We start from the raw sequence: 143,252 nt of genomic DNA on the forward strand, positions 1-143,252 counted from the left end.
GGCAGAGCAGGAAGCTGATAGTAGATGATAGTCTGCAGCAGGCATGGAGTTTATACAGCCTTGAACATTGATTAGGAATTTCCATTAAATATGTTTTGCTGAACAGCTTTGAGCTACTAGTTGTTGCATTTTTTTGGAAGAGGACCTTTGATAGCTAATTGGGGAGCAATATGAGGTATAAAAGAAGAATGAATAGCCTAAAAAAAAAAAGCTACTTATACAGGTTAGAGTGGTATTCTATTTTAGAAAGTGGTGGACATGTGGAGGTTTATGCAGGACCAAAATACTGCTAGCAGGTGAGTATGTCACTACCACTGCAGTCTGACAGAAGCCTATTAGCTTAAAAGGGGTCTTTTAAGACAGGAAAAAGGACAACATAATTAGGTAGTCTGGTTCATTGGGAACACCTCCTATGTTTTCAACATGGACACATCAGTTCCTTAATAGAAGAAATACACATTCAACAGTATTTTGGGTGACTTCCATTTCCAGTAATATTGTTTACATAGGAAAGGAGGTATGCTTGTCTTAGGCATTTTCTTCTTTGGAACAGAGAACAGAAGGAACAGAGAAATTACAAGAGGTAGTGAATTTAGCAAACCTGCACATAAAACAATCTTTCATAAGAATAAAATGCTGCATTTACAGCTGTAAATGTACACACCCGTATAAGTTAAAAATACAAAGCTACTTTTACTGTGTTTCTTGTTCTTTTTAAGTTCAGAAAATGAAGTACTCAAGTGCTGGAACTCAAGTGGTGAACCTCATTGCATTGGCAAAACCAAACCATTCATGCAGCACCAGGCTTTTGACTTAGCCTAAGTGAGAAAGTTAGACAGTTAGTGCAACCAAAGTGCAATTGTGTTCTTCACAGTGTGTACATTTTGACTGGCTTGTAAAGTGAATGTAGAAGTTCATGACTCTCCCAGGCAGCTTCTTTTGATGGTTGAAGAAAACATGATCTGCAACATACTGGGCCACAGCCTGACTTGGAATGATTAGACCGGTGTTCATCAGACAGTGGAGAAAAGTCAAAGTCAGCTACCTGGGAAAGGAACACCAAAAAGTTAATTTTTAGTTCAGTTTCCACTGGCTCAAGTCCAGCAGGAGCACATTGGGCTGCAAATGGCACTTGGTCCTCAACTATTTTTACTCAGTCACTAACTTCAAATAGACTTATGATTTATACCTGCTGTGCACATGGCTTATAGACAGTGTCTCTAGAGGTATATAATCTATATTGTGGCACAGTGTAAAGGGTATTAGGTACTTTCCAAAGTACCATGAAAGCTACTTTTGATTTAAGAACTCATACTTATTGCAAAAACACCTTTTGTAGCAAGTGAGAGTATATTAGAGATGGCAGGGAGCTGGGGAGACGAAGGCCACATACAAGGGGTAGGTAACAATTTAGGGCTGCTTTAGGTAACATATCCCTCCTCTTTCATTATCCTGTAGCCTCTTGCACTGTCTCCTTGTTTTCTTTCATGTAACTACCCTGAGGCAGATCCTCTGGAATGGATGCTTCAATGCAAGCATCTGCTTGGGAATATTAAAAAACTGCCCATTATTATTCTGGCAATTCAGAGTTCTCTGCACCAAACCAGAAGCATGGCTGTTTCTACATTTACCTACACTGCTGGGGCTTTTTTTTTGTGGAACAGATCACAATTACCAGGGAAATTCTCCTTCCCACTCTGTTTGTCTGGGGATTGAAGAACCTTTCGTATCAGATACGTTTCATGGCTGAAAGCTACCTCATTACTATCCCAGCTCAAAGTAAGAGTAACTGAATACCTCCACGAGATCTTTTTGTTGTGAGTGACTTCGAAAGGCTGTGTACAGCACCAGTATCAGCATCACTGAAACCAGAGCAATGCAGAGCAGGACAAAGAAAGCTGGGTGCATTCCTAGGAAAAAGCACAAGGACGCATTTCTGGAATGACAAAATACCCGAGAAAAAGGCAACAGTGAGAAGGAAACATTGAAGAAATTTTAGGAGTATTTTTAGAAAAAAGATGGAATGTCTGTAAGAAGGAATAAACTTTTCAGCTCTGATCACTCCAGATTTTTCTGAAATCTCAGGAGTGGGAGAGGGGTTAGTAAGAGTCTTTCCCTTTATGCTCTCTTTGCATTGAAGAGCCTAAAAACCTCCACCCAGTTACGTGTTAGCCCCTGACTCCCCAGGGTGTTTGTGGTACCCCAAGAGGGTTCCAAGAGGATGGGAAGGACTCTCACCTCCACAGCAGCCAAGAGCCTCCAGAACAGAGGATTGAGCCCTGCATGCACACCAGTGTCTGTACACAGCTGGCTCACAGTGACATGGTGTGACCACTCTGTGACACAGCGTGGCTGTGCCCCATCCTCTTCACCTGGCACCTAACCCCTCTCCCAGGTGGTTTAGGGACCCAGGAGGGCCATGTGTGACCATGCATGGGGGAGCCAGCTGGGGTCACTGGAGGAGGGACAGAGACTTATAATGAAATGGAAGCCTAGAAAAATCTACCCTCAAAATTCCATAGCTAAACTAAGCAATAAGAATTGAGGCTGTTTAATTAAGATAGTGTTACAGACACATACATTTCCCTAGTTATCCTCTCTAACTACAAAAGCTGGACTATTTAAACTGAAAAATATTTCATTTAAGCAATACAGCCTTCCCAGTGTACTAAGTAGCTTCAAGACACTCCTGGGACTAAGAGTTCAGCAGAACACAAGAAGCTCAGAGCAATTACAGCAGGCACATTATAAATTCTCATTTCCCTTTTTATTCCTCTTGTTTTAGGGATCTACACCACATTCCTGAAACCTCATCTGCAGTTGGTTAACCCACGCTTGCCCCTAACCTGTTTGGGACTCTCCGTGCTGCTCAGACTCCCTGTCCCTCACCTGCTGGCCGCACTTTGATCCCGTGGTACGTCTGCAGCATTGTCACGCCGTTCTCCACCCTGACACTGAGGCAGTACTGCCCCGCGTCCCTGAAGGTGTGGCTGAGGTTGTAGCAGGAGCCACTGATCTCCACCAGATGGCATTTGTCACCTTCAAGTGGAATGCACTCGGATTTTATAAGCCAGCATAATGCCAGTGGTGGGCTGAAACGACAAGAGCAAAAAGGCAAAATTAAAAAAAAAGGTGAAAACTCTGCAAAAAATTTCAGCAGAGAGCTTAGTTAAAATAGCAGAATAATTTTGAAACTAATGAAGTTAATTTAAATGCAAATAAATTATCCACTGCACTGTTTGGTTTATAGCATATGCCAAATGAAAAAGTCCTTTGTGATGCTTCTATAAAAGCAGGTCTTTCAGCTGAGAGCTGAATACCTGCTAGGGTCATCAGTGGGCCACTGCATGTAGAAAACTCCATAGTCCTTCTTCAATAAAGATAAAAGGAATCTTTTTTTTCCTGCACTTCCAAGGGAAGGTAGTTTTTTCTTTGTCCTTCTCACACAGAGATTACTGTCTGTACCACTGAAGCACACCCAAGACTGTTTTAATTAAGACATTCTGAACATGAAACTGGAAAGAATATGAGATGAGCTCTGAACAAAGGACTAATAGCTGGAAAATGTAAGTAAATTTCAAGGATCACAGCATTCCCTTACAATAACAAAAGGGTTTTTATTTGCTATCAAGCAATTTAGTGCACTTTGTGGCCATGTGGCTTCTCACCACATCTAATTGAAGCCTTTTATTTACCTTTCCAGATCCCTGTTTCAACTGATTCTGCTTGAACTCACCTTATGCACTATAGACTTTGATTCTGATAACAGACAGAGATTTTCTTTACCCTATTTTAGGAGTTTTTTGTTTCTTATCTCATTACAACATTCTTTGCTAAAGAAAGCATCAGGTTTATGTGTTTATCTCATTTTCTAGCTTTGTTTTTGACACCCCATCTCTTTGTCACTTCATCTCTATCTTAAACTCCTCTTGCATCAGCCCCAGTTCTGTGACTACGAGGTCACTAAGCCTGTCTTAGTGATGTCAGGTTTGCCTGTCAGGTTTGCCTGTCATAGATTTTGGCTGTTCACCTTTACTGGGATGCCATCTCCAGTTCCCATTCCTGCCAATATGCCTTTCACTTTCTGAATGCTGCTTTGTCTGTTGGCACTGTTAATGCCTTTGGTAAATGACTCTGTTTGGGTGCTGCTCACTGCAAAACTCCAATGTGCTCTAATGCTGCAACTTGAGGGAGCTTGTGCTAGGCTTGAGGTGCTCACAACTCCTGTTTTCCTATGATCCTTGTTGCATGGGGCTCCTATGTGTTATTCATCTTGTGGCAATCTGAACTTTGCCAGAATCACTCCCCAAACCCATTCATCTCCTATGACAGTCAAGCTTTGCTGTTATGCAACAAGGCTAGGAATATATTTCAATTTAATATCAGGGAAATTGGTGAAGGAGAAAAGTTCAGAAAGAAGTTTTCAGATGTATTCCCCCCTGCTATTTCTCTGGCTACTTGTCTTTTAACATTCTCTTTACAAAGATTTAAAAACAAAGCATTTGCTTTATATAAGAGAATTCTTCTCTTCTGTAAAGATGCAGGGTCTTTCAGACTCTTAGACCTCATGGCATTTCAAGTCAGGAAAATGCAATATTCAACAGTATTTTTGGGGGAAGGAGGTGGTTTTGGTTTTGTCTTTTAATAATTGTTCTGTGGGGTAAACTAACTATTTTTAGGAAACACTGGGGAGAAACACCTAAAGAGACAATTTTAAGGAATGAAATTGTGTTTGCTACTTACGTGCCATTGATATGAAGAGATAAATTCAAGTTTTCCATTACGTGAGTCTCTCTGGAGCCCACTATGTCAATGCTTTTAACAGCATCTGAGAAAAAATGAGAAGCCAGCATGTCACACTCCACATGTAAACTTGAGTCTCACTGGTTTCCCAGTGAAGGTTTATTTCTACAGACTTGCAGACTGGAGCTTCATCAGTCACACAAATAATACTATTTGTCTCACACCCCAAAAGGAAACCTACCACTAGAGACCTTGTAAGTTTCCTGACTTTTTGTCTGATTCCTTTTTATATGTATAATCAACTTTATTAATTCTTTACATTTTTAATTCTGTGTTTCTTTACTCCTGAGGCTGATCAAATCAATGAGACTTTCCTAATGCTTGATTTAACTGATTTATTGTTTAGGGATAGCTGGTGTAAATTAAACAAACAAATCAACCTTAAGTTACCATAAATACTTTGTTGTTTGAACTGTATGTAAGACTTTTACAAAAGACAGTAAAATTATTTGTAGATTAAAAAGAAACTGAAGATTTTATCTGTTTCCACCAATTTTTCTGCCTGAGAAGAGCAAGTAGTCAGTTCTGCAGTGGAAACGCTTCAGGACTGTCAGTGTTCACTCAGTCCTTGCACATGAAACAATGTTGAAGTTGTGTTACTATGTCAAAGCTAGATTGTATCTGTACATACTAGAGTGTATCTGTACATACACAGCTTGTTCTGCATTGGAAGGGCAAAATGCTTCATAATTACCCAAGAGCTCCAGAGCTGTGGTAAAATCACCAGTTTTCTGCATCATTTCTCTTTCGTGTATGATGCTTCCAACCTGCTCCCATTCAGCCACGACCTTCAGGTGCACCGTGCGGTTCCCCATGGAGGAGCAGTTGCAGTAGACAAAGGGTGCCTTGGTAATCTGGTAAACTCTGGGTGCAACAGGAAAAGATTTAGAATCAAAATTGCCTTTTACCAAGTGCTTGCATATTACTGGTTTAAAAAGGGACAAGCTCTAATATATTTTCTTTACAGACAATCTTCCAGTGGCTGTGATTCTAATTCTACTTTATGTCCATATAAATGAGGATTTATATCTGTGGTATTACCTATAGAACTACAAGATCCAGAGTAAACCTCTGCATTTTTAATGAAAGAAACTAAAGTTAATGCTAAAAGAATTCACAAAACTGAATAGGAATAGTCAGTAAGTTATGAAAACAACATTTATAGCAGGCCGACTATTAGCTAACTGATTTTATTGGGATTTATCTCTAGATTAACATCTGAATCAGAGCCATCTTGAATACTCATTAAAGCAAACAAAGTAACCACACCTACCCATCTCCAAAATCCCAGTTGTAGACAAATGATGCTGACTTGAAGTAATGACTTGGGTCATGAAGAGAGAAAGAAATCCGGGTCATTGTGTCCATGGAGGAACCAGAACCGTGTGTGGTAACTCTGCTGTCTTCTATCTGGGCTATGGTGAGGTTCCCTGTGATAAATTCTGCAGAATAAAAGGGGGGAAGAAGAATGACAGCATGTATGACAGCATATATGACAAAAGAATGACAGCATGCTTCCACAGCATGCTCTGTGGGTCAAAACATCCTTTCAGATGTACTGGGTGAGTCTTGCTGTGTCCCAGTTCAAGTGGTTAAGGGTATTTTACAGCTGTTACTCAGTGTTGTCATGCGTGTTAATGAGGCAATGAAACGAAAATATTTATTGAGGGTTATACAATAGGCCATGATAAAACTCCCAATAGAACTAAGAGAAATAATCCTGGACTGATTGAGCTCAATATAAACTTTTACTATTTATTTTAAAATAACTGGTATTGATATCAAACATCTAGATTCAGAGTCAGGCCAGTACACATACTCATCATGTCTGGGATGGTGGTTTTTGTTTGTTTTGTGAGGTTTTTAATGTAGCTTTTTTCCCCCCTTAGTTTTAGCTGTTTCTACAGAAATTAAGATTTGGCTATGTGAATTACAGATGTGCTATAAATTGTGAATACAGAAAGGGGGGAATGTTTTTATCTATGAGAGGTTCTTTGTTGGGCAATGAGTAGCAAGGACCGATCTAAAAAAATCCTCTCTAACCTACAAACAAAGAGATATGATGAGACACCAGCTTGTTATAAAATTAATGGGCTATTGATTACCAGTAACAGACTCTTATCCTGTTAACAATTCATTAAATCTGGTTAAGAGGTTTTTTGGTGATGCACAAATGATAATTGCAATTACTGTTGGAATGGGGCTGTCAATCTCTGTATCAGAGATCTGGTTAACCATAGCACACCAGTGATTAATTTTTAAATAAAAAAGCATATTTATAGTTATGAATATTCCCAGAGAACTGAAGTTGCACTTAGCAACATTTAGAAATGCAGCCATGATTTCAGATCCAATTTCAATACACTTGGACAGAGCTTTAAAAGAAAATGTAATGCTCTGCTGTGCTGATGGCCTAAGATTTGCTGTGTCATGCAACAGAGAAAAGCAGCAGATTGGCACTGCTGATGGTCATCCTAACTTTAGGTCTAGAAATGCTGGGAGGCAATAGAAGAAGGATTGTTCTAGGAGTTTGGACATCACTGACCCATGCTGATGTGTGAACTGCAGCTGCTGAAGCATCTGGTTTCCAGTTCAGTTTCTCTAAATGACAGAGGTAGGAAAACACAGGCAGCACCATGCTTTTTTCTGGGTTTGGAGAGCCTAGAGCATGGCTGTAGTGGTACTAATTGCACCATGCCCCCCAAACCCACCTTCAGCCAGCCACAGGGCTACAAATCAAACTGTTGTCAGAAGCCATATTTACACTTTTTTTTTTTCTCCCTGATGCTGCAAAGGCTTATATATTGAGCTCCTGGAGAGGAACAGGCTGCAAAGCCATTCACCCATTTTACCTGTAATCTGGAGCACGGTGACGTTTCTTGCAATCGGCCGGCACAACCAACAGTTTTTGTGAGTCACCCAGACAGACACAGGGAAAGTGCCAGGGAATTCACCAGTCACATTTATTATGGAATTAAACTGCTGCTCGGATTTCTCCAGCAGAATCAGAGGAGCATAGACCCAGTTAAAGTGATACCAGTTTGATGTGACATTTTCGTTCTTCATTCTTAGCCTGGCTTGAACAGTAGCTTGAGCTCCCGTTGTGATGGGACCATTGTTGGTTATTTCCAGGCTACGCAACTCTGTGGAAAGCAGAAGAAAATGAGTAAACCAAACCTTCTTGTATGGAATTTAAAATTTCATTTATTTATTTATACATTTGAACTAGTCAGCTCTACTTATATGACTCACAATGACACTTATCCCAGCAAAGAATTTACCACTATAATTTTTTACTGTTTAAATATCTGGAACAGAAACTGTTGCAAGTGTATATGAGTTCAAATAAATAGCAGTAAACAATATGTCAGACTGGATTCCAGAAATGTTCATAGCAGAAGACAGCTTCAGTCAAGAACATCTCAAAAGCTTTGAGGAGGTTTTACACCCAGAGCTGCGTGCTGGCTATAGGTTGTCACTAATGATTTAACATGATCACTAGACTTCCAGCTACTGGAAGAGGCTCAGCTCCAATCTCTGCTCTAAAGATGTAAACTTTCAAACTCAGGTGAGATTTCATTAATTAGATTCCTTTGAAAGTTAGATGAACTTTCCTCATAAGTAAACATTAAAAAAACCTCAGTAGAAGCATTTTCTGTGCTATGGTCCACCTTAAATTTCCTTTTCCAGGGAATGACCAGAAGTCCGAAGGCAAATAAAAGATGAACCATGCTGTAGTGGCAGATCAGTTGTTGTCCAGAGGGACCTGGACAAGCTGAAAAAATGGGCCCATGGGAACCTCATGGGGCTGAACAAGGCTGAGTGCAAGGTGCTGCATCTGGATTGGGGTAATCTCTGGTAGTCAGTACAGGCTGGGGGATGAAGGGATAGAGAAGAACTTGGGGCCACTGGTGGATTGAGCCAACAGTGTCTGCCCAAGAAAGATATGAGGCTGTATAAAAATCAGCCATCAGGTTGAGGGAGGTGATGTTTCACAATGAGGGTGGTAAAACACTGGCAGAGGTTGCCCAGTTTAAACATTCAAGGTCAGATTGGACTGGGCTCTGAGCTACCTGATCTAGCTCATAGCAGGGGGTTAAACTTGATGACCTTTAAAGGTCCCTTCCAACCCAAACCATGCTATGATTCTATGAGACACCAAGGTATGAGAGGCACAGGACCTGTGATACTGAGCCAGCTCTGCTGCTCTGAATGACTCACCATTATCTTCTCTGCCATGTTTACTCAAATTACTTACTTCAGACCTTGCAACTACTGCAATAGACAGTGTTGAGTTTTGTGGAAAGAATACATTAAATCTTTCCCAAAAAATAGCAGTGCAGAAGCATTAAAGATTGTGCATGTGTTAAACAAAATCAACCCCCAAGCCCCAAACCAAAAGGAAATGCAAAATAGCTGTGAATTGGGACAGAGCTGGGAGCAGGGTCTGGTTGCTTGCCTCCAACATGGAGCATGTTCCCTGTATCAGAGCTCTACCTGGCTCTCTCATCAGCAGTGCTGGGCAGAGCAGCAGAGCTGGGAGGCTCTCATGCAGGAGCCTTTCCTTATTCTCTCTTTCAGCAGCCAGACTGCTACCAGGGACCTGAATCTCTGACCTTTAGAAACTGCATTTCTCACTCATCCATGGCGTCTAATATGAGGGGAGCACTGGGGCTAGCTGACTCCTGTGCTAGCTTTTCTGCACCCATCAACTTGGGATGGAGTGAAAGAGATGGTATTTGTGCATTTTGTTTTACAGATCACAGGTGCTGAACAATTCTGGAGGCAGAAGAACTGTGAGAAATGAACTGTAACACTTCTGCCTGAGAAAGAACTCCACTGTTTTCATTTCACAGCACAAGAAATGGCCCTGAGTTCAGTTTTCTGAGTTAAAAGAGAAATGCTTGTGATTTGATGAAATCTGGTAGAGGGAGGTTTCATGTGTCTAGAAGATTCAGGCTATGTTCCACTTCGTTTCAGTAGAATTCAGGGAAAAAATAGCCGACTACCTCATGCTTATCTAGCACTTCTCCTTGGAGGTTATCACGGTGCTTTACAAATCAGGGTCACACCATCCCAACAGCTGCAGCAGCTGGGTTCAGCGGCTAACCCAAGGTCACCCAGGGAGTGACCGGCACAGCAAAACACTCCATCCAATTCAGGGATTTCTCCTGCCTTTCCGACCTCTCTCTGCAGAAGGGAGCTCTGTGAGTCCCAGAGCGAGGGACAGCAGCTGCCCTGTGACCTGCGGCGCGGGGTCAGCGGGGGAAGCAGAAGTGCAGCTTTTGGGTCAGAAGTGCAAAGCAGAACCCCGGCTTCCCGGTATGCCCCACCTCCACTGCAGGCACCAAGATCGCAACGCCTGAGAATAAAGTCTGGGGTGGTGGGAACGTGCCCAGAGCTCCTTTCATCGTTGTCACATCTATCAGGGTCGGACAGGGAACCACCCCCACCCGTGATGCAGCTCACTCCGAGGTCTGAGCCCTCGCGCCCAGCATCACGCACCCCTCGCCCTCACCCCGGCGGCGATGCCAGCGCAGACCGGCGACCCCTTACCTGCGGCTGGGGAGCGGCCGTGGCCGAGCTGCAGCAGCGGCAGGACGCAGAACAGCCACCGCATGCTGGGGGTCGCGGGGACGGGTACTGGGCGGCTCTCGAAGCGGGAGCGGGTCTGGGCCGCGCTGCCCCCGCGGCACTGCGGCTCCCGTGTCCGCGCCCCCGGGGCGCTCCCCCGCGGCAGCGCCGCCTCTCCCGGGGGCAGTTCCTGCGCGACCGCGCTGCCAGCGCGACCGGGATGCAAAGCCTCCGGCGGTTTAAACAAATAATCAATAAAACCCACAAACGCCTTCCATCTGCCGAGAGCGTGGGGACATCCCGGAGCGTTTGCGAAGGGGTTTGTGCCGCGCTTTGGTTGCGGCAAGCACATATATATAAAGTATTCCTGCGGCGGCGCGGGGATGGCTCTGCCGGGGGCACTTCGGCTGCTGTTACCGGTCCCGCAGCGCTCCGAACGGCCTGTAACGGGTGCGCTGCTGGAGAGAAGCGACAGCAAAAGCGCCGGAATGTGGTTTTCTAGTGTTCTTTTTTTGTCGTTTTATTTTGTTTTTTTCTGTTTTGTTTTGTACATTTTGGTTTTAATTCGTTCACTTTTATTCTTTTTATTTTCTTAAACTCAACATTCGAAGCCCTTTCTCGCTCCGGGCCGCCGTTCTGTTTCTTGCGGCGGATCAGTTTCTCTGCGCGCTTCGCTTCCGGTGCTGCCGCCGCTCCCCCGGGGCACCGGCGGGGCGGGGTGGGCCGTGCCCTGGCCGGAGGCACCGGCCGCGGCCGCCTCTGCCCCGGTAACCCCTCGCCGCTGTTACCGGCGGCCGCGGCGCCAGCGGAGCCTCCGGGGACGCGGGGACGGGCGGGGCTGGCCTCACGCGGCGGCCTCTGGCAGCGCCCGGCCGGGGCGGGTTCAGGCGGGGCCGCGCGAGGATCGCGGGGCCGGCGAAGGGAGCGGGCGGTGCCGCGCCCGTCTCCGCCCGGGGAGAGGCGCGGGAGGCGGCAACGGAGGACGCGGCCGGAACTGAGCTCGGGCGCTTCCGTCGCGCCCATGCGCTGCCGGCGGCCTCCGGGAGCAACAAAGGAGGGAGCCGGGGGGCCGCGGCCGGGCGGTCCCGGGGAGCCGCGGGGTGAGGAGCGCCCCGGTGGGACCCGGGCCTGGGCGCGGTGGAGCGGGGCGGGGGGAGGCGGGACCGGCGCGCTGCGGGCAGGAGGGGGCGGCCGGAGCCCCGCCGGAGGCCTGGGGCCGAGCGCGACACCGGGAGGGCTGAGGGACGGGGGGAGCGCCGCTGCGGCCGCTCACGGTGCCCGTGTTCGCAGGGCGGAGATGGGCTCGGCGTGACGGCGCCCTGGCAGCGGGGAGCGACCCGGGCGAGCAGCGCTGCGGCGGGGAAGGTGAGGGCTGGCTCGGCCGGACCTGGCCGGGAGCAAAACTGACGGAGACCCCCCAGGGGAGGAGGGAGTTCGCCGGTCTCTCAAGCCAGATGTGATTTTAGGCTTCTTTACGAGCTAGACGGGCAGCTTGTGGCGGCAGGACATCTGCAGGCACTCCTGGGAACGAGTCCCCAGGGGTGTGTCCGAGGGGAGCTGTAAGTTTGGGGCAGAGGGCAGATGATGACAGCTGTGTGTGTCGGGAGCATCCCTGAGCCGGGAGCCTCCTCTGAGAGAGAGGAAACCGCGCACAACACGGGAATGGTGGTGCTGTGAAGAGCTCAATAACCCCTTTTATCTATTAATGCACTCCTGTCAATGAGTGCTCTGCATGCTTGGTGTTGTATTTGTAAGCCTAAGTAAATGTTACAGTTGTGGTTTTTGGAAAAGGTGGTCCTCTTCAATATGTTAGAAGAATGGGTGTAAGCGATGGGATAGCTGCTGTTTGCAAGACGTGTAACCTAGCAAATACTTCTGTATTCTTTTGTAGGTGTGTTGATCTTGATTTTGTGTACTGAAAGCTGATCTTTACTCCTCCAAGATGGCATTTGTTTCAGCACAAGGCCCTACGGTGGTGGACCAAACCACTTTGATGAAAAAATACCTTCAGTTTGTGGCTGCTCTTACAGATGTCAATACACGTAAGAGACTTTTTCTTCTTGTAAATTGCAGTAGTTAGTTTCACAAGTGTTGCAGACTTGTTCCGACAGTTGATGAAAGAGACAGTGAAATCTGTCAAATTCACTTTGAAATTTGTTTGAGTTCCGGTTTTTGAAGAAGCAAAATGATGAGAAACACTTGCATGAGCCAAAGTGAGTGAGGTGTGTGTGTGTGTGCAGTTGTGTGGTGGTTGTTTGAGAGATCTGTGTGTCTTATAATTGGGCAGTGATAGCTGAACTGATAAGATCTGATTGCTTCTTTGATCAATGAGTTTGTTGTTTTCCTTCATGACCTAGTTTTACATTCACATTTTTCTGCTTGAATTTCCATTTTTAGCTGATGAAACCAAATTGAAAATGATGCAAGAAGTCAGTGAGAATTTTGAGGTAAATAAAAAGATGATAACCCCAAGCAACAAAACCCCAGCAAAAACCCCCTGGTTTGGCAGCCTTTCTTGTGCTTAATGTTTATTAATTGAATTTCTGATGTTATGCAGTTAAAATATTAATAGTAGTATCCTGTGACTAATGATTTATATGATTATTAAAGATTAATGATTAATGATTTTTGATGATTTTACTAGTCATAGATTCTAGGTTTGTATTTAGGAATTAACCAGATTGTTGAAGAATTTCATTTGGACTTAGTGAGCTTTCATTGCCAAATCTTTATTCATTAAGCATTTAAATAAAAGTGAAGTAAGAAATTTTTTTTCTATTTTTGGAATGCTATGAAATGACTGAATTTAAAGCTTTCTTCTATTTAGTTCAAATGTGTATTGTGCCCTTGTGAAACAGAGGCCCTTCTGATTTCTCTGAGTATTCCATGGTGTGGAAGTGAGAGAGGAGTAGTCAGATGTAGAATCTGACATCAGGAGTGGATGATGTCTCCAGTGACATCTTTTGCATGGTGATGGACCATCCTTTTAGATGAGCAGCAGAGAAAATGTGAAACACAAGTTAACCCAGCCTTGTGTTAGCAGAAATTATACTTTTGTTGAATACTTAGTTGTTATGGGCCTGTTCTGAAGTTATAGCAAACTAAAATCATTCTTGTGGAGTTTTTTATCTGCTTAAGCTATTTCTGAAACAATTTATCTGACTAAAATAATAGTTTTAACTGCTTAGTCTGGTGACCTGTTAGAATCTGAAGATTTAGTTGATTCTCTTTTCCCTTAAGTAGGAAGGATTTGTATTTGTTTTGGTAATGTTCTCTTGGCACTCACGTGCTTCTGTGTTGTCAGCAGATACTTAGTCACTGAATCTATTCAAAATTCACTGAAAATGTCTAATAGTGGCTTTGAATGTACTGAATGTGTGATGTCTATAACTCCCCATTTTTTGTTCTTAATTAGAATGTGACATCATCCCCTCAATATTCTACGTTCCTGGAACACATCATCCCTCGGTTTCTCACCTTTCTGCAGGATGGGGAAGTTCAGTTTCTGCAGGAGAAGCCAGCACAGGTAAGCTGTGTGGAGCATTTCCTGCCTTTTTGCTGTCCTTGATTAACCTAATGAACTAATTTAAGACTTGCTAAAAATAGATTTGTCATTTGGAGTGGAACTGAGAAAGTCCTGTTTCTAAATAAATTACTTATAAACTTTGCTAATCTGGGCTTCTGTGAAAAAGGAGGGAAAGTAGGTGCAACAGATTTGGCTTTCTTACTGAAATACTGCACATTGCTACAAATTACTGACTTTACTGAAGGTTAGGAATGAAAGGCAAAAGTTGAATCTTTTTTCATTAAATACTTAAAATTTCATTCCTTAAAAAAAGTCTGATTTCCAGCTGTAAATTAGTTAAATTTCCTTCATTCACATAGGTGGGTAGTAGGAAGAGGTATGTTTTTGTATACAAGCCTATGTCTACATGAAATAAAATGGCTTTTTTTCTATTTCAACATGCAGAATTATTAAGCTGTAAAAGATGCTGCAACTGATTGTTGGGTTTTGTGGGCTTTTCAAAAAGTTCTGTCATATCATTATTTTTCCTTTTTTTTCCCTCTCCTACAGCAACTCCGTAAGCTTGTGCTTGAAATAATTCACAGAATACCAACAAATGAACATCTTCGTCTTCATACCAAAAACATCCTGTCTGTGATGTTCAGATTTCTAGAGGTATTCTTTACTTCCTCTTAAAATTGTTTGAAATGTTCTGAAATATTTTCTTCTACTTTCTTCATCTCCAGAGTTTGCTGGGGTAGGTTTTCAATAGCTGAGCTGTGCTGCTGGAGCAGGAATGGAAAGACATTCTATTTAAGCTTCCCCCATGCCTTCTCTTACCATCTACAGGTTTTCTGCCTGTTTTCTTCTGCCCTTTAGAAACTGAGATTTTACAAATGCAGGGAGCTGTTCTCATGCTGGGCAGGATTTTCTGGCAGATAGCTTATTCTTGGGAGTTTGTTTTCTGTCTTGGAATTCACAGCACTCTCATTTGAAGCTCACATGGGGGTCTCTGTTTGAGAGGCAATGGGAGCAGATCTGATGGTACAGGGTGGTTGAAATGTCTGGGTTTTACTCCCCCAGGAGTGGATTTAATTTCAGCCATACTCTGGGACTGCAGGATATCCAAGGAAAGGCATTTTGCTCACACAAACCCATAGTAATGGGACACTTCTGACTATTGAGAAGAGTATAATTTTACAGGGTATTGAAGTACCCTCTGAGTAGTTGGAGAATTCAGCAGTGAGCTCACTAAAAAGTTTCTTTTTTTTTTCCAGACAGAGAATGAAGAAAATGTACTGATTTGCTTGAGAATAATTATTGAATTGCACAAACAGTTCCGACCAGCAATCACTCAAGAAGTAAGTCATCACTCTTGTTACATGGTATTAAACTTGCTGCCATGCTCTTCAGAATTGCTATTTTGTTCAGCTGGGTTGATTGGTTTGTTTTGCTGTTGTCCTTTCGTGTTGCCTGACCTGTTGTCATAACCATATGTTTAATTTTTTTCCCTTTTTTAATATTAAAGTGATTTTTTAAGAGAAAAATGCATAATGGTAGCACTCCTGGGGAATAAACCAAACTGTTAAAGCTTAGTTGTACTTGGTTTAAATGTTTATGGACGATATGAGCAGTCTAAGGAATAAAATTCCCACACAAAGGAAGAGAATTGATGCCTTTTTAGTGTGTAAAGAAAATCCTGAAAAAGAATTTACTCTGACTGACTTCCCCCTGCCTCCCCTCTTCTCTCCTGTGACTCATCAAGGGGAATTTGGAAATTTGCATTGTTATTCTCTTGCTTTTTGCCTTGATTTTCTCCTGGGAAGACTTAGTTGTTTCATAATAATTGCACCTAACAATACCATATTGGAACTATGTAAAGTTGGTAGGTAGATCAGATTCTTTCCAAGTGAAATTTGAATTAATACTAACAAAGCAGAAGGAGGTAGGAGAACACTTTCAGATTATTTTCAGTTATCATAAAAAATATACTGTACTGGTGAGTAGAGATTTTATATATTTGTACTGTTAATACAGAGATTCTAAAATTGTGGCTTTAAAAGTATTTTTTTAAAATTTCTTTATGGTAACTGACTTCTTCCTTCCTAGATACATCATTTTTTGGACTTTGTGAAACAGATTTACAAGGAACTTCCAAAAGTAGTGGTAAGCTTTTTATTTATGAAAGTGCCCTTACTATAGTCAGAAAACTATTTTTTATTTCTTGATTTTTATCTCTAAAAGATACGGACATAATTATTTTGCATCTGTTGATACAAAGTAAATTTAGTTTTAGTGAATCTATTTATCAAAACTATGTCTAAAACTGGAGACATTTAGATTTTGATTGGGAAAACCTTGTGTTTCTGGCACACTGTTAGTGGTAGGAGAAGATGGAGGTGAGCTGGAGTTCTGAAGCTGGGTGAGGTTGGCTGCCGTGGTCTCCAGGTACCCAAATGTGTCTGGTTTTGAGGGAAGGGTGAGGTCATGAAGGGAGGCTCCAGTCTGATCCTCCCTCCCTGATACAGAGTAACTCTTGGGATGTTTTCCTTCAGCAGAGAAGCTGCCTTGGCTGGGGGAGCTTTTCTGCTGCTCCGTCCAGGGGGAGAGGTTGCAGGGTGTGTGTCTGGCCCAGGCAGATGCTGCAGTGCAAACATCACTGCAGAGAGGATAAAACTGCTCCAGGGGAGGATTGTCCATCCAGGGGGAGTTCTGAGGAGATGGATGGCCTTTCCACTCTTACTGGCATTGTGATATTTCCCTTCTGCTCTTCCTTGTAGAATCGGTACTTTGAGAACCCTCAGGTGATTCCAGAGAACACTGTTCCCACTCCTGAGATGGTTGGCATGATTACAACCATCGTGGTGAAGGTGAACCCTGAGCGAGAGGACAGCGAAACGAGGACAGTGAGTGTCCTGACTGCTCTTGGCTGGGGGACTGGCTGTAGCACAGCACCACAGATCATAATGCCAGGCAAACACAACAGACTTTCTTCTTGCTTGTTTTTCTTATTGAAACTTTTCTGTAGAAGCTGAAACTTTCCAGGTATTTTCTATGGAGCTGTAATTACAGGATTTTTATTTAATGTAATACCCACTACTTCTATGTTTAAAAAATGCTATTGTTAAATATAGTGCTACTAAAATGGGCAGTTTCTGCAAAAATGTGTTTTACATTCTCTTTTGAATTAATAATTAGACTATTTGTAAAGCATGTATTCTTTCTTTCAGCATTCAATAATTCCCAGAGGATCTTTATCCCTAAAGGTCTTGGCTGAGCTACCTATTATTGTTGTTCTCATGTATCAGGTTAGTACACTTCAGTATTTTGCATGTAAATACTTCATTACTGAACAGCTCATGTAACTTCTGTTGGCTATCATATTAGTAATAATGGATGTGATATACTTTTGAAATTAAAATATCATCTAAAAATAAAGCTGGTGAGATGTCTTAATTTTTTCTGATTAGCTCTCCAGTAATTTGACTGCAAGTGTGACTTGTGAATTTCTCTAATAATACTTTCTTTTTTTAAGCTCTACAAACTGAACATTCATAATGTAGTAGCTGAATTTGTGCCCTTGATTATGAACACTATTATAATACAAGTTTCTGCTCAGGCAAGGTAAGAGCATTTAACAGTATTTTGATGATATTTGAGATAAACTGCTTAAACCTGTCATTCAGTGTTGCTCAAAATATTTTTGTCTTCTATCTTGTGATTTTTGATTCTGGTCTTATGCTTTTAATCTCAAAAGCAGCAATGATTATTTGACTAAAAATTACCAAGCTTCTGGAGGTGAAGTTACTGTCATTATATCTCATTGGTAGAGTCCATAGTTGTGCAGTAGGTGCCAGTTATTATTTGATAATGAGTTTTTAAAATAGATTTCCTGACAAAAATCCACATTGTCACAGGCAGTGATGAAGACCTTGGGAGTGTGGACACTTGTCATTGTTTAGTCTTTTTCCATACCAGTAGTGATGGATCTGTGCTCTTCAAGGTGTAGCTTACATGAAGCCTTGTGATGTTGCAGGGATAGGCACTGCTTTTCCTGCCTCAGAGAGGGATGTTTCTGAAGGGCAGCAAGTGGTTCTGGTCAGGGCAGTGGGAGCAAGATCTCTGCCTTTCCCTGTCTGCCTGGATGACCTGGTTAAGTGGTTGGAGCTTGAGAGAGACAGACAAGTCTGTGGGAGGGAATATTGCCTGGGGAAAAATTGGCCCCAGTTAGGGGAGCTGAGCCAAATGCGTGTTGCTTTGTATTGGCTGGGCTTTCTGTAGAGAGGTGCTGCTGGGAATTTGAATGGCAGAGGGCTTGTTGAAAATGGGCTCTTCCAGAGGGATTGTATTCTTTTAAGAAGCAAAAACTTCATTACAAGATGATGTAATTTGAAGCTTCACTGAATTTTCTGAGTGGAGATACTAAAGGGGAGGAATAAAATTGTAACCACTGTTCTCTTTTATTTCAGACAACATAAACTTTATAACAAGGAGCTGTATGCTGATTTCATCGCTGCTCAGATCAAAACATTGTCTTTCTTGGCTTACATCATCAGAATTTACCAGGTAGGATGAATTTTTAATACTTTGGTACTTAATGCATCAGGTTTCTAGTTGCTTTATGGCGGGCAAGTGACCTGCATGACTGCAATGCATCAGGGGTTGGAGATGGGAGCATTTGTGTGGAATATCTGGAGGTAGAGCTGTACTTGGTTATCCTATCACAAGTATCCTCATGTGAATACAAAGTAAAAATACACCATTCCCTCTCCCTGGGCATTTATGGAATGACTACTGTGTCTTAGTTTTAGGATTAGATTTTGCAAGAGAATCTAGTGAATTTGAATGGATTGCTATTTTGCAAATGTAACACAAAGAATAGACCCCTGTAGTAGTTGTATTCATGTTACTCTTTTTTTGTGGCAGGAATTAGTGGCTAAATATTCTCAGCAAATGGTAAAAGGAATGTTGCAGCTGCTCTCCAATTGTCCAGCTGAAACAGCACACCTCAGGAAGGAGCTCCTGATTGCTGCTAAGCACATCCTGACAACAGACCTGAGGAGCCGTATGTAGCACTCTTTACAAGTGTACCGGAAAGATTTCTGCTATTTCTGTCAATTTTGGAGGCATATTACTTATTTATATTGGACTATCACAAGTTGCCAGGCCAAATAGAATTGTTGTGTGCAGGGTTGCCCAGTCTGTCATTTCCAGTAACTCATTAGTTATGTACAAAAAGTTTTTCAAAGTTGTAAATAACCTGAGCCCTTTTTTTCTCTTTGCAAATATAATTGGCTTTGCCTGGGTACTGCAGTGTTACTCAAGGGGCAAGTGTCAGTGGAGTAGACAGTCACAAGAGATTGTTTGAAAATTTCCTTGTAAATGGCACTGCCTTTTATCAGCTGCAGGAATTAATTTGGGGATAAAATCACCTTTTAACTTCAGGTTTAAATACTGAAGTTAAGTGGCCAAATGCTTAACTATCTTATTTTAATTATTTCCTTTGCCAGTTGTTATGTATGACTTTTTCAATTTTCTGTTTTTTAAATTCTAGAATTTATTCCATGCATGGACAAGCTGTTTGATGAATCTATACTGATTGGCTCTGGATACACTGCCCGGGAGACGCTGAGGTATGAGAAAGTTCAGAGTAATGATCTGAGTGCCTGCCAGGGCTGCTTACTTTGAAAGTCATTAATATTTACAGCAGCTTCTCTATAGGATCCTAAATCTTTGCTTCAAATAACTAATTTTACTAGATTGTTTTATTGGCACAGCTTCTCCTGCTGTAATGGTGGCTTTTGTTTAACACTTTGATGGCACAGCATGGTAGTATGAGTGTAGGACAAAATAAGAAAAATGGGTGAATGAAAATGATTTCAGTTTTTTGAATTGTGGAGGACAACCAAAACAGAAATACCAACTCAGTATCTGCCCAATATTTCATGGAACACCATAAGTCTTATGTCTGGTGTAAAATCTGAATGAGATTTAAACTGTTTTGTCAATGAATACTTTAAAAATTACTTGTTTGCAATTGAAGAAGTAAATGGAGGCAACCTAACTTTCTATGTCTTCAGCAGTATAAATCTGAACTTCTTTCTGTCTAAGTGTCAAGTGTACCTTATTGACAACATGTACTAGATTTAGAAGTATTTTCTCTGCTAGAATAATTTATGATTAATTACGAAACAGGTTACCAGCCCTGCTCAAAGTGTGGCTAACATGTATGTTAACTGCATGTAGATGAAAATATGTAGTGAGGTGTTCTGCAGTGAAGGAAGAAAGATCAGAGAGGCAATACCAGAGTTGTGGGGTAGATTGATGCATCATTGGTTAAATTGAACAGGTTAAAATTTCCTCATGTAACCGAAAAAGCCTTGTGAGCTCTGGGTTTGCTTATGAAAATAGAAAACTTACACTGAGAAATTTGTAAGTACCTCCAGGCAGTAATTATTTGTTTGGTCAAATTAGGAAACTTTTTAGTTGTGCTCAATGTGTTTTCCTCATTCCTTGTTTTGGCTGTAGACCCCTTGCATACAGCACGCTGGCAGACCTGGTCCATCACGTCCGGCAGCATTTGCCTCTCAATGACCTCTCCTTGGCTGTCCAGCTGTTTGCCAAGAACATTGATGATGAATCCTTGCCAAGCAGTATCCAGACCATGTCTTGCAAGCTCCTGCTAAATTTGGTGGACTGTATCCGGTCTAAAAGTGAACAGGAAAATGGAAATGGTAGAGACATCCTTATGAGAATGCTGGAGGTATTGATTTGTTTAAAGCTTTTGATAATTGCTTGGATATCCTGTTTTGTAGTATGTTGTCAATCACATTTTACTTTCTCCTTTCTTCAGAAATTAGAATATGTAGGAACAGCCTGTGTACTGTATTTCACTTCAGTGCTTCAGAGGAGGGCTTTTTAAAATGCTCTGCAGCTGGGATAGTATCTCAAGTGTAGTGGAGATGCATCATTCAGTGGCTGGTTTCAAAGCAGGAAATTGAAAGCCTGTTTTGAGTAGCTTGGGTTTTTTTTTTATAATTTTATTCTAAGTTTTATTTATAATTTTTATTTTTTGTGTAGGACTATGCAAGAATTGTATTTTTTAATGCCTTATGGTTATGGGTGTGCTTTTTGGTGTGGTTTTTCTTTTTAAGCCCTGAAGGAGGATCTTCATACAGGTCCTTGGCATGACACAATACAATCTGTCCAATTAAAAATATCTGCTCTTTGAAGACCTAATGATCCTTTTTAATGATCTTTATATGGAGGTTGTTTTTTGTATTTTTAAAAATCAAGGGTGCACTACTTGTTTGAAGAAGGCAAACTAGTTTATTGATAGATTTAAAAACATTTGCTGTCATTTGAATAACTTCAAAAATAGCTGAAAGTTTTATTGATCTCAGTATGCTGGTTTGAAATATTAGTGCTCTTAAATTTAGGATGATTTTTGAAAAGGAAACTTATTTTCCCTTTCTTTCCCCCCCTCCTTGCTCTTTCCTCTCCTCCTCTGCCTTAGGTGTTTGTTCTGAAATTCCACACCATAGCACGCTACCAGCTCTCTGTCATTTTTAAGAAGTGCAAGCCCCAGTCCGAGCTCGGGGCGGCTGAAGCTGCCTTACCTGGAGTGCCCACAGCAGCAAATGCAGCCCCTGTTCCTGTCCCATCTCCTGCCCCAGCCACTCCTGTGGCCCCTGCACCTGTGCCTGTGTTTGAAAAACAAGGGGAGAAAGAAAAAGAAGACAAGCAGACATTTCAGGTCACGGATTGCCGGAGCTTAGTGAAAACTTTGGTCTGTGGGGTCAAGACAATCACGTGGGGCATCACCTCGTGCAAAGCTCCTGGTGGTAAAACTGCATATTTAATTGCTTTTATCTCTCATAATTCTGCAGAAAAAAGCCTCTCTAGAATGAAAACAAATAGTATTTTTAATGTTTAACTCTCTTGTTCTTCTTTCAGAAGCACAGTTCATTCCTAATAAGCAGTTGCAGCCTAAGGAGACTCAAATCTATATAAAACTGGTAAAATATGCAATGCAAGCATTAGATATTTATCAGGTATGTAACCTGCCCACATAGCACTTCTATTTGTACAGTTACTGTATGTTAGATCTTTTAATAAGGATTTATTTGTTAGCTAAAACACAGATTATGCATATAGTATCTTTTCACTAAGTCTTTAATTGGGACCACAACTATTGAGAAATGCTCAATATGAAGAATTAAATTCAAAAGTGAATTTCCACGTACTTACTATTTGAAAGCAACAGATTATTTTCTCAACAGCCATTTCTGTCTGTTCATGCAGGCAGGTCAGACTGGAAATAATAGTCTTTCATGTAGTGAATTAAGTTTTTCCTTGAAAGAGATAGTTTAGCTAACAGTTGAAGCCTTCATATGTCTATCTTCTGTAGTTACACAAAGTACTAATGAAATGTAAATGTGTTTGATTGGGTATTTAAGTAATTTGTAAATACATTGAAATCTCCTGTTGTTTTTCTCCATTTCTAACTTTCTAGTTTTAAAATCTGTTCTAAAACCACTTAATTTTAGTATTTTTGTCATGGTTGGCTCTTGTGTCCAACTTCTACTTGTGTGGGGCTTGCATGTAAAACCTATAAAATCTCAGTTACTTTCAAAAGCTATTTTAAGAATGAGGAGGAATAAGCTACTCAAATTCTGTAACCAGTGTATGTGTTTTCTCAATTGCTGTAGGTGCAAATAGCAGGAAATGGACAGACATATGTTCGAGTAGCAAACTGTCAGACAGTCAGGATGAAAGAGGAAAAGGAAGTTCTGGAGCATTTTGCTGGTGTGTTCACAATGATGAACCCTTTAACTTTTAAAGAAATCTTTCAAACTACTGTTCCTTACATGGTGGAGAGGATCTCTAAAAACTATGCTCTTCAGGTATGTTACTGTTTACTTTTTAAATTGATAATGAACAGCATGTAGGAAAGAGCTTATGCCTTGAGGTACATATGACTGATGGTGAATTATAATAATATTGAAGTTAGCATGTGAGATTTGAAGCAGTCTATATAAAGAGAGGTCTATGAAAATAATGTAAAAAAGGATTTTCAAAAAACCTTACCAAAGTGATTCAATACAAACATGAACACTTCATTTTAGAAAATATGAATGGACTTCATTCTTGAAAAGTACTGAACATTATGGACTTGTTTGGTTCATTTTGGTATGCTCATGTTCTGCTGTTTTACAGAATGCAAATCCTATAATAGCAATTTAAAATTAATCTAAGGCTTCAACATTAAGCTAGGTAGATTGTTGTTTTCCATTGAGGACAAACAGAATCACTTGGGTAGCAGTGGAGATGGGGAAAGAAATTTATCTTAGGGTTTTTTTTAATGCATAGTGCATTTATCCTTTTGTTCTTTTTATTACAGCAGTAATAAGTTCTCTGTGGTTTCCTTTTATAGATTGTTGCCAATTCTTTCTTGGCAAACCCTACTACCTCTGCTCTCTTTGCAACCATTTTGGTGGAGTATCTTCTGGATCGTCTGCCAGAAATGGGCTCTAATGTGGAACTCTCCAATCTGTATCTCAAGCTGTTCAAGTTAGTCTTTGGCTCAGTTTCACTATTTGCAGCTGAAAATGAACAAATGCTGAAGGTAAAGGTCATTTGTTTTAAAAATAAGTCTGCTTTAAAAACAGCACTCCTAAGAGTTTTGCACAGGAACATGAGTTATTTAATGTTTAATTTGAGAGTCACTTAATGTTAGAAGCACTATTTGTGACATATCTCCATTTTTTTTCCAAATTCCAAGTACATTGTCTTGTTTATAAGAGATGGTTTCTGTGAATATTTTCCTCTTATTTGAAACTATGAAGTAATGGACTAATTCTCAGTAGAAATGGCTGATACATGACTGTGGTCTGTGACTGCCATAAGCCATGTAACTTCATGGTCAGGACATGCATATATTCTTGCATATTTTCTCTTTGTTTCTGTATTAACTTCAGATTTTTGCTTGGATTGAAATCACTTTTTTGTGTGTTGGTGAATCTTGTTCTCTCATGTCATATTCAATGACATGTATCTCTTGAGTTAGTTTTTTCTATGCTCTTGGGAAGCCTGGGCTTAAGGAAAGCTATTCTTTCTACTGACAACATATTATGTATTCCAAGGATCTATTTATGTTGATGAGATCATCTCATTATTCAGTGAATTTAGAAGTGCTGAGCTTGTAGCAAGAGTGCACTTTCCTCATAAAAGCAGCAGCTGCCTGTATCTAGAAAAGACATTAGGGATTTAATGGAACACTGATTGTTCTCTCATAGTTTCTCTTTGCTTTTCTTCCTTGTACTTTGTACCAAACAAAATTTCTGATACCGGGGGGTTACCAATTTCCCAGAATCTTTGAAAAACTAACAGTAATATGAAGCAATATTCATATAATCTTGCTTTAATTCTTGCAGTTTGTCATCAGAATCAAGGTCATTTGGATTTTATAAGATGGTGATGAAGTTTAAAGAGTGTAATTTGCTACTTTCACAGTTTCATGCTCTGTTACTTTGTTTCTGTAGGATGAATGTTAGGGGCCTTGGACAGACACTTTAATTGAATGATGAAGGCTGTTTGCAGTATTTGCATAGCAGTCTAGAAAGCTTTTTAGATGTTAATAATATCCAGACACGTTGCTGTTTTCCTCTAGTCCATGAGAATACTGGTATTTATCAACTATTTTTAATGAATCTTGTAAGGTGTTCATGTCCTCTGCTCTAGAAAGGCCACCACTTCCACAGCCTTTTTTACTTGAGAGAGTTTGCTTTTAAAATGAGATTTTAGCTTTCACAAAACTTAAGAACTAACAATGAAATTAGTTCAGGGGTAAGTTAATATTGTTAAGTGCCTTCTCTTTTCTTTCTGACACCTCTGATTTCTGCTCCCCATTCCCAGGTACTTGAGAGGAAATATTTTCTCATTGTGTCAGATTTGCAGAATCTCATGCTAAACTCTTGTACAGTACGATGATGACAAAATTGGTATTTTATTAATCTTCAAGCTTTATTTTCTTTATAGCCACATTTGCACAAGATTGTGAACAGCTCTATGGAACTTGCACAGACTGCCAAAGAGCCCTATAACTATTTCCTGCTGCTCAGAGCACTGTTCAGATCTATTGGAGGAGGCAGTCATGATCTGTTATACCAAGAATTCTTGCCGCTGTTACCAAACTTACTCCAAGGTAGAACAACACCTTCTTTCCCTGCCCCAGCTTCTGATTTTTTTATGTAAATAGAAGTAATAAAGTTATGTTATGTAGTTGAAAACCCCTCAAAACTAAAGCCCTACCCCTGATAAGTAGCTTCTGATTTTGAGTTTAGTGATTGATTTAAATACCTTGAATGTGCTTATTTTCATTTACTATCAGCTGCTTCAGGCTCCATAGTTTTGGCTGCTTCACAATTTCTGCTGCTTGTTTTTCTTCTTTCATTGTGGGGCTGTTGGGGTTTTCTTGATTGTTTCTTTTACTTGTTTGGGGTTTTTTGCAATGGGTAACTTTGTTGGCATAAAGCATTTGGGGGATGACTGAGTAGGTGAAGCAGTGTTGCCAGGCCACCACTGGTTTTGTGGGGAGAACATGGCAGTGAGGCTCTGGCTGTTCAGCCGTTGAGGGCATGTGTGTGCACCTGCAAGGGCATGATAAATTGAACTTCAAGTAGTGCCAGACTGCAGAAAGAAATGGAAATAACAATCAGTTTGATTAATTGAGCATTTATGCTTGCAAGAACTGTGTTCCAGAAATACTGTGAGTGAGCAAGGAAATGTGGAGAGCTACTTAAACCTAAGGACAAGCTAATCAAAACTATTCCAGGACTGTAGTCTGGTTCAGATCTACAGCTGTAGGGACAATTTTTATTGTAGTTAGCAAATATATATATTATCAATAAATCATTATGTTAACCTCATGTCAGTAGATTTATGCAATATGTGAAATCTTTATGGGGAGAAAAATCACTTGGGGAGTGTGCTTAGTCTGTATGGGGCAATTAATACACTTGAATTCACTGAATGTTTCTTTTCAGGATTCAAAATATTTTTTTAAAAGTTCTGTGTGGGTTTATTTTTTATTGTTACAAGGCCGAGGTTTGAGTCAAATTATCTTTTTCTTTTCTATCTTCTGTATTCAAATGCTGCTTTATTGAGTCTAATATTAAACTTTAAAATATGTATAGATGCTTTTTCTTCTATATGTGTGTAGATAAAAAAGCATTCACTGCCTGACATCCTTAGATGTAAGTTAAAATAGTGAATGGTATTAATATTTTGTAGATCCATTATTTACAGAGCTGTAAGCTCTACAGTGTTTTAAAATATCAGATTCTCCTGAATTGATAAAATAGCAATTTTGAACAGCAAAGTGTGGACTATTTTTTTCCTGTGAGTGTATAACTTATCCATAACTTTCAGGACTTAATATGTTGCAAAGTGGCCTTCACAAGCAGCACATGAAAGACTTGTTTGTGGAGCTCTGCCTCACTGTGCCCGTTCGCCTGAGCTCGCTGCTGCCTTATCTGCCAATGCTCATGGACCCCTTGGTGTCAGCCCTCAATGGATCCCAGACCCTGGTTAGTCAGGGCTTAAGAACTCTGGAATTGTGCGTGGATAACTTGCAGCCAGACTTTCTGTATGACCACATTCAGCCAGTTCGAGCAGAGCTCATGCAGGTAAATGTGTCGTTTCCTGTTGGACCACAAGAGGTCACTGATTTGCTGAGTACCATCAGAAATTTGTGTGAGGCTTTGGTTACAAAAACTTGAAAAATCTGTCATGAAACCCGTACCAGTCTGATGTGAGTGTAGAAGGATAGTTGGTGTTGTGCTGTTAAGCTGAAAACTCTGAAAACTTAGAAGGGAATGAATTGTTTCTCCTGTATACTTTGTTAAATGGTTTCTTTCTATTTACTTTTTTTTGCTTCTCTATTTTAAAACTAGCTCTGAGCTTAATTCAGTTCAGCCCTAACTGGTTTGCTTTTTTAATCAACAATGTTGTTTAATATTTATCATAAACATGAAACTACACTCCAAGATAGCAAAGATTTTGTAGCTAATCTAAACTGCATTTAGGACAACCTTGTTACAAAGCACTTGGCTGTTGTGGACTGACACTGCTGATATTCAGCCTTGATAAGAAACTTATGCAGGGTCAGTTACCCAAATACAAGAATAAAGTGTTTTCCCTGACTTTTTTTTTACATTACAACTTGAAAAATGTTGCGGTGAGATGTTTTTTTTACATGACAACTTGAAAAATGCTGGAGTAAGCCAGGCCTGCCTGTGTACCTTAAACCCCCAGGCTTTGTGGAGAACCCTGCGCAATCCTGCTGACAGCATCTCCCACGTGGCTTATCGTGTGCTTGGGAAATTTGGGGGAAGTAACAGGAAGATGTTGAAGGAATCACAGAAACTCCAATATGTGGTCACAGAAATCCAAGGACCCAGTATTACAATTGAATTTTCAGACTGTAAAGCATCCATTCAGCTCCCAATGGAAAAGGTAAGGTCTTAAGCTACTTTCAGTGCTGAGAAACTGACTTTAAAAATATCTGTCTGGAAGTTCTTTCTTGATTTCTTCTATGAACTGTGTAAGATTTCACTCCAAAATAACAGATTTAGGCATGCTGTACTGCTCTTACAAAGTGATGGGGTAGGGAGCTAAACTGGCCCAAATAAATGTTTTCACAGAATGGGTGAGGTTGGAACTTCTGGTATATTGCTTAGTTAGGAGCAGGAGTCTCATCTAAAAGTCCTTATTTGCTTTTTGAAGTGTATCAAAAATTTGCTGTAGAAATTCTTCAGTGGGGATTGTTCTCATGACTCCAGTGATTGGGTTTTGTTTGCTGTCTCTAGAAGCACTTTGTACTGTACTGGCTTTCATCTGGCAGTCACGGTGTATCACAAGTGCTTAGTTCTCACTAATTACAGCAATCTAATATCTGAGAGTGAAGCTGGATTCTGAGATAATTTGGTCTGTAGAGTTTTAATACTTACCTTTTAAATTAGACTTTCATAAGTAGATACCATCTGAATGTAGTAAGCAATTTTCTTCACAGGCAGCTGGCTCTCTGGCTCCATCCAGCTAACAGGCTTAAAAATAGCTTGGAAAAGTGATTCTTAAAATGCAGATTTACTGATTTCTCCACTGTACTGAACTGATGAATTGAATACATATAAATACTGTAGCTGCTGACATTTACCTGTCCTGCTAGGTTTAATTCTAACTAAATTTTCCAAAAGATTTTAGCATCTAACATTGATATGGAGCAATCTGCAGCTGCTCAGTGGTGACCAAGAAAGTGTTATCGGCTGAACACTTTGTATCTATGAAAAGGAAATGTCAAAGTACAAAGAAAAAAAAGGTGGAATAAATTGAAAACAAGAAATCCTTGTTTTCTTTTAGTGCCCTGTTAGACTTAAATGGTCTGTCCAAAACTTATTTTTCTTTGAGATGCTGTGATAAAAACTTGGGATAATAAGTTAAGTAAGTGGAAATACCAAGAAGAAAAATGCCCACTTTGTAGCAGGGGCTTTTTCTGCATAAACTTATTAAGCATGGATGTTTAGCTTTAACTTGCAATTGATAATTTCTTTTTTCATGCATTCCAGAACAATTTTTACTTTTTTTTTTTTTTTTTTTTACTTAATGCCCATCTCATTTATCTTCCTGTCTTTTGTGGGAAAAGGATAGGAATTAGACAGTTGTGCTTTTATATATTATCTCTACATACATGAGCACAAAATAGAAATTTCCCAAAGAGATGTACTCCCCCTTTTTAATCATCTTCACGTCTTAAAAGATTGATTCAAATTATTCTTGAATGTATTAAATCTTGCAAAGGAAGAGTACTATTTCCATTAAATAACTGGTGTTTAGAAGTTGCTCACAGGGACATTTCATCATGCATGGAAAGGTACCACTTATATATGGATATAAATGCGTTGTATACATACAGTATAAAGAGATTTGACACAGCAATTATTGCTGAAGGGAAGACAAGGAAAATTTCTTTTTGGGAAAGGGGAGGGACACAGTGAAGGTTTATTTCACCCATGACTTGAAATGCTTTCTGACCATGGAGGTAAATGTGTCTGCCATCAAACTCAGCACGTACAAAAGCTCAGAAAATACCGTGGTGTTTTCAAGTCATGCTCTCGGGCCCTCTCTGCATGTCCTAACTCGGGCACTCCAAACTGTGCCCACTTTGAAACTATTTTTAATAAATATTAATGGTCCCATTTCCTTGATTGATGACCTTATGGTAAAAGCCAAGAGTAAGGAGTGTGTGGGTTCTCTTGTTCCATTGCAGGCAATCGAGACGGCCCTGGACTGCCTGAAGAGCGCCAACACGGAGCCCTATTACCGCAGGCAGGCCTGGGAGGTCATCAAGTGCTTCCTGGTGGCCATGATGAGCCTGGATGATAACAAACATGCACTGTACCAGCTCCTTGCACACCCCAAGTATGACAATTCTTTAAACGTAAATATGTATGTAAAATTTATGGTGTCTTGGAGCAATCTAGTTTAGAGACAGTGATTAGTCTGTGCAGTTCATGGGGGTTTTGCCTGCTGGTGAAAAGGAGTTTTGTTAGCATGTTTTTTAATGCCAGTGACATGTTAATGTTTCATAGTTTAATTTTCTTCCCCTAATTACAATCCTGTGTGTAATCTATTATATATGATCAATATGATTAATTTTACTTTCATTTTTTAAAATAATTGGAATATTCTAGTGCTTAATTGCATTTTAGAGATTAATTTAGATTGTGACATTTTGTATGTACATCTAAGCTTTTACTAAAGTGAAAGACAAAATTCAGTTTCATTTAGTGACTAAGCTATAGCATAGTCACACGCAGCCTCTATTTATCTTGGTGTGGGAGCCTTTTATTGGAGCTTTTATTACATGTTTTGCAATTTTAGTCATTGATATTTCATGAGTTTATTGCTTTTAGACAACTTTAACATCTTTGCCTAAGAAGTGTGGGCTGACTGACTCTTGCAACGTAGTAAGTGCAGCTAAAGAGCATAGTAGCTTTCACAGTTTGGGCTTGTTAGACTTGACATAAATATAGATTTGCAGTGAATACGTTTTGTTGAGCAGTGATTTGATAAATAATGTTTCAATCATTCAAGATTAAAATCAAATGTCATTTTACAAAAGGGAAAAATGTCAAAATATTGAAAATGACATTCTGTAATTGAGTTGCAGTGTGATGCCTGTGTACCTATTATTGTGTATACGTGGCTTCTTCTGAACCACTGGTTTAAATGTTCCTGATGAAATTAAGCTATCCATCATGCTGGAGACCAGTGGCTGACAAAATTAATTTGGGTTGAGAGATTGGTCTAGCTCTATCAAAGTGAGGGGAAAACAGGAGGTGGAGAAGGACTTGGATATGGAGAGCAAACTGTGAATGAAGTTTGAGCTGGGCTTCTGTTGAACACACCCTTGTGTTGCAGCTTCACAGAGAAGTCCATCCCCAGCGTGATCATCTCGCACCGCTACAAGGCCCAGGACACGCCGGCCCGCAAGACCTTCGAGCAGGCCCTGACCGGGGCCTTCATGTCGGCCGTCATCAAGGACCTGCGGCCCAGCGCCCTGCCCTTCGTGGCCAGCCTCATCCGCCACTACACCATGGTGGCCGTGGCTCAGCAGTGCGGTGAGTGAGGGGACACGGCTCTGGGTGTCCAGGGGAGCTGGGCACAGCACAGTGCTGTACACACAGTGTGGTGAGTGAGGGGACACGGCTCTGGGTGTCCAGGAGAGCTGGGCACAGCTCAGTGCTTGTACACACAGTGTGGTGAGTGAGGGGACACGGCTCTGGGTGTCCAGGGGAGCTGGGCACAGCTCAGTACTGTACACACAGTGTGGTGAGTGAGGGGACACGGCTCTGGGTGTCCAGGGGAGCTGGGCACAGCTCAGTGCTTGTACACACAGTGTGGTGAGTGAGGGGACACGGCTCTGGGTGTCCAGGGGAGCTGGGCACAGCTCAGTGCTGTACACACAGTGTGGTGAGTGAGGGGACACAGCTCTGGGTGTCCAGGAGAGCTGGGCACAGCTCGGTGTTTGTACACACAGTGCGGTGAGTGAGGGGACACGGCTCTGGGTGTCCAGCGGAGCTGGGCACAGCACAGTGCTGTACACACAGTGCGGTGAGTGAGGGGACACGGCTCTGGGTGTCCAGGGGAGCTGGGCACAGCTCAGTGCTGTACACACAGTGTGGTGAGTGAGGGGACACGGCTCTGGGTGTCCAGGAGAGCTGGGCACAGCTCAGTGCTTGTACACACAGTGTGGTGATTGAGGGGACACGGCTCTGGGTGTCCAGGGGAGCTGGGCACAGCTCAGTGCTGTACACACAGTGTGGTGAGTGAGGGGACACGGCTCTGGGTGTCCAGGAGAGCTGGGCACAGCTCAGTGCTTGTACACACAGTGTGGTGATTGAGGGGACACGGCTCTGGGTGTCCAGGGGAGCTGGGCACAGCTCAGTGCTTGTACACACAGTGTGGTGAGTGAGGGGACACGGCTCTGGGTGTCCAGGGGAGCTGGGCACAGCTCAGTGCTTGTACACATGGCTGTTTGTTTTAAAATCACAGTGTTTCAGTTCCTTCTGGTTAGCTACATTGGATTTTTGTTTGATGGTAGAATTATGTTTAATTCTTTAGAGCAGCGGGAATTATTAAACAAATTTTAGGAAGCAATCAGTCACCTAATAGTGCTCTGCAAATGCTACAGAAATGAAATAACTGCAGCACAGAACAGCTTATACAGTTCCAGAGCATTTGTGTAACTTAATACTCACAGTACTATTTGCAGATGGTCTTTAATTAGGTTGCTTCCAGTTGTGGTTTTGAAGGACCTTTAGGGGAATTAAGTAAATGTTGGAGCATTACAGTGTCTAATATCCAAGAAGAAAACTTTTTGTTTGGGGTGTATGACAAGTAATTTTGTAAAAGGCATATTATAAGCATATCACTCTTCATTGTCACATTTATGTAACTGGGATTTTTATGACTCTTCATTTTTAATTAATCTTCTTGCAGTGCATAGTCTACTGCATAGAAGAAAATATTCAAGTAGATGTAATCTTTTTTTCTCCTAGGAGTGAAGGGTGCCTTACAATCCATTTATATGCAAATAGGCACAGGGCTTACTGGTTTTGCCATCAGCTAGTCCGAGGAGTAGTAAAATCTAATTAAAAGACTATTCATATTGAAATATCCATTGTTTTATCTTTATTTCCCCTCCCCCCCATTCCCTGTTACAAATTCCAGGTCCTTTCTTGCTGCAGTGCTATCAGGTTGGGAGCCAGCCTAGCACAGCCATGTTTCACAGTGAAGAAAATGGGTCCAAAGGCATGGATCCCTTGGTGCTTATTGATGCCATAGCCATCTGCATGGCATATGAGGAGAAGGAGCTCTGCAAAATAGGAGAGGTGGCCCTAGCAGTGATATTTGATGTTGCAAGCATCATCTTGGGTTCAAAGGAAAGGGTAAGATTTTTAAAAATGTATTGCAATGATTGAGTTTCAGCCAATGCCATTTTGCTTCTAAAATTTTGGAGGCTACCAGAGGATGAGAAAAGGAAACTGATCAATTTCTTTGTTTCCAGGCTTGTCAGCTTCCCTTGTTTTCATACATTGTGGAACGTCTGTGTGCTTGCTGCTATGAGCAGGCTTGGTATGCTAAACTAGGAGGTGTTGTGTCCATTAAATTTCTTATGGAACGGCTGCCCCTGATCTGGGTCCTCCAGAACCAGCAGACTTTCCTGAAGGCACTTCTCTTTGTTATGATGGACCTAACTGGAGAGGTATGTAATGAATGAATTTTATTAAATAGTGTGGGGAAAATTTCTGGCCTTAAATTCACACAGGTTGAACTGTTAGTAATATTGATTTCACTGAACTTCAGAATGCATTTTACCTGCAAGAGTTAATGAATTCTAGTAATTTTAATTCAAACCAAGTTCTGAAGTTAGAGATGAGGTCAGATTTTTCCACATAACTTTGCTGAAGTTTTTGAGGTTACAATTGCTGCTTTCAGAGTAGAAATGTACAGGCCACACATAGATCACAAAAGAACACAGATTCACTGCCGCTTACCACAGAATCACTAAGCTTAGTTGGAAATCAGAATCACAGGATTCATCAAAATCAAATTCTAAGTTGGTGAGTAAGGTGTAGATTTGTGATCTTTGTTCTGTACTTAGCTGATAAAAATGATCTCTGATGCCTCAGGTTTCCAATGGAGCAGTTGCTATGGCAAAGACCACATTAGAACAGCTCTTGATTAGATGTGCAACTCCTTTAAAAGATGAAGAAAAAACAGAAGAAATCCTTGCAGCACAGGAAAAGTCCTTCCATCATGTCACACATGACCTTGTTCGAGAAGTGACCTCTCCAAACTCCACTGTGAGGAAACAAGCCATGCATTCCTTGCAGGTGCTTGCACAGGTCACTGGCAAAAGTGTCACAGTCATCATGGAGCCACATAAAGAGGTAAGCAGAAATATTCACTGAACTGGAGCTTCAAGTTGTTTTCCAGTTTGGATTTACAGAAATGCTTTTTTTGCTACGTTTTTGCACACTAGTAAATTAAATTTGTAGTGCTTTGATGGCATATATTTGTCATTTGCTACCTTTTGTTGTTCAAGCTTACACAATGGCTGGAGCACTACAGAGATTCATACAGGCTCTGCTTGACACTTAGCCAGTATTTATACTGTCTTCAGGTTGATTTACTTCCTTAAATTATGGGCTGCTCATCCTGCCACCAATCAGACATAGGCTAAGCCATATAGATATTACATTTTGATACTCAATTTTGCTGTTCTAAAAATGTGGCATTATTGCCATGCCTTTCCCTATCCAGACAGAGACTATAAACTTCAAAGCTGGTTGAAATATATTTTGGCTAGATACTCCTTAAAACTGATATTGATTAGTCTTTTGGAAGATAATTGAATGCATGTAAGTCTTAAGGGCCATGATAACATTCCAGATTATGCTGAGAAACTCCTTAATTGATATCTTACTTTGCTGAGGCTGTTCAATGAGGAAGGTGAGAAGTTGGTTTAATGGAAAAAAGTTACACAAACTTTTTTGGTCTTCTCATGTTTTAGGAGCTTAAAATATTCTTGTTTGTTGACTGTTTGAAATGCTTCAATCTGTGAATTTCTTTGTTGTTCATGATGTTGTGTGAAGTTACTAAATATCTTAGATCTGTTCTCAGAGAATATGTATTAATTACAGCTACTCCACTGTTTTGTGAACTGACTGTGAATCAAAGTAATTCAGAGAATTACTTTTCCTCCAGCTTAATTTCTTCTCAAGACACATCTGGAGCCCCAATAGAAAATGGATAGAAACCTAGAGCCATGACTAATGGTGTCTTCTTGGTGGCTGGGTCTGTGGGGTCATTTCAATAGCTACTAATTCAGTAATCTAAATTCCATCACGTAGGTACTCCAGGACATGGTTCCTCCTAAAAAGCATTTGCTTCGGCACCAACCTGCAAACGCCCAGATTGGCCTGATGGAGGGAAATACATTTTGCACAACTCTGCAGCCCAGATTGTTTACAATGGATCTGAATGTTGTGGAACACAAGGTTTTCTACACAGAGGTACTTTGTTTTTATGTTCTCATCTTTGAATGTAGATGCTTCTGTATGATGGTGTGAGTACTTTCATTGTAAAAAGTACATATTTTAATTTGTGCATTTTAAACTTTGACTGAAAAGCAAGAATTTCCCTTTTGAAACATCAAGTGAAGTCTGCTTTGCCTGCAGCAGTCAATGCACAGGATCCTTTGGTTTTGAGTTAAGACAAAAAGTGCTGTAGATTAAAAGCTGTCTGTAAAGGTGGGGGTGAGATAGTGGTGTTTCAAATATGAGTAGCAATATTAAAATGATTGTTTATTTTTTCCCTAGTTACTGAATTTGTGTGAGGCTGAAGATGCTGCCCTAATGAAACTACCTTGCTACAAAAGTCTTCCATCACTTGTACCTCTTCGAATTGCAGCCTTAAGTAAGTAAAACCTCCTAAACAAGACTTGATGCAGTTAAATGTCCTTGTGAGCAATGGGCAGTCTGCTTCCTGAGATCAGCAGAAAACCTGAGCACTGGAAGACTGATGACTGCTTTCCTGAGGTTACAGTTTAATGGAGAGAATAATGGGAAAGTATTGCTGCCTTCTTAATGACTAGATTTCAGTTTTCTGAAAGGAACCCAAAATATTTTTAGATTAATTATGTTATAAAGCATTAGGAAAACTATAGAATGTTAATAGAATTCTCATTCTTTTACTATTTTATGATGCCTGTTGATTTTGGCAATGCATACAGTACTTTAGCTGTCTGCAATTTGAGATGACATAAGAAGCTATAAGAGAAGCAGTGTAGAATTAGGGTTTATTTTCTCCTCTCCTTTGAAATTGAGTTAACAAAGAGAACAAATTTACTTTGATATTTGCAGATGCTCTAGCTGCCTGCAATTACTTGCCTCAGTCAAGAGAGAAAATCATTGCTGCACTTTTCAAGGCCCTGAACTCAACAAATAACGAGCTGCAGGAGGCAGGAGAAGCATGCATGAGAAAGGTGACTGTATTGAAACAACATTCCTTTTGAGGCCATTGTTCTCTCTGCTTAACTTCCTTGGTACAAGACTTCTTGGGAATGTTCTCTACAGGAAATATTGTTGCTCTTTTCAGCTTATGTTAGTGATGCTGATAAAAGTTTGTGTCAGATGTGTTTGTTTGGGATTTGAACTTTGTCATTATCCAGGTTGCAATTAAGAATTATAAGCTCTTGGATAAGGACCATGGTAAATCTTTAAGTCTTTCTCTGCAGTCTTTCCCTCTTTCTGTTGGGCTGCTCTTTGTAAAATGAGTCTTCTTTTCTAAATAGCTTCAAATGTGCAGGCTTGGCTTTATTGTAAAAATTGTATGTTTTTTCTGTGTTCCTAAAAGAAGTGGTGGAGATCCCATAGTTGGTTTTGGACAGCAGAGTTAGACCTACATCACAGTGTGATGGTTACCTTAAGGAGCAGGACCCTGACTGTCCTGTTTGAGGTCAGAATTACTGTCCTTGCCTTACACTGCCGTGTCTGACCTGTGGATGCTACATTATCATCTATAAAGGCTGGAAGAACAGGGAAAGGATATTTTTTCATCATGATTTATTGTTCAATAGCTGTGCCTAATTGTGATTCAGCAAGATTTTAATTCCATTCTTTTAAATGAAAAGAAACAAGCTAATGAAATTCCTTGCAGCCTCTTTGTAATGCTGTGTAGATGGGCTGATATGGAACAGGGAATGTAACTGCAGTAATAATGCTGGTTTGCATTTGTTTGTGCCATTGACTGGCCAGAGGTTGTGTGACTTTTCATGTCACTGTGGTCATGAGAAGGAAGGCACTTACTATTTATGGCTTGTTAACAACACAGTTGGGTTCAGAGGTAGCAAATAAGGGTTGTTCTGACCTATACATCAGGTTTGTCTGATTGTTTTTTCCTGGGATAAACTCATGCCCACAGGATATTTGGTTATGACAGGAAATATTCTCTGTGGCTGCTTGCAGTCAGGCTCTTTTGACCTTTTCTGTTGCTCAGGATGCATGCAGGTTGTAACACAGAAATTTGCTCTATTGCCTTCAGCCAGATTCACAGGCAGTTCCTAATATAGTGCCTAAGTAATTCAGTCTGTCTGCAATTACAATCTCCTTGATTTACTTGATTATTTTATGGAATGTCCTGCTGTGTGTCAGAAATACCTCAGTGCTTCCCAAATCCATCTTGTCACTGTGTGTATTTCCAGCACTAGATGTTGCTTGAACTATTGTTTTGAAGGAAAAGAAAAAAAGAAGAAAAATCAAGTCAGCTGTATCTATTTTAAGAAAAATGCTTGCACAAAAGTCATGTCCCTCTCCACCTGTATCTTCATTGTGCCCTCTCTTGCAGTTCTTGGAAGGAGCTACCATAGAAGTTGATCAAATCCATACCCACATGAGGCCATTGCTGATGATGCTGGGGGACTATCGGAGTCTGACCCTCAACGTTGTGAATCGTCTGACCTCAGTCACCAGGCTTTTCCCAAACTCTTTTAATGATAAATTCTGTGATCAGATGATGGTAAGCCCATCCAAGTTTTTATTTTAGCTCTTCCAGAAAAAATTTTCTTCTAGCTACTATTTTTATTTGTGAAAAATCAAAGACGTTCAGTAGTGACTCAATGTATATAGATTTTGTTTCACTGTTAAGAGAAAGCCCCAATTTCCTTAAACATTTTGAGTAAATTTCTGAGGGGCTTCTAAACGAAAAAATGAAGATGATTTATTTTTAGTGAAGACATAACTAGTTATGCTAAGTTTTGCTTGGACAAATTTATCTTTAAGCAAGGTGCCACTTGCACCTTTAACAATTTTACTTCTCAATGCACTTAATCTGTTTTGATGCTTTCTTGATTTATAAATTTTGGGAGGTATTGCTCTGTTTATTTGCTGGGTTTAAACTGAGTATATGAATTCTTTATCCTCTTTGCATGAATATTTAAATGAATACACGTCAAGCAAGTCATCAGAGTGTAAGACTATTGGTTTTAAATTTATTGTATATATATATGTTCTTACAATCCCTGATTTTTTGAATATGAAGAGGATTTCTAGCAACAGCCAACTTTTCAACTTGAGGGAATGAAAATAACTGATAATTCTTCCCTTTGTTTCCTTCAGAGAATTATTTCTGCCTCTCTATTGTCTCTTGTAGCATATACTAAAGTGGAACAGTCTAATTAGAAGAATAATGCTAATTATCCTTCCTTTGTAGCAACACCTGCGTAAATGGATGGAAGTTGTAGTTATTACACACAAAGGTGGACAACGCAGTGATGGAAATGTAAGTTAATGAATGCTTTTGTGTGAGAAAAGAAGAAATAAATAGTATTAATGTTTTGGAATTAAAGAACTCCTTCAGTTGTAAATGCTGCCATAACTGATTACACACTGATGCTTTGTTACAAGCTAACAGACTCGTTGGAGAGAATGTAGAATATTGAATATCTGCTAGAAATCTCAGGAAGAGGAACTTCTTATCTGCTGACAATGGTTATTTTAGAGACTGTTCTAGGTTAGTGTGGGAGCAGCATTTGTAATTCTTTTCCCCCTCAGGATTTTCTGCTTAGAAATCTGTTCTTGACTGGAATGGCTGATGAGCTCAGCAGCATAATCCCCCATTTTTCATTAATATGTTTGATGTTCATAATATAGCCTTTTGAAAATTATACATAATGATAACATAATCCCAGTTAATTTAAAATTTAATTTACTTAAAACAAGTTCAATATTTACTAGTTGGGATCCCATTAAAATCACTCTCCCAGTAAAACTAATGGCCTCAGTGTAGAAGCATGGGAAGCTGATCACTTCCCTTTTAAATGGAAAAATGTGCAGTGTAATGTCAATACTGTGTGCTCTTAGCAATACTGATGGGAATTCCTGCCTCAGTGCAGTTTCCTGTACATTACCAGAGGTCCCACAATTCTATTAATATTTTACTAAATGCTTTTATTAAGTGTTGAGATTTGTGATTGCACCTAAGAAAAAAATGGGGGGAATTCTATTAATGTCTTTGTTTCTCAAATTAAAATGAAATTACATTGGCTTTTTATTTCCCTCAAAATGTGGAAATGGCTTAATGGCTTTTCATTTCCCTTTCCTGTCATTACAAAGAGAGCTTTTAATCTGAATTTGGTCATTGCTTTATATTAGACCTAGATGTTCTCTAATGAAGTAGAATAAGATTGGTTTCTTATGTTTTAACTAAAACACTGTGCATCCTTCAGTTAACCTCATTTTATTCATGCCAGAGTAGTTCTAAGGCCTTAATATACTTTTGGAATTTATCTTTCCTCAAATGTGATGATTACAGATATCTTGCAGATCTTTTTGTAGCAATAATCTTTTAAACTACAATGTGGCACCTCCAGAACAGTTTTTATTTGTCACTAAGTCATGTTTAGTTGTGGATTTCCCTGATTTTAATGTTTTTTGTTGATATTATCTGTGTAGTTATGCATTTAGAGAGATAAGTTGAGTGAAGAGTGCACACCAGACACTTGAGAAAGAATCTGGAGGAACAAGAGAGTAGAATTGTATCAATGCAAGCTGATTGTATATTACTTTTCTGTTTCCTAGTTGTTGCTCCAAAGTTTCCTTAAAAATTGAGAAACTGCAGGAGCACACAGCTTGTTCTTTGTACAGTTGCTGTGACAGGCTGTGTTCATGTGTCTGTGTGTACATTGTGCTGTTGAAAACCAGGGATGGTGAAACTGGTGATCAGTTATTACTGCTGGCATTTCACTTTCTCTCCTCTCTTCACGATCCTAGTGAGATTCCAGCATCTGAGACACTCATTAAAAGCAGTGTTGGGGAGTAGGCTGGATCATTGACACTGTGTGGTTGAGTAGAGGAGCTGCTAAACACTCAGTGGAGAACAGAACTGACCAGGAAAGCCTGATGTGCCCTCCTTGTGCTGGTGCTGTTCCAAGCATTCCATCCTTTTCCAGCAGCATGGGATGAAGTTGCCCTTTGATGGTGGTGTCAGGCAGTTCTCCAGCACTGTGCAGATAAAGGCTGGTCAGCAAAGCCTCTTACAGAATACTTAAAAGGTCTGTGGAGTGAGTTTTCACATGAAAATGGTCACTACAGACCAACTGAAAAATTAGTTAGAAATGCTGCATAGTGATGAGTGCTGTAAAGATCCACACTGATGCCAGAATAACTAAGCCTTGTTCACCTAAATAATTTATGACAGCCCTGCTGTGATCCTGAGCTGTGATCTGGCTGTTTAGAGAAATGAACAAATTAAAATGTAATATATTAAGTAATGATTAAAATCAAATTCATTGGTCCAGGGAATAAAATATTTGATTGAAATCTTTCTTTCTCTCTTCCCTGCCTTTCCAAGGAAAGGCATGGGATTTCAGGTCATGTCTGGTAATTGAAAGAATAAGTTTTGAGTAGATGGTTGCCTCCAGCTGTCCCTCTTGTCAGAGGGTGGAAATTTCCATGGTGGGAATTCTGCATCACAACCTAGGAGGAGTTTAGAGGACTTCATAGCTTGGTAGCTCAAGTAGTGAAAGTGGTTTTGTATTAGATGGTGGCCAAATTTGTCTTCAAAGATGCTATAATGTTGTTTCCTCTGACTTAATCAGCTCTATTATTTTTTTTGTTCAGTTTAAATATTTGAGAAGCTATGTCTGAAAGTAGAAAAAAGCATGAATTTCATCCTAGTTCTTTGGAGGACAGTTTGGAGCATGTGAGATGCTGATTGTCTCCATTCCTTCTGTTTGAGATGAGGAAGTAACTGAGCTGAAGTTAGACTGCAGCCTGAAGAGGGGCATGTGCTGATTTGTACATTTATTTGATGTTTTTATGGGCTTTTTCCTTTCATGCTGTGACTTCTGTTTTGGTTCCGCATGCCACGGAAAGGGTAGAGGTGAGAAACTCAGTGCAGGCACCAGGAACTTTTTTTTGTTGTCATGGTTTCTTTTGTTGTTGTTTGGTTTTACTTTTTCTTTTAACTTGTGGTTTGTTAGTTTTATCATTGTATTTTGGGCACAGTGCATTGTGCCTTTGAGTGTAGTGCTGTGAATTGTCGTCTGTTTGTCTGTTTTGATCACGTTGCAGTTAAGGACGTTGAGCATGTTTGTACCAGGAAGAGCAGGATTTTTAGTTTCTTTGAAGTCCTAAGTGGTTTCAAAAGGTTTTTATGTGTTTTCAGCCCTGCACTTCAGTCCATGAGGGGTCTTGTGGGGTCTGTCTGGGCAGATCAGGTTAAGGGAGTGGAGCCTAATGCTTTGTGTTTAAATTTAGTTGAGGAAATGTAATGCACTTGGTAAAATCATCTTGGATACTGGAACTTGGTTTTAGAGAGATGGTGAAGGTGGTTTTGTTGTTTTGTCTTTTCCTTTCCCTTTTCTCACTAATGGAAATCTACACTCTAGCTAGCTGAAATACAGTCTCTATTTAAATCACACAATGAAAAAAATGCAAAATGATTTTGGACTTTTGGAGAATTTATTATCTAGTGGAAGAACAGAGCTGACTTTACAGTAACCAGCTGTTTGTGAGACAGGCTGAACAGTGCTGTGAGAAAGCTGAATCTCTCTTCATGTATAATCTGGGGTGTGGGGTGTATAGCAGAAATGCTTTAGGGGGGAAGGTCTGGCTGTTTGGTGCTTGACCCACTTGGTGTAGAGCAGTGAGCACTCTAACTCCCTCATCAGCAGTATCATTACAGTGTTTAGCTCTTACCTGTAAAACACCTCTCCACTGGCAAGGAAAATCAAATTTAAACCATGATATTACCAGAGAGGGTAGGGCAGACTTCCACAGGTGCAATTTTTTCATGCAATATGGTAAATAGATGCTGTGTCTATGTTAACCTTTTGCATTTGGCTGCTGGCTATGCTAATACAGAGGGGAAAAAAGAAGTAAGATGTATGATACTGTTTTTATACATTATAGCCAGTAATATTTATTTAATTGTTTTCTTTTTACCTGTAGGAAATGAAGATTTGTTCAGCAATTATAAATTTATTCCATCTGATCCCAGCTGCCCCACAGACTCTGGTTAAACCTCTTCTGGAAGTTGTTATGAAAACAGAACGAGCGATGTTAATCGAGGTAAAAGTGGAAGTTAACATTGCTGAAATTTTTGCTTTATTGTCTTAAACATTAGTGTGTGATGATTATATTTTAAATATGGTGTGAGAACATTTGATGCTAAAATATGCTCTTCAAGCCTTTAGGAGGTATTAACATTTGCCCTACACCCTTAGAAGTGAAGCTTTGAAAGTATCAATAAATTCTCATCATGCAAGTTCTGAACATTTTGTATCTGTATAAATGCCAAGTCAAACGTATTTTTCTGAGTGGTAGTAAATTAGTGGGAAATACTCTATACTCTGCATTTTTAATTTAAGGTTTATGAATTTTTCAGGCTGGCAGTCCATTCAGAGAACCACTGATAAAGTTTTTGACACGTCATCCATCCCAGACTGTGGAGCTGTTCATGATGGAAGCCACTTTAAATGATCCACAGTGGAGCAGAATGTTTATGGTAAGCTGCGTGGGGAGAGGAGCTGGAAAAAACCCTCAGCTTGACAAATTTGATGAACATCTTTTGCATATTTTTTGCTTGTATGACCTTGTAGTCCTTAATCATGGTCTTACTCTTGACTGCCAGGTTCCTGTTCCTGGTTTTGTATTTGTTTTGTCCTGAAGTGTTGATTGTATACCTTTCCAGATCATGTAAGGCTATTACTGAAGTGTAGATGTTATTTTTATATACGTGAAATACAACCTCTGCAACTTTAGTGTGGCATATAAAAGCTACAGGATGATATAGTTGCCTGGTATTTTGGCTTTTAAAGGTTATTAAAATTATTTCTTCCCCTTTTGCAGAGTTTCTTGAAGCATAAAGATGCCAAACCTCTGCGGGATGTGCTGGCAGCTAATCCCAACCGATTTATCACCCTGCTGCTGCCTGTGGGTGCCCAGGCAGCCGTGAGACCTGGCTCCCCCAGCACCACCACCATGCGCCTCGACCTGCAGTTCCAGGCTATCAAGGTGCTCATTTATCTTGTTTGTCTCTGCACTGGATAGCTGAAACCTCTTCAGCTACAAGCCTCTTACATCCAGGCTTTCAGTGAGTGTGTGTGTGCATTACAGCTCATAGAAAAACACTTGAAGAAATGTGGAGTGTTTGTAGCCAGAGCTGCTTTGAGAAGGGAAAAGAGACTCAAATTATCTCTTTTTTTTTTGTCAAGTAGGATACAGGAGGACAGCATGACAACAAAACTAAAAAAAAATAATTTATTTTTGTAAATCTAAACTATTTTGTATTTCACTCTTTTGTTTTGCTGTTGAATATTTTAGCACCCTTAATTGACCTTAAGCAAGTGCTCATGTATCATTGTTTCTCCTGACAGATCTCTTGTGTGTTGACTGTGCATTTGTCTTGTTTTGCTTTGGACAGATCATAAGTATTATTGTTAAGAATGATGAATGTTGGTTAGCAAATCAACACTCCTTGGTGAATCAGCTGAAACGTGTATGGGTGAGTGAAGCTTTTCAGGAGAGACATAGGAAGGAGAATATGGCTGCAACAAACTGGAAAGAGCCCAAGCTGTTGGCCTATTGCTTACTGAATTACTGCAAGTACGTAAAAATCTTTAGTTCCTAGACCCTGCCTGTATTTTTTTAATATTAATTTTGGAAATACTGTAAAGGTGTATAGGCCTACTATAAATGGTTTGCAGTTATTGAAGAGGAAGTGTAATATATCTCCTAATACTGCTATTAACTTTAAAACATTCCTGTGGTACTGGCTGCTCTTGCTTCTCTGCTCCTTTAAAAGATGAATTTCATCAGCATAGTAGTTTGGGTATTTTTTTCACAGAAGCTTTGTATTTTATGTGTTTCCACAGAAGGAATTATGGTGATATAGAGTTACTCTTCCAGTTGCTTCGAGCTTTTACGGGCCGATTTCTCTGCAATATGACTTTCTTAAAGGAATACATGGAAGAAGAGATCCCCAAGAACTACAGTATCCCCCAAAAACGGGCTTTGTTCTTCCGGTTTGTAGACTTGAATGACCCAAACTTTGGAGATGAGCTCAAAGCCAAGGTAACTAAAGCAATTAAATCAAAGAAGCCTGGTATTTAGGTTTAATTTTCTTCTTGGGAACTAGGGCAACAAAACTCTCTTACTTAAATGTCAACGAGTTTGATAATTGGCAGAGTCATTTAGGTGAAAATATCATACCTGAAGAAGAGCGATAATAAACAGAGACAGCAATTCATCTTGTGCTCAGTGCTGGCTGCTTTAGTTTACACTTTCTAAGAGTTTATGCCCTTGGAAGGAAGAAAGAGGGGGAAAAAATTGGTGTGTGGCTTTTTTCTTGGGGTTTTATGTATAGCTTCCTTTTGTAACTCAGTGAGCTGTCCAACAGGCAGGTTTACATGTGGGAGTACTTGAATGTTGGCCGCCATTAGAATAATATAATAGTGAGTAAGACTTGCTTTGTTTATATTCTGTAGGTGCTGCAACATATCCTGAATCCTGCTTTCTTGTACAGTTTTGAAAAAGGAGAAGGTGAACAGCTATTAGGCCCCCCAAACCCAGAAGGAGATAATCCAGAAAGCATCACTAGTGTTTTTATAACAAAGGTAATAGTCATTGTTTACATTGAAGGATTTGGAAATTCAAAGAAAGTTGCTCCTCTCATTGGACTTTTCATCCTGATTTGAATTAGTTGTTCTGTTCTGAATATTATGGTCTGTTATGTTGAATTGGTTCATAATGTTGAATGTGAGATCCATTAGTCAATCACTATGATGGGACTACAATTTTCTGTTTATGCTGTTTTCAGACCTGGAATATGGCTTTAGAAATGGGCCTTACTTGGCTATAATCCCAGTCCAAGGAAAGCTTTCCATGACCCAACATCAGTGTCCTTCTAATTCACTGCTATTTCATGGAACCAGTCAGAGGTTATAAAACCAATGTTGTTAAAGATGAGGGTTGGGGTATTTTATTTATTTCTTTTTTATAGGTTAGCAGTTTGGGAGTTTCACAGATGTGCTCATAATTTAAAGGTTCACAGTTCAGGAGGTTGTTTTCTGGGTACTAAACTGAGTCAAGAAAGCAATTATAATTAGTTCTTAGTCTTCTTAAAAATCACTCAAAAAGCAAAATTTTGCTACTTTGCCTTTATAATAGTAAAAGTCATTTTTTTGTCATCTTCATTCTCTCTTCTTTGATCCTGCCTGGAACTAGGTACTTGATCCAGAAAAACAGGCTGATATGCTGGATTCTCTGAGGATCTACCTGCTGCAGTTTGCCACACTGCTGGTGGAGCATGCCCCCCACCACATCCACGACAACAACAAGAACAGGAACAGCAAACTGCGGCGCCTGATGACCTTTGCCTGGCCCTGCCTCCTGTCCAAGGCCTGTGTGGACCCAGCCTGCAAGTACAGTGGCCACTTGCTCTTGGCACACATCATTGCCAAGTTTGCCATTCACAAGAAGATTGTTCTGCAGGTATTGACCACAGGCTTGTGTTAAGTTCATGGAGTGCTTTCTTTTATTGTAAGATTCCAAGTAGAAGCTGCATGGTGGTTTTGAATACTGAGAATAATTCAAACATCACGAACAAATGCAGAAGCAGCAGGCCAGAGGTTTAATACAGATTTGCTTGGGAGTAGGAGAGTATAGAAAGAAGTGTGAAGAGGAGTGAAAGCAGGAGGGGTAAGTAAGACAAGCAGACGTTTTGGTTGAATTAGCAAAATTGGGAATGTCTCTTCATTTAAGAGACAGACACTTCAGTTGAAACACAAGGTAACATCCAAGGGCAAACTTCAAATTGGACAGTGCAGAGGGAGGAAGAAAAGGGAATGTAAAGGAAACAGAGAAACAGAAGTATGTGCTCTATCCTTCTGCTGCTGATGTATCATGGTATTTTTAGCAAATTATGGGCCTTTAGAGAAAAATTGTTGTTTTTAGAAAACATGTATAGTCGTTTCCCTTTCTTTAGAAATGCTTTGTTTTTCTAAATGCATACAGTATTAGTGTTGATGAGAAGCTCTGCTGTTCAGGTTTTTCACAGCCTTCTCAAAGCTCATGCAATGGAAGCCCGGGCTATTGTCAGGCAGGCCATGGCTATCCTGACTCCAGCTGTGCCTGCTCGAATGGAGGATGGACACCAGATGCTCACTCACTGGACACGAAAAATCATTGTGGAGGAGGGCCATACAGTGCCCCAACTAGTACATATTTTGCACTTGATAGTGCAACATTTCAAGGTACTTGCACTGTTACTCTGGTACTCACTGTATTTCCTGTATCAAGGGAGTAAATAGTTTGATTAAAAAAGGAGCATAATCTGATTTATATGCTTTGGCTTCAAAATGCATCGTTTGTCTGTAAAGGTACTTATCTATAACTGAATACAGCTGTTTATTAGCAAGTAATTTATTATGCTCTGTCATGATTGAAGTTAGAACTCCAAATGTCAGGTTAGAGTCTGCAAGATTAATTCATTGCACATGCATTAGCAGTGTTCTTTAACAGGTCTGAGAAGATTCTCTTAAAAGTTCTTTAAAGAAAGTGCAGAACCATATTCTTTGCCATCTTCCAGTAATCCTTTTTTGTTTGGCTTTATATATTCTGTGGGATTAACTAGATCACTTTTATCAGTAGCCAGTGTATGTTGGGAAACATCAAACAAATGGGGGAATGGTGCAGAATGTCAACATAGGAACATTTTTGAAAACACGTCTTAAAATGCAATCCAAAGGGACAGCTAATACACATTTTTCAGGAATTGATGCCTCAACAATTTTTGAAAGAATATCTGAGTGTGCTCAAATGTGAGTTGAAGCTCTTTAAAAGGCTTGGGAAAAAATTGGTGTGATTGGTCCTTGAGAAAAGCCATGAGTCTTAAAAAGAACGTGTTCATTTGAGTGTATGGAATCAGTAGTAACTACTGAAAGTTGTAGGCAAAATACTATTTTCAATGCACCAGTTAATTTTCCATATTGTAAAATTTGAAGTGGTACAGGTTTAGCAAACTTTGGGATTGATGACTGTTTTACAATTTTGCTTTATTTCAACTTTGTAGGTTTTGTGTAGAATGTTACTGGTTAATGACTATCATTTCTGTGAAACCATTTTTTCAGGTTTATTATCCTGTGAGGCATCACTTGGTTCAGCACATGGTTAGTGCCATGCAGAGACTGGGCTTCACTCCCAGTGTTACAATAGAGCAAAGAAAATTAGCTGTGGATCTTGCTGAAGTTGTTATTAAATGGGAATTGCAAAGAATCAAAGACCAGCAGGTAGGAAATCGAAATAAATGGGTAAAGATTGAACTGTTCTACAGTTTAATGTATTTTCTTTTAACATGCACATTGCTGATATTTCAGCCAGATTCAGATATGGACTCAAGTGCAAGTGGAGAAGGAGCAAGCTCTGCCTCATCTGCTGTTAAAAGAGGACTGTCTGTGGATTCTGGCCAGGAAGTAAAACGATTCAGGACAGCTACAGGAGCAATAAGTGCTGTAAGAGAAAATCAGGATTTGTTCAGAGATTCTAAGTAGTGTAATTGTTTTTTCCATATGACTCGAAATTCCCTAAACTGAAGATTTTAGCTTTAGCAAGTGTTTTAAATCTGTTCTTGTTGTTTTCCTCCTTCAGTCTGGCTGATGGCTTTTGTGTTTTGTGTGCATGCAGGTGTTTGGACGGAGCCAGTCCTTGCCAGGAGCTGATGCTCTCCTTGCCAAGCCCATTGACAAGCAGCACACAGACACTGTTGTGAATTTCCTGATTAGAATTGCTTGCCAGGTACTGTGGTTATTCTGATATGCAGATACCACTGTGGAGGAGCAGCCAAACCCCATAAACCCCAGGTCCTTTTAGGCTTGGATTATTCTAATGTTTCTATGCTTTGTTTTCATGATTAATTTACATATTTGGGTGATGCTGCAATGTATGCTTGTTCTATTGCCTAGGTTAAATGTCAAGAATACTTTATCCCAAAATATTTAGAGTTTTATAGGGAATGACTGTGTCTAGGGATAATGATTGAAGTTTTGTTTTTGAAATCCTGTACATGGAATTACTTTCCTGCAGCATGTAGAGCTAAAGTTTTTCACAAAATTTGGAGGGAATTAACTTTTCTAGAATGGGAAAAATTAGCTGGGTGTACCTCCAGGCTGACAAATTTTATGGCTTCTGCTCCTGCAGCAGACTCAGCTGGTAAGTAGCATGGGATTTTATATCCCACAGTCCATTGCACAAAATAGATGTACTCTTAAGTATAAAGATGAATTGAGTAAAGAACTGCACATGTTTATGGATACCTTGCAAACAGTAAAGATTAACCATCTTGAGTATGTTCAGAGTTGTAGTAATAAAAGATAGCATGAAACTTTTGTTTAAGTACACCTTTGATGGGTGATTAGGGTTAATTAGCAAGCAATTTAGACACTAGTTCTGGTGTTTATTATTAGTTGTCAGCTTTTTATGCATTAGATGCTGTCTGACTGTACTGATAAAACTACTTAAGCTCATCCATTTCAGAAATAAGAAATTACATGCTTGCATGGAATGAATAATAAATTAATGACTTGGTTCCAAAAGGGTGTCATTTTGTTAACTCTGATTAATTGCTAGGTAAATGACAACTCCAACACTGCTGGATCCCCTGGGGAGTTGCTGTCTCGTCGCTGTGTCAACCTTCTGAAAACAGCTTTGAGGCCAGACATGTGGCCCAAGTCAGAACTGAAGTTGCAGTGGTTTGATAAGCTGCTCATGACTGTGGTAGGTAACATTCTAGTCCTGTAGGTCTTTAGGTTTCCCTGGCATGTGGGATGATTGAATACCAGTCATATCTGGATATGGATTTTTACAGTACTAATCTTTTCTTTGTAGAGAAATAAATAAGTTGTTAAGTGTGTGAGTTGCAGCCATGGTTATAATTTGTAGAGCTGCAGTACTGACTGGTTGGTGTGGTTTATTTATTTTTGGGGATTTTTTCTTAGTAGGTTTTAACAGATTTGATCTGAGTTTAGTAATCTGTGTAATTCCTGTTTACCCTTACTCACTGCCTTTTTGTATGCTTTCTCTTTAGGAGCAGCCCAATCAGGCCAACTTTGCCAACATTTGCACTGGCTTAGAGGTCTTAAGCTTCCTGCTGACTGTGCTGCAGCCCCCTGCTATCCTGAGCAGCTTCAAGCCCCTGCAAAGAGGGGTAGCAGCCTGCATGACCTGTGGGAACACCAAGGTTTTGAGAGCTGTCCACAGTTTGCTGTCTCGCCTGATGGGAATTTTCCCCACTGAACCAAGTGAGTGCTGTTTTCTTCCTCCTTTTATCCTTTATTGCTGCATAACTTAAGTGGTTGAGGGTGGGATGAAGGCACTCTTTGGAATGTGCTAATATTCTGTTTTATGATTCCTGCATTTAATGGTCCATTTTAGCTTGCACTTTCAACCTCTGATTAAAAAAGGAAAAGCTGAAAGAAGTAATCATGTGGAATGCATCATTATCCATTGACATAAAAGCTTAATAACCTGTGGCTGTCATAACTTTAGTTCAAGAAATGCATGCTATAAATTTAATGTATTTTTGCAATTAGAATTTTTCAGCTTCAGAAGTGCAATTTTTTAGTTATTAAGTTTGCTGTTTTGCTGAAACAAGGGGGATAAAGTGTAAAAAAGAAAGGCAATAAGTAATATGCTGTGTCTTAATAGAAGCTAATTTAGATAATATTTTCTTGGAAAAAAGTAAATCAGTAATGTAAGACTGCTCATCAAATTGAGTTACTCAGAAGAAGTGGTACACTATTATCAAAGACATCCTGGTATAATATAGAGCTTTATATAAATGAGGGATCTGCTTGTGTCACCTTACATTGTTGACAGTGTAAGACTCCAGTGATGTTTCAGTGACTGTACATTCACAGTGTAACTGTTCTTTGCCAGTTCTGTGGGTAATGTTACCAAAACTAAACACACCTCTGAACTCTGCAGGTACCTCAAGTGTAGCTTCCAAGTACGAAGAGCTGGAGTGCCTTTATGCTGCAGTTGGGAAGGTTATTTATGAAGGACTGACTAATTATGAAAAAGCCACCAATGCCAACCCTTCCCAGCTCTTTGGTAGGTGTCCCACACCCCTGGCAGCTCTGTGGGAATGCCCCTGAATGAGTCATGTCTTTGTCACAAGTTTCCTTTTCCATAAATCTGATGCAGAGGAAGCTGTGGGAAGCATTTCAAGCTACTTGAGAGATGAGCTTGGGATGTCATGTCTGTGAAGAAAGGGGATGGAGGGGGGGTTCATTGTGTTCTGTCTGCTCTCTGAAGTGACTTGGGAGCAATTTTTGGTGGTAGGGAGCTGTAGATCTGCTAGGTGGAAGCCTTTTGTATTCAAAATGCATAGGGAAAAGGTGCAATATTGATATTAGGCAAAAAATATAAGTAAAAGTTCCTGGCACCTTCTTACATGGAAAAAAGCCAAATCCTTCAAATCCTCTGAGATAGAACAGAACAGTTCAAGGAATCTGTAGAGTCTTATGTGTTCCTGCCTTTCTTTTTAATTTTTTTAAGCCCCATTTATTAGCTGGTTTAGGTCGTATTAAGATTTATGTATTTATAGATCTTGAACTGTCAGTAATCAAGAAATTACAAAAATACTATTTTTTTTTGGTGACAAAATCTGAATTTTTAGCATAGACCATTCTAAAGAGCTGAAATGTTTTTCTTTTCTTTTTTTTTTGTACTTACTGAACTGCTAGACAACTCAGCTACATAATAGAATGACAGAGATATATAGGGATAATAGAGTTTGGCCCAGAACTGGTTGTGTTGGTAATACAGACCTGAAATTGTACAATGTTGGAAAACCTGCTGATTTAAATGGCAAATGTCCTTCACTGTTCTGTTCTGTGAGCTGTGTAGATGGCTGTAATTTTACCTTGGGAATTGCCTATTTGTCAGATGTCAGGAGGTACTTTACATCAAACTAACCATGAAAGATGTTTCTTACATTTTGTCCAGAGCTCCCTTAAAAGCAGCACCACAATCAAGCTGTCAGGAGGTGCATTTTGTAGTAGTTCTGTGGCTCAGAGGCTGAGCTTCGTGGGCCAAATTTTGTGCCCATCTGATCAGAAAAAGAAATCAAAACTTTGGCAGGAGCCATTCAATGACCAGAGCATGCTTCTGTAGGTATGCTGTGTAGATAGATTGAATTAGAAAGTTGCAGTAGTTTTTTAAGTAGCTATAATTTTATAGGATGTGTGTGCTTTTTTTTTTTTAAGGGTGAAGTAGTCAACTTGAGTTAACAAGTCTTCAATCCACAGAAACTGATTTATTAAACTTTATAAAGTTTCTAGGTTAGAAAACCCAAGTTACAATTTCTTAATTATTAAACCTGTGCCTACTAATTTAAAAGTTTTTCTGCCTTTTGCTACTAAAATAAATGTGCAACATCAGGAGTAGTTACATTTTTTAAGGTCTTGGGGAAGTATTTGTTCTCAATGCCTTTCTTCCTGTCTTCCCTTTTTCCCCTTGCTGTTCATCAGACACTTGTTTACAAAACTTCAAAATATTTTGATTAGAGCAAAAGTAACCTTTTAGACTTACTCTAAGGACTAAAGTGGAGACTGAATTTTTTCTCCAAATCTCTCCAGATTTCTAATGTTTGTAACCTGGGTAGTCCCATCCTTCTTTCAGGGCATCTGTACCTTACTCAGGTCATGTCCAAGAGAAGTTTTCATTCCTGAAGCCTTGTTTTTATCTCTAGGGACTCTGATGATTCTGAAATCTGCATGCAGCAACAACCCCAGCTACATTGACAGGCTGATCTCAGTTTTCATGAGGTCCCTGCAGAAGATGGTCAGGGAACACCTGAACCCACAGGCTACAGCAGGAGCAGCAGAAGCAAACACAGGTATTACTTTGTACAGTCTGTTAATGATTAGAAGTGTTGGAAAGTATTAAAATATCTTCATCTTAAAGGGATTCAAAGGACTTTGCAGGGTTTGTGTGCATTATAACTTGTTGAAAAATACTTCAGCCTTAGTGAGTAGTGCTACTGAAGTATTGAGAGCTAAAAATGCACTTATGAGATCCAGTTACCTGCTTAATATATGAATTTCAGTATTGGCCCAGCCTTTTCAGTGAAGGGTTAGTGAAACATTTGTTGAGCTGCAGCATAAATAGAAGTGCTGAAATTCTTCAAGGCTTTACAGTGTTGAGGGGAGAGGGGCTGAATATTTTTGATTTCTCTGTGCTTTCACTTTTTTTTCTATTTTATAATATTTGTTGAATTGTGTTTGAATTAATTTGTTGAACCTGATACTTTAGCTTTTAATCTTAAAATAGCATCTCTTTCAGTCAGTATAATTCTGATGTCAAATGAATTAGAAAAAATCAGATTGTTCTTGTAGAAGAAAATTCAGTGCTGGTAAAGGGCCCTGTAATTTACTAATGAATAAGCTACTGAAGTAAACACTTTGAAAGGATTGTTGCTGTTAGATTTCCAGCCCATACTTTAATTAGGTAAATGAGAACCTTGTAAATTTTATTAACACTGAGAAACAATTGGAAAATTATTAAACTTCATTGATAAGCAAGTCAGGAAATTAGCTGAACATAATTACAGAATTAGCTGCATCACAGACAATTTCTTTCACAAAGTTAATTGTAGTTTTTCACTATTAGGGGTCTGTAATTCCTTCTCCTAGAGATCTGCAGAAAGGAAAAAAACAGGCTTGCCTTTAGGATTTTGAATGGATTTGGTTTTGAAGGAAGTCACAGAATCATAGAATAATTTGGGTTAGAGGGAACCTTAAAGATCATCTAATTCTAACCCCTTGCCATGGGCAGGGGCACCTTCCACTAGACAGTTGCTAAAGGCCCATCCAAACTGGCCATGGGTTGTGCCTTAGTTCCGTAGGCATGTCAAGTAGTAATTCTGAACACACTATCTCTGGGGATGTATTTCCTGGCAATAGATGATGCTGATATTTTTAAAATTACAGCATCTTATTTGGAAAATTTTTTCCTAGGTGGTTCATAGGTGAATACACAACTCTAACCCTTTTTTTGCATCCATAGCAGGTACAAGTGAACTGGTAATGCTGAGTCTGGATCTTGTGAAAACTCGCCTGGCTGTGATGAGCATGGAAATGAGGAAAAATTTTATACAAGCTATTCTAACATCTCTCATTGAAAAATCTACTGATGCCAAAATTCTTCGTGCAGTGGTAAAAATAGTGGAGGAGTGGGTGAAGAACAATTCCCCAATGGCAGCTAATCAGGTAAATTGAGTAGATGAAGTCATTATTGCTCTCAAATACTAAATAACCATGGTTAGCCAATATAATTCATCAGTTTTGACAATGAGGTTTATCATGATCTGTTATATATGTTTAGATGCCCTTGATGGTGTTTGAACTATTTTCATTCCCTTTGAAAATAGCTGCAGTTATAGATACTTGGCATTTTATAGGCTTATATTTGGTGTTTGATCTCAAATGCTGCTTTGTGGAGAACTTCCTTTAAAGTTTTAAAATACACTTCACATTAACCTGGATAGAAAGATTCTTCAGGAGGAAGATGACTAATGCTGGTATAAATTGTGTTACTCTTTAACATTTTGTGGCCTCCTCAGTCTGCCATATTTTTGTTCAGAGTTGAGCTCTTTACAGCCTAGTGCTATACAAAAGGACCTTCACTTTTTATAATATACATCAGAATTTTTTAATCCCTGAACAACTTAAACTTATTTTTAGTCACAATTCTAAAATTCTCCAGTATATATTAGGAGGATAAGCGCTTGAGTTATTTTTATTTTTAAGAACTATGACCTACCAAGCTCTTTTTCAGTGCTTTAGAAGCAGAGTCCTGTAAAGAATGGCTGAGTTTTAATTTGAATGTGCTAGTTCTCTGCATGTTTTAAGATGAATTGACAAAATTAACCATGTGTTCTTTTACCACAGACACCTACTCTCCGGGAGAAGTCCATTTTACTGGTGAAAATGATGACTTACATTGAAAAGCGTTTTCCAGAAGACCTTGAATTAAATGCTCAGTTCTTAGACCTTGTTAACTATGTCTATAGGTAATTATAGCAATTCATCGTTTATTGCAGCTTATTGCTTCATAATTTGTACCATATATGAACTTTATAACATATCATCAATCCTTTTAGGTCTGAATTAAGGGATTTTTTTTTCTTTAAAATGCAAAATCAATTCACTTTTCTGAGACCATGGTGCATATTTATGGAATGCAATTTGAAAACAGGAGCTCCTTATTAAGGATTTTTACTTTTGGCACTGAAAAAATACCTCCACCCCAATTTCTTCCTTTCCCAAAGCATCCTTGTAGCTGACTGTATTCTCAACACTGGTTACAGCTAAGATCTATCTCTTCACATTCATAGGATATAAAGATTATTTTTTCTTGAAACTTAATTGTAAATTACACTTTTGGGAGAGTTACTTTTGCTAGGTAGACTTGAAGATTTGAATCACAATGAAATAATTAAAATAGTCACCTTATTAACAAATACCAGGTATTCAATGGGGTGCTGCTGCTTCACATTATTTTGCAGTCACTTTGCTGCTGTACACTGCTGGTTCACTGTGCAAAACTTTCGTGTGCACACAGTGCTCAGGAAGTTTTATCAATCAATCATTTGCCATTTCAAACAGGATACAGGTGTAGCTCAGTATTTCACAATTATGGTATCAGTATTTCTGATAGTTCTGGACAGTTTTACAACAAACAGCAAAGTTTTCTTTGCTGTTTCTCTCAAAACCTGCACCTGGATGTTTGTCACATGTGTGGTTTTACAGAATGTCATCTCTTGGGGCTTTTAGTCCATTATACAAAACCTAGGAGTCTTTTCTTTCTAATGGCTCTGTTATTTCATCTTTATTCATTTTAGGGATGAGAATCTTTCTGGGAGTGAACTTACAGCTAAACTGGAGCCAGCATTTCTCTCTGGTTTGCGCTGTGCCCAGCCACTCATCCGAGCCAAATTCTTTGAAGTCTTTGACAATTCCATGAAACGCCGCGTCTATGAGCGCTTGCTGTATGTGACCTGCTCCCAGAACTGGGAAGCAATGGGAAATCACTTCTGGATAAAGCAGTGCATTGAGGTAGGGAGGCTACTTGTATCAGAAATGCAATTAGATGCATGTTTCATTCCTTCTTTTGCCTTGTTGTGTGTAAAAGCATTGTGTGGTGTGTGTTTTGTGGAGTGTATTGTCTGTATTAAAGCTGAAAATACCAAGTCTGCTGCCTCAGCTTCTGTGGTGCTTAAAAATACATACAGTGGCTAAACAGTGAAATGCTGATGCTTAGAAAGTGGCTTGAAAAGAAATGTTTAAAGTCTATTTACTCTGCCAAAAGCTTAATGACCAGGTAATACTTAAGGAGAGCGATCTCTTATAATTGATAATGACTATGGAAAAAAAAACCCAAGAATCGTTATAGGAGAAGATTTCAAGAAAACTGTTAAAGCTGGAATGTTTCCTAACAGTGTGACAGCTGTTAGGTGGGATTGCATTGAAATGAAATTGCATCTTGCCTGAGTTATTTAAAATAAAATGGGACAAAACCTTTTATTTTAACAATTGGCATATTAAAGCATGAATTTAAGGTGTCTGTGAACGTCCATTTTAGGGTAACAGAATCTGTATTTATTAGCAGATTGAGGACAATTAATACATGTGTTAAGAAGTACAAAATATAGCCTTTAGGCCTCAGAGAGTCTATTAATAAAGGTGATAAGTAGACCTTAAACTTACTATTGCAACTTTTATCTTGTTTTTAAATATTAAACCATGTGATGTTTTCTTTGAAGTTCTGCCGTCAAATGTATGTTCAAAAACTCTTGTTGCTTCTCCACATGGTAGCTGCTGTTGGCAGTGTGTGAGAGGAACACCACGATTGGCACCAGCTGCCAGGGGGCCATGCTGCCCTCCATCACCAATGTCATCAACCTTGCTGACAGCCACGACAGGGCAGCCTTTGCCATGGTCACTCATGTCAAGCAAGAGCCTCGGGAGAGGGAGAACAGCGAATCCAAAGAGGAGGTAACTGATGGAAAATACTGTGGAAAAAGCAGTCTTTGGGATGGAATTCAGCTCTTCCTAGTCCCTCACCAGATACCTTTGGAGAATGATGAAGATGATGTGTGCAGATTGTTCATGCCTCCTGTGGTTTAAGCATGCATGGGTCTCTCAGAACTCCCATTTATTCATTTAGCATTTACTTCAGCACTCTAGGCAGTTACAGGTCTGAACCTGAAGAAGGAGCAGAAACAGTGAAGCCTGAAATAAATTGATCAGTAAGGTGTTTTCTATTGTGGAAAATAAGCAAAAGTACAGAGAAAATGCCTATTTTTACCTACTGTGTTGTTTATTTCTGTGTAGGATGTTGAAATAGACATTGAATTGGCTCCAGGAGATCAGACCAGCACTCCCAAAACAAAGGAACTTTCAGAGAAGGACATTGGCAACCAGCTGCACATGCTGACCAACCGGCACGACAAGTTCCTCGACTCCCTTCGGGAAGTGAAGGTGGGTGCAGGTTGTTGGTGACAAATCACTTTAATCCTAAAACTTCACACTGATCTGAATCTGTTTCTTGTTTTTTCCTTTTTCTATCTCAGACTAATTATTTTTTAACTGAGTTTTCTTGTTTAGACATCTCTTATAATCTGTAGTTTCTTATTTGCCTATGGTAAAAAATTCTTAAGCCTTCACTTCCTTGCTGATTATTACTGTATCCCTTTCCTACCAAATTGAATGTCATCCTCCCTCACTGTAAGTATATTTTAACAATTCACTTCAGAAGCTGGTGATGACAAACACAGGATATAGGAGCAAAAATGTCTATCAGCATCTTATGATTAAATAATTTCTAAGAAAATAATTTAGCTGAAAGCTATGTTTAAATAACTACACACTAGCAACAGCTCTATCCAATTAACCTGATTATTCCTATTACCAAGATGATCAACATCTTCCCTTTTTCCCCTCTCTGTTTTTTTGATAGTTGCAGTAATGAATCAGAGTCTTGATCAACATGAAAATAGGATTAAATTTTTGTTGAAAAGACATTAGTATTACTGAAACAACTGTATAACTGAATTGTTTTGCCACAGGATTAATTGTATTTTCCTATTTCTGTACATCTGTCTGTTTCCAGACGGGAGCATTGCTGAGTGCCTTTGTTCAGTTATGTCACATTTCTACACCTTTGGCAGAGAAGACTTGGATACAGCTATTTTCACGACTTTGGAAAATCTTGTCTGACAGACAGCAACATGTGAGAACCTCTCTCTCCCCCATTTGCAGATTCCTCTTTGTAAATGACTGCTGTTCCAGGAAAATGTGTTTGTGCGGTGACTTTGTTCACTAGCTTTGAGATATTTGCCATTCTCAGCCTGTTGAATGCTGTGTACCTGTATCAATACATCTTTTGAGAGAAATAGGGCCTTTAATTTTACAAAGAGAAATGTACTCATTGAAGGGTTGTATTCCTCTAAAGAGATGTTAAATCTGGTTTATCTAATTGAAGGATCTGAATAGACAGATAAGATGATGTTTTTTCTTCTAGGCTCTAGCAGGTGAAATAAGCCCTTTCTTGTGCAGTGGAAGCCATCAGGTGCAGCGGGATTGCCAGCCAAGTGCCCTGAACTGCTTTGTGGAAGCAATGTCACAGTGTGTTCCTCCCATTCCCATCAGACCTTGTGTCCTGAAGTACTTGGGGAAAACTCACAACCTCTGGTTTCGTTCTACACTCATGCTGGAACATCAAGCCTTTGAAAAAGGACTCAGTCTGCAGATTAAGCCTAAACAGACAACAGAATTTTATGAGCAGGAAAGCATAACTCCTCCTCAACAGGTAGTGTTATATTTGTTGAAATACCTTGTGAAATATGAAGAGAAAAATCTGACACTGACAAGTCCTCCACTAAACCATGTCCCCGGTGTCACATTTTGCATGTATTTTAAATACCTCCAAGGACAGTGACTCTAGCATTATCCTGGGCAGCCTGTTCCAGTGCTTTACAACCTTTTCAGTAAAGACATTTTTCATAACAAATCTAAACCTCCCCTGGTGCAACTTGAAGCTGTTTCCTCTTATCCTATTGTATTATTGGCTTGTTGAAAAATTTTGTTGGTTTTTTATGATTTGATCAGTTGTGTTGGGGAAGACAGGCAAGAGTCAGTGTACAAGCCTTAGGATGTTTTTGTCATGCAGTGTTGTTTTCAGTACATGGTTCTTACTAATTTCTTGCCTTGTAGAGTTTTAAAGAGACTTTTAGTAAGTTTTATAAGCCCTTCTCTGTTTCCATGTCTCTCAGCTTGCCTCATTGTAGAACATGGGGTTTGCTACCTACTGTGCTTTATAAAGACAGCTTAACTGTGGAGAAATATGTGTCCTTAACCTTGCAGGAAATCCTGGATTCCCTTGCTGAGCTCTACTCTTTGTTACAAGAGGAGGATATGTGGGCTGGGCTGTGGCAGAAACGCTGCAAATTCCCAGAGACAGCAACAGCCATTGCCTATGAACAGCATGGCTTTTTTGAACAGGTACAGTCTTGATTTTTAGAAATTATTTGAGTAGTTCTACTGTCAGGATAAATATTCTGGTCAGCAGGAAAAACCTCTGAATATTAATTATTAACTTCAGTCTTCTAAAATGGAAAGTGTCATGGCTTCTCTGCTGTCTACAGTAGGAGTTTGAGGCCTTTAAATACTGAGGTAAGATGAAACTTTAGTGCACACCCATCAGATTTTCATGACATTTGTCAAGCTGTCAAATAACAGCTATATTCAGGAATGAATTTAACACACTTGACTTTTTTTTTTTCAAGTCTATGAAGGCTTTCTTATCACTTGTTCTTAAAAATAAAAGAATATTGAGTTATTGTGTACATAGCAGATGGAAACCTGAAATGGTTGGATTTTCTTTAGGCACAAGAAACTTATGAAAAAGCAATGGAGAAGGCTAAAAAAGAGCATGAAAGGAGCAACGCTTCCCCTTCCATCTTCCCTGAGTACCAGCTCTGGGAAGACCACTGGATTCGGTAAGACTTGGAAGCTGATGTGGAACAAGTATTTTTACCCTGCAATAGAAGCAAAATACCCTGCTCTTGGTTTAAAGCATTAGTTATGAGAGTAAACTTACCTCAAGACTTAGCTCAGATACAGGGAAAACTTAAGGGAATAAAAAAAGCTATTTTGTATTCCCTTAACAGAGCCTCAGAAGTGATATGCCTGAATTGCTGTAAAAATGTAATTTGCTATTGGTGGAAACAGACTGGAGCTAAAATTTGTTTTTCCTATTGAAAATGGTTGTTCTGGGAGACACAAAATGCAGCTCTTCCCTGTTCACAGATTTTTGTATTATAACTGATAATAAATAAATGAAAAAAAAGTCTTCCCATCTGGATAAAACTTCTGCAGTGCTTGCAAAGCTGTCTGTAGGCAAACAAATACGCAGATAATATTCTGATACACAAACATTTATTGTCACTTTTATTGAAATTTTTGGAGTTTTTTTGGTAACAAAATTGACGCTGCATTTAATTTTCTTAGTTGCTCAAAAGAGTTGAACCAGTGGGAGCCTTTGACAGAATATGGCCAGTCCAAAGGTCACATAAATCCTTACCTGGTGCTGAAGTGTGCGTGGAGGGTCTCAAACTGGATTGCTATGAAGGAGGCTCTGGTGCAGGTGAGTGAGGGCTTTTTGTGCTCATGTTTAGTTTCTCTTCATCCTGCTTGGGTATCTTCATTGTGACTGTTTTAGCAACCATCCCATGAGAATAAGCTGGTGGTTATTGTTCTTGAGGCTGCTGTAAACTGCCATGCTGCATGGACATCTTGAACTTGTTGGGGCCAATGGCAGACTTCTGTTGGAGTTGCCAATAGATTGTCTGGAATTTTTTTTAAGGTGTTGTATATGGTGTCACTAATTTAAAGAAGATGGAAAACATGGAGGGGGGTTGTGTTTTGATTTGGTTTTTCTTAGGTTGGTTTTTTCTTTTTTGTTTTAATTTTAAGGAAATATGTTCTCTGTTCATGGTAGGTAGAGTCGTTCATCTGATGAGTTAATATAGAAACATTAACCAGAGGTACAACTGAAATCTATAAAGTGAGAATAGTGTATTAAATCACAGGTGGAAATGAGATTGCAGATCTTTCATGCACTGTTGTATACAGTGGGGCAATACTGAAATTGCCAGAATTTGCGATAAAAGGGCGAAGTACATATTTAAAATACAATGTGAAGCCAAATGTCTAAGCAGCAAACTGCACATGCAACAAAAACTGTCTTATGGGTACTATTTACATTTTAATTAATTTCTTTTGTTCTTATAACACTTAGTATTCTGTGTCCTATTTAAATATGCAACTTCAGAGCCTAAGTATAGAAATATTTGAGAAACCTTTAAAGCCTAAAATAAGAACTATATTGTACAGAATATCATAAGCTTTGGGCTTGAAGAGAATGAAATAGATCATATCTGACAGCTTCTGGTTTTGGACAATTGTAAGTTGAGTGGAAGTGACAACCCTGAGTAAGTGCTGATATGCTGTAGCTGCAGTTGTATTTAAATGAGGTATTTTCAGTAATGAGACATTTATTTTATGACTGAGTAGAAGATGCTGCTGAAGCCATAAATGGAGCCTTTGTGACTCTACTCAGGTTCTTGTAGAAGTGTCAGCACACGTTTGCATAAATATTGGGATCTGAAAGAATAATTGATTCTGTGCTGCTGTACCTCACTACTCCAATTTTATTGATATTCTTTAATGTGGCTGTTTTTTGTCAAGTTCTATGGTTGATTCACAAGAGAGGCCAGAGACAATGGCAAATATCTATCAGTTTTCGTAAATCTTTGTGAAAGATTTTTAATAATCTATCCATTAAAGCTGAGCTATTAAAACAGCAAGTAGCCTTTGATAGGACCCAAGACTCATTTTCATTTGCTCACACTGCCATTGTGTTTAATGATCCAGTAGATAACATAATAAAGAAGGAGATTATTTTCACTGTGTAAGTGTAAGGATGCTACCTGGCACTTTCTCTTTGCTGGCTCAGGCGTAAAAGTCAGTTGAGGATAACAGGAATAACAATTGTAATGGTCACCACACAGTTTATCAGCAGGAGGATAATGCAGGGGGATTTCTGTGCTGCACATCAAACCATAAAGATCTTGTTGTAAAGTGGAGGAAAAAGAGGTGAGAAAGTTGTAGATTAAAGGCCTGCAGTGTCAGCTAGTGAGCACTGGCTCAGTGCGAGTTTGCTGTAAAGTGCTCACAGAATTTAGGTGCTGCACAATTCAAATGCTTTGCTGGCTTTAGTTGCCATATTTCTACTGGTCCAGAATTCCGAGGAAATGGTTTAAAATTATTTTAGCACTGTTACCTGACTTTGCACCTGTGCTCAGGAATTACTTTAACATAAATGAGAAGTTGGTTTTCATTACTTGAAAAAATATCAACTTTATTTTCATAACCTTAGCAGTGCCCTAGAGCAGACAGGGAGTACAATGCTGCATGATGTGGGACAGATAGGCACAGGATCCTTTTAGGTGAGAAGTTGCCATTACATGTTCTGGAGCCCCTGAAGCATTTCAGACAAAGTGTGTGTTATCTGCTGAGAAGCATCTCCTGACTTTGTGCAGGGTGAATTGTTTGCTGTGAGCTTCTTGCTCCTGGGGCAGGGCTGCTTTGGGCTGGCTCAGCTCTCTGAGATGCATTACAGTTGTCAGTGTAAAAATACCCCAGCAGCAGCTTGGGCATGGGCACTTCTCTTGTGCTGAATTGGCAATTCATGTGCTAGCCTGCCCTTGCCAGTAACTTTGGGAGAGCTGAAACTCTTCTAGTGACATAAATGTTAATACTTCAATCAGATGTTTTTAAGAAATGAGATAATTTTTAAAACATCAAAGCTGTTTATTTAAGAAAGCTTAAAAAAAATCAACTGTTTGAGTAGGAATGATCTTTAATGGATGTTTTTCCTATTCCATGACCAGGTGGAGCTGAGTTGTCCAAAGGAGATGGCCTGGAAGGTGAACATGTACAGGGGGTACCTGGCCATCTGCCACCCCGAGGAGCAGCAGCTGAACTTCATCGAGCGCCTGGTGGAGATGGCGAGCAGCCTGGCCATCCGCGAGTGGCGGCGCCTGCCCCACGTCGTGTCCCACGTCCACACCCCCCTGCTCCAGGTAACAACAGAGCTCTTACCTCCAGTTACCTCCAGCAGCAGGTCTCAGAACTTTCAGTAGCTGCAAGTATGAAATATTTTAGTGTTTATAATATATATATATAGTGCTGATAGTTTTTGCATCGTGGTATTTTTGTTCGAAGTTGCAGGATGTGTGTTTCTGTTTCTTCACAGTACTTGTTGCTTATCAGGAAGACCTTGTTAATGATTAAACCCACCTTTTTTCAGATCTCCAGAAATATTTATGGGGAGCACCTGGCACAACTGTGATTATATGGAATATTTAGTTTAACTATTCAGTGAAATGAAATAACATGTTTTACATGGTGAAAAAAGAATGGCTGTGTCCTTTGAAACTTTCACACACATTTTACCATAACAAAAATGGATTTCTCTTTCCTTTTGAAATGTATAAAATGTCAACACCCTGTTGTTTTCTCTTGGATTTAATCATGTAAATAATTAATTTTCAACTGCAAGAGAAGAATTTTTGAAAGTAGATGTTTTATTGACAAGTATCATCAAACAGAAGTAGATGCCTAAATCCATATTTAAAAATTTTGATTTGGCCTAGAGTTACTTTCAGAAGATTCTTGAAAATGAACCTTGTCTTCTCTGATCTGCATGGAACCAGTGTGGAAGTGGGGCCAAGGCAGGATCGTGCTGGCCTTGGTAGTGTGGGATTTAGGCAAAACATGCCTTTCATTTGACATTTAGGCTTTGTCCCTGTTTAGACACCCTATAAATATATCCCTGACAAAGCTCTTGTTCCTGTGGAGGGAGCCTTTTATCTCCAGGGGAGAAATTGTGGAATATCTCAGTTTTTATAAGAGGGATGATTTCTTGATGGGCCATTGCTCAGAGATGTGACACTGAGCCCTGTCTGTGGAAGTGCAGAGGACTTTGCTTTGAGTTCTCTTTGATGCAGAGGCCTCTGTGATTCTGTTTAAGATCAGTAGGTTCACTCTGTGTCTGTGATTCATAACCAATCTACACCATATACAAAGGGACCTCTATGGAATGATTGCTCCTGTGGGTAGAGCTCACACAGCAGCTCATGCCTTTGAAATTTTATAATATAAATTGATGCATCAGATAAAGTGAATGAATATGGAAGTTTTCTCCATATTCAGAAGAAGTTATCAAGTAAATAGGTACAATTTGTGAGCTCACACAATACCATTAGATGGCTTCCCAACGAATGTAATTCCTTCCTGCTAAGATTCCACCCATATTTCAAATTGTCCCCCTCCCCTGCTTAAGAATGGCAGCATCTGCAGCAGGAAAAGATTAATATTACTAAATAAAATATTTAGCTGCTTTCAGATATCAATTAAAACAAGCTTTTACAACAATCTAGTATGTATATTTCCCTCATGAAGAAATGATAAATTAGTCAGTGACTGACAGAGGTATAAATGCAGCCTCGAATTTGCACTGAAGTAATTACTTTTTTTTAAGATATCAGATAGTATGTGATTAAATACCCATGAGAAAATTAAATTTATGTGATGAATGGGTGTAGGATGAAGGTTAAGCTATTGTGAGAGCTGATACTGAGATGATTGTAGGAAAATATTACTTTAATTTATTTTGTTTCAAGAGATTTCACTCTATAAATTTGGACTGCCTTTTTTTTTTTTCTCAAATAGTTATCTCATTTGGTTGATTAACAGTGAATACAACTGTTATCTGCCAAGTGGTAGCTTAGAGAATACTACACTGCCTTTATTGTACTACAGGTAATTAAATTCCATTAAAGTTTGTGGGCCTTTTCTTCAGGTGGTTGAAGTTTTAACAAACTGTCTGCTGCTTTTAGTGGATTTGAGACTGCTGCCATCTTCTGTTTGTTCCTTATTTGTATTGATTATGTCTTCTAGGCAGCACAGCAAATAATTGAACTTCAGGAAGCAGCCCAAATAAACGCAGGACTGCAACCAACTAATCTGGGGAGGAACAACAGCTTACATGATATGAAGACTGTTGTCAAGACTTGGAGGAACAGGTTACCTATTGTGTCAGATGATTTATCCCACTGGAGCAGCATTTTCATGTGGAGACAGCATCATTACCAGGGTAAGTCTGCCTGGTCCAGCATGCATTCATCATAGAATTTTTCAGACAACATTTGTTGTATTTATGTTTGCAGGGATCCCTGTGGAAGGGAGGAATGGTGAATCTGACTCCATGTTCTCAGAAGGCTAATTTATTATTTTATGGTACTATATTATATTAAAATACTATACTATACTATACTAAAGAATACAGAAAGGATACTTACAGAATGCTAAAAAGATAGTAAAGAAAACTTGTGACTCTGGAAAGAGTCCCAACACAGCTTGGCCCTGATTGGCCAATGAGTCAAAACAACTCACAGCAGAATCCAATGAAACAATCTCCGACACATTCCACATGAGCACAACACAGGAGAAGCAAGTGAGATAAGAATTGTTTCCCTTTTCTCTGAGGCTTCTCAGCTTCCCAGGAGAAAAATCCTGGGTGAAGGGATTTTTCAGAAAATGCAAATGCTACAAACACATCAGTTCCTTGTGGCTTGTTTTGTGTGAATTGTAGTTTTTATTCAACTTTCATTGAAATGTTTGATTATCTTAAGTCATGTGTGTTGCTGTGTAAGGTGCTGCTCTCTGTGTGTCAAACATTTCACCTTGCCTTCCCAGCCATTGTGACTGCCTATGAGAACAGCTCCCAGCACGACCCCAGCTCCAACAACGCCATGCTGGGCGTCCACGCCTCGGCCTCGGCCATCATCCAGTACGGGAAGATCGCGCGCAAGCAGGGGCTGGTCAACGTGGCCCTGGACATCCTGAGCCGCATCCACACCATCCCCACCGTGCCCATCGTGGACTGCTTCCAGAAGATCCGGCAGCAGGTCAAGTGCTACCTGCAGCTGGCTGGAGTCATGGGCAAAAATGAGTGCATGCAGGTAGGGCAGCTTTGTTCCTGGAGCTGTTGTTGGGACTCGTTGGGTCCTGTAACCCCACGAGCCATCAGATGCATTGATCTAAGCAAGCTGCCTGTATCCAGAGCAGGGGCTGAGTTGCCTTGGCCATGTTATACCCTGCAGGGAGTGTTGTTTTGAGTCATGCTGGCAGTCCAAAGCAGTTAATGTCCTCTGTGAACTGGATACTGTGAATATATTAAAAATTAGCTGACCCAGAAGTAAAGTGGGAGTGCATTTATTTAAATCTTACAAGATGGATAGATGGAAAGACTTTGAAAATGGCATTATTTGTAATGAGAAAAAGCAACAGCGAGTGTCTGACTCATGAGTGATGGATGCTGTCAACCTGAAGTAAAAATTGTATGTATTGGAAAGGAAAAAGTGTGATTTCAGGCAAAACCCACTGCCACGTGGTTGACCAGCAAATGAACCTTGTAATATAACATAAGTATAACATCAACAAGGTGGGAAGATAACCTGCTAAATGTTGTCTGTAGTATTTGGTTTGCATAGGCCAGTGAAAACTTAAAATTGTCAGTCTGTATTTTTAAAATGAAAATGAAATATTTGAAAGTCATGCTATTTAAATTTCAAGGGAATATTTTGGCTGTTGTTTTGTAGCACTTTCATTTAACAAAGCCTTCTCTTTTAAAAGACTTTTCTCACTAAGGCTTATTTAACAGGGTCTTGAAGTTATTGAATCAACCAATCTGAAGTACTTCACCAAGGAGATGACTGCAGAGTTTTATGCTTTAAAGGGGATGTTCTTGGCACAGATTAACAAGTGAGTATGCTGGCTGCAAGAGGCACTAGCACACATCTGAAAAAAATGCAGCTGAAGTATTCAACACAGTATTTGAGCAGAAAAGCCATTCCATGTCTTTATACCAGCCAAAAATTTCTCACTGCTGTGTAAGAAAGTAAAAGTATCCGTGAGAGTTCCTTTGCAGTTTGGAGATGTAATGATTGGTCCTATATTGAAGCCTTTAGGACAGAAGTAGTAATGGTTTTGCTTTGCACTGACAAGCATTTTACTGTTCTGAGGAAGATCTCTCTTTAATTCAATAAATAAATATCTCATCAGTCAAATTTTGTTTGGTGATGCCAAAAAGACCCCTTCAGATTTCAAGAGCACTTAGTGGGCATGGGATTTAATGACAATTTTGTTATGTGTTACATGTGGGTGGAATAATTCCTTTACCACTGCATTGTGGCCACTTATAGAATGAAATCCATCAGGTCTCAAGCTGTACACTGCAACCCCACATAGCAATTCAAGTCAGGAAATGATGAATATCTTCTTCTGTGGATACAAGAGAGAATTTTAAATAGGCAGAATGCAATTACTTGGATGGAAAGTACAGTGGGCTTTTATATGGTCACTGGCTTAATTGTAATTGAGATGTAAGGAGAAGAAGTGTGCCTTCCCCATATTGTTAAATTTTTAAAAATTTTTGCAGAGAATTGTCTGTTCCTTCAGGATAAAATGGATAAAGTTTTCTGCTTAAAAACATGGTTCTGATATACTTACAGTTTCTTAATCTCACCAAAAACCACACAAGCATTTTTTAGCACTGCAGCTGAGCTCAGGAATTTAGGAAGGTTTCAATTAGGACCAGTGGCAGTGTTGAACCTGAAAAAGGGACTGCTGATTGATTACCTGTGTGTCAACGAAACTGAAGTTAAAGGTCACCTCTGCTCCTGCATCCTCCTGTGCTGCCCATTGGCTGGGCAAGGTGATAGAAACCATTTAAAAAAAGCCACCTCAGGTGTCAGGAGTGATGGATTGTAGGGTGGGAGAAAGGAAAACGGACAGAGAAGTTCCTTTTTTATAAAGGAGCAATAGTAATACAAAGTCATCCATCAGGCTTCTGCTGGGTTGGTTTTCTTCAAACCTTCATCCAGGCTGCAGGGAGCTGCTGAAAGGCATTAATGTAGCACAAAAACTAACTCATGACAGACAAAGCTCTTTTCCTTTTTAGAGTTATGCCTCAGTAGATGGTCATTTTAATTTAGTATTACAATCCCCCAAGCTAATATTGTTATGTTAAATACATTACAAGTAATTTTAAAAAAATGAGTCAAACAAGCATCGTGTTACTTTGATATTGGTTATTTCAATGCTTATTCTGCAAGGGAGATGTGAAGCCCTTTCTGTTAATAAAGAGTCTTGAAAAACTTTAAATTTCTTCATTTTGATAATGCTCATGTGAGTTTTCTCATCCTCTGTTTTTATGCCTAAGAAGTAACATAGATTCAAGGGCTGTATATATATTGGGGTGAATCATGCCAAATTTTGGCCTTGTGATACTTGAGGAAACCTGGAGAAAACCTCAGAAGTAACAAACAAATAATCTTTTGGTTTAATCACCCAGAACTGTGTGATTAACCTTCAAATTCCTTCACTTTTCCTGTTGAACAAAAGAAACTTTTACAGCTGTGAGGATGAGGAGCTGACTGTTTCCAGAAAATGCTGAGTGTAAAATTTTTCATGACTTCTCTGGAAAAGGAGTTAAGTAAAATGCATTCCTCTAAAAGATAACTTAAATAATATCTTCCTGATGTTGCTTTACTCTTATTTTGCCCAGTGGAGCAGCATGTTTAAATGATTTTGCTTCACTCCCCTTGTGTTATCATTTGCTCTTCTTTCTTCCAGTTTCACTGCTTGGGTTTCCACTGCAGTGCACTGGGAGTTTTTTTTCTTTTTTTTAAGGGAGTATGTGAGATTTTTAACACTTATGAGACTGTTTTCATGATGAAGCATTTACTTTTATTGGTGCTGAACTGCAAGGAAAGCAATGACAAAACAGTTGTAAGGGACCTTATTAGAGAACTTAACAAAAGTGTCACTGAATATTAAGAAACGAATTCCTTCCCCTATCAGAAATCTGACTTAAACTAGCAGTTACTAAATTATATAAAAGTCATGTTCCTACTTGTCACCATGCAGGTCTGAAGAAGCAAACAAAGCTTTTTCTGCAGCTGTGCAGATGCATGATGTGCTGGTGAAGGCATGGGCCATGTGGGGGGATTACCTGGAGAACATCTTTGTGAAGGAGAGGCAGCTCCACCTGGGGGTGTCTGCCATCACCTGCTACCTGCACGCCTGTCGCCACCAGAATGAGAGCAAGTCCAGGAAATACTTAGCAAAGGTGAGGTCTGGGGGCTTAAAAAAGGATCAGAGCTTCACCCCCTTGGGAAGGGCTGGGATGATGTTCAGTGCTCAAGTTTTTGCAGTCAGAGGAAGGGTTACTGAGGGAAAGCTTTCATTTAGATGGAGGGGCTGTGTGTGGTTGCTCATAACTCATTTTGGGGTTTTTATGTCAGTAGGATGTCCGGGTTTTCCTTTAGATGTGGAACCTTTCTGTAGGAGGAAAAGGACAGATCACATCCAGCATTTCTACTACATAGTGTGGTGCAGTACTTGCAAAAAGGCATCCTTTGGTGCTTTAAAAAGTAACATAGTTTGAGGTCTGGTTATCATTACTATGGATAAATAATATTGATGTTTACCTAAGTATTGCATTTTATTCCAGATAAGCATTTTTTGTACAGTTTTACTCTGATATTCAGCAAAATTTTGGCCAAAAAAAGCTATTTGTTTTGTATGTTTCTCGGTTTGGGGATATTTAATCTCTCTCATGAAGAAAATGAAGAAATTGTACCAGACCAGGGAAGACAATCTGTTCTGACCATAAAACAAACACAGAAAATGTTGTCTGAGATTAAAGGTGGCCTCAACAGCACTCTGAAGTTTATTATTCTCCCTGTCTGGTTGCATAATAGTTAATGATTTTTAGGCAATGCTTAATATATTTACATTTAATTTAAACTGGGGGTGGACAGTTAAAATAGTTAAGAATACCCAGAGAAATAATCATGTTCTTGTATCAAGGTTCATTTATTGGAGTTGTATATTTTATTTAGGTTCTATAAAATTGCCTAAATTTTTATCCCCAGCCAAAATCCCAAAGAATTTCTGGAATGCGGTCATGTTCATTTCCTCTTTTCTTATTTCATAGTAAGGAATACACTTATATTTATTTTTTACATCCTTTAAATATTACCTCTGAGGGAAAAACAGCATTGGCCAGGCACAATGAATGTAAGCTCTTATCTGTGAGGCAGCTTTAACACTTTCAAGGACTCCAAAGTCATTAATAAAATATCTCTGCTTTTGTGCATCATAATGATTGATGTGGCTTAAATTTAAGCACTGAGAGAGCCTCTTGAAATTCTCTCCTAGGTTCTTTGGCTGCTGAGTTTTGATGATGATAAGAACACCTTGGCAGATGCAGTGGACAAATATTGTATTGGTGTCCCTCCCATCCAGTGGCTGGCCTGGATCCCACAGCTGCTGACGTGCCTGGTTGGCTCAGAGGGCAAACTCCTCCTCAACCTCATCAGTCAGGTACAGAGATAATCTCTAATTCCTTTCTGTCTGTAATCTTCATTTGTGAGGTGACACATGAGTATTCTTTAAAGCAAATTACAAAAATGCCAAACTTTAAAAATGGTATTGTTTGCAACTGTTGATGTGTTAAAAATGGTAATTTCTGCCTTTAAGCAGGATATTTTAAAATTCAGAGTGAGTTTTACTTACTGAGATTAAATCCAGTGAAATTGTATCCTTATTTATATAAGGCATTATGGCTCTCCCTCTGGAATTCTATTTAATGTATTTTTGTGAATAATATAGAACACATAAAATACATAGCTAAAAATGCTTGTAATGTAGGAGTAAAGAATAGTTAGCTTTAGTAGCTAAAGGGCAAACTCTGTCTGGAAGTGTTTTGGTGTTTGTTCATTCAGGTTGATGTAAAACAGTTGTGAAGTGTCATTAATGCACAGGTGGCCATGGGAAGCTCCCACAATACCTGAATTCCAGGCCTGCACTGCTCCCCTGTTTCCTGGAAACTGGCATGGACAACTTGTGCGAATTCCTCACAGAACTCCTTTCTTTCCCTCCCCTCTTGGTTTTTGTGATACGGAATTTCTGACCCTGCAGGTCCCTTCCAGTTCAGGGTATTCTATGATCCTGTGAGACCGAGCTCCTCTTACCCTGTCCCCTGTCTTTGCTCTTTCAGACCTCTAAAAATGTGAGTTTTTGTAGCTAGAGAATGTCCATATCTGTTGGCATGGGTGTACACAGCTCTGGATGTGTCTATATGTCCAGAAGTACTCATGTTCCCTTCCCTCCCTCTTCAGAAAATTAAAATGTAACTTTGAAGAGGCCATGCTGCCAAGCAGCCTAAGATGCCAAAGTAGTTAAGGCAAACTTGGGTGGCTGGTATTGTCTGGCAACACCAGTGTGCTCTACTGTCTTCTGGCAGAAAATACTCATTTCAGCTCTTTGTAGACACTTTATTTGTTGAGATCTGTTTGAGATTTGTTGAAGTGAGTGTTTGCTCAGAAATCATACACTAGTTGGAGCTTAGACTTGTAAATATCACAGATACTCCTGTTTGTCTTACCTTTAAACTTCAGCTACATAGAAGAAGTATGAAATCAAAAATACCATTTTCTGTGTTACTGTTTTAAAACTCCACAATTCTCTTCAAATAACTTTTGAGTTACAGCATGAAGCATGTGTGTGTCAGGTTAGTGATCTGTCAGAAATATCAGATTACTGAATGCTTCAATCCCATTGCTTTATTTCCACCACTTACCATATCCATTTGGATGGAGAAAGGATCTATGATTTAGTGAAATTGTGGCTGAAGAAGCCTCAAATGATGTCTTAAGATCTGCTCTATTGCAGGTAGTATGCATGTGGTTTCTTTCCTTTAATAGATACTGAGATTTACAGATTTAAATGGGATGCTGAATGTCAACATCTCTTTAGGGTTGTTTTTTTTAATGGAAGCCATAAAATCCCGGTTTTATTTTTGGGTGCAGTTGGTATCCCCTTACATTAAGTGCCACATTAGGTGGAGTAAAGTTACTCTCTAATGGGCTTTCTTATCAAGTATCGTGGGGCTTGCTGGGAATTGTGGCCTAATTTAAAGACTAACTGCTGTCATTATGTCTGTTTTTCTTCCATTATGCACATGAGTAAGATCTTTGAGCTGGCCCAGCTGGAGCTCTGACATTATGCTGCTTTCAGGTTTATTAGGCAATATGATCTGGAAACCCTAATTAGGTAATGTCTTAACAGTGTGTGCTGTGCAGGGAGCTACCAATTCATCCTCTTCGGGTTCCTGTTACTGAAAGAATCTTTAATTTCCATAAGCTGTTATTTAACACAAAGAGCTGATTATTCCTGAATTGGACTCATTTACAAGAGAATCAGTCTGTGTTGATGTGATCTGTAGTCAGTATTCCTTAACTGAGAAATGTGTATCTCCAAATAGGTGGGAAGAGTCTACCCCCAGGCTGTTTATTTCCCTATCAGGACCCTCTATTTGACCTTGAAGATAGAGCAGCGAGAGCGCTACAAGAGCGGTGAGTTTGGTCCTCATGGAATTGTTTGGGCTCTTCGGAACTTAATTGTTAGGTCAAGTATCACTGGATACTACAGGGAAAACAGATTCTCTAGAAAACATACCAACTGAGCAAGGCTAAGGAAGAAAACTCTTGATAAGCTCTGCTTGCATTGATTTGTTTCTGTGGAGTTAAACCTGCAGATGGCTTGAGCTGTCTCGAGTTTTCTTGTATAAAATACTCACCAAGAGGAATTCTATCTCTTTCATTCTCATATCACCTTAATTATTGAGAATCACATGGTCTTTACTAGGTGTTTTACTTGATAAATTTGTGGAGAAGTAGAAAATACTTGGTTTACAAATACAGAATGTCACAGTTTTTTAAGATTCTCTTGACTGATTTTCATTGGCAGCATGAACCATGCAACATTTAGTTTGTTTTTAAAGGAGTCACACTTGAAAAAATTGTATCTCCATAATAACTTCTTATGGTGAATTTTCAAGTCAAATGAGCATCTCAATGCTCGTGAAAGCAATGTTGGCCTTGAGAAATGTTTGGGAGATGGGGAAAGCATTCAGCAACTTGTACAACAACTCTTTCCCAAGAACAAATCACATCTGGAATAGTTATGACAAATGATTCCACAGAATTTAGTTGTTCTTTTGTCCCATATAATTTCCTTGGAATCCTGGGAGAGCTACTTGAAGAACTCTCATTTCAGTTCTGTGTTCTTTATTACAAAGTGCATTGTTCATTTAATTGCCCTTTCCATTTGGGAATTAGTTCACTGAACTTCTGTATAAAATTTGAAAGGGCACTAATTAAATAATGTTTTATTTTTGTTTGGGTACTCTTGCAGGAGGAGATGCCCACATACCCTCATAATTTATTATTTTCCAGCAATAGTAAAATATTTCCCTGTAGGTTCTGCCAAAAACCACTGCTGGGTGGGTGGGTTGTGTGAATTAGTGGGGGTCATCTGATAAAACAAAACTGCTTCATCACTGTCTGATGGAGTTGTCATGCTAGAGATGGTTTGTGCTAAAAGATACCGACTATGAGAGTTTCTGTTGTTAGCATCAACACATTTATTCTTAAGTTATGTGTGAAAGGTCTCCCCAAAAGGGGAGGGAAAAACCTGCCCATAATTGAAATAGTTTGATCCTATATGAAATAATGTCTGTTACTTCTAGAGTATAGGTTAGTGATGTAAAAGCTACACCTCCTATGTGTTTTTGAGGAGTGTTTATTTTGCTTTAATGTTGGGAAGTCTGTACCACTAAATAGCATTTGGTGCAGAGTTTTCTCAAAAAAAACCAATTTTCTTTCTTAAAAAATTCTTTCTGAAACTCAGTATGGAATACATAATTAATATTTAATGTAATCTCAAGCCAATTCTTGGAACAATTTATTTTATTTCAAACAGACATATCAAGTTCATGAAAGGTCATTCTTATTCCCTTTCTAATGTTCACTTTCCAGATTCAGGGCAACAGCAGCCAAGTTCAGTTGGAAATCAGTCCCACTCAGCCTCAGACCCTGGGCCCATCAGAGCCACTGCCCCAATGTGGAGATGCAGCAGGATCATGCACATGCAGAGGGAATTGCATCCAACCCTTCTGTCCTCTCTGGAAGGCATTGTGGATCAGATGGTCTGGTTCAGAGAGAATTGGCATGAGGAGGTATTGGGCTTCAATGCACCTTCAGTGAATGTATGGATCATCTAAAGGAAAGTTAACTGCAAAATATTTGCCCAGAATTAATTTTAAACATCAAAGCATAACTGTTTGTTCTGATTAGTAATCTGATGTTTGTGGAGCTGACTGTTCTGATTGGAGGTTGGATCTTGGTTATTTCTGGAAGCAGTACAGGGGTTTTGCAGAGCTGTTAATGTGATGAATACCTCTAGGATTTAAGCTGTTGCTCATACTAACTGTAAATGTATATTCTTACACTAAGTCTCAGAGATACCAGTTTCCTTCCTGATCTGGTGGTCTGCAACAGGTGATGATTATTACCTGAAATTTGCATTGCAACAGAGAGCAGATGGACCTGCCACTCTGCTGTTCCTTGCCTCTCAGAGTGTTGGACTACTGTTCTGTCTGCCTAGCACAGTGTTTATTTGAAGGTTTCCTCACATCACCTTTTTTTTCATATATCTCAAAATATGAAATCTAAAAGTTACCTGCTGTTGAAAGAGCAAGTTGTCCTTTGTGAGGCAGCATTTCCCCTGCTCAGTTTGCTTGCTTGCAAAGCTAATGATACTCTGTGCTGTCATTCTGATTGACCCTCTGATGAAGTTTGAGAGTAGAGTTTTAGAGTTTCTAAAAGCATAATACTGTATGAAATGCAGTGGGAATGAATATTTGGTGTCAAATCAGAAGGCCTGATCTTCCTGACTATTTTGTTTTTTCTGTTTTTCATTCTTAGGTGCTCAGACAGCTGCAGCAGGGCTTGGCAAAGTGCTACTCCGTTGCCTTTGAGAAAAGCGGAGCCGTTTCAGATGCCAAAATCACTCCTCATACACTGAATTTTGTCAAGAAGTTAGTCAGCACCTTTGGAGTAGGTCTTGAGAATGTCTCTAATGTGTCCACCATGTTTTCTAGTGCAGCCTCAGAGTCACTAGCTAGGAGAGCACAGGCAACAGCTCAAGACCCTGTGTTCCAGAAGTTAAAAGGCCAATTTACAACAGGTAAATGTTTAGATTTTTTTAAATGTTGCTTTTAATCTCCAGAAAATTTCCCCCCACAGTTCAGCTGTGAGGGCTTTCTGGTTTTTTATTCCCATATCTTTCCTGAGATAAAATTTAGAAAATGGCACTTTTCTGTCATTCAGCAAACCTGAAATAGTTTTGTTCCTGTCTTTTGTGCAGCAATAAATGTAATTCAAGTGGAAAACAGGGATCAATCCAGAGAATAAATATGTTGTATTTCTGTTATTGAAAACTGTGGTTTGATCACATATGTGTCTAAAGATAAATTAGATTACTTCAGTGTAATGTTTTTGCAATTTGAACAGAACTGCTGGCTGTATGTGAGGGACAATAATGATCTCTGTCTCTCTGTGATGCCAGAATTTAATGAAGTTTTCACCCCAGAACTCCAAACTGATGATTTTATATGAAGTCTTTCAAAACAGCCTAGTTCTGATGAGTAAGATTACTTTAGTGTTTTGGATAACTAGATTATAAAAATTCTATTACCCAAATTTACATCACTGGTAAATCGAATCAATAACTTTAATCAGATCTAATAAAAAAGATACTTAAGGGAAGTAGCTTTTTTGCTTCATTCATTTTCTCTTAACCAGTGGTTACATATTTGAGTATCTGATCTTGATTTGGATTCTAAGAAAAGCTTGTTGAAGCTTGATTTGTTTGGTGGAATGTGTTAAGGCCACGAAGCTCATACATGACAAAGTGACACTGATTGGCATCGGGGTTTTGGGTTGCCAGAATTTTGAGTTTTGCATAAATTCCTTGGCTTTTCTTTAAACATCGATGAGAGTGTTTGACAAGTAGACTTGGGATGTTTTTTCAAGTATTTTGCTGACAATATAGTGAAAGTAAGGAAGCTGATGGGAATCTTGTGAAAGTGAGTTGTAGAAGTGACCCACATTTCTCGTGCATGCCATGCTGTGCACGATGCCCTTTCTGAGGCACAGCAGTTGCATGACAGCAGATAATGAAAGTCCTGAACCATGTGATTAAATTTTTACTGGATGAAGTGTACAGGGAGGGAAATGGAAGTAGAAACACTTTGTGTGTCTTTAATGGGAGCGTACAGGGGGGAAAAAAAATCATTGGATAATGATTAATGGAGTGAAATTTCACCAGTCCAAGTGCTGGATTCTGTACCTAGAACAGAGGAATAATGGCAGGTACAGGTGTAACTGGGGAGAGGAGAGCAGCCCTGGACCAGGGATCTGGGGATTGTTGTTGTAGATCCCTTCCAGCTGAAAATGCTCTACATTAAATACAGCTTTGAACTTAATTTTGATTTTTAATAATGGTTTATAGTCTTTCCATTGCAACAGTGGTATACCCACTTATTTATTGCTGTAAGTGTTGTTGATATGCTTGGTTGGGTTTGAGTTATTTTTGGTCTGTCACAGTAGCTCCTACTTCCTTCCCTGTGAGCATTAGAGAGCTATGGGGTTTCCAAGGTGTAAAGAAAAAGTAAATAGAATGCCAGACTACAGTCTGCAATATCTGAAGTAATATTTCAAAACATCTCTAAAGAAACATTTAAGAAAGTTTAATTACAATTCAGTTACAACTTTTAGTTAAAAAGTGGAGAGGATTTCCAGTATTTTTTATGCTGTCTTTATTTTTTGCATATCTCTGTGATCTATAAATGGCTGTTAAGGTTTTCAGATGTTCTCTCTTAATTAAAGAATTATATGGAACAACGTATAAACCAAAGTATGACATAGGCCTGATCATAAAAGTAATGTAAAGTCATCAAATGCAAAGTGTTTCTTAGTAAACTTCAGTTAAGTAACAGTAATTACTTTCTTTTTTTTTGAAGATTTTGTGTTTTATTTTTCAAGTACGATGAAATATGAATGTCTGCAGGATACACATAATTATTTTTACTCAGTGCTGGATTAGATTTTATTTTAATGTATTACATTCAGTGTCTAAATTGACAAACTAAATGTGGGAAAACAGAAGAAATTAAACCAATCAGCATACTTAATAATTTCTGTAGTCTAACTTGTTATGCAGAAAATGAAAATAAGTTTTTTATTGATTTTACAATAACAGTAAAATATATGTAAATAACTGAATAGGACTGTAATTGCTGTACTGAGTTTTTTAACATTACAAGAATCCAGTTGTAGAATGTGCCTGATATGTCCTTCTGTCACACCACAATGTTCATGTTGGCTTTTCCTGTTCTCAGTACCAGTTGCATTTGGATGATGGACAGATAATTACAGTGGTGGCCTTTCATTTCAAAAGTGTTCAGGCTAAGGAGCTGTACGGAGTAAACTTTTTGTCAATTATTCCCAGATTAATGTTGACACCTACAGTTTATAGACACCTTCAGCAGGGTTTGGTTGCATAATCATTTCCATCAACATCAGAGTTGTATTTTGATTCCTGTTTGGAGCCACTGGAGATTCTCACACCATTTCTTGTATTCTGAATTCTTTGTCTGTAGCAGTCTGGGCTGTTGGAGCTGTGATAGGTCATCTTTATCTATCCTAATGTTATATTATAAAAACAAATTTTACTTTGAATTTTTTTTCTCGAACTTCAAATGCATAGTTCTTTGACCATCTGTTCTTTGTTCTTTCCTTTTCTGCTAAACCTTTTGACATCAAAGAAAAGAAAATGCTGAAAAATGCTCCCTTTGAGAGCTCTCTCAGCAGTGAAAGCAGCAGAAAAGCTGCCTCAATTGTCCTTTTGTGGGCAGATGATAGTTTAGAGTTTGGATCAGCTTCTTTCTGCAACCATCTCTCCTCTCAAGCTGAATATGAATGGAGAGCTCCAAAATACCCCCTTGAAGGGCATGGTAATTTCCTGGAGACTTTGTCCCCCAGCACAATGGATCCTTCACTGTGCTGGTGGCTCTGTAGTCAGGAGGAAGCTCTTGAAGCCCAAGTGTGGCTCTGAGCTGTTAGGAGGGGGAAGGGCTCTGTGCATTTGCAGCCTTTTTAAGGATTTTTTTTTTCCCTTTTGCTCAAGAGTGAACATAATGTACTTTGGTAGCTCTTTCTTTGCTTCCATTGTAATTTTTAGGTAACAGGATGTTATCCAGGAAATCCAGATAGAGATGGATGGTATTTGACCTTGGTGTGTGGTACATGCAGTTTTGGTTTTCTGGAGCTGAGTGATAAACCAGAAGTTCTGCTCCATATTTCTGCTGTCCTCTCATGGAGATTTTTCATCTTTATTGCTTTTTTCCAAAAGTTCTTGTGAGATAGAAAAGAAGTTTTAGGAAGTAGAGTATATAAATGTTTGAATATTATCTTCAAAAGCAAGACAGGACTTCAGTTTTGGAGAATGCTTGGATCTTCTTCAGTGTCATGGGCATAAAGAATTGTCCTGCTCTGTGAAGCTTAAGCTTACAACTCAGTCCTCAGGGACACTTTACATGATTAGTTATTGGCTTTTTAGCTGGAGATCCTTCAGAAGTGAACCTTTAATAGAGTCAGGCTTTTCCTATGGTCAGAATAATCTTAAACATCTTCAAATGAACTGTTTCTTGCTCTAAAAGCATTAATAGCCTGTTGCCTTTGATCAGAACTATTTTCTTCCAGTGTAGCAGAAGGGTTTTTTTATATAGTTCTGGAATCTTAGTTTGGAGTTATTCTCTGTGTTCTTAATGCCATGGTAATGTTGTGTAGGTCAAGGGGACTGGGGGAATCAGAAGGTTTGATACTCTGATTTTGCTACCTGGAGTATGTTTTTTGGTGTTTCTTCCTGAGGACTGATGGTACAGCCTTCAATCCAAGTGTGTTAGAGGTATCAGAATTGTTTTAGGTCTGTCTCACTGGGGAGGAGATTGTGCCCCATTTCTCCTTCCATTGAGAGTGGCAAGAAACTTCAGCAGCATTGAGAAGAGAGAGCAAACTGCTTCCACTGCAGTCTGTGCCATGGCCTTCTGTGAAAATCCCCATTAAGGAGGAGGGGGAGAACTTCCCATCCTTTTTAGAAATAGGAGGTACAAGTAGTGAGGTGCTTCAGACCAGTGTGTGTTAGCTGGAGAAAGGTGTTTTCCAGTACTAAATACTGAAGAAATGGATTTGATTTTTTTTTTTTTAACAGAGCCACTGTTGATGTAGATTAAGATGTCTGCAAAGCAGAGAGACTTTGTACTCAAATAATGTTTGGTGCTGTGTTTCCCTTTCTTCCAGCTGAAGTGATTTTTCTTCTCAGGGGCTCTCTGTGACACCAGCAGAAAGACTAATGGAACTTGCTGTGTCTCCCATCTGCCACTGGGAAACAAAAGAACAACAAAAATCCTAAAATAGGCATTCAGCAAACTAGAGCTGCTCTTGTAGGGAACTGCGTGACTTTTTTTTTGTAAGGAAAATATATTGATGTGTGTTTTTATCTCTTGGCTGATTCACATTAGCACAAAAACTAGTTGCAGTTTGAGGGTACTTTCCTGCACTTCAGAGATTCGGGAGATAAATGATGCAATAATTTTGTCACTTTGATGAAATGATTTACTCCCACTGCTCACTAGAGGGTAGGCTTGGGATTTTAATAAGAGTGTTTTACAGTGATATTGCAGTAGATGCACTGCCCACAGCAGGCAGAAAAAGAAAAGAGAATATTACATCCATAAATATGAAACTGTATTTTTCATTATAAACTTTTTTCTTACAGAAGTGGAAAGGATTTTGTATAAGCTGGTTTTTTTTTTCTTGTTCTCTTTTAGGCTGGTAAACTTAGGTCTTTCAGTGAAAGATTTCAGGATATCAGTTTATTGTGGATGCACAGTGAAATATGTTGGATTATATGTTCTCTGATATTTATTTAAGTAACAGAACACCAAAATTAAAGCAATCCTAAGGTGCATTGTTTTCTTTGGCATTAGAATCCTGGATTAAAGAAAAAAACTTAGGAGAGTGTATGTGTAGAATGGAACTCTGCTGGTTAAATGAGTATTTTAAGTTTTAGGAGTAAAAGACAGTCAGAGTTTTGAGTGGTTTAATTGTGGTTGAAAAAGCTTTTATAATGCAGTAATTGCTGTGTGCACATATTTAATTCACTCTTGGCACACTTGCAGGCAGATGCTTTTAGCATATTTATGTGGTCAGATTTTCAGCAGTGCTCGTGTGTATTTGGTTTTTGGTATTTTTGTCAATTTAGGAAAATATTGAGTATATATAACATATTGAAATGAAGGTTCTGAAAGAAAATTTAAACTAATTTTTAAGACTTAATTTTCCATTGTGTTGAACAATACTGAAGATTCCATTCTGCTCTAGCTGCAAATCTCAGAAATACTGAATTGTCATTCTGTTTTTTTTTTTTCAATTGCTTTTTCACTTGAGACGTGTTGAGCTTAAAATGGCATCTTCTAGGGAGTGAAGATGAGTTAAAAATTTAAGTCTGTTGGTTGACTTGCATAGTTTGGGATGCCATAACTAAAGAGGTTTACAGAGAGTAGTTTGTCTTCTTATCCAAGTGTGTTTAATTTTTCATTGTTGTGGCACTGAAGTGCTGAGCCATCATTTCATGTATGTGGTTTATTCATTTTCCCTCTTTTGGGGAATTCAAAGACATTTATTTATTTATTTGCTTTGTCTGAAACTGTAGTGAGAGCAATGCTGGGAAGATGGTGTTGGTGTGGCCCAGAAAATGCTCAGGATTGCAGTGATTTCTGTCACAGAATGACTTGCATAATGTTCTGAAGTCCATATATTGACCTTGAAAAAGTTCCTTCTTCACCTGCATGTGGATCAAAGGAGATATTCTCACTCTGTGATACTGTTGACATTGCAGTGGAAAGAGCTGGGCTGTTTGCATAATATTGTCTTTTTTCTTGAGCTGCTCTGGCTGTTCTTCCTGTAGTGTCTTTCAGTTATTGTCTAAGACAGGAAAGAATAAGAATTCCTTGCAGCTGAGAAGAGAATAGTAATAATAACAATTTTCTTATTTGTCCTGCAGTTCCTATGTTGTATCCTCAACTGGGGCTCTTTCATTCACTTTAGGAGTAAAAAGTCTCCACTGAGTTTTAAATAAATAAATAAATAAATGACTTGTAATGAAACAGGTAGAAAATTATAGTGCTATAAAGTAAGCCTACTTTTCCTTTTTCACTAAGTGGTCTGATGTAATAATTTGGGGTTTTGCTGCTTTCCTTCTATGCAGTATGTCTAGTTGCAGTATATAGAGAATTCATTCAATACAGTAATAGTATTTAAATTTTTCAGTATATACTTTACAATGCTTGTGTGACTCTAAAACAGAAAAATCTTAGGAAGTTATGTTCTAAATAACAGAATATTTTAGAGCTTTATACTCTAAAAGAGGTAGCAGATTCTGACAGGTCTAAGTTACTGTTTTATATAATGCTAGGACTTTGCAAAAAGGTTTTCTATAGAAAATAGAAATATTCAACAGAGCCTGTCTTTTAAAGGCAGTTCAGCTTAGTGGGGCTGTGTGTGTTTGGTTTGCACTACTGAATTGGGTGATTTGTTTTTGTTTGCCTTTTTTTTTTTTTTTAGATTTTGACTTCAGTGTGCCAGGATCAATGAAACTCCACAACCTTATCTCCAAACTAAAGAAATGGATCAAAATTCTGGAGGCCAAAACTAAACAGCTTCCGAAGTTCTTCCTCATAGAGGAGAAGTGCCGCTTTCTAAGTAACTTCTCAGCTCAAACTGCAGAAGTAGAGATACCTGGAGAATTCCTTATGCCAAAGCCAACACATTACTACATCAAGATAGCAAGGTGACCTAAAAATTCCCTTTGGTAGCTGTAATTCTGGAAGCAGAGAAGAAAATTAAAGCTCCATCCATCCATCCATCCATCCATCCATCCATCCATCCATCCATCCATCCACTCTGCAAAAGCAGATAGATATTGTATGGTGGATAATTATTTTATATATGTGTCTTACATTCTTACATTTATAGTCAAACGTTGGTGTAAGACCTTTTTAATTTATCCTCCTTCAATAATTTTACATTTGATCACTAAACACCTGCGTTGTTCAGAGCATATTTAGTTTTTTTGTACATTGCTCTAAGTTGAGATCTGTGCTGTTATTGTCACCATTAGAGATGCTGTTGTTCCAAAGAGTTACAGAGCTCTCTCCAAATGCTCCTGGCAGGTTCATGCCCAGGGTGGAGATCGTGCAGAAGCACAACACGGCTGCTCGCAGGCTGTACATCCGCGGGCACAACGGGAAGATCTACCCGTACCTGGTGATGAACGACGCCTGCCTGACCGAGTCGCGCCGCGAGGAGCGCGTCCTGCAGCTGCTCCGCCTCCTCAACCCCTGCCTGGAGAAGAGGAAGGAGACCACCAAAAGGCATTTGTTCTTCACAGGTACTGCAAGGAGACATCTCTGGGATGTTTTTAAATGTAATTGAGCTCAGAGGTTATAATGGCTGGAGGTTTTTGAATATTCACAAGGTAAATTCACATCTGGCTGGGTGATTAGACTTGTCTGGAGCTGTAGCACCCCTCTGGAGGAGTGCAGCTGATTGCGTGGGGTCTGGGGTGTATTTAGAAATGCTGATGTGCCTTGCTTATGATATCAAGTGCTCTTGTGAATATTTAAGGCAAGAGATGCGCACAGGGCCTGTTGGTGTGGAAATGTGTGCACATACTTCAACAACATTGAAGTATGGGAAATATAACGGGAAAGACAACATTTAGAGACAACTGAAGAGGGACAGAACAAAAACTTTTCTCCTCAAGTTGTGATATGCAAATATTGAATTTCTTTTATGTCTTCCACATAACACAGAAGAAATGCTTTTTCTTTTTGCTGCTGAATTTCATCTAAACAAAGTATTACCCTCTTTCCTGAAGGTAAAGAAAAATAGGAAGAATCATGAGTGCTCAGTTTTTTTTCAAAAATACTGTTGATGTTTCTGTTGAGATAAAAAAAAAATCCTACTGTAGATCTTTTTTACCTGAGCTTGTAAATGAGTTATGAGCATAGCATTAAAGTGTTCTGGCTCCAGTTGTTTATGGGGGTTGTGTTTTGAGGGCTGGTGTGTCAGCATTTGGGCTCTGATGAACTGAGGTTTGCTTTGCTCTCTGTGCCCCGCCCCCTGCACAGTGCCGCGGGTGGTGGCGGTGTCCCCGCAGATGCGGCTGGTGGAGGACAACCCCTCCTCGCTGTCCCTGGTGGAGATCTACAAACAGCGCTGCGCCAAGAAGGGCATCGAGCACGACAACCCCATCTCCCGCTACTACGACCGGCTGGCCACGGTGCAGGCTCGGGGCACGCAGGCCAGTCACCAGGTACTGCAGCAGGGGTGAACACAGGGCTGTGCCCTGAGCCCTGCCCTGCCCCGGGCAATTCCATCCAGGGCTGTGCCCTGAGCCCTGCCCTGCCCTGCTCCGGGCACTTCCATCCAGGGCTGTGCCCTGAGCCCTGCCCTGCCCTGCCCCGGGCACTTCCATCCAGGGCTGTGCCCTGAGCCCTGCCCTGCCCCGGGCACTTCCATCCAGGGCTGTGCCCTGAGCCCTGCCCTGCCCTGCCCCGGGCAGTTCCATCCAGGGCTGTGCCCTCAGCCCTGCCCTGCCCTGCCCCGGGCAGTTCCATCCAGGGCTGTGCCCTGAGCCCTGCCCTGCCCCGGGCAGTTCCATCCAGGGCTGTGCCCTGAGCCCTGCCCTGCCCCGGGCAGTTCCATCCAGGGCTGTGCCCTGAGCCCTGCCCTGCCCTGCCCCGGGCAGTTCCATCCAGGGCTGTGCCCTCAGCCCTGCCCTGCCCCGGGCACTTCCATCCAGGGCTGTGCCCTGAGCCCTGCCCTGCCCTGCCCCGGGCAATTCCATCCTTGGGCAATTTCATCCAGGGCTTCCCCCAGCACCTTAACCTGCCCAGCTTCATCCAAGGCTGTCCCCAGCACTCTGCCCTGCCCAATTTGATCTAAAGCTTTCCCCAGCACTCTGCTATACCTTGGCAAATTCCCCCCAGCGCTTCTTCAGAATTTAGGAAGTTCATTATGGACTAAATAACAGAATATTTTGGAGTTTAGAAAAGAGGTAGCAGATTTAAATTATTGTTATATATAAAGCTAAGACTTTGCTTAAAGGTCTTCTATGGAAAATAGAAATACTCAGCAGAGCCTGTCTTTTAAAGGCAGCTCAGCTCAGCAGGGATGTGTGTGTTTGGTAAATGTCATTAGATGTCAGACAGATTCATGGTGGTGGTTGGGTTTTTTTGCATGTATTTTGATTTTGCATGAGAATTCTGTATCTCTTCAGAGTTTTAGGTGATCTTGGAATGATTTTATTAAAGAAAAGGCTGTATTTGTATTACTGGAAGTTGTTTTGGGTAAATGCAACAGAAAACAGGCAGGGTGCTGATTGATTTTTTTTTTCTCTCTTGTATAGTGCTTTAAAAATAATAAATTGCCAGCATGGGAAGCAGCATTTCTAATTTACATAAGCAGCTACAGCATGGTCTGTGAGGCAGGCTTCCCATGGTCTTCTTATATTTCTCTTAAAATTGCCAGTGGATCCATTCATCTAAGCCAAACAGAAGCAGTTGGGCAATCTCACCTAATAAATGAAGTACTCAGAAAGAACAAAGCTCTCTCTCTCTGTAACCTCCACCAAACAACCAGTTGTGATGTATAAGGTGGTTTTATGGGTTTTTTTTTAGTTAGGGTTAGTATAAATTCATAGGTAAAATGCCAGTCCCATTCCAAATACAGCTATTAGAAAATACACAGTAAATATGTATTACAGACATAGTTTAAACAATTCTCAGACTTTCTTTGTTACAAAATAAAGACGGAAATGCCATGTAACACTTGTTCCTATTTTCAGAATTACAGATCCTTCTTTTTCTAACTAATTAGGCATTGTATATGCTATAGAAATTAAATATTTTGGTAATTTTTTTTTTTCTTTTCCTAAAACAAGATACAGCAATTAAAAGCAGATTGGTAATTGTTTTAGGTCGATTTGTCTGTTGCTCAGAGTGCATTACAAATGCCCTTTTCCTAGTAACCCTTTTTCTGTGCAGGTTCTCAGAGACATCCTGAAGGAGGTGCAGAGTAACATGGTGCCTCGCAGCATGCTCAAGGAGTGGGCCCTGCACACCTTCCCCAACGCCACGGATTACTGGACCTTCAGGAAGATGTTCACCATCCAGCTAGCCCTCATTGGCTTTGCAGAATTCATCTTCCACTTGAACAGGCTCAACCCTGAGATGCTGCAGATTGCCCAGGTGTGCTTCAGTTTGCTCATTCTCTCGTCTTGGATCAGCTGGATGTTTGCACTGTGCTTTTGAAATGAGTCCTAGTTCAACAGAGACAATTAACAGTGCATTTCAGTGGGCTTTTTCTTTCTGTGTGATTGCACATCCTGTAGGGAGCACTTTAACCTGCAGCCCCCATGGACATCAACTCTGCCTTCTGTGGTGAGAGTTTAGAACTTTGTGAAATTGTTCTTAGATATTTGAACTCTTCATGTAAAGTCTCTTTTAGTCTTCTTTCAAATATATTGCTCTCAAAATACCTTAGTGTTAAATAGCTTAGGTGTAAGAAAAATAAAATGTAGAGCTTCTTTTTCTTAAAGGGCTATATCCGTTTTCAAATACCCTTCTCTTTTGAGCATATCCATCAAGCTACAGCTCTATTAATCATGAGTTTTCTGTTTTAACCCAATATTTAAAATGGGGTTTGCCACCTTAAAAAAGAACAAAGGTGGTATTTAATAAAGTCTCAATGTAATTTTAATGCATGGAGAGCTATAGTCTATAGAGCAATCAAGATTTTTTGATCCCTCTCTTAAGTGTTCAGCTGTTTGCTCACAGTGAACCTTGGACACTGAATGTTGTCCCAGAGGTCTGTTGGCAGTGACTCCATTCAGAGCAGGATCCAGAGGAATCTACTCCTGAAGTTTGGTATTACATGTATTTAATGGAGGGTTTGGACACCACATTTTGAGTGCAATACTTACCTTTGTGCAGGCCATTATTTACAACTTCATGGCTCAAAAGTTGTTTGGCTGAACAAGTGAAACGCTTTTGAAGCACTGTTGGAACTCAGCATTAACAGACCCCAAACCCAACTACTTTTGGTTCCATGAAGGAAAATCAGTTCCTTTAATTGCTTTTGTGTATGTTTCTGTCCCTCCCAGGACACTGGCAAGCTCAACGTGGCGTACTTTCGCTTTGACATCAACGATGCCACGGGAGATCTGGACGCCAACCGGCCGGTGCCCTTCCGCCTCACCCCCAACATCTCGGAGTTCCTCACCACCATTGGGGTGTCAGGGCCCCTCACTGCATCCATGATTGCAGTGGCTCGCTGCTTTGCACAGCCAAACTTCAAGGTTTGTATACCTTTTTTTGCACGTTTGTGTTTGGCTATTTATAAACAAAACAGCAGTTTTTTGGTGATGGTAGGAACTGCATGATGGCGCAGATTTGTTTTAAAATTTTACCCTGAGGTCATCACAAAGGCCAGCTGAAATGTTGGAAATGTTTTGTTATGTGTAAGTGTTTAATTTGACTCAGACCGGACACATGTAGAAGCTTGAGATTGTTGGAGTTGGCAGATTAAGACCAGTAACTCAGTTCAGTGATGAGAAATAACAGGAAAGTATTTGTTGCAGGCATTTCTTTTTCATCCAAGGATAGAACTGGCCTATATAACATATATGTGTATATATATTAATTACATATGTATGGATATTGTAGTCAGTGTTCTTCCCTTATGTAGCAGAAAATAATATTCCCTGGGAGTGTAATGACTGCAGTAAAACCCTCCAGCTTTTCAAAGTGCTCCAAATCTCTGCCCAAGACTCCTCTGTGTGTGTGTGTTGTAGAAGCCATGAATTTAGTTGTGCAATTTAAAAACAGGGTGTACTGTATCTGTGTATCAATATCTTAATATGTTATTAATTTCTGTAGGAGTCATTGTGTTGTGTTTTTGTAATGGAAACTTTTTATGAAAAGGAATACCTGGAGAGGAAATAATAAAATGTTTGGAAGCCACACTCGTCTTGAAAAGTCTGAAATTGCAGTGTGGCTCCAAAAATGTCAAAATACTGTCAACGAAAATCCAGTTACAATTCTGTAATCTGATAGAACCTGATCATTCTGTGGATTAAGTGCAATTAACCTGATTTTTTTTCTTCATATAGGTTGATGGCATCCTAAAAACTGTGCTAAGGGATGAAATCATCGCGTGGCACAAAAAAACCCAAGAGGACACCTCGTCTCCTCTGTCAGCAGCTGGGCAGCCCGAGAACATGGACAGCCAGCAGCTGGTGTCTCTGGTTCAGAAAGCTGTCACTGCCATCATGACTCGCCTCCACAACCTGGCCCAGTTTGAGGGAGGGGAAAGCAAAGTCAACACCCTGGTGGCAGCTGCAAACAGCCTGGACAACCTGTGCCGGATGGACCCCGCCTGGCACCCCTGGCTCTGACTCAAAGCTTTCAACAGGTTGAGGGGGGTTTTGTTGTTTTGTTGGTTTTGGGTGGGTTTTTTTTTGTTGTTGTTTTTATTTCCTCCTGTTGTTTGTGGTGTGAGCCATATTTTGTGTTAAGAAAATGTGAAGAAAGCTTTCCAGACAACGGCTTACCTGTCTCCCTGTGTTCTGTCAGTTTTCATTCTTGCTCTGTTTACAGTAGTATGGTGTTTTTACTGGTTTTAATTTCATGAGGAGACATTTTCTCCTATTTATGCAGTTGATATGCAACAGCAGCTTTTGCAAATAGATTAAAATGAAGAGAGAAAAATAATATGCAGAAAAATCTAATTTTATGATGAAGACTATGAAACTAGCATTGTTAGATTTAGGGTCTGCCATTCCTAATAACTTGCAGTATATGAATTTTTTATACAATAGTAATTACTAAATAAAAAAGAAAAATACAGTAATCCCAGTTACTGAGTTTTCCTCTGTGAAATTTTACTTAATCACTCTCTTCATAATGCCAAATTAAAGGCACAGATAAATGCTCTTAACTTTTAAGTTTGCTTCAAATTTACATGAGCAGTCTTGCTTTGTACAGACAATTTTGTACCAAATGTTATAGAGGTGAGATTTTGTTAGGCACTGAGAAAATGATGATCAAATTGTGCTGACTTTTCCTGGAGCACAAACTATGTACAGTAAAAGTGTAAACCATTTAGAGTATTTGGTTTAGTTGTGGACAGTGTTTGGGGGGAAGTTTATAAAAGGATGGAAACAGTCATCCTTTGATATCTGTATTTGTCTGTAATAGAGAAAAAAAAGAAACCTTATCAAGTTCTCTTTACTGTTTAGAATTACAGTAGCTTCTTTAGAATGAATCTGTTCCTTTGTAATTAATGAAGAGCAGTTTAATGTTTTACTTGTCTTTCTGTTGTGTTAGCATTTTTATAAAACTTCAGTGTTGAGAATGTTACATTTGTACAGAGTGATTTTTTTCCAAATAAATATTTTATAAAACTCTCTGTGGTATTCATTTCATTTATAACATTTTTAATATTATCCTATGAGTATGATTTTGCTTCCTTGTATGATGGATGAAACAAGCGTGGCCCTTCATTCCCATGAAGGTGCTCCTTTTGTATCAAAGAGAGTATTGCTCTATGGCACTATGTACAAGGGGAAGCTCAAATAAAGGAGTGCTAAGGACTATATAAAGATTTGAAAACAAACTTTTTTTTTTTTTTTTTGCAAATACTTCTTTATCAAAATCATGTTGGCAAGAATAATCTTCTTATAAAACACAGCACTTCCTGCATGTGTCACAACATGCTCTGTCTGCAGTCATTCACAACTGAGCTCAGTGCTTTCATGACTTGAAGGGAATTGTTGCCTTCCCTTTACTGAAGATTGTAATATTTGCAGCTGTGAAATACAGCACACACTGCACAGAGGAGATGCAGGATCATTTCTTATTTGCACATCTTGGATCTGTCTGAGAGATGACAGCATTCCCTGACAGGAAGTCATCAGATAATTCAGCCACTTTTTGTCCATGATAGAAATCTTAATGGGAAAAAGTGAATGTGAGTTAAGAGACAAACTTTGTTGTCTTCAGATTTGTGACATCCCTCTTGCTCATGGCATCATCTCAGACCTACTCCTGAATGGAGAATTGGGGTGTGAGGGAGCAGAGTTATTTTAATGAGCTCCCTGATGGTGTTCATGTGCAAATGTTAATACCTGGTTCTCTGTCATGATCATATGCTATGGATGCATCTCAGTTTGTGAGAAGGGTTACACAGTCTTAACCCAGAGCTTTACCTCCAGCTCCAGGAGATAAATCTGAAAGCTTTTAGTTATACATGAGCATTCTTCAGAGCCTGGGGGATATCTGACATCTCTTGTATCAGCAGCAGCTGTCCATTAGCAGGAGAGTGGTTTGACAAAGTACAGGGTAGGGAGTTCCTGATCATCTTCACCAACATGTGACATCTATCTTAGCTGCATTTAATTTTTTATGACTGTAGATAAGGGTTGCTTCTGTCTTGTTAGAGATCCATCCTCAGAATGCATCTTGCTGAGCAGATACTTGAAAGTAAGCTACATTAAATGTCAATTCACTCTAAGTATTCTCTTCAAGGTTTCTTCCTTCAGATTAGATACTACACAAAAAAAGCCCTTGTCATTACTCAGTAAAATCAAACACTCAAGAGAGGTCAAATTTAAAATTCTCTCTGAAATTTGTGTGTATGAGCATTATGCCCTTCTGAAAATTCCTCCTGTTTTGTTTTTTAACTTCAGTAGAGTTATGGACAGATTTCACCAGAACTTCATGAGGGTAACTAGTCATGAGTCCTTGACACTGAAGTTGTGCCAGCCATAATTCTGTATAAAATACAGAGATATACATGTTGGTAGGCTTTGGCACATTTGAACTGGGCACTCTGGGAGGTCACTCAAGGCACAGGAATACTAATAACTAAGAAGCAAGTTTGGCATGAAAACCTGGATAAAAATGCAAACTGTGGAGAATATATGGAGAATAAATAGTTGTCAGGTGTCTCAAATTACACAGTTTTGTCTCCTGACTCTTCTAATCAGGTTTGACTCTATTAGATGATGCTGCTGCAATTTAACTTTTTTTTATTACACTCTGCTCTCAAGCAGATGATCAGAACTTGTTTGCTTAAGTGAATTGTACTCTGAAACAAAAGCCTCTATCAGGAGTTGAGTGTTTGAGCCCAGCCTCTGAAAGTGGTGTGCCACTTTCCTCTCCTGTAATTGGGCTGTCCATGAATTGGCAGGTACAGAGTGAGCAAGGGATTAGTTATTGCTGGAAGATGATGACTCAAAGTGTTTCAGGGGCAGACAATGAAAGCTCTGTTTCATAATGGCCGTGGAATAAAGTTGCTTTTAAGGCTCTGATCTGTTTCAAATATGATGTATGAAATGTTCCTTTGTGGTGTAGAAGCCTATTCAGAGAGAAGATTTCACACTCACAGGAGCTTTTAATCAGCTCAGTGTGGGTGCATTTCACATTTAAGAGGCTCAAGAGAGCACATGAGAAACAACTGGTGACTTGGATGTGGTTTGTCATCATCATCCCCTGTCTGTGTCAGGTCTCACTGTCCCTGTGTGCCTGAGCTGAGAGCCAAAGGGCAGTGTCACCTCACCTGGGACCTCCTAAACCAGGGCTCAAGGTGCTGAATGCAGAAAAATAAATAGAGGAAGTCTGTGAAATTTTTCACTTGGACTTTCATCTCTTCACTGTGGCTTTTTCATCTTTGAATGAGCATTGCCTTTCCCTGAGAGCTCCAAGCATGGGTTGTGCTCCCTCTCTGCCTTCAAACTTCTCCCTCCCCTGTTATAATCCAATGCTTTACTCTGAGAAATCTTTTTATTTCTTCCAATTCCCCCCAGAAAACATCACATTGCTCCAGGATTGGAGCATCCTGGTTCCAGCTGGGGCCCCTCAGCTGCTCAGAATCTGGGACTGCATCCCCTGTGCCTGGGGCACCCCTGGGTGATCCCTGCCAGCCCTGGGGAGACAAATCCTGGGCAGGAGCAGGGAAAGGGGAGGGATGGCTGATGGGCACCATGCTGTGCTGGCCCTGCCCTTCTCCAAGGGGAGAGACTGAGTGGAATCCACTGCAAATCCAGGGAATTTTAGGCAAGGAGGCAGAAATGGCAGAGGCAAAGCTGAGCCTGGTGAAACAGGAAGAAAGAGGCTGCGCTGAGATTTGTTTCTTTGTTTGTTTCCCCTTAAGAATGGAGGCTCATGTTAATTGCCAACAAGTGGAGTGGGATCTCCCAGCCCAGACTGATTGGCCAAGCACAGTGAGCAGCCTGGTAAATGTTTTTTCTCTGGGGTAACTTGCTCTGGTGCCTGGGTCTGGCTCACTCAGGGCTCAGGACATCGTCGGGGAAACTTGGTAAGAGATGTTTAGTATTACAAAATGCATTTTTATTTGTTTGTTTGTTTTGTTTGGGGTGTTTTTGTCCTTTGCTGATGCTTTTCACTCTGACTTCACTGGAGGACCACATGTGGTTAATACAGGCTTTGAAAATGCATCTTGAGTGAGCTGTAAAACCCTCACTGACCTTGTCTGGCCCTGGAGGATGGTGCCATGCTGCCTGTGAGAAATGAGGTGGCAGAGCTGGGAGAAGCACTAACCAGGGTGGGCACCTCTCCTCTGCCCCCTGTTTTGGCAATGGGTCTGGGCAGGAGCAGTTCATTTCTTACTGTGCTCAGCAGCACTCACCTCCTTAGAGCTTTGTATGAACACTTATCTTGCCATTTCATCCACAATGGTTGGATCTCTTGGAAGAAAGCACTGCACTGTCACAGAAACCAGCTGTCATAACAAAGCCCTGGCAAAAGCCCATTTCCAATCCACCTGGTCCCTCTGCTGAGCATGCTGTGGATGTTTGGTGGATTTGGAGGTGCTCTTAGCTTTGGCTTGTTAAATTCATGTGCTCCACACCCTAACACTGGGCTTCACTTGCTGCCTGCAGCCTGATTTTATTTTTATTTTTGGAAAAGGATGTTTATCCAGGCTCTAAAATACTGTCAGGATTGTACCTTAATCAATCAGGCCTTGGTAGCCCTCAGTCCAGCCCCTGAGAACTGTTCCAGTTCCAGCTGTATTAGAGGAGCTTGCTCAGTCTGGTAGCTGGGCAAGGACAGACTTTTGCTGGCTCTTTGTTTCTCTGGGTGCTAACACATTAATTACTGTCTCTCTCCACCCCTTGCTGCTGTTTGTAAGAAAGTGGCATTAAAGAACCTGTTCTGCTTATTCAGCAAGAGTTCTCATCAGCAGCAATTCATAAACCACTTTGGAGTGGGTCAGTACTGCTTCACCATCCCTTGAAGCAATACTGAGTGGCACAGAACTTTTAATTGGGGTCTGGTGGTGTCACTGAAATGTTGTTTCTTTGTGAAATAGCTGTCCCTATTCCTTTCTGTAATACCAAAAAATAGCCATTATCAAGTAGAGAAAGGTGCCATATTAATATTCTGTAAATTAACAGCATCCATTATTAAAAAGTCTGGTTTTTAACCTCTCATGCAGTACCCTGTGCTACCATTTATATTTTAGCTTGAGCATGTGAAGGAACTCCTCCCCATCTTGGTGAGGTTCTGTGTGGAGTGGGGATTGGGACTTCAGGGTTCCTTGTCCAACTCTGTGTGTGGTGCAAACCCTCTGGTATGAAGTAAATCTGGGGGGGAAAATTGATATTTTTGATCCTTAGGATGTGTGTGTGTGTGTTGTAAAACATAGTGGCTCTGTGAGTGAAAGGAAGTGTCTCCAAGTTAAAACAATTTTCTTGCCTTTCTTGTTTAGGTACTGCAGTCTGGGTGGTCCAAACTCAATTTTGTTGGGATTAAATGAATTTAGAGAAAGTTTTCTGGGAGAGTGTCCAAAATTCTGTGATCTCCCAGGGCCCCTTTGCCCTCTTCCCCCTTCCACTCTGCCTGCCTGGCAGAGACAAAATGCTTGGGCATGCACAGACCCACAGGGGATGGCACCATGGCAGTGAAACTGAGGCAGGTCAGATGAATTTGCCCTGCAGCTGGATCTGGTTTCCAGATGTGGAGCTGGATGCACCCTGTGTGAGATGGGTTGCCCTTGCCTTTGGAAATCTCTGGAGAGAAAAGAGTGATTTCTTACCATGGCCTGTAAACTCTCAGTGAAAGTGTTGGGATTCTTTTCTATTCTGGAATTGGATTAAAAAAGGAAGATTTATGAAACAGAGATAATGAGGAACTGGAATATTGGGGACCCTTCCTCTGACCACCTACTAGCTGGTTTTGATCTGGTGATTTGGGGAAAAGAAAGATTCAAAATTCCTGAGCCTTTCACCATCTTGCAAAAAAAGAAACATCAGTTTGGGGTGCAATGATGACTTGTCTGTGCTGTGGCTGTTTCACTGAGCTGGTATGTTGTGAATGGGTAACTCCTGGAAGTGCCAAAATGCTTGTTTTACTCCTCCTGTGACAGGGGTGATGCTGCAGAGCTGTGGGATGGCTCAGCACAGACATGAGTTCTGTGTGCAGCTCTCAAGCAGGCTGTCAGTCCTGCAGGGGAAGGCACCCAGCTCAGTTCAGCTTTCATTCATGTATCTCTTAGGCATTATGTGCATTGTGGGATTCAGCTGTTATTTTCTGTGACCTGAATGAAGGGATTTTGCTGTAGTAACATCACATCCAAGGGTGCTCAGCTTCCTTTGTAGCACTCTTCTGTAAATCCACCTAGAAGGAGAACTCAGCTTTGGTAACTGTGTTTTTACCCCACACAGGCTTCTTTTTCAGGTTCCCATTTAATTTATCTGGTTTTGGTGCTTTTGAGGGGTTCTACTTTTCCTGGAGTGGAAGAAAACACAAACATGCAGGTCAATTGCCTTAGCTGCAAAAATGTTCCTCTCTGAATGTGCAAATTTGGTTAACAATTATATTGCTATTTTGCCTGAGTCAGTGGTAAGAGCTGCACACTTGGAGTGGTGTGATTCACCTCTCTGTGTGCTTTTGCTGTTATTCACAAGGAGCAGGGATAAATGCTCTCAGTTGAAGCAGTAGATTACAGAACATGAATCAGTGATAAAAATGTGCAAATGGACCTGACATCAGTGGTGTAGCTGAAATATTTTTTCATGATTGCTCTTAGGGATTTGCAGTATCTGTCCCCACCATCTTTAATAGGTAGCTGTGCATGAATCAAGTAATACAATTTCAGTCAAGAAGCAACCTGCCAGTGGGAGGAAGTGTATGAACATAAATTACATAATTATTATTCCTCTTGCTTCCATGCATTTAATCACAAAACAGCAGAAGCCTGAAGATACAAAATAAACCTTAAAGGCATCATAATCTTAAACAACAGTACCAACACACCAACATGTGCCCTGTAAAATAGAAAATATTAGTAAAAGAGTGGCACTTCTTAATTCATTCTCCTCTTTTGTGATCATTAGGCAATAGCACTAAATTAACTCACTGGATTTGCTTACCAAGTCAGCAATTCTTGAAGCTGCAGAGAACTGAAAACTTATTGGGGTGTGTGGATGGTACCTCCTCTTATTAGAGAAGAAAAAAGAGGGGATTTTATCTGTGTTTTCTTAGGGCAGCTCTCCCTGTGTGATGGATAGAACTGGATGCAGTGATTGTGCCTGAATCTGCTGAGAGCCTGCAGCAACAGACCTGGGGGGAAAAGTGCTTCATCTTTTGGAGCTGGCTGCTGACACCAAGGTCAGCCAGGGAGTGTTTGACTTGTGAACTGTGTTCCTGTTTATGAAAGGAGAGCAAGAGTCCTGCAGTGGATTCTCATCATCAAGCAACACAATTTCTTTTGTAGTCAGTCCCTAATCAAAATAAAATTATTTCTTCTTGCCCATGGATGGGCATGAAGAAAGACTGGAGTCTGTCTCTATCTCCAATCTTTTCCCTCTTTTGGGTACATTTCAAATATTGAGCTTGCCTTGGAGGTACAGGAAGAGGATCAAACACTGAGTGCTTGAGTGTGGCCATGGATGTGTCCTTTGCAGTAGATGACAAGCAGTGTACCTCGGACTGGGGACATGCTCTGGGGAAGATCTTTTAGATTTAGGTGTTGTAGATATTTGTTCTGGCACTGAGTGTTTGCCATTGGCCCTTGGCTCCCTCAGCAGTGATTTTGGCTCTTTGCTCATTTTCCCCTGGGCTGAACCCTCCTGCTGTCTGTGGACCAGAGCCTTGGGTTTGTCCCTGAGCCACCTGAGGTCCCCCAGAGCCAGAGGCAATGTCACATTGTCCCTGCATGGCCTGCCACCCTAACCCAGCCTGGGGAAGGGCACACTCCCCATGGGGGCTGGAACAGGAGGGGATTTGTGCCCAGAGCTGTCAGGGTGGATGTGGCCCCGGGGGTGTCCTGCACTCCAGGGCTCAGGAGGGGCAGGGGGTGCCAGCAGAGCTGGCTCAGGACTCCAGTGCAGCCCAGAAAATGACCCTGGAATCTTATTTTGGTTACTTTAATTCTGTATACATCACAAACAAACAAGCCATAATGGGAAAACCATTTTATCAATATCCTGTGTCAATGATATGGAGATTAAGGGCAGCTGGATCCCAGCACAAGCACAAAATGTTGGGCAGAGCATTCCTATGCAATTTAATCCTTTAATCCATGCAGTAAATAAATGGTTTTGATCTGAAACACAATCACTTTGATTACAGCAGCAGAGGGGCATATTTTTTTATTCTGCATATTTTTTATCCTGCATTTTTTTTATTCTGCTGTGCTATGTGGACTAAGAAGAACAAGACTGGTGGGGGAGGTTTGACAGGGTGGGCCCAATAAATGCACTCTCCTCCTGGCATTTAGACAAATTAATCTGTGGCTAAGGACACTGTCATTAGCAGGACAGACCAAGGCTCAGTTCCTTGTCACCCATCTCTCAGGTATGAGAAGGATTCTCCCCAGAGAGTTTTGTTGTCAGAAATTTTCCTTTCAGAAAGCAATATAGTTGTTGTTCTTTTTAAAACTATCTTCAAATGAAAATAATTTTGATTATTTGATTTTTAAAATATTCAATGCATTTTATATGGAAAATTTTACCTTCAAAGTCTGAAAATAGTAAAAATCAATTTTTAATTTTTTTCAGTTCAAGCAGACATGTAGTCAATTCCAGCTTTTTGATGGGATGCTGTTGGGATGTTCTCAAATTTACAAGCACTCCACTTTCATGTCCAATTAATACCAAACCTTATGCTTATTTTTTAAATGTTAAAAAAAATATAACAGTTGGGCTTTCTCACTGTGCTAGTGTTGACTTATATTTTCAGCTGACCTACAGCTGTATTTAAAGGAACCTTATGCTTTGGGGCTACCCAGTTAAAATAATTGGGTGCAGCACAATGTGATGTACTCAATTCCACAGTGAGGGGGAGCAGATCACTGTCATTAAAGGTGGTGAGTTATGTTGAGAGTATGAATTTACATGAGGTGAGAAAAAAAAAAAAAAACCCAAGTGATTTTTGGACAGAGATGCATTTAACAAAGAATTTGAAAGGTTCATTCAGAAAATGATGAATCTTTTCACATCCTGAGTGCAGCACCAAGTAAATAAAGCAGCATTCTCTGTTCCCAGCCTGCAGGGAGGTACTGGAGGGGTCCAAATAAAAAAGAAACAAATGAGGGCAGTTGAGATGATCCAGCCCTGGCTGGAATTGCAGTGGGAGCCCTGTCCAGGTTCTGTGCCAGAGCTGCCTCCTTGCAGGGATGGGGCTGGGAAACTCCAGGGCCAGAGCTGATGGGGGGAAAGTGAAGGAGAGCTTGAGTAGGATGGATTACAATAATCTGGTTAAATTAATTGGGATCTAAATGGGGCAGGCCTCTGAACATCTCCTGAGTAAATATTGGCAGGGTTCAGGGAGTGTTGAGTTGAGTTTGTCCTTCACAGACACCTCTGGGCATCTCTGTTCTGTGTTTGCACTGGGGCTCTTGAGAACCTGTGGGTTTTAGCCACCTCTTAATGGCAGTGGTGCAGCTCAGGAATCTCAAGTTTATTCTTGATTTGCTCTAATCCATTGTATTAGAAGGGCCACTGGGCCCCTTAAATCAAATTTTACTGTCCAGAGTCTTTCCCTGATTTCTCTCTTTCTCAGTTTTGCATCCCAAACCTGTTGGCCTTTTCCAAAATTCAGAAACTATCATCCCACATCACATGTGGATCCAGCCTTGGTGGCTCTTGGGAGTTTATTTAAATTATAATTTGTTTGTAAAATCCTTTTTCTTGAAGTGTTATGGAGCATATTATTCCTGTTTATTTTTCTTTAAAGAGAAAAAGGATGATGTTCTGGACCCAATTTTATTTTTAAGACCATAAATAGTTACATTTTGATTTTTGATTTATCAATCCCTTGTGATGTCTCACACAGATATTTTTAAGTGTAGAGCTTAAACTTTTTGTGAAAGAACTGTCATTTTCTCTATCTACATGCTGCCCACTGCAGTGGGGTTTTTATTCATCTGTGAAGTAAAGAGTGAAGTGATGAGGCACTTTCCTCAGAAATCCAGAGGGGCTTTTTACAGCAGTTTTTAAAATGTAATATTTTAAGTCTGATTTTCCATCCCAGGAGCTATAAATCACACCTGCTTACAGAAATGTTTGGAATTCTGTGGACTAATGATTTGGAAGTGCTATCACAGGAAAACAATGGTGTTGCACAATATTTGGCTCCCCCAGGAAATTGCAGAGCTGTCTCAGTGCTCAGGAGGTTTAAAACTGTCAGTGCCTGGTAAAGATGAGTAATAGCAATCCTAGGTGTTCTCAGCCTTGAGTTTTAAAATTGTTTTCAACTCTCAATGCAAATGTCCCTTTCAAGGTGAAAAATGTCACACCAGAAAGGCTGAAAAGTTTCCAGGCAATTACACTGGTGAATAAGTGTGTATGGATTCCTGATAACTTCAAAATAAGCTCTTTTAAAATAAATAATAATAGGGGAAAAGACAAGAGGCCCTTGTAATTTATATATGGGTTGACTGGAGAAAATACAGCACTGAGTAAATCTGTAAGGCTATTTAGTGACTGCTGAAGTCTAGGAATGATTTTTTTCAGTTCTGCACTGAGGTTGCCCCTGCAGACCAGCTCCAGCAAGGCTGTCAGGTGTTGTGTGATGACATGATCTAATCTCAGTCAAGGATGTTCAAAGCCCCAGATTTCATTTGGAACTGAATAAAATACAAACCAGTATTTACTAGTATTACTACTATAATAATACAAACCAGTATTAATGGGCAGTAGCCCATCCAAGGTTTATCTCCTGTTAATTTGGCAGGATATATAAGCAGCAAACGTGGTTTCACCTTTTTCTCTGCTGCAGAGAAGATGAAGCCTTTCACAATAACCTTTTCCATGTTCATATGATGACAATAATGTGGGTACCAGTTCCACAGATTCCACAGGACCAGTTCCTCCTTTGGCCTTCTCCTGGCAATTTTAGGAAGATTAAAGACAGAGGCACAGAGAGTGTTGTCACTGCTGTAATTGCAGCTGTGCAAAGGAAGGTTTATATTTCAGAGGGCAGGCAGGAATTTGTTCCATGTGTGTTGTGGTTCTCAGAATTTTCTCTTGGCATGTGGTGGTTGGTTGATGGGCACCCAAATGGCAACATATTCATGTTTGACACAACTGAGATTTAATAGCTGTGCTGTCCCTCTGCAGAAAACAAGAATCCCTGTATGTCAGGATACCAACATGCTTCCTTGAAACTATTGTTTGTAGGCCCTTGGAAAAATGACTTTTTAATCCCTGTTCAGCAAATTCCCTTATGCAAGAGAGAGTTTTTAATCATTCTTACTTAGTGTGAATTTGAAATAACCCATTTCCAAAGAAATATCTACACCTGACTGCAATTCTTTCTCCCATCATTATCCTTTAGGGGAATAGTACAAAAATGTGCCTGGAGAAACCTGGAGGCCCTCTTAGTAAACTGCACCAGGTCTGCAAGGAAAGGGGCTATATTTAGATGCTTTAAAAAGGGCAGAAATAAATCTGGTGTCATTTGGTATCAGGCACAGATTTGTAGTCTAAATGGAAAGAGCAAATATTTCTTTTAACATTGTGACTCTGAAGCATAATAAGTAAAAGAGCTGAAAATACAAATGTAAAGCAACTTTTCTTTAGGCAAAAAGGAGCAAAGAAGGATTAAAGCAGGTAAAGGAAGCACACAAATGGATAACTGGAGGAAAGAATTATGTGAATCATGTACTACAGACAACTTTCAAAGATATGAGGCTCTACAGCCATTTTTATCCAGTGCTTTATGGCTGCAGTCTGGAAAATTGCTCACACACGTGTGACATGGAAGCAATTCCAGTGCTCTCAGTGAGTCAGGAACAAATGGGGCAGCCATATGGGAATATGTTTTCCAGCTCAGAGCTATCAGACTCTGCTTTGTGCTGTTCAAAGCACCCAGGGAAGTCAGTGGGAATTTGGGCCAGTTGGGGATTTCATCTGGAGCTCATTTGGAGCAGTCTCAGAGCAGAGCTTGTGTTTCCTTTCAGGATGTAAGTGGCACAAAAAGAGAAATCAGGCATCATTTCACCCTTTGATGTGGTCTTTTCGGGACAAAACACATTCTGATTGCTGCTCAGGAGGGAGACCTGGGGCACAGCATGGCTTACCCTGCAGGGATTCACCCTCCCAGCCCTGGGGATTGCAGGGCTGAGCCAGAGCTGGGAGAGAAGGAAGGGCCAGGCAAGCCTCCTGCCAGAGACAGTGCTGGCTGCTGAATCTCTTCTTCAGAGCTGAAATTTGGGCTCCTTGACCACATGGTGAGTGCCCATGAATGGGCCCATGACAGTTTAGGAACTTGTTGTCCTGTATCCTCCCTGCCTGGGGTGAGCTCACCTGTGTCTGACTAAACTTTCCCCCTCCACTCTTTTCCAAACCTGGCTTGGGAAGGACAACCCTGGGTGAGGAGTTTGAAACAATGGGCCAAATGTGGCCACTTGCTAAATTATTTGTAGTACAGCTGAAAAGAGTAAGGATATCAGTGTCTGGGTATCACTGCTCTAGTCCTGAAAATGGTGACTGTGATTTCAGTTAACTCTTACCTTTGAGGATCAGTGAATGCTGTGTATAAAACTGCAGGCTGTTTCCATTATAACTTATCAACAGAATAATATTTGTCTTTTTCTCATAAGAAATTCTCACATTTTTCTTATTCTCCTTTTTGCCTGTGAGGAAAAGCAAAGAGTTTAAAAGTATTTTTCCCAAAGGAATGATTTTCCCCAAAGGAATAATTTTTCATGTTGTATTCAGGCACACTTAAAAGCAGCACCTATCATGAAAACATCATTCCTTACCCACCAGTTACCTGGAGGCACTGAGCTGAAAGCCCACAGTACACTCCCACCATGAGGAGATCACCATGCCTCTCTGAGGCAGGGCATTGATATGGACCCATTCAGATTTTTATCAGCTTCAGCTCTGTGTAACCATTTCATTATAATTGACCTGGGTTTGTTTCTACACGTCTCCCTCATTAAAATGTATAGCACCTGGCCTAATGGATTTTGTTTCTATCAAGATATAATGAGGACTGGCACATCTGCATATTCTCTGAGTGCACCAAGAGCAGAGACAAATACTCCATTTTATTACCATCTGACAGAGACATAATGATTGCTGAGAACCTCATTACCATCATATTATGCAATGATTTAACTGGAAAACCTTGCTGTGCTGCAGCCTGGCCCTGGTAGGGCTGTTGGAAATGCCTGGATTTGTGTTTGAGTGGTGTGAGCTGAGCCTGTTCCCTTCACCCTGAGTGCTGCACACAGTCCATTTGCTCTGCAGATTTCTGACTGACTTGGAGTGCATTCCATCACTGTATAATTAGGAATATCACTGAAAGATGGTGAGAAGAGACACCTGGGGAAGATACAGGTGGTGAAGGGAGTTGGTACAAGAGGGAGAATGAAATATTTTTCCTTCTCTCTCAGCTCTCCCTCATTTCCACACCCCAATAACCCTGAGGTTTATAGGTGAGGCACCCTGGCTCCTCCTCTTTTGAGGCAGCTGCTGAGACAGTTCCAGCAGCTCTTGGTCAACTTTTCTGCAGCCTTGCAGGAACAGGCAGGTACTTAGAGATAAAAGCTCTTCAGCTGCAATTTGTGTCTTTGCTCTCTGTACAACTTTCCTCTTGCAAATGGGGCTGCTGAGCTGATTCCTGCAGAGCTCAGTTCAGTGCAGAGCACCGTGACAGAAAATGCCACTGAGCACAGTTTATCATCTGAACACAAAACCCCTCAGTAATGCAAAATAACAGGGTTCAGCTGGCAAATGCTGCCTGCAGCCACTCTGCTCCCATGCTGGGCAGGGTGAGCTGATCATTGGTCTCTGTCACCTGAGACAGGAGGTCCTTAAGTGTTCTAAATGTCTCTATAATGGTCAGGAAGGTTCTAGTCAAGCTCTAACCCTTCCAGCCTGTTTGACAAATTCACCTCAGGGTTTAACATTTCACTGTATGTGAAGGGGTGGGAGCAATGTTCCCATTTCTCCTTCCAGTGTGTAGAATCCACAGTGCTGAAATATGTTAAAGGGTTCATTCTTTCATATACACCTATGGAGAAATGCACAAGTTTAACAGGAGGATGCTATAAGAGAGTTTTGGTATTTTGTAAGGTTTTCCAAGTTCAGACATTGTGTTAACATTTCAAATTTCAAACCCTGAGCAGCACTAACCAAGTGTCAAGGTGGACACGTGTTTGGGATGGCAGTGTCATTTCATGTCACTGGACAGCTTCTTCAGCAACTTGGGTCCCTTTGAAATTAATTTGTTCTTTTAAGTAACTGTTCCTCAGTTGCTAAAGAAATATACAGTGTGTTCACACCACAAAGATGTGATTTATTTGGTAGGTGAGAGGAGTGATTTAGAAATCTAGAAATCCAACTTTAGCCATTTGATTTCAATGCTGTAAAGTCAATGGATAGAGATTAGTCCCTGTATACAGGAAGAAAAATGCCAGGGATTATTAATAAACCTGTTTCCATCAAATCAGCAATGAGAACTTTGCAATACAAAACTCTATAAAGACTAAATTCAATCCTGAGCTTGTTTACCTGTGTTTTAGCATTTGGAAAAGAGGAGAGTGGGTAAGCTTCTTCTTCTGTTTATGAACTCTGGTGAGCAAGTTAACAGGTTCAAATGTCTGCTGAAAAGGTAATGTGAAATTGATAAAACAGGTCATGCATACCTGACAATAAATGCAAAGCTGTCTCCATATTCAGTGTTTGATCATGTAAGAAATTTAGTTGTGTTCTATCACAGAGTTGTGAGCCCAGGATCTCACCTGGGAGAGCTGCTGTGGGTTTCAGAGCAGGTTTCCCAGTTGGAAAATGAACCACATGGTGCATGTGTCAAACCCAGGAAAGGAGGGAATCCTCACAGAGCCCTAACAGATTCACTCCTAATGAAGATCAGATGGTGCCTGCCATTAATCAGGACACCCAGGCAGTCTGTTTCTAGATCCTGGGAGTGGAATTGTTGTAGGAGCAAATTCCTCCAGTCACCTGAGCTCAGTGGGGTTTCACTGGTGTGGGTGAATGCTCAACATGACCCTTTGAGCTGGGCATGGGAACATCCCTGGATGAGCCCCAGCCTGGGGGAGGACAGCACACAGAGCAGCGGGGAGCTAGGCAGAGCTGTGTGTGATAGAACTTGCTTCTAGAGTGCAGAAAGGGTGAGATCACTCTGATTTCTCCCCCTCCTTGCTGTTCCCATCCAGCCCCTTCCTCTGCACTGTGCATTCAGGCTCCAGAATGCACAAAGGCTCTTCAGTCTGTTGTAAATGGCTCATTTGCCCTTGAAAATGAAAGATTATTTTACAGAATGGTGATGTGTATAAACCAAAGAGATCTAAAAGTCCTTAGTGGTCTGCAGATGCCTCCAGCCCTGAACTGCTAAGTTTAGTTTTGTTTTCTGCCCCCATTTAATTCAGCCCCAACTGGCTCCTCTTCAAAGCAGCCCAAAACCACTCAGCAATATTGTGTCAGTCCAAAAAGCTGGGACTCCCCTCCCAGTGAGCACCATCAGGCTGGGATTTCCTTATCACTGACAGAAGCAAGGAAATATTTCTTTTGGGAGGCAACTTATGAGGGAAAGTTTAAGCCACACTCCTCTGGAAGAGTCTGGAGATAAAATAGTTACTGGCCAGCTTTGGCACTGAGGCTGTGGAAAGACTTTCTTTTTTTCCCAGCATTTTTTCTTCCCTGCAGCTTTATCTGCCCTTTGGAGAAGGCAGTGACTCCATCCTTGTCCCAGGAGTATGGAATGTGTAACAAAGTGCCACAGCAATTTTTTTTTTTGCCGTACTGAGAAGCAAAACACAGTTGTACACAGAATCATTTCCAGCAAATCAGAGGATTGCTGTCCCAACATACAAATCTGGAGCTCAAATGCTTCCCCACCTTGGATTATTCTTGCACATAGAATCCCCTGTTGATTGTATTGACTGGAGGGAAATAAGGTCACTGCACAGGCAGGCACTGAGCTTGTTACTGATGTTTTAAAGGATTGTTTTCCTTAGGTAAGTACAAGGATGCTGATAGCTAAAACACACCCCGTGTTTGTTTTGGATAAACATTTTGCTGTAATTCAATTTATGAGAGGGATCTTTCTCTTAAAAGCATTGGACATGCCTGCATACTAATAAGAGATTATGTTCTTTAGCTCTACACACTGGAGAGCCTGAAAACAGGGAATTTAAGTACAGGAGAAGTATTTTTATAGTGTAATTATGAAATAAAAAAGACAGCACCCAAAATAACAACTGGGGTGCCAATTTTGGAAACAAGGGCTGTGTCTATTCTTGTGTTTCTTGGGTTGGAAAACCAGTATGTTTAAATGTAAAACATAAATAAACTATAAGGTAGAGAATACTTGTGAAAATTCCTACAGTTGTGCAAACTCAGAAGGATGAGAATTGTTTCCCCAGGACAGGTTTGTGTCTACAGTGTACCAAAAGGAGTCTGATTTTGTTGGGTGGTTTTTGTTGTTTTTTTCCCCCTCAATTATTGTGCACAAAGCAGGAAGTTACTCTGTAGTGAACGATATTTGGTGTGGCAGCCAATTTGTGGTAAGAATAAATTCTGAGGGAAATCCTTGTACATCTACAAGCATTCAATCCTCATTCCAGAGTTTGGTAAGTGATTCTTTCCTCTCTTAGACACAGTTTAACATCAATTCTTACCTCAGAGGCTGCGTTTGCACAGCTCAGGGGAGCCCTGACACCAAACCTGTTACTCCAGATCAGCAGTAGGAAAACTTTTTCCACTGAAAGGGAGGTGAGGAACTGAAATAGGACAGCCAGGGTGGAATCCCCAGCCCTGGAGGTTCAAAAGGCATGGGGGTGTGGGATGTGGGGCTGCTGGGGGAAGGCTGGACTCGAAGGTCTTGGAGGTGTTTTCCAAGCCAGACAATTCCAGGGGGCTGCAGGTGCTGCCGTGTCCCAGCTGTGCCCGGCAGAGCCAGGCTGTCAGAGCTGTGTCCTGCAGTGTCCCCCAGGACAGAGCCACAGCTGGGCCCTGTGCTGGTGATTTCCCTCTCCCAGTGGCACCCTGAGCAGAACAGGGTGCTCTGTTCTTCATTTGCTGAGTTTCCACTGTAAGTTAGGAGAGTTCCAGTTTGCTCTGTTCCGTGAGTCAGACACAAAGTGTGTTCCTGAACCTGATCAAGCCAAGGCCTGTGCCTGCTGTGAAATGTGAGCCTGATTCCCAGCCCTCTTGTGCTCTTGGAAGCATTTCCATTGATTGCAGCAGGCCTGGGTCTGTTCTTATTTCTGAGAAAATGCTGAAATGAATGGAGCTGCTTTAGGTCATTGGGAATGGAGGACAGCAGCTGTAGGCAGAGTTATTGCTGTGCTGCCAATAACCCCCAACTGCACTAAAGCTGGTACAGGGTGTCCATGGAAATAGCTCTTCTAGTGTGGGACAGATGATTCAGGAGCTCCATAGGATTTTTTTTTTTGGCTTTTCACTCCTGGTTTGTCCTGGTTTCTCTGAGGCTCCTGGCTTTTTGTTCTATTTTTCCCCCACTGGTGTTCTGGTCACCCAGGGAGGCAGCAGCTCATTAGAGATCCTGCTGGACTCCAAAGTTTGGCTTCTCACCTGGAGCTGTGGGCTGGCTCTGGCTGGACACCAGCTGTCCAACAGAGCTGGTCTGCCCTCCCCTCCTCAGGTCAGCAGGGGAGAGAAAATATAACATAAATGTTCATGGGTCTAGATAAGGACAGGGAGGGGTCACTCAACAATCTCTGTCACAGACAACAAACAGACCTGACTTGGGGAAATAAGGTTAATTACAAAGATTTCAGGAGCCACATGATTTTAAAAAAGCTCATTCTTTCTTGCCTTTCCTCCCCCTTTTTCCTCTGTATGACGAGGGCCAGGCTGGATAATGAACCTCTCCTTGATTTAATCCCAGAGTGTGGCACAGCAATGGTGCTGGGGATGCTCTGGGACAGCAGAGCCAGCCCAGAGGGACTGGCTGGGGATGCTCTGGGACAGCAGAACCAGCCCAGAGGGACAGGCTGGGGATGCTCTGGGACAGCAGAACCAGCCCAAAAGGACAGTGGGGGCTGCTCAGGCTGCACCTCCTCAGTCTCCATCTCCTCTGCTGGGACAGGTGTCCCTTGATGCCAGGAGCAGAGACTGGCTCTGATGGTGTGGAGGTGAGGAATAAATACTTGAATAAAACTGCTTGCTCAGAGCCATTCCAGAGTCTCCATTTGTCACTGCTGCTGTCTAGGATTTGGGTGGGAGAAAATCTCTGTCTTTACTGGAATTCTTACTGTCTTGATCATCAAAATCAGTAATTTAATCTCTAAGTCTAAGAAATAATGGCAAAACAAATGAGCTGTAGGCTGTAGCCAGTCTCCCCCCAAAAAAGCTGATTTTTCTAAAATTTTTTAAATTATTTTTTTTAGTATAAACAGTGTTGTGCTTTGCAGCACTGCATTTTACTGTGTTGGTTCCTTCAGAAAAAATACCTGAAGTTGTTCATCTGCATTTTTAAGTGTGGGCTGTATTCAGGTCATGTTTTTGCCTCCCTTTTCTTGGGCTTACCATTAGGTCTTCGATAGTATACAAAATAGTCCAGCACATAACAAGCAATGTGGGTTGTTATCACTGGTTTAACTCTGTCAAAAACAAAGCAAAAGGTTTCCCAGCCACTCAGTTATCTTTCTTTTGTTATAATCTTTACTATTAATTTGAATATTATTACAATATGCTGGGTAAATGGGTATATTTACAGATGTATCAAAAATTTTTTTATGCTGTACAGTAAAAGACTTAACTGAAATGAAAACCATCAATCAACTACTTTTTCTTTGGAATGAATTAAAAGATAAATGAAGCTGAATTAACTAAGCTGTTCACTCTGCCAATTTTGCTGGTAATATTTGTAATTATATGTTCTGAGTTTTCTAAACAGGGGAATAAATTGGAGTGTTTTCCTTCAATTTCAGACAGGTCAGAAGGAGCATTAAAGAAACCCAGTTATATTATTTACAGGATCATCACACCACTGATACTCCTAAAACATTGTGCTCAAGGAATTTTCCTCCTCCATCTGTATTTTTTCCACCACTGCCTTGTGTTTTATTTGAGCAGCATAAAGCCCCAGAAAGCTCTGGCCTGTGGTTTAATTTCTTTAAAAGTCAGTCTTCACATCCAAGGTGCATGGGTTGAGATAGGGTTATTTTCTAAATTGTTTCAATCTGACATTTTCATGTTCTGCAATCTGAACTATGACTTCTGGAAATATGGTAATTTGAAGGGAAGGCATAGTAACAGTACAACACTTAATACTGGTAGGTTTTGAGTTGTTTTATGGTGTCCATGGCTGTTCTGTCTCTGCCTTTGGAGCTGGGAGAAAGAAGGAAGATGGTGCCAGGCCACCTCAGCTCCCTGTCTTAGCTGAACGTGCTTCTGCTGCCCTGTGGATGCTGAAGGAGCACCCAGGGCTGGGATCCTGGTGTGGGGGCACTGGGACAGCCTGGGGACACTGCCCCAGAGCTGGGACTGCAAGGGCACCTTGGTTTGTGTCCTCCTGCTCCCTGCATGGCTCAGGCTGGGAGGGATCTCTCTCATTCTCATGCAGGGCCACCCTTTCTCAGCCTCACCACCTCACTGCAACTCAGCTTTAATTGGCCAATTTTTTAAAAGCTGCCACAGTCTTTAGGCTCCTAATGACTCCTAAAACATGAAATGAATTCCTAGTCACTGAGGCCGAAACAAAAATCAAAAAGAGCTCAGTGCCTTCTCCACTGTGTTGTTCTTGCCTTTTCATGGGTGAATTATTATAAAGGGAGCTATGTATCCCTGGAGACATTCATTATTGGAGTGAGAACTGGAAAGGGCTTCCTGTTGAGGAAATAATGAGTGTATCCTGCTTTGAATGAACTCCAAGAGAGAGAGCTCTGTCCTTCTGCCTGTCCCAGCATGGTGCCCCTCCACAGGGGCCTGCTGGTTCCCATGTGGAGCACAAGGGAGAAGCTGCATTCCCAGCACCCATCTCTGGCTGAGTTTGGGACTCCAAATGGGAGCCCAAAGGGGAGGCAACAGAGCTGGGAAATATTTACCTCCCTCTGGATGCCATCTGCTGTCCCCTCCCTTGAAGGAGCCCAGCCAGGGGCAGGGTGGGAACAGCAGCCCAGCCAAGGGGAAGGTGCAAGGAGCTGTTTTCAGTTTGCTTTGGGCTGGGGGGGATGGCTCTCCAGGGAGAACCCTGAGTTTGAGAAGCAGCAATTCTAGAGCAGGCAGCCACACCAATGCTCTTCTGCATTCAGGAGCATTTCAGAGGGAAACCTTGGAGGGTTCCTCTCCCTTTTCCTAAGCTCCACAGCCTCGAGCAGCCTGGTCCTCCTTCCTCTGAACCTGCTGTGAAGGCTGGGAATGGAGAGTGCTGGTAGACAAGGCAGGAAGGATAACCATGGGCAAACAGTTTGGATGGAATCATCTTCCTTTCTGTGCACATCTGCTTCTCTGAACCTTTTGGACACTTTGGGTCATTCACTGAGCAGAATTCACCCAGGCTTGTGTTGGGGGATTTAGATTTTGTTTGAAGAGAGCTGGGGAAATGTATCAGTTCCAGCAGGGAGAGCAGAGAACCATGCACAGTGTATTGGCTGATTGGAAAAAAAAAATTAAAATAATTAAAGGAAATCACTGACCTTGGATTAAATGTTGCTGTCAGCTGCTCAGAGCTGTGGGGTGATTATGCAGATCAAATGCACAACCAACCAGAAAATAGGAATTCTGTTCTGTAAAAAGCTAGAATTGTGCAACAGTGCCACAAACAGCATCTCTGCACCCAGGGTGGCTGGGGCAGTCTGCAGAAATAAGCTACACACACAGAGGCCAATCAAAATTCTCCTTCCTTCAAAATCCTTTTATTCTAGATAAAAAATTTCATGGTTAATCATTATCATCTTGTTCCCTTGCTAGGTAATTAGTATTGCATTGTTGCTTTGTGCCTTTCCCCATGTTCCCTTCATGTTAGAGAAGTTTAATTGACATTAAAAGAAGAGGAAATTAAAGGGATTTTAATCAGTTGGTCTGTTCTATCTGTTTTAAAAAGAAAAGCTGGGGTAATAGAAAAATAGGCTGGTTTCTATGCTCTCTTATCATCCATTTTGCTGTTCATTACTGAATTGATGAGAATGTCTGCTTTGCATATTTAATCATAGACCTGCTTAAAATACAACTGGGCTTCTTCCTGTTAGTGCTTCTCCATCAGCACCACAGGTGTCAACAGGCTTTTGCCCAACTATTATCTCAACTTTTTTCAGTTTTCACTCAAACCAACACTGTGAGGTGAAAAATGGGCACTTACTGTGGTTTTCTCAGAATGTTCTTTGATATCTAGAGTGAGATTTCATCTCATAGAGAGCTAAGTAAGAATATAATGTTATCTATAAGAACTCTTCAAATCTATATTTAAAGCATAAGAGTTTGCTTGAAGCTGTTTACATGGAGATTTTTCTCAGTCAGGACTTTGGTGCCTCAAGCTTGCAGAATCTATAAATGCCCAATGTCCAAGTTATAAAATAGTTAGCAAACTTACACTGAAGGCAGCAAGAGAAGGTCACAAAAAAGAATATTTGGACTATATTAAATATTCAAATAGTGACAAATTTTGAAAACACTCTAAAAAATAAACCCTTTCTAGAATATGATTCAACCAATAAAATAAGTTTAATGTATAGTAGTGACCTGGATGAAAACAGAAGAAATTTGTCTTGTTTGTCTTAAGCAAAGGTGCAGAAGAGCTGTTATTGTTTGTCAGTTTTTCCTAGTGTGAAAAGCAAATATGAATTTTAAATATAGTGTTTATTAGGCTCTCTTCTCTTTCATTAAAGCAAATCAGAGAACATTCTTTAAACAGCCTTGGAACAGGAGCTCTGCAGTTTATGGGGTGCTGTTCAGAGGTGAACTCACACATGCCACCACCAGGCATTTAATACAAAGCAAATTGTTGGGGACTTTGTGTTGGACACACTGGAACAAGCAGGAGGCTCCCACAGATCTCACTGTGCTTGGATTGAGGCTCTGGAAATGAGATCTGGCAGTTCTCCAGTGCAGGCTGATGGCAAAACCCCCATTGCCTCACTAGGGGCAGGATTTTGTGCTGGCTTTTGCCAAGACTTCATTCCCACCAGACTTTTATCCTGAAAATGAAGGAAGGCAGGAGATGCATCCCCTGGGGTCCCTGCTGCTGCTGTGCAGGTGGAAAGCAGCCAAATGCAGGGTTGGGAGTGGCTTTAGCAGCCTGGCTGGAGATGGGAGATGCCCTTCAGGGGCTTTATTGCTCTTTCTTGGGGGGGAACCTCTCCTGAGCAGGGGCTCTGGCTGTGTGCAGCCTGCAGAGGGGCACCTTGCTGGGGACAGGCTGTGGAATTGGTGGATTTGGAGAGGGAGGTGCCTTGCTTGCATCTTCTGCCTGCCTGGGCTCCTCCACCCACATCTCCAGGCAGAGGTGGGCAGAGGTTTTCTGAGTCCCAAGGAGCTCTGCTTCCACTGCAGACATTTCCCTTTCTTTCCTGGCATGTGATAGCAAGTTGGACAAATTGCTTATCAACCTCCAGACCCTCCCTAGGATTTACTGGATCCCTGAGCAAAGATTTTCTGGGTCTCAGAGGTCCATGCAGCCCCAAAGTGCAGTGAATCTTCTGTCTGTGGTGAATGCATTAGAGAGGAGATTTCAGCCTCTTCTGTAAAAGCAGCTAGAATGGAAACTCTGCCCAGCATCCACTCTGAATTGTTGTCCATAGACTAATTTTGGAGATCATTTCAGAACTGACAAAAAATAAGCAGCAAGCTTATTTCTTTTGTAATTTTGAGACTTGCTGTCCAAAGATGACACCTCAACTGTTCTGGTGCTGCTGAAATGAACACAGACTTCTTTGCCTTGGTTTTCATAAACAATGGATTGCTTCCTCTGCCTGTGTGTTAGTAATTATGAGAGTAATTGGGTGTGACTGTAATTACTCCTGTGCTTAATTTTCATCCTGGTTAAAGGCAGGAGGAAGTTATCAAATAAAAAATGGAAGTGGTTTGTTCCCAGATATGGAATTATGTTCTTGCATTAGAAAAGCTGTCTGACAGGCCAGATGAAATGCAGATCTCTTCTGGGAGGCCTTTAGCTATTGTGTGCCTGAAAGGAAGTGCATTTACAATAAAATATATATTTCAGGTTTCATTTTGAGTGTCTTTTGGAAAAGGTGTCTTTGTCTCTTTGAGGGACATCACATACATAAAAATCCCAAGTCCTTGGGAACATGTGTGCCTTCATGAGACAAGGGAATCTGTAGATGAGGGAATGCAAGGACAGGTGGAGTGGATCCTCACAGGTTTCTCTGTAGCAGTGGTCATTTCCTCACTGAAAGAGAAAATGTGTTTCTGAAACTTTTTGTTTTCTGAAGCCCTTAATTGGGAGGTCCTTAGAGTGATTTAATTTCTGGATCTCCTCATAGATCACTGCTTAGGTGTCAGAAAGCATGGAGGTAATTTAGGAATGCTTTCTTTGACTTATGATAACACTGCCACAGGAGTGAAGATGCTGTCAGCTGCCAGGAAAGCAGCTCTGTGGCTCTGGAGAAGCAGAGTGCCAGCAGCACAGGGTAGTTACAGCTTAAATATCCCCTTCACTTTAAACTCTAAGGCCAGCACTAGAATACAAATGCATTCCAGAAGGTCCTTCCTGCTCCTTCTCTTTTGAGTGCCTTCAGTCTCTAAGAGGAAATAGACACCCCCACTAGCAAGGGACAGACAGTGCTGCTTTTCTGCAAGTGGGCAAAGAGAATAACTTGGAAAGGAGATTTGAGGAAAAAGGAACTCAGACCCCCAGACCTTTGGGTAATCAGCCATCTCCATCCAGCAGCAGTCCCTTTAACAATTCCTGTGGGGAGTTATTTCCTAGCAATGGCATTGGAGGACTTTACACATCTCTATCTTGTTTCTGTGCTGGACAAGCAGAAAGCTTTGCTGCAAACTGACAGGAGAACCAATGGTTCCACAGCAATCAGCACTTCCTGCAGCTTTGCAGGGTGTCCTGTGTGAAGCCTGGAATGATGAGCAATTCCCTCTGCACCCATGGCTGGCTCCGTGCTCACTGCCCAAGGTCTCTGGATGGATTTGTGGTGGGATTTCCCCGTGCAGGGCCTTGCTCCATGAAACTCTTTTAACCTGAAATTCTCTTTTATTTATTCTGGGATAAGAGCCTTGTAATTAGGGCCCTGCATGTCAAATGATTTAATGAATTAGACCTATAGGAGGCCACTAACAGGGGCCTGTGCTGTGTGAAAGCATTGTCATTCCAAGTGTGGCAACTCCAGCACTTCTCCAGGGCACCACTCCACCCAGGCTGTGAGCCCCAGGGAACTGCACCCTTGCCAGCTCAGGTTTTTGCAGTCTGCCCGGTTTCCAGCAGTGCTGATGGGATCAGGTGGCCTTTGGCAGAGGACCGGGCTGTGCCACCGGGATGCTCTTTGCGTGTGCCACGAGGGGGAGGCAGATGCTGCAGCATCATCCCCGAGGATGCGCGCAGGGATGCAGCCCGAGGGACGGCTGGGGGTGGGGAGGCTGCTGGGCAGGACGGTGACACCCAGCCCTGGGCAGGACGGTGACACCCAGCCCTGGGCAGGACGGTGACACCCAGCCCTGTGCTGAGCTCTCCTCTGCGAGCCAGACTCACTCTCAGTTTGTGTTTTCAAGCACGGGCAGGGTCACCGTGTCACCCATTTCACAGGTGGACAGCCTGACCTCCAGAACTCCACTGTGGGGTGACAAGGCTCTGAGAGGAGCTGGGTGACAAGGCTCTGAGAGGAGCTGGGTGACAAGGCACTCCCTGGGTGCCTGTCTCTGGCCCAGCATGGTCTGTAAGGGGCACAGGATCCTCCCTCACCTTGTCCCCACAGCCCTTGCTGGACAATACCTGCATTGTCACAGCGTTGTTGCACTGTGTGCTGCTCTCTGTTCCTCAATGCCCAAAGGAAGCCTGTTGCAGTTCTGTTTCAGGTGCTACAGGTAATTTTTCAGCTCCCTCCACATGGGAACATGCCCTGGGAACTTGCCCAAGCAGAAGTTTTGCTGTGCTTGCTTAGAGAGCTGTGACCTTTCTTTGGAAATGCAAGCGCTGCCCTTGGTTTTCAGCAAAGGGAAGATGAGCACATATTTACAACTTCACATAATTATATTTTATGATAAGCTGATGCTAATGTGAACACCAAACTGAACATAAGAATCTAATTGTGTACTTCCTGTTGAATAATGCAAGGCAGTTGCAGTCATTAGCCTTGTACTGCCTGAGAATGCAAGGCTCTTCCCTTTGGAAAGCACATAAACAAAAGACAAAGAAACAAAATCTTCTCACAAGGTTGTCATTGTTCCTCTCCAATCAGCAGCAGTGGATCAGGTTCCCAGCACTGAGCACTCTCTGGTGTCTGGGTGTTAAAGAAAGGGTGTCAAACATGTTGTACCAGTTGCAAGCCATCCTGGCTTCTCTGGAAGCAGTGGTTGCACCGAGTGTCCATCTGGTTTTGAAATGCTGACCTTGGTCTGACACTGCACACATTGCTGGCCTCAGTGGTCCCCAGGGCTCTGCCAGTGTGGCAAAGTGGAAGGACAGGAAGGAAAGGAAGAATTTGATGTTGACTCCGAGGATAGAAGGAATGAAAAGCAATGGTCAGCACTTGGCAACACCTCCTGCTTCCAGGTAACCACATTGATGGCATCCTGCAAAGTGTCAGGGGCTGGATGTCTCCAGGTTCACTCACGGATTCAACTTCAGGACTTGGTGTGAGGTCTTGATTTTTCAAACCTCTTTTCAGTAAGGAACCTTCCTGTGGAGAGGGTAGGAAGAAAAAGAGGAATTTTGTTTGAAGCAGAGTACAAGGCAAAAGAACCTGCAGACCCAGCTCATTAATGAAATTTGGAAGTGGGCTGCAATGTTTTGACAAGGCTGTCAAAACTATTGTTTTCAAATAACTGGCCCAAGCTGTGGTCACTCTGTTTCTGCAAATCCAGGACTTAGCATGGGGCTGTTTGTCAATTTAGAGAGCTGAAATGTAACTGTAAAACAAGAGAAACACACAAAATGGAGTGAAATACCAGATCAAAAGTTTCTTCATTTGTGCCTCAGCCTTCCTTTCTGTCCTGCTGGTGTTCAGGGGGCAAGGGAAGGGAGCAGAGGGGATCTTCCCCCTGATATCATCTCCTAGCAAGGAAGAATTTCCCTCTTTAGCAGGCAGAAGGCTGGGAGAGGGATGAAAAGAGGTCTGAAGGTTTTCCTCATCCCCAGTGAATCCTGTGTTTAGTGCTGGCACTGGGAAGAGGGGCAGGATTTAATTCATGGTGTGCTTCCTTTGTCTCTCCTGTGGCAGTCCCACTTAGAAACAGTCCTTGCAGTGTTATCCCACCCTGCTGGGATTCAGGCTGGCACCTGGATGTCCTTCCTGGGTTACAGCAGAGCCTGGTGCCCCATGGATGTGCCAAGCCAGCCATGCACAGCCCTGGGCAGGTAAAAGCCATGAAGGAGGAAGGAGAGACTGTCCCACACTGCTGAAAGTTCAGAGAGTGTCTTTATGTCTTGTGATTGGCACTGGAGCACCAGCTGCCAGTGCACAGCAGAGGCAGCTCTGACTCACTCCTGTTGCTGTTCCTGGCAATCTCAGGATCTGCAATCACCACTGGGCTAATTGTTCTGAGCAGTGCCACTCTGTTCACACTTCTGATGTGTGTTGATTGCAGCTGGAGAACAGAGCAGTTTGTAACCTTCTGCTTCTTGTCTGTGTGAAAGGGATGTTTCCTTTCACTCTTGTGACAATTGAGAAATTAAAAGCTGTCTCAGCTGGGGCTGTGCATGATCTAAGGCTTGTGCCTGCCCTATTCTGTCACAGAGCTCCCTTTGCTCCCTTGGGGAAGCTGTGCAAGTGAGGGTTTGCTAATGTGACCAAGCATGGGCTATTGTGCCTTCAGATGGCAAGGGGGACTTTCTAAGAATCCCCAATGTTTGTATAATATTCCAGGCTCTGGAAGTGCAAAGCATTGCTGCTGAAGCCAGGGCAATGTGGTTTGAGGTGGATGTGGGCACAGCAGGAGTGTCAGGCCCTGGGCAGGATCACCTGGCCAGGCTGGCCCCTGTTGGAAGCACTGTAGCCACCAGTGGTGTGCTGAGGCCAGGCTGTCCTTCAGTGGCCCAGACCTAAGGGGACCAGAGGGATTTTCCTGGCCAATTTACAAACTTGGTTTGGATAATAAGAAATGGCCAAGTGGCCACTGAACTTCAAATAGGAGGCCAGGTGCTCTTAATAATTCTAGCACATACTCAAATACTTCTGTTAATGTAGATTTTAATTGTTTAAGACCAGGACTCCTTGAAAGACCCTGGGGCTTAGCTCATTTGCTGAGGCTTTCAAGGGAGCTAAGGCCAATGCTCTGATGCCTGCGAGAGTTGTACAAGTCTACCCTCTCAACAAAGTGTAACCTACAGATGACAAATGGAATGTGTGTTTCAAAACAAAACCAACCAAAAAGTACTGCCAAAGAGCACACTAGGAGATTTAGCAGTTGTATGAAAGGAAAAACATTGGGGAAGAGAATGGATCTGATGGACAGCATCACGACCCTTTTTCTGGGAAATGGCTTGAAATGGAATGCAACAACATTTTCTGATCTTTCCTGAGCAGAGAAAAGGCTTTCAGCTCACTGCTTGAGCATTATGTGTTGTGGCTTGGCTTTGTACTGAAATACCAATAATTTAATGTTTAGCTGAGAGTAAATGCCTTTGGAAGCAAGAGGGTGAGAATGGCAGCCTGGAAGGATTGGTGTCTTAGGCCCGATTTGTGTTTGATTTCTGAATATAATGGAAATGGTCTTGATACATCAATAACCAATAACTTCTCTGAGCTTCTTCAATAAAAAGGGTGAGTGGGTGTTCTGCAGAGGGACATTTGTGCATGCACAGCTTTTCTGTGGAAGGTTTTGCCCTCTGTCATTCACATCACATGGGCACTGGAGCACTGTCATTGTTTTTGAGGATGAAGAATTTTTCCTTTCCAAATTATTCCTGCTAATGCTGCTTAATTTTTTCAAAGAGATCAGTGTATTGACTTACTAGCTGTAGCCAGGAGGAAGCAGGACCAGGCTGTGAACACCAGAGGATAAATCTGTCAGGAGAAGAGCAGGGATTTGTGTTACAGGGAAGTCAATACCAGACTGTTGTCCTGAAGTCCATAATCCATTTAAGCTCTTGTCTCAACACACATTAGTATGTACATTTTCCTGTGGAGTAATCAGCATTTACCCAGAGAAATGTCCCTGCCTTGAAAGGTGGGGACAGCTGCATATTTCCAACATGACAAACATACTTAGGAAGTATCTATTAATTATTCCCCAACACTTGCACATTGACCCTTTTGTTTTCATAATCTCAAGGTATTGAAGAAATTTTGTCTGCATTCCCCACCCATATGAGCAAAGACTATTCCTTTATGGAAGTATGGCATGCAGTGGGCAAATTACCTTGAAAGGATTTTATTTTGTAAATCCTGGAGGGGAACTTCACTCAGTACATCACCTAGGGCAAGGGATTGTTTCTTTCTCTTGGTTTTGTTTGTTTGTTTCTTTTCCTGTGTGACAGCTTTGCACCAGCAGCCTTTGGTATGTTGTTCTCATGAACTAGTGTTTTATTCCCATTTCTCCCTTTCTGTTCACTGAAAATGGAGATTCTAGTTAAAAATCCACTCCTCACAAAATGTTTCCAACTGAGAGACAAATCAGGCCTGTGTCATTTTTATTTGGTAGCTGTCAATGTCATTTTCCTCTGAGGTGCACTTTGCAGACTGTGGCCATGATTGTTTTGTAGCTATTGCTTTCAGACATGCACTTCATCTGTCAGAGCCAGGAAATTTGTCCTGGCCTAATTATGGTGTTTGTGAGGAACAAACTGATCAACTGAGCTCTAGTTTATTTCCAAAGATAGGTCTGAAATGATGTATGCACATAATGTGGTGGCTGTTTGTGTGGTCAGGGGAGGTGGCAGTGAGAGTGGGAGGAAGGAAGTGGCATGTGGATGGTGCTGCTGGTTTGTGTCTGGCACTGACCAAAGGAAATGGGGGAAGGATTTTGGCTGTTTTGCCCCACTTTGCTTGACCAAGCCTGTTTTGACCTGTGGTTTCCATCAGATGGTTGAACTGCAGCATTTGTGGGCAGCTCTCTGCACAGGCACAGCTCTTGCAGTTGGTGGAGTGTGGGCACAAATGGTGACCAAGGCTTGTTTTCAGTCTCACAATCCTGTTCCTTCTGGAGGCTGATCTCCTGATTCTCTGAGAGCTGGCTCCTCAGGTGTCAGGCTGCTCTGTGTCCTGAACAGTGATTTATTGTTCATGTGCACTACTCAAAACCTCCTCATTTGTTTTGTGTGACAGTGGAAGGGTGAGAACAGGGACTGGTCAGTGTTCTGTAAGGAAAGCTCCCACTCTGGGATTTGGCACTGCATTCCCTGGGATGACAGAGCCTCCTTTCCTCCTCTGTGTGCCTTGAGGATGAAGTGGAGGGTCTGTCTTGGGTGACCTTTTCCCCTGCAGGAAAGGATAAATAAAATCTATGAGAGTTTTATCAGAGTCCATCTGCTAGGGAGAACTTTACAACATTGAGAAGTCAGCTGGATTAAAGGATCAGGACAGCTTTCTGGAATTTCAGGGCTGAGAGTTCTTTTCTGACTGTAAATAACCTATTGCAGGCTTATCACAAAGGAATATAGCACATAATGGGTGGGAGTGAAAATTCAGCCACCAAATTATTAACTAAATAAATAATCTCCAGAAAAAACCCAACCTGATGCATGTTTTCAATGGGTTACAATGAACAGGAAATTCTTCATCATTTCAATTGGTCTTTCAGTGTGTTCTTTAATGAAATTACCTTTTTGTGGAACTGGTGGGATGTATCTTCACACACAGTGGTAATTTATTGAGGCAGAGCCAGGGTCTTTTCTGGAAGTGTTGACACCAGAGTGAGTCCACTTCCCAGAAAAACACCAAAGAGCTGCATAACTTTGAGTTCTGTATTTACAGTGGGCATCTTAAAGGCAAGTCTGGCCTACTTATATCCAAGTGAAGCCTTATTCTCACTGCCTGTCCTGACATTATTGGTGTTTCCAGGCTGTTCCATGCCTGAGGATGGGTGAGAGCTCTGCAAAATTCTGCTGCCCATATTTGTCTTGTGAAGTTTAATGAGTTCCTTTTGACAAGGCTGTGCTGGTGGAGTGAGCTCAGGGTTCTCCTGTGCCAGGGTGAAGTCCTGAGGGTGGCTGTGAAATGCTGCACCCCTGATGTCAGGAATGTTCTTTGGAAATGGAGAACAATCACAGTAATTGTATCATTTTCCTCACCCAAGGAAAAATGAAGCCAGCCTACTCAGGAGTAGGAGCTTCTCTTTTAGTGGAACCTCTGTTTCAGAACAAAATTCCAGTCTGAAATAAAAAGCAGAAATAGCAATGCTTCCTGCAGTCTGAAAAAAAGTGTCAGGTCAGTTCTACCACTTCTTATTAGGACAATAGCAGAATGATTTTTCAAATGGAAGAGTTTTAATTGAAAAACCAGTTTAAACTCACTTTGAATTTGTGGTTTAGGTTGTGTGTTTAACTTTTATGTTTACATCTTAATTTCTGAATCTATAGTGACACACACTGGAATGAATCACATTTTCAGCAGTGGGGATGCTCTGATAACCTTGCACAACAAAAGGAAAGCAAAAAAAAAAAAAATTTGATTTTTTATTCAACTCTTAACCTATTTCTCAGACAAAGCTAACTTCACAAGCTCCTTTCTTTATAAATAGAACAAGAGGAGCACAGAAAGCTTCATTCTAAACCAGTGTCCTTGAATCCAGATGAGATGGATTGCTTGACCCTGAGGATTTTTAGGTGTCAAGTGTGTAGAAGTGGCTCTTTCTCTCCAGATTTTGGGAAGTGTCTCTTTGCTGCCTCGGGTCTGACCCTTTTGCCTCCAGTGTGGGCAGTGCCTGTGGGTGGAAAAAAGCAGCACCTGAGCTCTCTGACACCTCAGCTCTGTCACTGTGATGTCCCTGGCCATGCAAGCAGCCTCTGTGGTATTTAATGTGCCACTCAAGCTGTGGACAGCTTTTAAGTGATTTTGCATTGCTAAATCCGAGTGGTGTTGAGTGGAAAAGTGAAAGTGAGTGGAAAAGTGAAAATGGCTCTCACTTTTCCCCACCTTGATATTTTTATTTCTCTTTCTTCCTGATTATTTCACCAAATACCTTCCACTGGCTCGTCCTGACCTTTCAAGGACTTGGTATTGCAGCTTCCTTTCCTCCTTAAAAAACCTTCCTGTGGTTTTGAGCAATGGGACAGAAGGGGTGGCCAAGACAGCTTGGACCATTAGAGTGATCACCTGTTGTCTTTTATCACTGGTGATTTTTCTCCAGCCAAGCTGCCAATTGTTATTTGTCCCTTTCTTGTCCCCAGAGCTACAAATATAATCAGTGAATTGGAAAGTTTTCAGGGGTGGTGGCTGTAATGAGCAGGAACATCCTGCTTGCTTCAGGTCCAAATTTAGCCTGCATGGAGCACCTTCCTGGTTTTGGCAGACTTGGACTCATTTTGTGAATGCAAGGGGATTAAGAGTGAATGGAGTCATTATATTTAAAGTTTTTCTGCTGTTTCTCTCCAGAAGACAGACCTGCAAGCCACAGCTTCACTGTGTCATGTCCAGGATCCTGACTAAACCAAATTTAATTTTCTTTTTTGACCTCAGACATGTCAGGACACAGAGAGGGGGTAAGAGGGGGTACCTGTGTACAGATTGTTACTCTGCTGATGGATTGCATTTAATGGCATCACTACAATCTCCCTTCCTCCCAAATCATGATCCTAAGACAAACCTGTGTGAATTCAGACTTTTCATCAAACACCTTATCTCTCACTTTTAACTAGTTACATTTTTTTTCTGTGGGTGGTAGTTGGTGTTTAGAGCCCCAGTTGTGCTGTGTATTTTCTTTAGGAGTCTCCATACTCCACCTGCCAAACTGCAACTCAGGTTGGAGTGTAACACTCTAAGCATCCAGTTTCTACCAGCTTACCCTAATGCCCTTGAGGGACTGTTCAGACCCTGCAAGGTCCTAGAAAACAGCATGAGCCAAAAGAGATGGAGAGTGATGTGCCTGGTGGCTGATTGCAATCCAGGCATGTCCTCCTGTTATTTTTATTTCTTAAAGATAACAATACCCTCATGCAGTGAATCTTTGCCTTCTGAATCTGCTCCTCCAAGCCTGTGAGCATAAATCAGCAATTATCAGTGGCAATTTCTTGAGAAGTGCAGGGCCTGGGGCACGTGTACAAAATTACAAGCCTGATGCAAACAAGCCTCAGGGTGGTTCCCAGAGAGCCAGGGAGGCTTCTCTCCCACTGAGGTTACTGCCAGTGAATAGTCTGGCCACATCACTGTGTTCATCACTTCTTGTTCTCATGGTCCACTCTGTGGTGCTTAAAAAAATCCAAGCCCAAAAACTTAACTGACTTTTTTTTTTTTTGTCTGTAGAATGTTTTTGAAAAATGCAGTAATTCCAAGGATGTGGTGCCTGGCGTGGTTATGACCTCAAGGAGGAAGAACACATCAATTTGGACTTGTGCCTCCACACATGTGCATTTCAGGAGAACTAAACATGTGTTCCAGGCAGCAGGAGAAGCAGTGACTTCCCAGCCAGCCAAAGCTTGTTTGGCCCATTCCCCATCCTCATTGCAGCTGCACTTGCAGCCTGACTCTAATCCATGGCAGCTGCCTGCCAGCCCTTGGCAGGAAATCTTTGCAAACAACCAGTTTCATAAATAAGTTGGTGTTTGGTACAGTTGAACCAGAAAGTTTCCCTTTGTGGTTTTCCTCCATCTCCTTGTTCTCTTTCTCTTCAGTCTGAGGAGCTTTGAGTCATGTTCTTATTTGGCTGTTCTGTTTCCAGCTCAAATGGAGCAGGTTCCAGCCCAGGAGCCAGGGGAATGTCTGCAGAGAGTGATGGTGTAATTAAAAGATATGCAGTGGGCTTGCACAGCAGCAGTGCAGAACTCTGCAGGATTGAGAGGGAGCTGAGAGTGAGCTCTGGGATTGAGGGTTTCTGAGTGGGTTCCTGAGTTAAGCACCTAAATTAGTGACCTGCCTTTCAAAACAAATGAGTTCTGACAGATTTCATTGCCTATAATTCTCCTTTCAGTTTCCTGTCACACGGATGGGATGATTAACTCACTGCTGGGATAGGGCAGGGCTGGATTTGTTTGTGGCTTTTCACAGTGAAATGATAGTCTAAGGTAAAAGCACTGACATGAAACTGAGGAGAGACTTGGATTTCATTTCTGACTCTGTCCCAGAGTACATGTGACCCTGGGCAGCTCATTCAACCTGTCTGTGCCATGGTTTCCAGCTGTAAAATAGGGCCAACCCAACCTTTCACCCAGCTCTTTCCCTTTGGTTTGGGTCATTTGACCTCTCCAAGCCAGAGGAGCATTTCTCACTCTGGGTATGTTCAGTCCAAGAGTGTGGGACCTAAATAAAATTCTGCTGCTAGCAGGATAAAGAGCAAACCATTCCACAGAGTCCCAAGGACTTGGGGCTCACTTTGCTGCTCACTTTTCTCAGTTTGCAGAAGTTTTTTCCATGTTTCCTGAAGTATTCACTGCAGTTTGCTCAGGCTTTGCCAGTGCCTTATTAGAATGTCTTTGAGAAGCAGAACAGATGAGCACACTCCAGTGCTGAGTTATTAAAATCCTCTGCACCTCCATTTCCCCCATTAGACAGAGAAATTTCCACAGCTACTCTGCATCAAGCTCTCAACACTGCTCTAAAATGCCTGGACTTTTTTTTTTTTTTGCTGTTATTTCCTTCCTCAGGATTTTCTTAAGTTTGGGGCACTTCATATAATCAAATAAAACTTCAGATGACTTTGTTAAGTATTTGTAATTATAAAGACTATTTCTTTATTTCCCCCCAAGGGAATGACTTTGTGACTTATTTCCAACTGAGTGTTCTTATTTTCCTAGACAATATTTTATTTACAGACACCACAGAAGTGATTTGCCTTGCTTTGACATTTTCCAGCTAGCTAAAAGAAAGCCACCTTTTGCTATTTTTTCAGTGGGGGCCTTGATGTCAGGGGACTCCTTTCTCTGCCTGTTTGTGGTTTATGGTGATTCTTTGTTTAGTCAGAATATTTTTTCCAAGTCAGGAAAAAGAATCACTTATTGACCTGACTTTTATTGCTGCTCTGAGCCAAACATCACCCATAAATTGAGCATCCTCTTTTATCTGAATGAAATGCTGTAAATTCTATTAAACATTTTACCATTTCTCTCTCTTGCAAGAATGTTGGAGTGTCATCCAACCCAGAGGAATAGTTTCATTTTTGTTATTAAATAATCTGGTCGTGTTCTTTATCAATCTCTATTTTAAATGAGTTTGGCTAAATTAAATGGCTCTTTATTGTGGCTGGCAGGACAGAATGGTTTAGTGCTCTGGCCTTTTATCTCTGGAGACCTGAAGGCCATGCTTTTGGTCCAGATAAGGCTGCTGTGCCCCTCTGAAGCACTGTGAAGTGACATTCAGCAGCCTCAGAGGACTGCTAGCAGAATCCTTTATAGCTGGAGAGCCCTTCAGAGAGACTTTGCAGAAAGTTCCTTCCCAAGCATTGCATTGTGCTGCTCTAGTGCAGAAAGATGGCTGGAGAACATCTTGTGCTGCTTTCCTGCTGCAGGTCCCAGCCAATCCATTGGTTTGGAATTCTCTGACTCTGGTGGCTCTGGGGCCAGGCTGCACTTTGCTCTCAGCCTAAGAGCAAGCCTAGACACAAACTTCCCCTGCTGCCTTTCAGCCCCAGGGGTGACCAGACCTGCAGCCTTGGGCAGGGGCTGCAAGTCCCTCCTGGCAGAGCTGTCCTTGGCTTTTATTACTTTGCCCTACTCTGACTCATCTTACCTAAAGGATAATTCATGTATTTATACATCTTGGGCCCAGCTCAGCTCTCTTTGGTGGTGCTGAGGGTGCTGCAGTGGTTTTGCAGTGTCTGTGGGAAGAGCACGTGGTTCTGTTGGGTCTTTCCAGCAGGAGTGCTGTACACAGCTTTGCCCAAATGCTTGTAAAACTAGAGTGGTTGTGAGAAGAGCTGCATTGCTCAGCCCCACAGGGTCCATGTGCTGCTGTCTGTCTTGTCAAAAACTTTGGACTTTTGCAGTTATTTTAACAGTCTCCTGTGGTTTGATGTAAAGGCAGTGACTTCCAGGACTTTTATTTCTCTAAGTTGCAATGAGGAAGTTGTTTTGGCAATGAAGAAGTAGAAAAGCTTTAAGAAGTGGTTGCAGAATGAAAGGGAATTGGCTGGCAAGCAAAACAAACCTTCAGGAATGCAAAGGGGATCTGTATGTAGTTGGCAGAGATGCATAAAGTGACCCTGGCTGCAGCTGCACCCAGTGAATCTGCATTTGGTTGCAGGCAGACAGGAATTGATCTGACTCTGAGAGCCCTTTGGCTGCTTCCTTGGGGATCTGCTTTACTCTAATGTTCATGGGAGCCTGGGAATTGGATTTTACCAGCCTGGGTGGGACTCATGAAAAAGTTCTGCATTTTCCTGTCCCTCCAATGACCCCTGCCAGAGCTCTCACACAGCAGGAGCAGAACAGCCTGGGGTGACCCTGCAGCAGTGAGCACTGGCTGTGGCAGGGCTGTGAGAGGAGGGAATTGGATTGACACCACAGCAGCAGGTGACAGGGGCTGCAGGAGCCCCCAGCTTTGCAAACCTGGACTTACAGAGAAGCTCAGAACTTTTGACTTCTCTCCTTTAACTTGCTGCTGGTGCACTTTGTGCTGGACTCTGCTGAACTCTGCTGAGCTGATCTGAGGTAGCACTGGGTGCTCCTCTTCTCATCTAGAGAGCCAAAGCTTTAGTGGCCAATCTCTGATTTGATTAAAAACAAAATAGAAAAGAAGGAAAAAAAAAAAAAAGAAGAGAAAGGGAAAACAAAAGAACTTGCTGTCCCAGAGTAGTCTCAATGAACTTTCTAGCTGTCATCATAATAACTTCTATTGCATTATGTTTGAAATTTTGTTCTGCTCTGGCAATGATTCACCTAGACAGTGAGGGAGTATTAAGACCAGCTTATCAAATAGTTGCAGTAATAAAATATTTGCTGCCTTTTTGTGAAGAGCTTTATAGAATTAGGGAAAAGGAAGAAGTACAGCTGAGGAGGGCTTCATGATGCTTCATAGCCCAAGTGCTTTTTGCATGTTTTTCTATTTCACAGTTTGTATTGGATTTCACAGATAAAAGACTAATCTTGTTGCTTTTTTGGCATAATTTGTTTTGTCTGCTTCATGCAACTAGGTGATTTAAATGGTCCACAAGTGAGAGATACCTTGGGGAAAAAACTTAGTTTTCTACTTCGTATTATTCAGACTCTAAAGCTCAAAGTAATTGAATCTCTATTCAGAAATGAAGATTGAGTATTTTTGTTTTAAATTTAAGTGTCTATATAAACATGATGCCTCAGGGCTTTGCTGATTTATAATGTGTGTGATTTGAAGGGTGCCTTAGTGGCTTCAGCAGAACCCTTTTCATTTTATTAGTCTTTGGGAACAAAATATGCAGCACATAATTCTTTTTTTCCCTGCACCATAATACAGCTAATGCTCTTTTCTCTCATGATCCTGTATAATGCTATTAGCCAAGCAGCTGCTCTGTACCTCAGACACAGGAAAAAACACCTCCCAATATTGGTTCCTCCATGCACTAATGATAATCTCCAGCAGTTTTCCCTTCTTTTTGTGTTTTTCTCCTTTCCCCTGCTGCCTCAGCCAGGTGTCTGCAGCCTAGTGGCCACAATAAGGGGTGAGCTGCTGGCTCCAGAGCCTGCTGCTGTCACAGCACAGCTCCTGGAGCTGCCTGGGGTCACTGGGCACAGCAGGGCACAGCAGGATGGCTGCCCTCCTCCTGGAGCCTGTCCCCTGCAAAGGCACAGCCTGGGGGCTCTGGGTGTCCCCCTGGGGGCTCTGTGGCTCTGCAGGGTGACAGATCCCCTTCCCAGGGTGTGCTCTGCCTGCCCTTGCAGAGTGCAGCTCCAGGGGTGGGAAGCTGAAGGTTTTCCCTCATCCTTTTGTGTGGTGGAGCCCCAGGTAACAGCTCAGGTGATGTCTCCCATGGGAGGAGGGGCTGAGGCAGCAGCATGGGTTGGTATTTCCAGCCAGGTGTGTTGTGGCTTAAGCTGTGGCAGATGTTTCCAGGCACAATCAGTTCAAATCCATTCCTTTAGGAGGGAGCCACAGCTGGAGTGACCACTGAACAATCCTGGTGGCACCAAGAGAATCCTGCCTCCTCAATGAACCGTCCAGTTCAGTTTTCATCTGAGACCCCAGACACAGCTTGAAAGTTGCAGAATTGGCAATTTTAGGGTGAGAGCCATCTCAGTGTGACTCTGATCTCTTTTCATGAGCCCCTGTTTTTCTGTGTGAACCTCTTCAGGCAGTGGTCAGTCCTTTGCAAGGCAGTCCAGGGCTGAAATTTGCAATGACCACAATCTGATAAATGCAGCAATTTCTGTGCTGGAATCTGAAGGTGAGGCCACAGTCATGCTTGAAGGACTTTGTTTTCCTCGGGGAGCAGCAGTAAATGTGTTTAGTCTGGCTTTTTGGTGCCAGTCTATTCTGTGGATGTGCAGTGAACTGAGGAGTTAGACTGGGATAAGTGCTCTTAATATTGGTTTCTATTTGGGAGTTTATTCTTGTCAGTCAGGCAAGGACAGTGGAGAGAATTATCTGTGGATATATTTATATAGCTATAAATCCCTCAACCTCTGCAGAAATGCAGCCTGTATGAATTGAGTCAGTTCTTTTAAATTTCATTTAATTTTTAAGTTTTTGACTTGCTTAATGGCCACTGATTTATGAGCTGGCCTCCTTTTGTGTGCAGGAGGCAGCAGTCCTTTGGCACAGTAAAAGCTTCATATGTTTTAAAAACCTGTGGGCTCTGTAGAAGAATGTTCATTCTGTACAGAACTGACAGGAAAATTGGCTTTAAAACTGTTCAGATTATTTGAGAGTGGTGTTTTCCTTGCTTGTACTTAGATCCCAGGGCAATAGGTCCCTCAGAAAAACCTAAGGCAGTGAGACTTGGCTTTAGACAAGGTGGTGCTAACACTTCCACTGGCATTTTTTAGCCTGGACTGAAATGATTTCTGCTGAAAGGAGTTATAAATTGGTGTGTCAGCTGCTGCCCAGCCCTCTCCTGGAGCTCTGTGTGAGGAGGAGCCCACAGAGAGGAGCAGGTGCTTCTGTCTGTTGGCTGTGTGTGATGTGAGTCTGTTTTGCACCAGAGGGAGGTGTTGGCTCCTGTAAGTTCTGATGGAATTCACAAGCTCTAACCCTGTTTTGCTCCTGTTCATGCCCAGATGCTGCCATGCAGGCACAGGGGGCAGAGCATCCACAGGGGGCAGAGCATCCACAGCTGCTCCTGGCCAACAGGGAGAGTTGGCATGGGAAGGATGGAGCTGTAAATCACTTTTTTAAACTGAGCTCTTTGTCCTTGTCCCACACATCCCTCAGGCCACTGCCCAGGAATTATCCCACGCTGTTCAGCCTATTCTTACCCCTGGGCTTTCCTCATCTCCACTTTTATGTAATTGCATGTTACCTAAACACACTGCCCACGTCAGGAAGAATGTTTATTTTTTATTTTGGCTACTGTTTAATTTCCTAGTGCTGCTGGTTTCCTCAAGAGCCACAGAGTAACAGCTGGGGCACAATATGTACTTCCAACAGATCAATGGGGGTATCTGTTCCTTTAGCTCCTAAGAAAATAAACATTTTGTTTATCTTTTCCTGGAGCAGCCTCTTTTCCACTGAGAACAAATATAATTTGTCAAACTACTAATATTCTTCTCATGCCCAAGTAAACAAAACAAATTAATTTATAGTATTTCTTGCTCTGAATACTTCTGGGAGGCATTTGGACAGTCAGTAGTATTCCCACTTCTGCCAGCTTCCTAAGTGAAAAGAAAAAGAAAGAAAGGAAATTCTGTCAATTAAAGAAAAATTATTGTGACTAAAATATGTGAGGTCAATGAATGATTTTAAAAATCCACTTTTATCTTAGTTATTTGAGTTTTTTTACTTTGCTTTGAGTTCCAGTCCCAGTTTTCAGTTTCAGGAAGATAAATCCCCCATCCAAGCCTGGCCCTGCTTTCCAGCAGCACAGAAAGGGGAAATTGGTCACCAGAATTAGGATACAAATGCTAAATTTTCCCATTTTGATCTGTGGAGCACACTCACAGAAAGACAAATGGTATTTCCTACTGAATCCTGCATAGGGGAAACCTCTCTGCTCTTCCTTCCCCAAGAATTTTGGTTTCTTTCTGGTGGAAGACAGATTGTGTGGCAAAAAGAATGAGTGACAGCCCTGGAATGCCAGAGCTGGTGAATTGATGTGATTTTCCCACAGTCTTTGAAGGCATTTGTGGCAGAGCAGGGAATTGCTTTGGGTGTTGTGAGTGCCAATATTTGGTGGCCTTTTCTGAAGATATTGCTTTTTAAACTTCATTTTCTCCCCCTTCTTTTCTTGTTCTTCCTTGACCAATTATCTTTGGCAGTTTGGCAGCATCCCAGATATACTCTGATAGACATCAGAGAACTAACTAAAAATCAAATTAATACAATGACAAAACCAGTCAAGCATTTCAGTGACAATCAGAAAAGGTGTGGGGGGAAAAAAACCAACCAAACCTCAAAGTGCTTCTAGAATAAAACCACCACTATTCATGAGCCATTGCTGAACCTTTTGTTCTCAAATCTGACTTATTTATTTTTTAATAGCTTTGAAGAAGGGAGAAAACAGGGTAAGAGCTGCAATGTAAAATGACAAGTGTTTGGTTTGTTATTGGTTCCAGCTAATAAATGTGAATATTGCTGTGAGTCTGTTACAGACTGTGGGCATAAAAACTGAAATTCCATTCAAGCTAAATGAGGGTGCAGTCAGAAACATCTTTATTTAGTGAGGGATGAAAGAATAGAGGCTGCCTTCAGGAGCACAGGAAGGTGAACCACAGAGAAGTAGCTGGTCTGCTTGGATTCAAGCACTTCCTCAGATTAGCAGAGCATGCTGAGAGATTGAAGTGCTGGATATGAGGAACATATTTTTAAGGGAGAAATCAGGACCAGAAAAACGGAGGAGAGGAGCAGAATGAGCATTACTGCCACTGGGAGCATCTCTTTGAGGAATAAGATGATAGATATTCTTCTTGCAAGAAAATAGGGTGTTATTGCTTCCTTATTAAAAAAAAAATCAGAAGAAGAATGAAAATCAAAGTAAGATTGCATGGAAAAGCAAATAGGTCTCATCTCCACCCTATCTCTATTACTTGTTTGTTTTTTGGCAGTGGATGACAGCTGAGGTTGGGCTCAGTGCCCAGGTGAGAAGGGAGGTGATGGGGTCCATGTTTTGGGCTGGGTCTCAGCTAACACAAGTGAGCACAAGTGTCTGCTCCTGACCCCTGGTAAGGACAAGTGTCAGAAGCAGGTGGGAAAGGTGACTGAGTTCTCCCCTCATTTAGGGCAAAGTAGATGTCATTTGACACAGGATGGCTTCCAATTCTGACATATTTTACTGTCAAAAAGTGGTGCAAGGATGAAAATAGAATTGCTGGAAAGAAAGAACGTTCATCCCTCTTCTGACCAAGCTGCAGAAAACAGGATAATTATAGGTGTGTGGGGGATGAGGAACCTTCTGAACTTTGCCATTTTCCCTGTAAACACTGAGCCCACTGAGACTCATCCAAGCTCTGTCAAGTAAACAGTGGGAGTCCATTTCTATGGCCTAATGAGGGAGGATGGTGTTCATGGGGTTTTTTGGTGTTTTTTTTTTTCTTAAACTCTTTTTCTTTCTGGATTCTGTCAGTGGATATTAAAATGCATTTATTAAAATTGCACCTGTGTATCAAACATTTCTTCCTGTAGCATCAGGCTCACAGCTAACCACATCTCATCTCTAGGAAGGGTTTGGGTTTCCTCATCTTTTCTTTTTCAGACTGAAGAGAGCAACCATTCTGCTTTTGCAAAGCTTGATGTATAATAAATATGACAAGCTGATTATGAATGTACAGTGCCACCACAGTAAATTTCACTCAGACATGGCAAATAAAACAATAGGAAATTACCTAGGTAGTGATTTGCTGACAGATTTTTGTTTGGTGTTGCTGTTTCAGTGACTATAAGTTCCAGACCCACAGTAACTTTCTACCATCATCATCCCACATCCTGCAGTTATTTTGCAGGGTTTATGGTGTCAGTGCTGTTTCCTACTCAACTGCACACCAGCTAATTTAACTCAGATAAATGAGCTGAAATTGGAACATAGTGTGACTGTGGCCCTAATGGATTTATTTTTATTAAAAAAGGGGAAAACAGAAAGTTCTAAACCCATGAAACATGTGCATGGTGTGCAGTTAGCTCCAGGCTGCAGAGCCCCCCTTGAAGGAGGTGCTGTGCAAGTCACCCATGGCTTTTGTCACTTCTCACTCAGTGTGTGCCCTGTGGGAGCACTTAGCAGAGATTTTTGGGGAGGCAAACATCATCCTCCTGCAGCAGCTCACCCCTGGAGCAAGGTCTGACAGGCAGCCCTGCTTGGATTTGCCTGGAGAGGTGTATTCAGTCTGAACCCCCTCCTGCCCTTCAGGGTTTGCTCTGCTGAGTGTTTTACTTTTGTGCAGTGGGGAGATAAAGTGATCTCTGTGCTGAGCTGCCTTTACCCACTGGAGTCTCTTACAATGTCACATTTCCCAGGTTAAAATTTAACTTTCTCTGCTCACAGCATGAGCTGGGATTTGGCTGAGGCATTGCCTGGGTCACCAGTTCTTGCAAACTTCCCAGATTGCTTGAAAGCTCCAGCACACCTCAGAGGAATAATGGAGTCTGGGAGATGTGTCTGGTGAATAGTTCTGTGCTTGAAGGCCCTCCTTGGATTTCTGTCTGTGAACCTGGCAGCAGCTTCCACCCCACATGGGGAAAAATCCCTGCATGGCATCAGGCTGATGTTGGGGTGACAAGGAGCTGCTGGGAGCAAAAGTTTGCTAAACCAGCATTGCTGCCAAAGAAATTACACAAAATGTTTTGCTCTGATTTCTGATAAGGTAGCAAATGCTCAGGGCATTCATAAATTAGGAAAACACCCTGATTTGGATTCATCTGCTTTTTGAGCAGTTCTTAGATAGCTCTGATGAGTCTGTAGTGCACAAACCCTGGTAAGAGATGCTCAGCTCCTGTTTCATGTGTTATCCAAGCTTTGTGTCTGAAGTGCTCCCCTCAAATCCCATTAAACCACAGTCTATGTGCCAACATTCTTCTCAATTTTCTGACCTTTTCAAGCAAGTTAAAAAGGCACTCGTAGGCATCTCTTTAGCCACTTTTTTCTGTTGATAAGAATTTTGAGTGCTCATCTAACATTTTTCAACTTCAAAGCTCTTCAGAAGTGAGGGGTCTGATCCAAAGTTCATTGAAATAAATGAACAGTGTTCCTGCTAGCTTCACAGGGGCCTGAGCAGTAAATTGTGCTCCTAGTCCTGTCATCTCCCCCGTGGATTCTCTGAATCCCTGCTGTCTTTTGCACCTACTCCAGTTTTAGGCTCTGAGTAGTCTCTCTCCTGTTTGCCAGTGGCATGATGAGACCATTTCTGGGAGCAGCTTTCTGAGGGATGCTCAGATCTGGGGTGTGTGTAAGCCCTTTGGAACTGTAAAATGGATCTTTATATGTGAGCTTCCAGCCTGCCATTCCCAGTAATTTATTCAGATGGGATGGCAATGAGGTCTCTATTTTGGTAACAAAACCAGCTCTCTGATTTTCCTGGTGGTTCCAGGATCCTTTCTAAGCCCTCCTCACTGTTAGAGAACTCCTGGCAACAACCTGGAGGGGAAATTCCACTTCTTTAAGGACTATGGCAGGCTTTGTCCTTGTGAAAACTCTTTCAAGGGTCCTAAAACCCTTTGCTGCCCACAGCTTGGTCAGTGAGGATCCTACATCCTCTGTGCAGGGATGTAGGTGGAGATTGTTCATTTAACAGCTCTGCTTTGGCTTTAACAGCTTCTCCACGTTAGTATCCTTTGTAACTCCTGGTTTTCTTGCTTTTTGTACCTTTGGCAGTTTTTGCTGTCTCTGTGCTGCAGAATGCTTCTGCATTAGCTCTTCCCCCATTCATGTTTTCTCTTCCATGTTCTGTTGCATGCATTTTCCCCCCTGTGTTTTATCAGCTTTCCCTTCTGTTTATTTATTAATTCCCATTGCTTTTCCTCCTGTCCCTGTGGGGTACTCTGCTTCTGCAGAGGTGAGGGAGCACAGTCAGCTGGCAGAGTGAGGCAGGTGGTCAGTAGGGATTGCTGAGATCAGAAATGGTCCTTCAGTCTATTAGCAATGGCTGTTGCTGCTTTCATTGTGCTTTTTCTGCAAGCTGGAGCCACTGGAGACCTTTGTGTGACAGTCAGAGAGTTTGAGTCACAGATCCAGGAGCTGCTTGGGCACCAGGATTCTGATTTACCTCATTGCTTTGGGTGTTTCTGAGCACTCTCCACCCCACATTTAAGTACACAGGAGGTGCTTTTACGTGCCTGTGTAACCTTCTGCTCTTATCATTGCTAGGCTTTTCATTACCTCCAATTATCTGCCTTTTAATTAGGTTGGGGCTTGCTTTAAATTAGCACTCAGATCTTCTTATTCCTGCTCTTGAATTCCTGGACCCTACTCAATTCACATTCTTCTTCCCCCTTGAACAGCTTGACCACTTAGATCTGCTCCTACAGAAGTTAGAAAACTGTGCTCAGCTTGCTGCTGCAATTGGAGAATTCAGCAGCTGGACTCCCTCAAATTCCCTGCTTTTCTCCAAGGAAAGCAGATTCTGCCAGAGCAGCCAGATTGCCTTTGGCTTGTTGGCTTTCCTCACAAGTATCTTGGCATTGAATCCCACATCCCTTTCTTTGAGCTGGTGTGGAGTCTGGATTTATTACAAACAAGATTGCAGGTTGCATTGAGCAGCCAGTGATTAGAGCATGGGAATCCTCACCTGCGAGTGAGTGTGAGCCTGGGGGTTTAACAGTGAAAATCCAGAGAGCCTGGGGGTTTTACAGTGCCTTCAGTGGGTGAAATCCAGAGAGCCTGGGGGTTTTACAGTGCCTTCAGTGGGTGAAATCCAGTGTTGGTTGTCCCATGAAACATCAGTGTAATGATGTTTCATGGGACAACCTGAAACTGACTCTGCTGCACTGTGGGATGTTATGCTGTGTCCAGTGGAAGGATGGTGTGGGATCTGGGGCTCCTGACTCTGTCAGAGCCAGGTATTGACAGGCTCCATGAGCTCTGTGGGTTTCCTTAACACACAGTTTAATGATCAGCATCTTCCACGTGGTGTGTAACAAAATGTTCTAGGGAAAAAAAAATACTTCAAGGAAATGATAAACTGTGAAAATCATGTTTGACTTTATAGACCCCAGTCAAAAACAGCACAGACTATCAAGTTCTTGACTCTAGGGTTGAAGAAGATAAGCATTTCACTCCACATTCTTGTTTTCAGCAATTCTCGCTCATTTGTTAAATGAGGACTGTTCTATGGGCTGCTAATGTGTTTGAAAATAATTTAATGGTGTATTTTGGTTGTAATTCATGTTTCTTGCAGCTGCCAGCAGTTTTAGATCTGTGTATAGAGAACCAGATATTATACATCAGTTCTTTTGGGGCCAAGTTTGGCAGGGAAAGAATCTACATAAAAATAGTGAAGATGGCAGTTACTGGTGCAATTATTGGGTAAGAAGCAGTGACAGATTATGGAGGTATTTTACAGCCTTCAGTTTTTCTCTCATTCATCCTAATGATCAATCTCAGCAGCTATACATCTCTTTCTTCCACCACACCTCTCCTTGATACTCTAGTAAAGAAATAGGATTTTTCGAAAGGCAATTTTCTCCCAAGAAACAGCACAGACCATTTCCTTTTGGACTTCATTGCTCACAGAAAATTTTCACCTAGGTAATTTCTACAGCAAATTGAAGAGTTTATGGCAGAAAAAATGAAAGCAATTAGTTTTCTGATTAAATTCACCTTGGTATTGAGAAGCAGGTGAGTATTTTCTGTTTCCATGTGCATTCAGATGGAACAGACCTGGTAGAACAATGGGAAAGGCCTCAGTACAGAAAATAATAAAAAAGTAATTGGCTCTTCTGTGTTTTCAATAACTGTCCTGGGTTAGTGTGTCCTTTGGGGAAACAAACACATCTGTCCAGTGCACATGCCATTGCCATCACAGGGCTCTGGGAGTGAGTATCAGAATGGGATGAATTTGTTCTTGCCTGCCCTGATTTGATAAGCAGCACTGCCTTTCCCAGCCCCCCACGTCTGATGCTGTGGCTGACACTGGTGCTGTGAGGCTCTGGGGGTGTGGTGTGGGCTCCTCTGCAGACCTGAGCAGGAATCACCTGTGTTATTCTGCAGGTAAACAGTGCTGGGGGGAATGTGTGAGTTAAATCCTACCTTGAGCAAGGGGAAGCATCATCTGCTCCTTGGGCTCTAAGGTGTTCCTTTTACTGGCAATTATTGGCTCTCCTTTCTCTGCAGGAGAAGGAGCAGGATGATGAATGTCCTGTCACAGCCCCAAATGTGGATGTGCTCCTTCACAGCCACTGAAAGGATATTTTTATATCTATAATCCAGGGGCTGCACTTCCCCTGCCCCTGTCAGCCTCTCCTGCTCAGCTGCTGACCCGTGGAGAGGATGTGAAGGAGGAAATTCAGCCTCTCAGTGCCTGTGCAGGTCTATTATTCATGTCAAAAATCTGCCCTTCAAAGGTGGTACCTTAAAGCTGGGAAGCAGTAGGAAGTTCCAAGTGGTTTGACCCTGGAACAGGTAATTGCTGGTAGGATGGAGCTTCATCTTGGCAGCATCACCATGGCAGAGTGGAGGGTGACAAGGTGCATTGCAGGGACTGAGTGAGGAGCACTGATTTCAGCTTCAGTCCTTGTTCCTTCAGCGTTTTCTCAGGCTGAATTTGCTTTTCTCAGGTGCTTGCTTTATGCTTGCATTCCCTTTGATGAAAACACAGTTTTGTCCAGCTAAAACAGTTTGTTGTTTCCACTGGCACAGAGATAATTAGTTGCTGGTTCACAGAACCAGAAGTGGGTATTGCCCTTGTGTACTGAAATGGAGAGTGATGATAATTTTCACAACAATAATTTAATTTGCATGGCTTTGGTAGCTAAAGCAGCCCAGGTGTTTGTTGTTAGGCTGTTGCCTGAAGGAAAACCCACAATTTCTTGTTCAGTGCTTTAGATTTAAGGGTTTTTTAAGGGTGCCTCTGGATTTTACTGGCTCAGTCTGATGTGTCCTTTGGATGCCTGATGCTCTGGGGCCTAAAGGAGGAACAGTTGGACAGAGGTCTGAATCATTGATAAAGGATTGATTGTAGCCTGAAACCTGTGTGTTTTCTGCACACTGTATTTGTCTAATGAAAATGAACCACATTCCTACAAGCTCTGTCCTATTCCCAGTGCAGAGTTCCTCCAGGGACTGTCCCAGACCTACAACCACCACCTGCAGTGATTTAATAACATTTAGACAAAATGTTCTTTGAGGCTGTCTAGTCAAACTGAGGAAGAAGGACAGGCATTTTCTGTTTTGGTAACTCTTCTGATTGCTCCTGCTATTTTGTATCATTTTTTTTTTTTTTACCATATATGAAAATCTTGGCCTGCTTGACTGAGGTGTGAGAAAGGGATGTCTCCTGTCATGTATTTTTTACTTTTGCAGGAGGGCCCTTCCCTTTAATCCTGGCCTTACCTGGAGCACTCTGCTTCCTGAGAAACCATCTTATCCATCACCTGACATGGGATTCTGTAGGGTCAGATGTGAAATGACCCCACAGAATGCATCATCTGACCTGTTTTGATGTGCTGTGACATCAGTAAGAAAGTTTGCTGCTTTTTCTGCTGCAGCTGCAGCCATTTCAAGGGTGTTTTACCTGCATCACCCATGAAGCAGCAGTTTAGCCTCTTTGCTGACACTACACATTACTTTTGGGATTTTAAGCAGATCTCTAGTTTCCACTCTACTTTGGGAAGTCTGGAGGATTCTTAGGGATACATTTGCTGTCTGATTTCTAGGGATCTGTTGCACACCTATTTCTGTCAAGGAAGTTATTTTGTTGTCAGCATGTTCATCTCTTGAAAGATGAGCCAGTATTCACCAGACAATGTTTTATGTTGAAATTTGGCTTTAGACTCCTTAGAAATCATAAAGCAGAGAAGCAAAAGGGGGGACAAAACCTCCCAATTCTCACCATTTTGTCTGCAAAATTAATTCTGCATATGTACATTAAAAAAACAAAACTCCCTTTGCATTGGGCAAATCATAAGAGTGTCTAACAAAGTTTTTAAGGAGAAAAGAACAAAGAAAACCAAATACCAGCTTACTCTGGATGTTTTCCATTGCAAATTAAAAAACCCCAAACACTCTCCTATACAGGACTCTGATCTGTGTTGCAGTTTCTGACCTAATGGAGTTTTTGAAATGCCTGCTTGTTCAACAGCACTTATTCTAAAAGATACCCTGTTCTTAGCAAGTTTAAATTCAAGATTCTATGAGACAGGGACTCACACTGATGCCTTTGCAGTGCCTAAAAAATTAGAATCTTGATCTTTGATCTCTGATGTGACACTGCAGTAAAGATTAAAATAAAATTACTTAGCAGGAAAATATGAAAAATAATCACGGCAAGGAGTTCACCCTGACATCCCCAGCAGCATCCACCTTTCAGCCTTTACAGCTCCACAGCTGTGACAATGATGTGCCCCTCCTCACATCAAGGAATTCCACTGCCCTCTTTCAGCAGCTCAGCCCATGCTAATTTAGGTTTCACCAAAATTTAGACACAAACTCATCTGCCAGCTGAGAGTCCTGTGAAAGTGGGTCCAAATATTTGGGCTCTCAATGAGTCTTGCCTGAGTTATGACAGCAAAACTGCAAACCCAGATGAGCTTTGAGGAGGCTTTGGTTCACTGTGAGCATTTTATTCGAGCCTGAAATCTGATGAGATGAAGCTTAGTGGGGAGGGTTTTTTCCTTCTAAAACTCCTGATGAAAGTTATTGACTTGATCTCTTGGCAAAACCCCAAGGTTCCAGGCTGTAATGCTCCTTTATTGCTCATCTCTCACCTGGAACACAACCACAGAGGCTGCAGATTGCCTGGAGACTCCTGGAGCCAGGGCTGGAGCCCCAGGCATTGTTACATGACTGGTGTGTTAAACTCCGGTGGTGGAGGGGGAAAAGCAAAGAAGAAAAGCAGGTGTGGCTTTCTCTGTGAGCTGAAATTTTAGCAAGATACCTCGGGGGAATCTGTAAGTGAGAAAGAAGGGTGGGACTCTGTTTTAGCAGCGTGGTTATGTCTGGGTTCATGAAGAATTTGCAGGGAGTAGGAATGATTGCAGGGAGTAGGAATGATTGTTCCAGTGTAAGGCTGGAGTGGATCGTGGTGCAGAGCAATGGCTGGCCATAAAACCTGCCCAGGGAATTTCACACTGTGGTCAGAAAGGGCTCCCTGGAGCAAGGTGCTCTTGTCCTGCTCTGTCCCCTGGGCCAAGGCCATGGGCAGGGGCTCTGGACTGTGGGGAGGGGATCTCCACTTCAGCATCCCTGCTTTGATGGACCCTGCAGTGTGTGTGCTCAGACATGTGATTGCACAAATGCCAGCCTTCAAAGCCCTGAACTCTGGGCAGGTGGGGTTTACTCTGGTTCCACCTCCATTTCAAAGGTTGTAGAATTACAAGTGTAACCAGTTCTGGCAGAGGGGAATGCTTTGTCAGGTGCCTGTTGAGATCCCCTGTTAAGTATCAGTCGTTCTCCATCTATTGGTGAGAATTCTCCTTCCTCAGTACCACCCTTGCCTGCTGCCAGCAGGATGGGGCCAGGACCCTAGGTGGAAAACTGAGTAGTTGGGATCCAGGGGTATACACCTCCACTGCTCTGGTGAGGAGAGGACCCCTAGCTCTGAGCCTTGGTGGACAAAGCTGCTTTATTCTCCTCTTCTGGGTCACTCCTGGGAGTGATGATGGCAAAACCTTGGACCCGTTCAGCCTCCCAACCTCGAGCTGATCACTTTCAATAAAGGCATTAAAAGGAGAAAGATCTCCTCCTCTGTTTATTTCACTGGGTACTCAGGATCCCACAACTCAAGGTACCTGTGTCACTGCATCTGCACAGGCAACTGCTGGGAAAGATGAAAATCCCTTTATCTTTTAATTGCAAACCCTGTGCAATGGTGGTTCTTGTTCTGCAGCACATTGCTGGGTGCATTTCTGACAGTAATGACTTCTGTACCAGAAATAGCCCACATATCTCATAAAGGGATGCTGCTTTTGAACTTGGCTCTGGCTGAATAGCAGTCCTACAAAATTCAATGTGAATTTCTGGCATTTGTATCAGAAGTGACCCTAGGCAATAGGCTTTGAAATACCCCTGCTTTGAAATATACAATAATGTAGCCCCCTTTTTGGGTCAGTCTGTCCCTCTTTAGCTTTGTTGATGTCAAGAAGGTGAACAAAAGGTGCTGTATGCAGTGAATAATGCAGATTTAATGACCAGGGGAAAAGCAGATGACACTTACATTGTGAGAGGTTTTTTCAACAAAGTCCTTGGAAACCATATGCAAAGAAAGGAACTATTTTATGGAACAGATTTTGAGTCAGCTGCAAAAGTGGACAAAGCTGATGTTTGTGTCTTTGAAACAGTCATCCTGTTCTAGGGGGAGATGCAGTAATCATGGATAGTAGCTTGGGAGGTCAAGCTGTTTTGCAATATGGAAATCAGTGGGGCTATATTGGTGTAAACACTTTTTTACAGGAAACTTTCCAGCCTCAGCAGCTGATTGCTCTGGTGCTCTCATTGTGCTCTGTAATTGTTGCCATTAATTCTTTGATCTTTGGCTTCGTGCATGAAAAGTAATTTAAATTACCACCAACCCAAAGTGTTATCAAACAAAACAACCTTTTGTATTTTATATCCTTGCCTACACAGGAGCATTTGGTTTCCTACAAAGATTCTTTTTATGTAAATTTCCCAGCAGATTTTTTCTTGCTAGAGAAACCATACAAATTTAACCATAGTTTGTACCTGATAAATTATTAATCTGGCAGAAGTTGCTTGCTAAACAATTCTCTGTCATGCTAAAAGTGCTGTTCTGCAGTACAGTGGAGAGTTATTTCAAGCTTTTGTCTGGAGGCAAAGGAGTTCACACCAAATTCCAAGTTAATGCAGGTGGCAATACTTCTAGCAGTTTAATGCCACCTCTGCCCACTGACTCATTTCAGCTCATGTTTTTTTGGTGGCTGCTGAAATCACAGAATGATTGCAAGAACATACCATGATTTTTGCATCCTTGGCTTCTCTCTGTGATCTTTGACTCTTCAAACCCTACTTGAAGAGTTTATACTTCTCAGCTGACTGCCCAAAAACCACCTGACATTCATTTGTCTTGGGAAGGTTTAGGAGAGGACCTTTGATCTACAGTGGGCTTTGGAGACCTCTGAAGCTGTAAGGCTAAAGCCAAGGCAGCTGTTAATGCCACTGGACTGAAGCTGGCCCTCCAGATAACCAGCAGGACTTCAGTGCACAGCAACAGTCCTGGGTTTGGCCTGAGGTCACTTTAATTACTCCAGCAACATTAATCCTTAATTAGCAAGGCTTCTGCGTGGCAAATGACTTATCTCTATTGAAGAGGGCATACATTTTCACCCAGCAAAATTATGGTGTTTGGAAGTGATATGCTGTCAATAGCAAGGACAGAGAAAGAAAAGATCTTGTAATGCATTTCCTGCAAGTGGACATTTGAAAGTCCTCCTCCCTGCTACAAATATCTAACGTGTTACAGCATTTTCTTCTAAACTCTAGTTTATTTCTTGGCTCCTTGGGCTTTTTTTTATGCCACTAGTACCACCAAATTCTGTGCCCTAGACCCAGTTAAACATAGTTCTAGATAAATTCAGACAATCCCAAGCTGGGTGGAGGGGAGCATGTCCTGAAAGGGGATTTTGTTCTTTCTGCTCCCTTCCTGGGGTGGGTGCTGAGTGCTGACAGGCAAGGGCAGGACTGAGCAGTGGATTTCAGGAGCAAGGAGACAATTCCCTTTACTTTATTTTGGGGAGAAGAGAGTGGAGACTTGGGGTTGGTCCATAGCACACTGAAAGGTTTTTAACCTGCTTCAGCAGGAGCTGAAGTCCAGACCTAGGTTATAATGATTTGTGGGAGATGGATTAGAGCTCCAAGCAGAGCTTCTCATGGAGGCTGAACATCTAACTCAGAGGAGAGCTTGGCCTCTTTCACTTAGTAAAATAGAGGCCTGGAGGAGCTGTGATTTGTTTCTAAAGGAAGCACATGAGCTCTGGAGGAGAGCTCTGCTGGCCTGAGAGTGAAGGGTGGGGGCTGTCCAAGAGTGCATCTGGGTTTGTAATGAGAAGAGTTTCTCTCAGACCAGTGGAGCAGTAGACTCCTTCAACATCCTGCCAGGAGAAATTGTCAGGGTGAAAATCTCAGCTTTTAACTTCTATTAAAGCTGACAAGAGGTAAGGGCAGCTTCCTGTTGTAAAGGAGGACTTGCTTTAATAAGTAATTGGAATACTTCTTAGCCAGATCATTAGAAATGCAGGGCACCCCTTGTAAATTGTTGTCATGGTTATTAGCTATTGCTACTGCAGCTGAGTAAGGGCAGCACCTTTTTGGTGAGAGATGCTGAAAAGTGGAGAGCACTCCTGTTTCCCATGTCTTTAATTGGGAAAGACAGACCAAAGGTAGCAGGGAAAACAGCAGCCAGGAGAAACAAAGAAGTGACAGTGCCCAAGGTCACTTGGCATTTCTCATTTCTGTCTCCCAGTGCACAGGTTTTCTCTTCCTGCAATAAAGTGGGTGAATCCTGCAAGGCACATCTCATTTGTTATGAGTAGTCAGGTGAGAATTCTTATCTTGAGGTTTCAGGAGGTGCTGGTATTGCTGCCACTTCAGTGAAAGGAACATTTTCCTTAACACAGAGCAGGAGCTGTAAAATAAAAGGTGAAGTGACAAATGGTAAAGATACTGTAACTTTCACAATTAGAATCCAGCACTGAGCAACAGGAAGTGGAGAACTTGCTGAAAATGGGGAAATTCCCCTTTTCTGCTTTTGAAACTGAAGTTGATCCTGCTATTGTCAAATAATTAACAAAGACCAAAAAGTAAAGAAAGAGTAGCTAAGTTAATGTCTCTAATTTTAGCTGAGAAAAATTCCAATCCATGTTTTACCATGAAGAAATTGGCTTTTCTTTTCTCTTTTTGCCAGTGTCCCAAACTGACAAGACAGCCTTCTTTCTTCTCAGTTCTGGACTCTCCCACATGTGAAGAAAACCCTATAGTCTTTCAAAAAATCTTATTTTTAATTAACTGAAATTCTATAAGGTTCCTAATTATACAATCTCTTTCCAAGTTCATTCCTCTGAAGAATTTCTGAAGAATTTCTGCCACAGTTGCTGAAATGAGATATAATACCTGCTGGACACTACAAGTGTTCAAAATCCCTTTTTTCTGTGCCCACAAACGAGGTTCTTTTCTGTGCCTGTTCTCTTCCTGCCATATCCTTGAGCTCTGCCAAGCTCCTGAACTAGCCCAGGGTAAAATTAAATGTCAGTGTTATGTTCCCAAATAATGTTACAACAAGTGATCTTCCACTTTGCATTCAGTGTCAATCTGTGTGCTGGGGTCAGTAAATGGGGCAGGCAGAATGATAAAACTTGACAGGATTTCCTGATTGTCAGCTCTGGGCTCATGATAGCTGAGTTCCCTCCCCTCTGCTGCACAAGCAATGAATTGATCATAGGTGCTGACATGGAATTTATCACTGTTGGACACCTTGCTGAGTTAAACAGGACAGTTTGTCTCAGGGTGATGTTCCAGATGGGTTCTTGACACCTCTGAATTGTTGCACTCTGCTTTTGTTTATCATCTCTGAGATTCCAAAAGACAGAAATCCACTTTTTAAAATAATAATAAAAAATTAAACTTTGAAGAGCTTGGAGAGCAGCTGTAAGAATTGGCCAGTTGGGCTCATTCATTTTAAAACCAAAGACAGACTTTGTAGAATCGAGGTCAGAAGTTCCTTTTTTATCTCTATATTGTTTTATATATCAGGGCTTCTCCTATGTTCTCTTTGTTGGGTTTGCAGTTCAGAATTTATTTGAAAATCAGTGCCTGATGTGCAGCTTAATGAAATCAAATGCTTCATATTTGGCAGTGGGTATTTCAAATATTCCTTGGCTTGGAAAATGCATTAATATTGGCCACTCTTTTGGTTAGATAAATACTTACAATGATGTGTATCAGAAATAATCAGCAAATAGAGAAAAGTGCCTGGATTTCTTTTAGTGCATCATGAGCATTTGCTCCTCATTTCACTTGAAGGAAAAGTGAATGCACAGGAGCCAAATAGTGGTGAAATTTTTGGTGGCTGGGTTTTGGAGAGTGCTGGGATTCCTTGGTCTTGGCTGGCTGTTAATTGGACCTTGAGCTAGAAAACCCATGAGCAAAGCCCCACTAAATTAAAAAAGAGACTGCTCTTTTATGAATAAGCCACTCTGTGCAGGTTAGCTCTTATCTGTGTGTAGGGGAGAGCCTCTCAGCAATCTGCTTTTTGTGCACAAGTTCCTCTTGATTTAACAAGATGAATCAATTAGAAAGGCAGCCAGAAGTACCACTGCATGTCATATTAATTTAAACATTGTTTTCTGCAATTGAAAACTTTATATTCAGTAACTTGTTAGATTTATCCCCCTCCCCCATTCTCTTGGTCTCTGATGCACAAAATTATTAAATTTAATTGGGTTTCTCTGGACACTACTCATTTCTCAAAATTTATTGCAATTATACAATGCCCATAGCTCATTTATTTTTTGTTTCCTAGTGATTAAAACTTAAGACACTGAAAAATGTTATGTGTATTTTCCTTTTCATCACAAATCCTTTTCTGTCCTCTGCATTCAAGACACATTCTCTAGTCATGAATCGTTAAAGTAGCAAAATTCACAGGCAGACTTGGTTTATAGCTAAGTATAGTAAACCCAGAATGTAGATCAGAAATCTTAAAATGTTTTTTATAAGATACTTTGGTTTTGTTTTGGAGGATGTTTTTCTTAACAGTGGAAACATTCCTGTATTTCTTATCTCTTATTGAAGTAAAAATTAGTTTTTCTAAGTTGATGGCTATTAGGAAATTTTTTTTTCTGAACTGTAGTTATTAAGCAAAAATTTTGTGTGAGCAGAGCTGAGGGGTGCAGTTACACCCAAGCAAGGCAGAGGGAGATGAAAGGAGAGGAGGTAAATGTGCTGGGAGCCTTTGTGTTTCATGAGCTGGTGCTGGTCCTCAGCCTTTCCCCAATTTCTGTGGAGCACCCTGTGTGCTCACCCAGGAGGGGGAGGCTCTGCTCCTCCCAGGGCTCCTCCAGCCCTGCCCTGCTGCCTGCAGCTCCTGTGGCAGCATCCCAGGGGTTGTGCTGTTTCCTGGGAGCACTCAGGGCCATCCCAGGAATGGAGCATTTGGGCTGGGGTCCCAACCCTGCAGGTGTGAGAGTCCCACCTCAGCCACCTCCATCCCCAGCCTTGGCTCCTGCAGATGCTGAGCTCAGCTGGGAGGGCTCTGCTGGCACCAGCTCCTGAGGGCTCTCTGCCACCTTTCCCCTCTGACTGGGGGGGAACTGAGCTAGCTGGGCTTGTGGTGTGATCCATGCTCAGAACTGATTTGAAAATCAAGGCTCTGATGTGCAACTTAATGAAATCAAATGCTTCGTGTTTGACAATGGGTATTTCAAGCGTTCCTTGGCTTGGAAAATGCATTAATATTGGCCACTCTTTTGGTTAGATTGATGCTCTGGGGTTTTTATGCCAGGGGGTGTTTGGAGAAGTTGCAGGAATCCCATTTTCAAGGGGGAAAGGTGTTCCAGGCTGGGATGCTGCTTTGTCATGCTGGTAGGTGAGTGATGGAAGTGAAGATGGAATAATTAATGCCATTACAACAACTAGGAGTGGTTTCAGCATTAGCCAAAGTAGGAGGCACAAATGTTTCTCCAGGCAATAGAAACACTGGATAATGCAGCAGTGTGTGCCAGGGCAGTGGTGTCTGTTCAGGACAATGCAGAACAGGTCAGCTGGATACAAACACAAATCATGGGGAGTCTCTCCAGCTGAAACAGCAGCAAAGTGATTCAAAGCAAATATATGCAGTGGCTGAACTTCCTCTGGCACTTTGTGAATGGAGTTCAAGTGATGAGAGCTTGGCCTCTTTCCAGAAAGCCAGGCTTCTGTTTCCAGGGCTGGCAGAATAATGTTTGGGAAATAAACTTGCATCTGAAATGTAAACATGTCCTTTAGTTCACCAGACTTTTGAAATCAGCTAAAGGGACTTGAAACAATCAAATACCGTGGGGTAGAAATGTGGTGGTTGGAGATACTGTGGAGGGAAGGGATTTGAAGTGTTCATCTCTTTGGAGCTGAGGCAGAGAGGGTCCTGCTCCTCCTCTTTTTGAGGACCCCACCAAATTCACTCCATAAATTACCAATGGTTCTTGCTCTCAGTGTTAGCAGAGAACAGTAAATTAGTATGCAAACATTAATGCCTGGACAGCTCCATCATCTTCCTCTTCTTTTCTTTGTGGTGGAAGATGGGTGAAAGCCAAGGCAAATAGCAGCCATCTCTTTGTAAGCTTTTTTAGGGACCTTGTTTATGGGCATTTTTGTCCAAATCTTGCTCCCATGGCAGCCAGAGGAAAACTCTTTTGACCTGAATGGGAAACGAGTCAGGCTTCTGATATTTTTATAAGTTATATAAAATATTGCTTTTCCTCTGAGAGATTTCTTTGAGCAAGTGAGGAAAATAAAAAAGTGTTTCATTTCTGTCATGCTTTCCAGCTGAAGTCCTCTAAGTGCTTTAGAGCTAGTGTGGATTTGGCCTCACATCATCCCTTTATTCTGGTGGCACTCATTTCAGCAGTATGGAGGGAGAGGTGAGAGGAGCTCCTTGACATTCTCAGGCCAGAGCTGAGCACCACTCTCCTCTTCTGGCACTCTTCCCACAATGCTATTTTTTCTCCTTGGCCAAAATGTGTCTCTACCAGTGAGCTGGATTTTTTCCTCCAGTCTGAGCTCCTGGAGCAGCTGAATAAAGCATCTCAAGATCATAACTAGGCCTGAGCTGCACAGAATTCAGCACTGCATGACCTTACAGCTGTCAAGGAGTGTTGCAGAGAAAGCTGATCTGTTCACCTGTGAGGCCAGTTTGCAGCAGGAAATAGAGCAGGGGCATTTTGGACATGCCACACTCTCCCCAAATTCCAAGGAGCACCCTACTGCCCATGCTTATTCTGTCTGTCATCTGCCTGGAAACTTCCTGTTCAGATAACAAATCCCTTCAGCTTACAACATGAAACAATATTCTTTACTGGTTTAAAGTGAAAATCAAGCCTCCCATAACTGATGTCTCCTTGATTTCAAACCATTTTTTTAATGAATCAGCAATCATTCAAGTGTCCCATGGTGTCATTGTCCTCTTGCTCTCCAGTGGGAATTTTTCTTTATTTAAACAAGTAAGAAATAACTTTTTCTCTGAAGCTGGGTCATTTGGTGCTGTTAGATGATAATCTAACAACAAACACTGACAATGGTCAAACACTACAATGGTCAAACTGAATCATGGTCTTGCTTCAGTCCCTGGAAACACAAACAATGACTGTGATGGATTAGGTAGTGTAGGAATATCTGGCTGAAAACTTGGGTTTTTAGGCTGTGAACCAATTATGGATGGGACTACCTATAGCTGGCTACTCACTGTGTGCTTACTGTCTTGTCTTACCCAAATTTATCCCATGAACTAAGGAGGTTAATGGGCCTGAGCTCCCCACCTGTCATTTGCTGACAGATTTTATTCAGATTTTATCATCACTA

General features: G+C 41.3%; 2 protein-coding genes across 4 annotated transcripts; one reads left to right on the top strand and one right to left on the bottom strand.

The window, feature by feature from the left end:
* Positions 1–669: 669 nt before the first annotated feature.
* On the bottom strand, positions 670–10,503 carry TMEM130 (transmembrane protein 130). Its single transcript, XM_018915918.3, has 8 exons — positions 10,360–10,503; positions 7,656–7,946; positions 6,077–6,245; positions 5,498–5,667; positions 4,744–4,828; positions 2,890–3,092; positions 1,798–1,910; positions 670–1,045 (listed from the first exon to the last, which is right to left on the bottom strand). The coding sequence occupies exons 1-8, from the start codon at positions 10,421–10,423 to the stop codon at positions 869–871; spliced, it is 1,272 nt and encodes a 423-aa protein (XP_018771463.2). The 5' UTR covers positions 10,424–10,503; the 3' UTR covers positions 670–868.
* Positions 10,504–11,352: 849 nt separating this feature from the next.
* TRRAP (transformation/transcription domain associated protein) lies at positions 11,353–87,203 on the top strand. 3 transcript variants are annotated; one of them, XM_050980024.1, is made up of 72 exons: positions 11,368–11,477; positions 11,668–11,742; positions 12,269–12,419; positions 12,775–12,824; positions 13,793–13,903; positions 14,453–14,557; positions 15,160–15,243; positions 15,992–16,048; positions 16,663–16,788; positions 17,113–17,190; positions 17,418–17,506; positions 18,352–18,448; positions 18,809–18,947; positions 19,437–19,515; positions 20,411–20,645; positions 21,399–21,726; positions 21,839–21,936; positions 22,594–22,788; positions 23,319–23,510; positions 24,923–25,088; positions 26,315–26,571; positions 27,200–27,400; positions 29,211–29,362; positions 30,365–30,564; positions 32,177–32,394; positions 32,514–32,711; positions 33,139–33,399; positions 34,363–34,524; positions 34,831–34,927; positions 35,374–35,495; positions 36,857–37,027; positions 37,721–37,789; positions 41,461–41,580; positions 41,897–42,016; positions 42,361–42,525; positions 42,935–43,116; positions 43,386–43,584; positions 43,998–44,126; positions 44,737–45,003; positions 45,558–45,764; positions 46,641–46,799; positions 46,887–47,021; positions 47,194–47,304; positions 48,136–48,282; positions 48,593–48,806; positions 49,492–49,617; positions 51,260–51,406; positions 52,576–52,778; positions 53,460–53,581; positions 54,413–54,626; positions 55,386–55,565; positions 55,905–56,051; positions 56,683–56,802; positions 57,094–57,381; positions 57,936–58,073; positions 58,458–58,570; positions 59,082–59,217; positions 61,526–61,717; positions 63,597–63,792; positions 64,395–64,660; positions 65,362–65,462; positions 67,629–67,830; positions 68,925–69,089; positions 71,032–71,122; positions 72,587–72,786; positions 73,535–73,796; positions 80,297–80,522; positions 80,905–81,122; positions 81,865–82,049; positions 83,782–83,985; positions 84,900–85,094; positions 85,908–87,203. In XM_050980024.1, the coding sequence occupies exons 3-72, from the start codon at positions 12,320–12,322 to the stop codon at positions 86,190–86,192; spliced, it is 11,514 nt and encodes a 3,837-aa protein (XP_050835981.1). In that variant the 5' UTR covers positions 11,368–11,477; positions 11,668–11,742; positions 12,269–12,319; the 3' UTR covers positions 86,193–87,203. The 3 variants fall into 3 exon arrangements, with proteins under 3 accessions (XP_050835982.1, XP_050835981.1, XP_050835983.1); XM_050980025.1 differs by lacking the exon at positions 11,668–11,742 and having other exon boundaries at positions 11,353–11,477; XM_050980026.1 differs by lacking the exons at positions 11,368–11,477; positions 11,668–11,742 and adding an exon at positions 11,917–11,936.
* The last annotated feature ends 56,049 nt before the right edge of the window (positions 87,204–143,252 follow it).

Source organism: Serinus canaria, chromosome 14, assembly GCF_022539315.1.
Source record: "Serinus canaria isolate serCan28SL12 chromosome 14, serCan2020, whole genome shotgun sequence".
NCBI lineage: Eukaryota > Metazoa > Chordata > Aves > Passeriformes > Fringillidae > Serinus > Serinus canaria.

Bases quoted from the DNA above. Each gene is read 5' to 3' on its own strand.
- TMEM130 (XM_018915918.3), bottom strand. From the start codon at position 10,423: ATGCGGTGGCTGTTCTGCGTCCTGCCGCTGCTGCAGCTCGGCCACGGC. The intron at 6,246-7,655 runs GTAAAATGGGTG...TTTATTCTGCAG, and splicing joins CACCGTGCTCCAGATTACAG to AATTTATCACAGGGAACCTC. The intron at 1,046-1,797 runs GTATTCAGTTAC...TTCCTTTCCCAG, and splicing joins AACAAAAAGATCTCGTGGAG to GTAGCTGACTTTGACTTTTC.
- TRRAP (XM_050980025.1), top strand. From the start codon at position 12,320: ATGGCATTTGTTTCAGCACAAGGCCCTACGGTGGTGGACCAAACCACT. The intron at 12,420-12,774 runs GTAAGAGACTTT...TTCCATTTTTAG, and splicing joins TCTTACAGATGTCAATACAC to CTGATGAAACCAAATTGAAA. The intron at 21,937-22,593 runs GTATGTAACCTG...CAATTGCTGTAG, and splicing joins AAGCATTAGATATTTATCAG to GTGCAAATAGCAGGAAATGG.